A 110,466-nucleotide genomic window follows, 5' to 3' on the forward strand; every position below is an offset into this window, starting at 1 on the left:
TGCTACTTACAAAATTTTTACCGAAAAAAAAAGTACATTTGTAGTGCTTCCTTGTTACCCATATATGGAGCTTTTTTCGTATATGTTTGCGTCGATGCAATTCAAAATGATGCTTTTTAGTTTGTGATATTCAGTATATAATTTATAATTATTTTCTTTGACTTTGTGTTGCTTTACTTTGCTGTCCGTAAAATTTTACGATAACTAGTAAGAATGTCCTCTACTCTGTACAAAATTCTCATCGATGTCCTTAATATAGTCCTCAAGAAAGTATATGCTGCGGACAGCAAGTGCATCAGTTAAGTGTCCCAGTTCATCTGCATAATGTTACTGAAAATTGTTCTTTGTAGTTATTAACATAAGTTTTCAAAGAATTCGTCATTTATGTGTCAAGTATGTAAGAACTATGTTTTCTTCTGTTAATGTTATCACAATTTTTATGTGATGAAACTTTAAAGTATTCTTAAACATCTACTGGACTGTCCAATTGCTATCCATTGTACAGTTGGCTGAACTCAAACGGAACATAATAAAACAGATAGATCATGGTCAAGAACGGAGAATGATTCATTTTGTGGAATTGTTCTGTGGAATATTTTTACTAAATTGGTGGATTCTTACCATGTAAATTCGATAAAATTTCTTGTGTGAAAATATTTTTACACGAATTAAAACCAAATTCAAGTGTAAGTAGTTGGTTCATTTTTAAATTATATGTTTGTTGTCGTACCATCGTAAATGTCAATTTCATATTGATAAATAATGAACTACTCACTTCTGTTAATGTATTTGGAAATAAATAATGGAAATGAAATTTAAATCTGAAAGCTAAACGTAAACTTGAAATTAGAAAAAGAAGATTAATTTTATCTAATGTTATGCTTTTAGGGATACTTGCACCTAATTAAAGAGACAGAAACAAAAATTACAGAATGGAGATTAATTATATTTAATATTTTTGTTCTTTCAGGGATACTTGCACCTAATTAAAGAGATTCTAAGGTTTCGTTTTGTGTATGAGTACCATAATTTAACATTGACCAATGTAACTACCTAAATATATTTTCTGTGGATAGAAGAAAGGTTACAGTTCCTAATTTTCACGTTACAACTTGTTTATCATAGCAAGTTTTAAATTTGAGGTGAAACTACTATTTCACCTTAAAGTATTTTGTATTGGTTCAGATTTTTTCTCTGGATCCGTACGTAAATTCATGGCATGTATACTTCTTTTCCATTAAATCGACTTATGTGGGCAATCATTTTTGGGGTGTGGACTTGCATCCCTCTGTACAGATTCATTTTAGGGGGTTTCAGTGAACGTACATGGTAAGGACTATCGTGCAAAAGACACTAATCAACGTGTGCTTGGTCTAAGTGGACAATAAGAAACAAATGCTATCTAACCGACTCAGGGCGGAAGCGCAGCAGGGGGACTCTAGAGGGTACGTCCATAGGGAGCAGGCGCGCCAGCGAAGGAGAGTATACACATGAACGAGAAGGGTTAAGTCCAAAGTCGTCTAGCAAAATTTTAAAAATTTACCGGGAAGAAATTAATAGTTTGCTCTTTTGTGAGCTTGATAATGTATAAGAAGCAGGGTGGAAAAAAATCATGATTTTTTTCAAAAAAATCATTTTGATTTTTTTTATTTAAATCGATTTTTTTGATTTAAATCAAATCTTTTTCTTCGTATAATACAAGTCGCGAACTGAAGAAAAAAGATTAGGAATTAGTATTAAATGTTAATTATGAAGTATTAAATGTTAATTATGTCATTTAAGTGAAAGTATTGGGTTTTAATTTTGAATTAATTCCCAATCGTTAACCTATTTTAATACCAAACTTTCTTAAGCATTAAGGAAAAAGTACAGCAATGTATATCAACATGACACTTTTCTTTTCACGAAAGTTACTGATATTTGACAGGGGCATATTTTTAAACAATTGGGACTAGCTAGCCGCACGAAATACATATAAAATACGTAAATTTCGCCTAAAATTAACTAACTCACTCTATGACCTATGGAACCCGGAGGTTCAATGCCATGTTCACAAGAGCTCACCACTAACTTCTATCCTTAGTCAACTGGATCCAGTTTGTACTTTGTATTCCTATTTCTGCGAGATGCAACTTAATATTGTCCTCACATCTGCGCTTAGGCCTTCCTAATGGTCGTTTTCCGATTGGACTTCCAGTTAAAACTGAAAGCGTTCCTACTTTCTTCCATTCTCGCTACATGTCCTGCCCACCTGAGCCTCCAAGATTTGATGACCCTAACAATATTTGGTGAATGGTATAAATTATGCAGTTCCTCATCATGAAGTTTTCCCCATTCCTCATTTCCGTTCCTTGTGGTTCCGAATATTCGTTTCAGGATTTTATTCTCAATTACTTTCAGTCTGCGTTCTTCCCTCAGCGTAAGCGACCATGTTTCACAACCATACAGCACAACAGGCATAATTATCGTTTTATATATTTTAAAGCTTCAAATTCCTCGACACAATTCGCGACGATAAGAGATTTTGAACTGAATAATAACACGAATTCCCTGCACGAATTCCAAAATAAAAAAATCAAGATGATCAGTTCGAGAAGAAGAAACACCTGTAATTGTTAAAAATATGCTTTATGTGACGTGAAAAACAGTTCAAATGCGAGTTGTCCGTGCATTTAAGACATCTATATATAGCAGGCACGTTTTTATACTTTTCTGTTGGCTATTTTATTTCCTCTAACAATTTTTTCTGCACAGGTGCAGCAAATTTTCTGCGATCACATCGCAGATCGCGGCATGTTCTGCAATGGGGTCAAGTATCCGCTTTATCAAAAGTATTATTCGATATTTTAACGCATCCAAAATTTGTCGTATTACGATCCCGAGGAACTTCTATGTATTTAGTACATAAATTTGGCCCAAAATTTTAAAATCTAATTTTTTTTTTTTTTGTTTGTTTGTTTCGGAGAGGGGATCGGACCCCTCTAAATACGCCCCTATTATCTGGAAACAAACAAATAGACGTGGACACAAAAGAGTTTTCATCTTAAATGTCCATGGTGATTTCCCCGTTGGAATAGAAATTTTAAAACCCTGTGTTACAAAGAGAAGAAAGCAGAGTTCACCCGTAACCCGTTCAAACGGGATTTTCCCTGATCGTTCCCTACATTATACTCGTTTTCATACTGTGCTTACATACATTTGAGTCTCATTGTATTATGATTATTATCTTCCATAATCGAAATAACAGAAGAGAAACGGGATTTTACTTACTTTCACTTTAAATTAATTCATTTCGGAATTTGATTTAAATCAACGATTTTTATTAAAAAAATCAAGTGATTTAAATCTTGATTAAAATCGTGATTTAAATCAGACTGATTTAAATCAATCCACCCTGATAAGAAGAGCGAAAGTTGTGTTTATTTTCTTACATAAACGGTTCTAAACATGGAACTATTTAGCAAGCGTAGGGATCGACCTGGCGCAAGGTTATTTCATGGTAGGATTATGGGAATACAATAAACATTTGTTTTGTAAACACTTCTAAAGATAATCAAGAAAATCTACTAAAAGTAAGTAAAAGTCATGGCTTAATAAGTCTAAACTTAAGTGTAGAAAATGCGGTAAGCAAATACTGTAAAGATAGTTATACTTTTCAGTGTAACGGTAACATAACCAACCTGGCGGCAAGGTTGTAGAATACCTGTAGCTGTCCATTTAGCTATAGTAAAGACAGAAAACAACGTGCCCTGTGGGGCTCTAACCCTCCTTCACTTGGCAATAATATGTGAATTAAATATTAAACTTTGGCACAGAAAGGGGCCAATTATTACGCTTTTAGCCAAAAACTAGGCGGACGACCAACTTGGGAATAAATGCCAACGAGAATAGCGTAAAATACTGCATGTGCCATAAAATTACCTTACATGTTAAATTGTGTATTTGTATGTTACTAAAGACGTTACAGGTAGTATCTCGATGTGTTTTCATTGTTCGCATATTTGTGTTTCAAAGTAACAGAAATACATCATTAACGTAAATTTCACAATTATATGAATTCCTTAATCCTCGTACATCAGTTAACACATTGACTTCAAATACCTCACTTTGTATACTGTAGATACTGCCTACTTTATGGGCGAATCCATGCATAACAGCTTCGATTTTCATTAATGTATTTTTACGTAGAAACGCATCTCACAGACAAAAATGCAACGTATTTAGATTATTTAAACACTAGTCTATTAAAATATTATTATCAACTTGCTCTGTAGATTTCACAGTTCTGTGGAGCCGTACAGTAAATCTGCATCCTTTTATTTGTGTTGAATTTAATTTTCGTATGGATGTCTGCAATTTGAAGATTTATGTTTTATATATATTAAAAATAGTCACTCACTACTCTCAAAAGTATTGAACTCGTATCCATAGGCTATATGGAATTAAATAAATATGTATTAATTTTGGCGTTGTCACATTTGAATTTAAAGCCAAATTATTTTTAAAGAATTGTGCACAGTTAGGACTAAAAGGTATTTAAAATATTTATTTAATTTTGACAGTAGTTTGGAATGTTTTATATAAGGATTTAAAAATGTATTTTTGCACTTGAAGTAGTAAGGAACGTTAGTTTGATTCGAGATGTTGTGATTCACTTGCGTAACGCTACACTTCGAAAGTAGTGCGCTTCGTCTATTGCCAAATCCCATCGTTTTTGTGCGTTATCTCGTAGCTGTTCGCGCTACATATGTAAGAATATCGAATGAAATATATTTCTTACCATATCTTCTTAATATTATGGTGGGGTGAACTTTACAATACACGCTCCGGGTTCACTCGAGCAGACGGTTCTACCAAATACAAAATGGATAGGTAAAGAGCGATGTGACCTATTTTTCATGAAGGAATGACACTGTGAATATAAGTAGGTGCATAGCATATTGAAATGGATTTTGAATGATAGTGAAAGTATTGTATGTGTTAGTGTGCTCTTCCACTATCCTCGTTTATGTGTATACGCCTGCTTCCTACAGACGCATCCCTCGCTACCGTTCGGGCCCTCCTACCCTGACTCGGTTAGATAGCATTCGTGCCTTTTTAGTGACCGAACTGTATTCATATTGAGCCTTCGTGAAGTCAATCTACAAGTAGTAATGGAGCTCCTCATTTAGTACATGCTCTGCTAAAAAAAAAAATCGAAAGTTGTAACCTAACCTAAAAATGTAAGAAATGTGTCACAATTTGGTAGAACCGTTGCTCAAGTAATGGCCAGGCTTGATCTGCACATCAATAATAAGATCCACTTTAAAAGGATATATAGTCGAGTAGGGTCGGGTTATTTTAGGGAAGCTTGGACTCATTTTGTCGTAATTAATCGAGTGTAAGTTCTTGTATTCGATTAAGGATACTAGCTGGTGCGGACATTGTAATGTTCACTCTTCTAGTGTATATAACATGAGAAAGTCATGACATTGAGTGTTATTGAGTAAAAATTCTTTTGTGTTTATTTAATAGAACGTGCCATTATGTTACGTTTACTTTCCCTTCGCTTGTTTCTAATAGACCAAAGTGCAAGGTGTTTCAGAGTGAATATCAGGATGTTAAGGCTTTGTTGTAAACATACAATTATAGATAATACGGTACATCAAAAGAAAGAACAACTCAAACAATTTTTGCTACAAATGTTCAATGTGAGCCGCATTCGTCACACGGCACACATCGAGTCGAAAGGGGAATTCTTCCCAAACCTTGATCAGTGTGTTTGGAATAATTGTTGCAAAAACTGCTTCAATCCTCTTTATATTAAATTCCTCAATCTATTTAAAATTCTCAACACAGACATCATCGGAATTGCTAATTCACAGTTAGCCTTCAGGATTGATTTCTTGGGATTACACGTTAAAGACTGTCTCACTCATTCAACACGTTCTTCAATCATTCTTCGTTGTCCCGTACTCTTCCCCTTGAACAGACAGTCGGGTGTTTCCAAACTTATGATACAGTCTACTGGATCTTATAATCACTTAATACGGAAAGCACGTTACATTAAGTACAAATTCAGTCTTCGCAAAATGTAAAACAAAAAGCTTTCTGCTCACTAGTCGCCATCTTTCCTACAAGCGCTTTCTAACGGCAGACAGAGGAATCAGTAAATGCGTATGCGTGATTAAAAAACTATTTGAATTGCTCTTTATTTGATATATTATTTATAACTGTAATAAATACTACAAAGCCTTCAAACCCCAACATTCATTTTGAAACACTCTGTATTAATAGGCTTGTTACACATAATGGCTTGATACGTATATGGTTAAATGTGACGTGTCCAACAAGTGATTGGAAATATTATGTAACTTTCTGTCCACTTCTTATTTCTCATAATGTATTATTCGAACATGTATGTTAACGCGTTACGCCGTAACACAGACTTCACTAAAATGGTGGACAGATATTATGTGCGTGAGTTTTCTCTTGGTCATCCAGTTTCGTCTCACTTCCTTCATTACACTATTTCGTTCCTTAGATCATCACCGTCTTTCGTAGATTCGGGAATAACCATGGGACGTTAAGAAAAATCATTTAGTAATGTGTAAGTAGGAGTTATTGTATAAACACGTAATTATGCAATTTCGCACACTATTTATGCTTAGCAAATTCAAACGTCAAAAATAGCTACATGCACCAATATACAATATATTTAAGAGAGAGAAAGAGAATTCAGACGGTATTGAATCCTTGTTATCTCCAAATATTGAAACATTTTGAGAGAGGTTTTATATTAATGTTTTAATATTATGTCTATATTTTAATGTAAATGTCTCTTCTTGCTTTTGTGGGCTACCTAGCACAGGCTGGCCTTTCCGCTCTGGAAATTTGTCAAATGTGTTGAAGGTGCATTTATAAGTCGTTTAGAGACTTCTGCTTCGGGCGCAAGTTACGGAAAAGGGCAGAACCAGAGTTATGTTAAGATAATTATCATCACCGAGGTATCTAACCTGGAATTCTCTTCTCTTTCTTTGCGTTACACAGCCATGCTCCTATGTAGTGTATCAACTAGATCAAACTTATCCTTTGTACCGCATGTTCCACAGTATTTCAAATAGGAAACTGAAGAGCAATATGTTGCTAGCTGTAAAATATTTAGTGGTAAAGTTGGTTAGTTTGTATACCTCCTAATTTAATAAAAATTTCAAACGCTTATCGGAATAGTGAAGCACTCATGATTAAATTGAATTTCTGAAAGAAATCCGCTGCAGTTAGTAGTAGAAGGTAAAGAAAAAGTAATAAACTAATTCCAAGTCGCACAGAGGAGCCGCAGTGGCTCAGTGGTAGAACGTTCACCTTCTCTGGTGCATGAGGTCTTTGGTTCGATCCCATCCCGCGCCATGTGAATTTGTGGTGGACAAAAACCGTGTGCGTGGGTTTTCACGGGGTTCTTCCGTTTTTTCCGCTTTCTTCATTCCACCATTTCGTTCGTTTCTCATCCTTACCATCTCCTTTAGCCTAGCCGGCATAGGCGTGGGACGTAAAACTCAAAGATTCCATTTCATTTTTTCCAAGTCGCACAATGCGTAAGGTTGTAACATGGCATTTTCATCGATCTCCTTCCAAAATGCAATTAAAATACCGCCATTTCAGTATTCAGATAACACATTTCTGTTGGACGGAGTTATGCATGGAAAGGGAAAGCTAGGAGTGCGCCTTGTGAAGGTCCAATATGAAGCTTGATTCCTTCCCTTAGTCGGTGGAACGGCGGTCTACTCAGTCAGTACTTATCAGTCAGAGTTGCAAGTGGTCTTGTCTCATTACAGTTGTTCATTCTCTTACTTTGAGCCATGATTCAGCTTGCTGACATAGGGCAATCGAGAGACAGTGGTTGAAGCGGGTGACCGCTGACATCGATATGCGGCACGTTCTCGTGTTTCCACACCTTTTGGGATTTATGCATTAGTCCTTGTGGATGAATTGGTTATTGCTGTGCCGGACTTGTATCCCTTGGGTTTTGTTACTGTTCCACCCTGACATAGAAAATTTTATCGTAATATATCATTTCAGTTGGCGTGTTTGCGCAAATCTATCATTGCTACTCACTAAGATCAACAAGAGTTTCGTTGCATATTACCCACTATGCAGGGTTTTCATATTTTTGTACGGATGGTTCGAAACAAGAGGGCTCTGTTGGCTGTGCTTCGCAAGGTTCTAGAACACAGGTCCTTCTTCCCATTGATATGTAATAAAGACAGAAAACAAGTGCCCTGTGTGCTCTAACCCGCCTTTACTCGCTAACGCTCGCTCGTCAATACGTGATTTAAATACAGTATTAAACTTCGGTACAGAAAGAAACCAACCTATCTACTAAGCTCTATGGAAGATACCTGTGTTCTAAAACCCTACCGCTGTGATTTTGTCCTTGGTCGTACTCGCTATGGGTACCTCCTTCCTTCCTTTGCGTCCATCGTTAGTGGTGACCTGATCGCTATTTTTCAAGCCGTAGATTACGCTACGACCCATTGTAATGCGCATGTTCTGATCCTCACTCCAAAAGCGCTTTTACCAGTCGTACAATTGTTTACACACAACACCTTCTAGTTCAACATTCGTTTGAAGTGTCATTCTCTACTTGCTAGTTGTGTTCTCCAATTTTTGTTGGATCCCCAGTCGTGTAGGTATATCTGGTAATATGCAGGTGGATTCTGTAACTAAATATGCAGTTCTTCATGGTATTAAGCTTCAGAAGTCCCTGCCTTTCGCTGTTCTTTATCTGGTGTTTAAGTCTCGGCCTTTGCAACAATGGTAGTTGGATTGGGACCTAGCACGTGACAACAAGTTCGATATCATTAAACCTAGCTTGGGAGTTTGGCTTTAGTCTCATCGTGAAGAAATAGTTCTAATTCGACTGCACATTGGACATAGCCATGGGGTTGCAGTTCCGAATTACTCCTTTTTGCATTCTTGCCAATTTTTTATCTTGTCGATTGCCCCGCTTTGGTTCGTCTTCAATTGCGTTATGATTATGGCATTCTATTTTACCTGCGTTTACTACTAGGCGATAGTCCACTTGTTATTCCTCGACTCATTTTACATCACATCCAGGTTTTGTGTGCGATTTAATGTTTTCTGTCTGAATATCTTTATTCGTATTTTTATTGGAGGGCACGATGGCTCAGTGGTAGAGTGCTTACCTTTGGTACGTGTGGTCTCTGGTTCAATCGCGACCAAGTAAGTTTGTGGTGGACAGCATCGCGTCCGTGGGTTTACTCGGGGGAACTCCTCTTTCTCATTCCACTAATTCTTCCATCATCACTCACTTACCTTACTCATCGTTTTTCTTAGCCTAAAGTGCATGAACGTTGGACGTTAAACTCAAAAATTTCATTTTATTTTCGTATTTTTATACCTTATTAGTTCTACTTAAGTTATATATATTTTTCATCGCTATTTAATTAGCTTTACGTTGTTGTTGTTTTGCCACAGCATTTCTTCATGGTCATTTTATTTCTTTTTGTAGTTATATCCGTACTAACTAGGGCGAATCCTCGCCGTGCAGTCCTGTAAACAGGGTGTCTAGCAGTCGGGAAAATCGGGAAAGTCGGGAATTTGTCTTAAATTAAAAAAATGGTCGGGAATTCGGGGATTTGTCTGGAATTTGCGAAAAAAGTCGGGAAAAATGGAATTAAATTCCACATGTTGGAAATGATGCTGACGCTTGTCGGAGCAACTCCGATAAACCTCGCGTTCCTAAATGCATCGCGATGTAATACTTTTACATTTTATTTTTTTTAAATGTGTTCCTAAATACACCGCGATCCATCTCAACCGTTTTTCTATTTTCTACGTAGAAGCGGTCATGTGGTACGCGTTGCATCTCGTACACCGTGAATTTTCTGCGATTTATGTGAGGCGCGCGGTTTGTCTCCTGCTGTGGTGCTGGGGGAAGAAGAGTGGTGAGTGAGTGGTTGACAACAGTGTTTGCTGACAGCAGAAAGGTTTTTGCACAGACAAAGGATATACAGACCGCAAACTTCCAATATGTGCAATGGAAATCAGTTTTTATCGTCTGCACAGCGAAAGAGCCAATCAGCGCTCGGGTGGGTGGAACGATGTGTCGTCCCGGGTGAGATGGCGCTGCCATCGGTCTGTGAACGTGACGTCATGGGTTGTCATAGTAACCAGGGGACTGTTTTCGTCTGCTTTGAATCACAAGTGTTAGACGCAGTGCAGAATGATTAGCTAGCTTGTGTTCAGCTTTTCTTGTACTGCCTCTGGATTTGACATTCCTTTCCAGCTTATATATATATATATATATATATATATATATATATATATATATATATATATATATATATGTGTGTGTGTATAAATCAGATTTTTCTTTTTTCCCTTTTTTTCGAGTTCACTGAAAATGCCCAAGTTCTGCAAAATACGTCAACATAAAAAGCTGTTCCCCAAATGCAAGTAAAGGAGCCAAAGAGTAATAGTCTTAAATAAAAATATAGAAATTCCTCCTGTGGCTGCGAGTGTGTGCACAGACAAAGGATATCCTTTGTCTGTGCTCGCAGCCACTCTTCCACCACGTGCTAGTATCCTAACCCGCGCCCAGTGAGACAAAGCCTCGAAGGTGGCGTGAGATCGACTGATTAGTTCCGTCGTCGTTGGTGCAGCGGCGCTACTGTTCCCGAAATTTCCAGTTTGCCGCGGAGTTTGCGGTCTGTATATCCTTTGTCTGTGGGTTTTTGCGTTTCAAGAGTAAAGGTTTTTGCGTGTTGGATTTGATTTCTTTTCTTAGAGCCTTGTATAACTTGTACGAAATGGTACCAGCAAGGCGTGCCCAGCATTCTGAAATAACAGGTTCGTCATTGTTTCCACTTCCATTTTGCCATATTCGTTGGGTAGAAAATGCGAAGGTAGCCAAGCGAAGCCAAGAAATATTACCGCATGTGAGAAAGTATGTTGAAACGGTTAAGGGAACAGACAAAGAACCCAACTGTAACAGTTTCAGAATAGTAGCTAGAAATTTGAACGACAAGTTGCTCTATGCAAAATTAGCGTTTTTTCAATCTCTTGCTGAGGACTGTGAGCCTTTCCTGACTGAATATCAGTCAGACACTCCTATGACTCCATTTTTACATGGTAGCCTTACTCAGTTATTGAAAGTATTGATGTCTCGCTTCGTTAAAAAAGAAATAATGGACAAGAAGAGTATCAATGCTATTGATGTTATGGAGAAAAGTGAAAACTTATATATTAATTTAATTCGTATCAAAGAAATTGACCTTGGGTATGCAACTAGGTCAGCACTGAGGAGATGTACAGAAGTTAGTGAAAAGGAAATGTTGAGTTTCCGAAAGCAAGTACGTGAATGTTATCAACATTTAGTGTCCAAGCTGCAGGAGAGGTCCCCGCTAAAATATTCCCTTACAAAAGCGCTGACGTTTCTTAATCCCTTAACCGTTGGTCATTCACAGGAAGAAGCTGTTAAACAAATGAGAGCAACGTTCGAAATTTTAGTGCAGAGTAATATTGTCTCAGCATCTGATGCAGAAAAGGCAGACAGAGAATACAATGCTCTAGTAGATCAGACACATGTGCGGAAGAAAATGGAGTCGTACAAAAGAAATGAACACAGACTTGATGACTTCTGGGTGAGTGTGTTACCACCAAATGATGTATATCTGTGCAAAATAGTAAAGATATGCCTAATTCTTTCCCACGGTAATGCAGCATTAGAAAGGGGTTTTTCGGTAAACAGGGAAATATTAGTTGAAAATTTGTCAGAGGATTCTTTAGTGGCGCAGCGTGTAGTGTATGATGCTGTCAATGAGGCTGGTGGCATACAAGCCCTTCCTATCCCAAAGCAGATGATTCTATCAATGAGAAACGCATACGCGAGATTCAAGGAAGCCGAAGAACACCGCAGAAAAGTGATGTCGGAAAAAGATCGCAGGGCCGCTGAAAAAAGAAGAACAGAACAGAGACGAAAGGAACTTGAAGCAAAGAAACAGAAAATCGTAAATCAGTTGTCGGAACAGGTTGCTACCATAGAGGAGGAGATCAAAAAATTGCATGATTAGATTGTTTCATTGTATATATGAAGAAGGAGACATTCTATGATCAGGTAAGAACTTGTACACTTTTTCATTACATTCAACCTTTCCTAATTTTACGAAAACATTTTTTTTTTTTTTTTTTTTTTTTTAGAATGAGTCGGGAAAAATTTGGAAATGGTCGGGAAAAGTCTGGAAAAAGTCGGGAAATTGCTCAGAGAAATTTGCTAGACACCATGTGTAAAAGAAAATTAACCTTTATTGTTTTAACTAACATCTTTTACGGTATATGTGATTCCACTGAGTAGATTATTTTATCTTCTACTATATGCTGTGACATTTGTCTCCCGTTTTATACATGTTTCGGTGTGCTTGTATTTTTTCCTTTGCTTCTTTAATTATGGTTCTGAAGGGATGGAAATAGATCTTGTTGTTGGCACATCCACATACTTGCGTCTGTTACAGCTAGCTAAGAACAAAACTACGAAGACAGTATTTTGGAGTGTAATTACGAGGGGCGTCCAATAAGTTATCTACGTAGATAGGAAGGGAGGAGCATAATGACTACCCCAACTGGTGATAGGAGACGAAACCTGGATCCGCCATTGGGATCTTGAGAGCCAGCAGGACTCCATGCAGTGGAAACATCTGCGGGGACAATATTTTTCGTCGGACAACGAAGTCCAATAGGCTGTTTCCCAGTGGTTTGCAAACCATGACAACGACGGTATTTTCTCTGGGATTTTTTCGCTGGCCACAAAGTGGCGACGGTGCATATGACCTCCATGGGGACTACATCGAAAAACAGTGATGACCAGGTGAGAGTATCTGCATTCCTTCCTGTCTAGGAAGATAACTTATTGGACACCCCTCGTATTTAGTGGATACAACAGGAGCGAAAAAAGAAGGCTCAAGAATAAACTGTGCAGTCGAATCTGCATCGTGTTGATAATTTTATAAAGCTTATTAAAGCAATAGTATTCATACTGAATGGTATCTGAATCCTGCCCGCTGGTCTAGTGACTAACATGCGCGTCTTTTCTTCACGAGATCCTAAGTTTGATTGCAGGTGAGAGCCTTGAAATTTGAATGTTTTACAGTGCTTCGGATTCCACCTTTAATCGTATGTCTTGATGGATATCTGAAAACTGTTGGAAACACCAGTACAGCACTTTTAGAATAATTTATTGAACTTCCATTCATATTGAGATACTAGATAGGGTAATTATGAGATACCCTTCACTGATCTTCAACCACTGTAGGATAAATACATATTTAGAGCACAGGCATTTAGTAACACCCTTCACAATGCTCTCTCTACATTTTTAAGTTTCAGTTCACAAAAGTTTAGACGTACCGATTTAAAAAAATAATAATAATTTTAAAAAATGTTCCGAAATTTGAAATTCTATCATTAACTTTTATATCTACTCGTGCAGTAATATCACTATTGTGGAACCAATGGGTGTTGGTGGAAGCTTAGTAGGTCAGCAGTTGCAGGTTTAAGTTAAATTTGTCCCTTGGGCTTTTGTTTCAAAGTTGCAATTTTTGTTGTTGTATCTTATTTTGATTATATGGAGGGTAATTATGAGACACATTCTGGAATCTGTCTCTGTACCGTAGTATGTTAAGTTTCAAAAAAGCTGTATGGTGTAGTTTAGATAGTTCTATAGTTTATTAGTATAGTTCTATAGTTTATAGCTTGTTTCTTAGTAACTTTCAAAGTTGTAGACCTACATTATTTTGTTGAAAATAGCCTAGCCTACAATACATATCAATATACTAAAACAAAGAAATAGAAGTAACCTAAGTTGTTTTTTAGTGAACAGCCTAAAACTTGATCCAACTTTGTTTCATAAGCCTGTTTTGTACCTGAAACTATCTAATATAGCCTATAGGCCTATTATAGTCAACTCACAAAAATGTTAGAATAACATCAGTAGCTATTTCCACTTTCTTTCTTAGTTATTTTCGTGTAACTCAGCCAAATACCGTATTTGTATATCATTATGTAAAATCACAAAGTAGCAAAGACTTCTTTGTCTCACAATTGGACTCCTTCCTACCTCAATATCACATACAGAAAGCTGAGGCAACAGGTGTCTCATAATTACCCTTTTGGAGAGAAATTGTGAGACAGCACAAATTTCACATTTACTCATCAACTTATGAGATGGCAGGAAATTTCTTGGCAGCAAATTGTTACTCTATTTGCACCATGAACTGCTGCCTTTCAAAACTCATGCAAACTGAGTAACTTGGAAAAGTTTTGAAATCTGTCTTATAATTACCCTCACTGACCCTATATATTATGTTGTAATGTACATTGTATGTAATGTTGTGCCCAGCGTTTTTTTTTTTTATTGGTACTGATTTATTTTTTCTCTATATTCCAGGAAACTTCCTTCGTATCTGTAGAAGTGATATTGTTTAATCGCCATGAACCCGTCAATTAAAGCTGTAGTTGAAAAAGCGCTGGATCTTCCAGACGAAATGAGCAAAATCATTATACCATTACTATCCTCGCCTGGTGTCCAACCTGATATTTGTGCTACAGTTATAGATACAAGTATCCGAACGCTGATAGGCAAAGGGCAAAGGAAAGAGTCTATCACCGTGGGTGAAGAGATGTACAAGAAGGCGTGTTCGGTTAACTTGAGTGTTATGAGAGATGTCTTCACTTCTTCATTGTTGCAAGATTTATTGACAAATAACTCGTACACCAACAAAGAACAAATCGTGTCTACCATCAATTGGTCGTTGGGAACTTTGGAACACTCCTTGAAAATACAAGAGAGACCATTGGAAGATGATCTCGCGGCTGTATATCACATCTTGTCGGAGTTAGTTACAAATTTTCTCCGTGAAAACGGACATAATACAAAAGTACTTCGGCAGGTGCTGGAATTAGTTAGTGCAAGACACACATATCTGTTAACATATGAGAACAAAGTAGAGTTTTGTACAGTTGTTATTAACTGTATTGCAATATGCAAAATGCCAACAGTTCTTAAAGAAATAACTGTATTCAGAGAGGAAATGCAGAATATTGTCGCCAATTTAAAAGTAATATGGGAAAATTTAAGTAACGAGGAAAATTTCACGTGCTTGAAAAGTATCTATGCATTAATATCAAATGCAGGTAAGTACTGATTTTTTTTCTTTCTTTCTTTCTCGTTTACTTGCTTGATTCTCGTCTTCATGGAATATTACGTTCATTTTATTCAATTTATTCTTGTGGCATAGTGGCTCAGTGGTAGGGCACTTATCTTTGGTGTGTGAGGTCCCTGGTTCGATCCCGAGTGGACAACATCGTGTCCGTGGGTTTTTTCGGGGTACTTCCGTTTCCTCCCACTTTCTCATCCGACAATTCTTCCGTCATCATTCATTTGCCTTAATCATCCGTCTCCCTTAGCCTTAAGGGCTTAACGTGAGACTTAAACTGGAAGATTTTATTTCTTTCAAATTACAAAGTCCGTGTTCCACGAGGGTTGAGCGATAACTATTTTGCTGGGCAATATGTCTTGTCCGAATGTTTTGTTGACGGATGATAGATTCTAGCAAGAGAGGAGATAGAGATGATGGGCCTTATGCAGAGTCGTTTTGACGTATGAGTAGATCATGGCTCATAGCAAGTCACTTTTTTTGGGGGGGGGGGGAGTTAGGTAATTTTTTCGTGTGCTTTATGTTTTGGATTGGCAGTTTTCTAAGAAAATATAAAAATAAATGGAAGAAGAAATATTCTTCTGAAAACTTCAGTACTTGCAGACATGTACAACTGTGCTGCCACATGTGAACGAAGTCAGCTTTATTCTCACTTCAGCCTTTTATTTTTTCTAAAGCACAATGGGTGGTTGGTGGCTGCTTTTCCTCTCAGGGTGGGTTTGAGAGCCCTTCTGTGTTTAATCATTCTTCTAGAACCGTGCAAGTGTGTAATTAATAATGAACCTCTGAACACAAGTAATCCATTTTTTCTTTTTTTTTAATTTGCTGACAAACAAGTAAAATAATGTTTAATCTTAACGTATTAAAACATTACGTATTTCACATATGATTCAGTTGGCCTTTTTTGTAAAATTCAATTTATGCTCAAGTTTGGCATCAAGGTTTAAAGTTACTCGTTGATGAGATTTTGGTCACTTTTTCATGGGCTTTTGGTCACTTTTCAACTATTTAGAAGAGACCAGATCACTATGAGCCCTGGTAGCGGAACTGACTACTGCAGGAAACATAGTCGAACTCTTTAAGTAGATAGATGGATTGATTGATTGATTTAGCATCTCTCCTTGCTCTGTTGAAACCGGAACTGATACATGTCTCATTTCTGTTTAAAATATTGGGCTCCAATAGTTAGGAAATCTCCTAGTTTCAAAATGTGAAGCGTAACGTACTTGTTTAGTGGTTAAGAAAACTGTCCTGAAACAAAAGTGGGAGCCGTTAATCACTTCCAAATTACCTGCACAAAGACGTGAGAGAACTCATTCAATATATTCGAAGGTTATTCTTTTTTTTCTTTCTTGGAGTAGAAGAGTGAGTATTAAATTCCTTTAATTCTTACAGTGTGATCAACTCGGAAAAGCGCAGGAAGTGGTACCCATCCTCCTTTACACGTGGCCTCGTGTAGCGTAGTCGCTAACATTCTCGTATTTAGTACGAGCGGCCCGGGTGCTCAGACATGTTATTGGTAAACCAAAAATGATCTGAGTTTTGGTCCCGGAGCTTAAGTAAGCGTTATAATTCGGCTTGTTTTTTTTTTAAAAAAAAATAATCCAAAATACATCTCTATATATCGGCTGTGTTCACAAAACCGAAAACCAAAGTCAAGAACATTGATTTATTTTATGAAACGGTTTCATTATCACTGTAGGATAGGTAAGATAAAGAACGCTTAAAAGATGTTGAGTAACTGGAAGTGATAATTCGAGAGAACCACGTACAGTAACAAAAGTTTTTTTTTTTCTTTTTCCGTTTGTCTATCGAACCTGTTTCTCTATTCTCTGTGATTTTGCTTTCTATTTCATGCCGGTTCCGGTAACGAACACAATAAACGCTTTTCCTGAAAATTTTGTGTGGGATCCAGTAACGGAACTAATATGCGTTTTCCCCCCAAAACCTGTTTCAGTTCCGGCATCGGACTCAGTAAATTTTCTTCTCGTCAAATGTATTTCGGTTCTGGAACTAGACCCGATTTTCTCAGAAAATCAATTTCAGTACCGGATTCGCAACCATTTTATCAAAGGCTCTTTCGTTTTTGCGTTTTTTGTTATTAAGGAATCATCTTTTTGCGAAAATCTGTTTGTTATGAAATCGAAATTAAGTGGACTCTATTTACGCCTGTCGATTACGTTAGAATTAACACCCTTGGGTATGCTACTTACTAAAACATGAATTTTTCAATTTCTATTTTTATAGAAAAAGTAATTTTTTTAAAGGTGATAAATTTAAGAGAAAGTAAATTACAAAAAAAGAAAAAAAAGGAACTGTTTATATTTCAAGTTCGTCTAACGTAACAAGTCTTATCTATAGTTTTTTTCTTTTTTTTTTAAATTTATTAACGAAGTTAAAATGTAATACTAATAATAATTGTCCCATATTTGTTAAAAAGGAATAGCTCGCTCATCTTTTAATGCGCCAATGAAACTTAAACTGAGAAGTTGCAGCAACTTATCTGTTTTCCGTGGCCAGATTTTACGAGGGGAAGTCAGAAAGTAAAGGGACGCACTAGGGTTTGCTAGTATCCAGCGCTGAATTAGTGTCGTCTGCAACACTCCTATGCAACGTGTCACTGTTATTCCGCATTAGTCGTTGGAGTGTAGCAGACCGTTAAGCATGGCAGCTCCATTGTCGGTCTGCACCCAGGAGGAAATTATTCGTCGAATGCAAACGCAGTATGGTGACAGCTATTTATCATGAAACAAGACCTACGAGTGGATATCGCGTTTGAAACAGGGAAGAAATTCTTTATATGAAGAGGAAAGATCGGGCAGGCCATCGACGCTAACGACTGAGAACAATTTGAAAGTCGTTGAGGGTATGGTGATGGAAAACAGATGAATCACAGTGGACGAAATTGCCAAGCAATTCGCCTGGCTCCAAGCGATTTTCATATGTTTGGACCATTGAAGGAAGCGCTCAGGGGAAGATTTGCAACCGAAAACCTTTTTTTTTTCTTTTTTTCTTTTTTCGACGGAATCAAAACACTTGTGAAACGTTGTGGAAAGTGCGTTGAAGTGCAGGAAGATTATGTAGAAAAATAATGTATGTTTCAGTTTTCTATCATTAGAATAAATGTACACTCATGTCCAAAATGATTGTCGCATATCAGTAACTGTCTTCTTGTAAGAATATAATTTCATAATGATTTTGCAGGGTACTTATAATGCTGTTACTAAGTTTATAATTGGGAAATGTATATCTATGGTAAATTTCATAGGAAAAAAATTATAAATACGAAAATTAGAATGAGTAAAACAAAATGTTGCTAAATGGACAAGAAAGTTTTATTTTCGTTTTATTGTTCTTATTTACTGCTCTTTTGACATGAAATTTGCCACATACATGTCTTTGCCGATTATACACATACTAACATTATAAGAAATACCGGGCGAATTCGTTATCAAATTATAGTCCTACAACAACATATTTGTAGACATACGACAATAATTTTGGACATGTGTGTACCTTTTCTCAAAAGTCCCTTTACTTTTTGACGACTTCTCGTAAAAATGAAGGAACATTATTTCTAGGATCCACTTAAAGAGCCAGTTTAGTTGAAAATGAAATCCACTCCTTTGTCTTTTTGTTGGTGCCCTTATTTTAAATTCTTCATTGAAAAGAATAATAAATAAATAGACAAATATTACACATTAAGTGTTATAAATACTTATTTTTAAGTTATAACAATTATTTCGTAAAAGGCTCTTTTTTTCTGATTGAGCTATTTCATTTTAATGATGTTTTTCCTTTGCTTGAGCATTATGTAATGTGATCATACTATATATTTTAGATCCGGGGAACGAGCCCTCTCCAGCGTTGACGTATGTTCTGGATCTTGTGAATCCACAGTTAATAGAGCTGGCAGTTAATGGTATAGTTGCAGATGAGTCTGTGTCGGACTCGAGTTTGACTTGTGCTCTCATCAAACTTTGCAACTTCCTGATTGTTACACCAGCTTCTTCGAAGTCCTCGCTCTCAAAATGGATTATATCTTTTATGAGAGCAATAATAAGAGAGAAGAAATCTAATATTTTGAAGAAAGTGGCTTTGACTGTTGTTGAGAAGGTATGTGTAACTATAGATTACTTAATAGTATGCATGTTTATATTTACTAAAAAGTATTTACCTGAAAAGCACCCAAAGGAGCAAAGAGAGAACAACTTAATTGTTATAACCCATAAGGCAATAACATTTTGCCGAAATGTTTACAATTAGTTAATTTTGGGTGCTTTTAGGGTAAGTACTTTTAGAATAAATATACGTAGCTATATTAAAAGCTAGTTATTTAGTCAAGTAATCTTTGCACATGTATATAAATAAGAGGGAAATCAGGTATTCCCATATGTTTAAGTATTTCAGTTTTGTACACATCTTTAGAGCTGCAAATTTTACGTTTCATAACACAGCAGACTGAGTATTACATGTATATTAATTTTTACTTTCTTTGTGTGTTTTGGTATATATGTATCTTAACACTTTTTTTGTGTGTGTGTTTTTTTTTTTCACTTTTTCATTAACTGATATTGAATTTTTATACTCGCTCGGACACGTTGGAGTGCACAAGAAACTGTGATTCTTACATTTGCATTTCAAACAAGGAACCTAGCTTCATCACAGATTTTCGCATTAACTTTAAGAAGCTTTGTGAAAAACTGATCATTTATAAAATGTGTTAGGCATATCCTAATGCTTTTTTTTTTCTTACCGTTGTAGTATGTATTAAGAGGGAAAGGTGGTAATATATAAAAAACGTGAATGGCGAATTGTTCATGATTCTCTCTTGAAGGTAATTTTGAAATCTGGCTCATGCTCTATTTCATTCAATACTGTTGTAGTACATAAATCGAAGGACTTGTAGCAAAAACAGCCTTGTCAAAACAAGATTTTTTTTTAGAAAAATGAATAATAGAAAGCTTCAATTTGTGCATAGGTATCAAAAATACGCATAAAGAAACAGATTTGCAAAGTTTCTCAAAGTGTGTACTAGAGAAAGCACTCTTTTCATTCTTCAGAGAGATTTTGTGTTTTGACAAGGGTTATTTTCCGAAAAGCTCCTCAATTGATAATAAAAATGGATATTTTTGATTAGATTATACACAGACTTAATCAGCAGGATTATGTACTTGCAGGCAGACAAGATTTTATATATATTAAACATCATCAGTTGCTAATACTGTATCTACCGTTTGTGGGAAGGTAATTCTTGAGCCACGCCGTTATTAGTTTCTCACACGACAGAATAAAATCGCTTATAATTCAGTCACTATTAGTCCTACACTAATATAAGTATACATTTTTCGAAACAGCATAAAATGACGAAAAACTTTTAGAGGAAACATTTTTCCGAATTGGATCTTGTAAGGAATCTGTGTAAAAAAAAAACTGACGTCACGCACAACCAATACTGAGTAAAAATGAAAATAACAAGAAAACCATTATATTTAACTCAAAAATCTTATTGTAGAATACAATTATTACAAGAATTAAATTGTAGAATACAATTAGACAAACAAAATGAAAACAAGTTTGATGCTCTAGCTCTAATGGTTACGGAGATATAGGGAAGAACAGAAACGGCTAAAATTTCGGCATGGTGGTTCAGTGGTAGAGTGCTTATCTCTTGTATGTAGAATCCCTGGATCGATCCCCGGCCATTTAAGTTTATGGTGGACAACATCGTGTCCGTGGGTTTTCTTGGTGTACTCTTGTTTCCTCCCTCTTTCTCATTCCACCAATTTTTCCATGATTATTCACTTGCTTTAATCATCGTCTCCCTTATACTAAAAGAGCATAATCGTCGAACGCTAAACTCAAAGACTTCATTTCACGATTTTACCTATAGTGTTCCAAAGGCTCAGGTGCACAGTTATTTTCTGTCGCAGTAAAATGTAGATTGCATTGAATCAGATTGATTTGACTTTAATATCTCCTTTCAGCACCGAGGCTATATCAGACCGGGTCTGCTATTTAAAGTGGTATCCGAAACGCTGTTTGGAGTTTTTACCCGAGGTAAATACCCGCGCTGGGAATCGAACCCGGATTCATACTCACTTGAAATATACGTGTTAATTACTCTGTCACAAAGTGGCACAGCAAAACATATAGTTGACATATTGAAATATTATCTATACAGGGTGAACATAAAGTCTCTCCCTGATTCCAAACACATTAATAACAAGAAAACAAAGAATGATAGGAGCATGCGGTCTGAAAACATGCTTGTATGATACTTCAAGATTTTGCCACAGCCTGTGCTGCCATCTACTCCAGCTGACCGCAGCGCGACAATCATTTGTTTAAAAATGGCGTCAGCACAGCAAAAAGCGAAGTGTATGTTGTGATATCATGAAACAAAATCTCCCATCACAGTTCAACGAACATTCAGGAGAGAGTATGGACAGCAGTCACCAGATGTTAAGGGCATAAAGGAATGGTATAGCAAGTTTATTGCAACAGGAAGTGTTTTAGATCGTAATAGAAGTGGTAGACTGAGTGTTAGTCCAACGAACCAACTCTTTGCATGAACCAACCATTACTGGAGACATTTTGTTAGACACCTTAACGTGCTACATAGTTTACCAATTAGAGGAACACCAATTAAGTGTAATCCTTCAATTGGACGGGGCTCCTCCACACTGGAGTACTGATGTTCATTCATTTCTCGATGAAACTTTTCCTGACCGATTGATGGAGAGAGATGGGGATGGGAAAGACAGTTTTTACGCAACACCTGTCCGTGATATTGCAACGCTCAAAAACAGGACAAGGGACACAATAGACACAGTGACTCCTGAAATGTTGAGTAATACATAGATGGAAATTGAATATTACATGGATGTCTTGAGGGCAACTAATGGAGCACATGTGGAAATTCTCTAAATCAGTTTAAAAAAAAAAAAAAAAAATAAATAAATAAATAAACTTTTTGGGTTTTCCTATTATTTGCCACAAGCCGCATGCTTCTATCATTCTTCGTTTCCTTCTTATTAATGTTTGTTATCAGAGAGAGATTTTATGTCCACCCTGTACGTTTTAAAAGAAAAACAAAATTAAATTCTGGAATTGAAACCTATTGTTTGTTGCTGATTTATATGTTTTGTTTCTCTAGCTATTTGGAGTACTTCAATTACCTATGATGCGACCATCGGTTCTACCTGTAATAGTACAAATGCTTTTGGGATTTCAACATAGTGAAATATGTTTTCATAAGGTAGGTGTGCAAAAATAATTACAATTTGGGTGGCAAGATGCATGTCCTAGGACTTGGGGCAGGATTTTTATGGTGGGTCCTTGGTTGGTTTGCTTTATGAGAATTAGGCTAGAAACCTTGCTATGCAATCTGCCTATCTTGTATGTACGTGACGTTATAGCGTCGTAAGGGCAAGTGGGAAAGTTTGTAGAATAAATAATTCGTGTGCAACAAGAAAGACAGAGAAACAATGCATTAGGAGTTGATGTGATAAAATAAGAACCATCATCCCCAAAAATAGAAAATTTTATTCTACTTTAAATTCTGATTCATGAAAACACTTTTCATAATGTTTTCGCCTCTTCATTCGAACCTTCTTCATAATGGATAAAAATAGGAAAAATTATTATAAAAGCATCAACGAAATAAAAAGGAACAGGTTCACAGGAACAGAGCAGTACAACAAACATTTTCTCGGGATTGTTACTAGTCATACATTAAACGGTAGTGCAGCATGTTGTGAAATGGACTTAAATTATGTGTTCTTTTGTTCAGAGGGAAGACTGTGAAATTCAAATCCTTAAATAAACAAATAAATAATAATAATAATAATAATAATAATAATAATAATAATATAATAAAGTGGTTCCCAACCGATGTGTCGCGGCACTGGTATGTTATGCAGTTCCATAGGATGTGTCGCGGAAGATAAAAATCACGAAATATTTAATTAGCTAGAATCAATTTTGAGATGGCCTATACCAATCAACGCCCCCACCTGCAACAACAATGCCAGTGAAAAATAGAGTCAGTGCATTATAGTAACTTCCAGACTCACACTACTATAATTTATACTATTAATAAAAGAAATCAAGGAGGTGGGCGGTCAAGAAAATTAAAATATGTCCTCAGTCTAAAGAAGGTTGGGAACACTGCAGTATTGGAACAATAACAAAAACATTTACATGAGTTTACAGCTTTCACTGCCTGAATAAAAGAACGTACAATTTGATTCCATTTCATATTTGACGTGACCGACAGTAGTCAACAAGATGTTTCCTAGGGGCCACAGTGGCTCAGTGACAGTGTGTTCACACTTCTGGTGGATGGGGATCCTGGTTCGATCCCAGCTTGCACCAAGTGAACTTTTATTGGACAAACACTGTGTACGTGTGTTTTCTCGGGGTTCTCCCGTTTCCTTTCATTTCTTCATTCCATCATTTCCTTCATTTCTCATCACCGTCTCCTTTAGCCTAGCCGGCATAAACGTGGGACGTAAAATTCAAAGATTTCATTTAATTTCATTTCAAGATGATTTCTGCACTGCTCGACCCTTGAGACTCCGTTCCTTTTTATTTCCTTGATTTTTTAAAATACTTTTTCTCCTCATTTTATCCTGCGTAAAAAAAAAAAAAAATGTCTCCAAGGAAGAGCCGAAAGTTTCAAGAAGGAGAGAAGTACAGAAAAATAACGCGTCATGTTGAGAAGCAAGATCACCTGATACTGTTACCAGGATGGAAGTTCAGACTGATGACAAGGAAGGCAACAATGGAGGAAAGTAAACTATGAAATGAATGAATGGGTAAGAGGCAGAAGGGCGAAGCAACAATATATGAAGGGAAGAGATTGTGTAATATAGGGAAAAGGGATTGGATGAAAATATATAAATTAACGAAAAATAATTAATAATAACTGAAAAATAATAAATAAGAATGGAAAATCTTTAACGTCCCACTTTTATGCCCTTTAGGCCAAGGGAGACAGATGATTAAAGCAAGTGAATGATGAAACAATTGCTGGAATGAAAATGTGGGAGGAAACGGGAGTACCCCAAGAAAACAGACGGACATCATGATGTCCATTACTTGGCCCGGGATCGAACCAGAGATCCCACGCACCAGAGGTAAGCACTCTACCACTGAGCCACTGTGCCCCATGAAGAAGAATGGGAGATAATGTAGAATGAAAAGTATATAGGGGGAGAAGAGTTTAAAAATGAAAACATAAATGGAAAATAATAAATTAATACAGTGATTCCACTCAGGTGTGTTGCACAGTCCCATGGAGTATGCCGCGAAATTTTATAATTTAAAAATAAACGTTTTGAAAAGCATGAAGCCTATAAGTGTAAATTGTGTACGAGACATTTTATTCTTTACAATAAAGCCTTCAACACTAAGTTGAAATCAATTTTGAGGTTCTTGAGTTATATATATATATACAGGGTTTGTCCGGAAAGTAATAGGACTGAGTCGATTTAAAAAAAAAAAATATTGAGCAAATCGTTACAATTCTTTAAAAACTTTCAAAATAGGCTCCTTCTGCGTCGATGCAGCGCTGCCAGTGCGATTTCCAAGCATTGAAGGTGTCACGGAAGTCATTCTCCGGAATAGCCTTGAGAGCCGCGGTGCAAGCTTCTTGGATCCCCTCTGTCTCAAAATGCTTGCCTTTCATCGGGTGTTTCAGGCGAGGAAACAAAAAGAAGTCCGGGGGGGCACATCTGGGCTGTAGGGCGGCTGCGGAAGCGTTGGGATGCCGGCCTTGGACAAGAAAGGCGGTGTGAGCCGGGGCGATGTCGTGGTGCAGCTTCCAGTCGGCTCCGATGTCAGGTCGGACCCGATTGAACCTTCGTTTGAGTCTCGAGCACTTCCACGTAAAACTTGGCGTTGACGGTTTGTCCAGGAGGAACAAATTCATGGCGGACGATGCCTTTGATGTCAAAAAAGACAATGAGCATCGTTTTCACTTTGGATTTGCTCATTCTTCCCTTTTTTGGGCGAGGAGACGCCGGCGTGTGCCACTAGGAAGATTGCCTCTTTGTCTCGGGATCATACTCAAAGATCCATGATTCGTCACCTGTGATTACGTTATTCAAAAATTGGGGGTCACTTTCATACATGCTCAAATTTTCTTGGCACAATTCCACTTGCCGCAATTTCTGGTCGTCAGTGAGCACTTTTGGGACAATCTTCGCGCACACCTTGCGCATGTTCAAATGCTCCGTCACAATTTCATGAACAACAGTTTTTGGTAAATTTAACATCTGGGCAGTTAAACGAATACTTAGTCGACGGTCTGAGTTGAAAACTTCGCGCACACGAGTCACATTGTCGGTGTTTGTCGAAGTCGAAGGTATTCCAGCACGGTCTTCATCGGCGACCTCTTCCCGGCCCTCCGAAAACGCCTTGTGCCACCGAAACACACCACTTCTTGCTAAAGCATCATCTGGGTAAGCCTGCTTGATCATATCAAACGTCTCTGTCGCAGATTTACCGAGTTTAACACAGAATTTAATCGCGTACCTCTGCTCTAACGAACGCTGCATTTTCGGCTTGCACCACTCACAGAAACACGTCGCGCGAAAAAGCCTGTCCTGACTCTCCGTGTGCTCGGAGACAACTGATCAGCCGCTCGTTCGTTAGCTAGGAACGCCCTTTACCGGATCCAGTCGGTGCGCGCACGCTCCGAAGTACAGTCATGGCGGAATAAAATCAGTCCTATTACTTATATATATATATATATATATATATATATATATATCGGAAGTTGTTAAAATAACGTTAGTCGCTATTTTAACGACCACCACTTTTACTGCTTTTTAAGAAGCTGTATGGATAGGGATCATTTAGTGAAAAAATGAGTTTTTCTCATTCATAAATGTTGGCTTTTAGTGTTGTTTCAACTCTAAATAATAGTCGTATCCATACAGATCCCAGGGCTCACAGCGAGTCACTTTTTTTAAACTAAAAGTTACTTTTTTTTTTTTTTTCAAATTTGTCACTAAAAGTTACTTTTTTGGGAGGTAAAGTGACTTTTTCGTGTGATTTATGTTTTGCATTGTCAGTTTTCTAAGAAAAATATAAAAATAAATGGAAAAAGGCAGAAACTTGTTACACATTACTCTTGTGAAAGCTTCAATCCTTGCTGTCACATGTGAAATAGTCAGCTTTATTCTCACTTCAGCTTTTATTTTTTCTAAAACACAGTGGATGCTTAAGCTCTCAAGGTGAGGTTGAGAACCTTTCTGTGTCTATTCTTTCTTCTATCATAATAGTCTTTAGTTTTCTCTCGTAATAGTTAACGCTCCGCTCAACGTTGTGTGTTTGTGTGGTTCATCATGTTCGTCTTGGGTTATGCTTCTTGTATGTTCTTCTTAAGAATAGGTGATGAATTTGATTATTTCATGGCTTTGAGAACTCTAAATGCTAAGTTAAATATAATGTCTGGGATGAAGACATTCGGAAATAGGCCAGAACTGGTTCTGCTTACTCAGAAGCTTCTTACATCTGCTAACTCTGCTTACCGTAACTACAAAGCATACTTTGTAAACCTAGGAAAGGAGGAAGCTCAAAGAAGAAAAGATGAAACAAGACAACAAACAAAGAGAGAGGTGATGGAGAAATTGACAAAGGAAAAAGGGGCATGATAAGATTTTGGTCACTTTTTCGTGTGCTTTTGTCAATTTTCAACTATTTACAATGGACCAGACCGCTATGAGCCCTGAGATTCCAGAAAGCAGATGCAATGGAAATCTTTGAAATATTGACTGACATTGTTTTAACAAATATCTGATTTAAACTACTCGCTGAGCAAATCAGTACGTTCATTGTAAAAATTATTAACGTGTATAGTAATCTTTATTATGAACTAAGTTTGAGGATATTAATTTTATTTTATGCATTGCACTTTAAGAAGTGCATTTCGTTTCATTTCTGCATTTTCTTTCGTTTGACATTTCAATGCACTCTTCGTTATTGTTTTAATGTAGTACGTTTGAACCTCACCCGTGAGAACTATTCTGATAACGTATTCTCACATACCTTTCTTACACGTCATTTTAATGCTGCAGCCAATGAGAGTACATGTGCAGAAGAAATGAATAAACATTCGTATGTTATGGGGGGTTTGAGACTTCATTGTACGCCTACGTTCTAGATCTATGGGCGGGGCTTCGTGAGAGAAATGAGAAGAGCGATACTTTATTCGGAAAGAGGGCAGCGTAACGTCTAGACCTGTGAGTGATAATTGTTAAATTTTGTCAGTTTTTTCTTTCATTCATTTTTTCTTTTACCTTTGTGTGGTTATGTAGAAGGTAGGAATATGAATAATACAAGTATAAGAAGTTAGATCATGTGTGTATTTGATTCAGGATTTTTCCTCTATGCTTGTTATGTGCATAGTTCGTCGTAGTACGTTTTATCTATAATTCCTTAATCCGTAACTTCTGATATAGTGATTTATTGCGGTTGTTAGTGGTGTTTGGAACAAAATTTCGTTTTGTTTGAATCAGATCACATTTTGTGGGAAAACAGCATTTGTGTACAGACAACTTCGTATGCATTCAAGTTGACATTAGATAAGCTGTCAATGCACAGGTGTTGAACTTTTTTGCCATCCGCAGTAATTATTACGTGTAATAGTTTCAACTATCCACTTGGTTTCTTCAGATAGTAACCTTTATAGTTATCCTTTATTTACATAAAATCATACTTTTAAAATTAGTTTTATCTGAACCTTTAGGCAACCAAAATCATGTTCAAGATAGCAATCATACGTCAGAAGTGTTACGCTTTCTGTGTGCTATTCGGTTGTTCTACTAATAATATTGTACATTTTCCCCCTGGTAATTCACTTTATTCCCTTCGTTGAAAACGTAGGGTATATATAAAGAGCAGGCAGAAACGCACTTGAACCAAAAAATTTTTGCGCCCCCTTTAGACGCAAGAAATTTTTGCTCCCTTTCTTCCTAGTACTTGTTCGTGTTCAGTACATCTAAAAAAAAAATATGGCCGCGTCTGGTTACATTGAGCCACCAGCTACGGGGCCGAGCGGTCAGAACCTAATGCCTGGATGACGTTGGTTTATTGCAGTAGTGTCATCTCCTTCTAGCGCCAGTAGCATCGTAACGAGAAATTCAGTAGAGATCTCTTGCACATTTCGCTCTTCCGTGGACAGCCTTTTTCTTTCGCACACCGTTCTTCAGAAATTATATTTCTGGGCTTTCAGCATTTATGGCCACGTATGAGAGATGGCGTTCCTCGGCACTCACACTATCCAAGGAAAAGGAAGCAGCCTGGGATCTATATGTTAGGAACCATCCCGGCATTGGTGTGAATGAGGAAAAACCAGGAAAACTTCAGTAAGGGTGGTTGACCTGAAAAAGTTCTTACATTTTTTGACCGAGTATTCCCACCGGGAATCGAACCTGCGCACCTTCGTCAGTCTTGATTTTTTTTTTTAGTATGGCGCCGTCTTCTTATCTGTTTCTGAGGGACATGTACTCAGCATCAGTAATGACTAATGGGAATCGTAAAGAAGAGCTAAGAGTATCGCTAATATAGAAGGCTGGATAGTAAGTGTTTCAAGGATGTAAATAACATACAAGAATGGCAGCTACAACATTTGAATGAAGCAAACACTTGTTATTACTATTCTGTGTCACAGTTTCGGCTGTTAACATCTAAACAAGGCAAACGTTTGTTACTACTCTTTGTCACAGATTCAGTTATTAACATCTGAACAAACCAAACATTTGTTACTACCCTGTGTCACAGATTCGGCTATAACATCTGAACAAACCAAACATTTGTTACTACTCTGTGTCCCAAATTCGGCTATTAACATCTGAACAAAGCAAACATTTATTACTACTCTGTCTCACAGATTCGGTTAACATCTGAACAAAGCAAACATTTGTTACTACTCTGTGCCACAGGTTCGGCTATTAACATCTGAACAAACCAAACATTTGTTACTACTCTGCGTCACAAATTCGGCTATTAACATCTGAACAAAGCAAACATTTATTACTACTCTGTCTCACAGATTCGGTTAACATCTGAACAAAGCAAACATTTGTTACTACTCTGTGTCACAGATTCAGTTACTAACATTTGAACAAAACAAACATTTGTTACTACTCTGTGTCACAGATTCAGTTATTAACATCTGAACAAAGCAAACATTTGTTACTACTCTGTGCCACAGGTTCGGCTATTAACATCTGAACAAACCAAACATTTGTTACTACTCTGTGTCACAAATTCGGCTACTAACATCTGAACAAAGCAAACATTTGTTACTACTCTGTGTCACAGATTCAGTTATTAACATCTGAACAAACCAAACATTTGTTACTACTCTGTGTCACAAATTCGGCTATTAACATCTGAACAAAGCAAACATTTGTTACTACTCTGTGTCACAAATTCGGATATTAACATCTGAACAAAGCAAACATTTGTTACTACTCTGTGTCACAGATTCAGTTATTAACATCTGAACAAACCAAACATTTGTTACTACTCTGTGTCACAGATTCGGTTAACATCTGAACAAAGCAAACATTTGTTACTACTCTGTGCCACAGGTTCGGCTATTAACATCTGAACAAACCAAACATTTGTTACTACTCTGCGTCACAAATTCGGCTATTAACATCTGAACAAAGCAATCATTTGTTACTACTTTGTGTCACAGATTCAGTTATTAACATCTGAACAAAGCAAACATTTGTTACTTTTTTGTCTCACAGATTCGATTATTAACATCTGAATAAAGCAAACATTTGTTATTACAAATCTGTCAGAGTTTCGGCTATATATAATTGCCTTCTATCAGAAAATACATAAGAATAAAGAGAGAGTGAGACCGATTATGGTCTGTAGAAAGAATATCTTTGAACCTTTGGAAGAAGAAATAAAAGTACAAGAAAGTAATAGAGTAACGAATACAGTAAAAGACGTGGGAATGCTAGATCAAGTAGGAATAAGAAAGAGGAATCCGTTGATGTTTAGTGTAGATGTTAAAGCGATGTCTCCAGGCATAAGGGATTATATTTTGAAGAATGATAGAAGAAATGAAGGAAGAACAGTGGAAGAAAGACTGAAAAATGATAGTATGTAACCAATAGGGAGAAGTTGGTAAGGGTAAAAGAAGGCTTGAGTATAGGATCAAGATTAAGCCCGGTACTGTCCCAGATCGTAATGAACAAATAGAAACAGTAAATGAACAAAAATTAGGAATGATCCAAAAAATGGATCAAAAGATTGCAATCTTGGCCAAGAATTTTAGGAATGATAAATAATAAAAAAAAAACCTCGAAAGATTGCGATCTTGGCCAATAATTAGTTTTTGGATCAAGGGACAAAATTTTTGAACGGTCTAGTTTTCGTATTTTCTAGTTTCCCCTATAGCCCCCCTGGATCCGCCACTATATATATATATATATATATAATATCAAATTTAGTCCTGCAACTTGGGGGAAGGAGGAGATTAGGGTGATCCATACCATAAGTGGTTAGCGAATTCTTTCACAACACAGTTACTAATTTCTGGGTCTACTTCCTTGTATTCGATTAATTTCTGTAAAAACTTGTAATCGTGATACGGAGCTTTCACAGCAATGGTGCAAGGAACCAAGCTTGTAAATGCACGGACAAGGAAAATGCATAGTCTCTTGATTAAATTCTTTTCTTTTATCGTTAGTTCATATTGATCTTGAAATAAATATATTTTAAACGTATATATAGCCTTTGCCATCCATCGAGTATGACTCACAGTTCCGGGAATGCGAAATGAAACTCCTTGTGGAAGGGTGCCGCTTAGGAAGATCATAGCCAATTCTAATAATTCGCGATAGTCATCTCTATGATGTTTCTGGTGTATCTGTTGTATAAATTCCAGCACAGTGACACGGACATCTTCCGGAACATCATCTATCCCAGTTCGGTAATTGCTTTTGTCGATAGACGACCAGGATTGCCTAAATCTTTTAAACAAAAATACATCAGGCCCGGAAGTTGTACTTTGAATTCCGTCATTAATGTGAAAATTACTTTGAAGAACTAATTCGAATATGTGATATCGGCATGGTGGGTACAGTAAATCACGATCAAACTTCTTTTCAAGGCTTGTAGAAGCACCATTTATTCTGCCCGTCTTTCTTGCAGTTGTATCGAAGCATAACGCTTGTATTCTGTCTTCTATGTCCCATTTCTCGACTGCTTCGTAAACAGCTGTAGCTTGTACTTCTCCTGTTGATTATGGTATTTGAGAGATGCCTAATAATTGTTCTTTGCCGTTAAGAGTTACAAATATCGCTAGTCTGTCAACCTTCTCTATGCTACTTGCAGCTGGAATTATCAACATCAAATGTCCCTTTAATTTGTGCTGGCCTTTTCTCCCGCATTTCTTTCCTGCGAAGCCGAATGGAAAAGCGGTTAGTAATTAAGCTTTCAATGTTACGGTGAAAAGCTTCTGCTGCAGCCACTAAAAAGATTAACTACATTGCGGTCGCTGATTTTGCATCTGTCTAATGCCTTCGCATAGGCATGGAGTTAAAATGTGTAGAGTACCTTCTGTACCCGAGGTACTTGGTTTACTTACCAATATTGGAACACTTAAGCACGATTAGGTATCTGGAGTGGAATCATAGGAATTGGAATCTATATCTTCAGTATCACTGCCAGACAACGTTCTTAACGAAACCACGACTTTTCCTACCATCTCTTCGTGAGTTCTTTTTCTTCTTTCTGCCTCTCTTTGCGTTTCTGTTTTCTTTCTTCGGTTACTTTGAATTTATGATCAATACCAGCCATAGAATCTTGTCGTCCTTTCATATGTTGCATTACTAAAAATTGCTTATCCTCTTTGTTCACCATCATATCTAACGCATTTTCATGGACAATCTCAAACAAATCATCTAGTTGAGAAATAAATGTCGCTCGTTTACTTTCTTCCACATTTTCCAATTTTTCTGTGCAACCTTTTCCAGTTTTTCTATGCAACCTTTTCTGTAAATCTTACCATTCCTTGTATAGTAGTATAACATTTTCAATGCAATGATCACTTCATTTTGTAGGAACTCGTGCTTTTTCCCAAAACACAAGAACTTCCTTCACAACTAAAGTAGCACTTTTGGTAATAGTCAATTTAACTACACGCACATTGAAAAAGAAAACACTGAGCACTTGTCGTTTTGAAGGCAGTTTCGCACCTACAATTTGGTTCGTAATGTGTCCAGTGAGGTTGCATTCGTAGTCTTTGCGTAAACAGCGCGAAGCTGACTCCGGAAATAATGCCATTGCATCACACGAATTACTTCCACTTCGTAAACTAATGACCAACTCCACAAGACTGTATGCGAGATACTAAAATTAACAATCACACTGGAACACAGCCGTACTTACTCGAAGCCTTCAGACAAACTGACTGAGCGGTGTTATCGTTTCAGTGTTGCCAGATATGCATGTTATCAGACCCTTTTCTATGAGATAAAGGAACGTTTGGAATATATTTTTTCATTGATGAATTGGAACTTAGTTAAGGATTTAAATGGATTGGTAACGAATCATATTTACTTATTCTTAATTACACTAAACAGAGAAACGAATATTTATCTCTCTTCAGTAGTTTAATTCAAACAAGGAAATTCTATTCAACAAACTTACAAATCTTCCGTGTGTACAGATATAACAACAGAACATTAAATTTTATTACATCGAAACATTTATGTTCCAAACATGTTAATTATTACGATCAGAGATAAGTTCAAAATAAAGGCAGATATGTGTTTATGGCGAAAAACTACTCCAAAAGGATATGTCACACGACCCCATTTCTATTTAAAATTTTGGGTCGGAATACAAGATGACGAACTTCAAGATGGCCACCATCCTGCCACTACTCAATTTCAGGTGTGACCCTACCTTGATTACCCCTATCCAAGATATGGTTCCTTTCCCTTCAGCCGTTTGCAAGTTACAAGGGCCTGTTCCAAACTTTTGCCATATAGTATATATTGTAAATGCATTCAAAAGTTTAGGTCGCTTGGGGGCCGGTTGAATACTCATCAATTGAGCCAATTTTTTTTATGGGTTCATTTGGTCCGATATGAAACCAATTTAAGGTTTGGGAGCAAAGAAATTCGGAAATCGAAAATTAAGGACCACCCTAGAGGAGATACATAGAAATTATCGAAAATGACCAATATTAAATATCAGTGTCGAATCTATAGTTTTCGGGATCGTTGAGATGAACAGTGACACTTCCGATGCCGTTTAAATCCATATTCAGCAATGCGACTTGGGGCAGGGGGAGATTTATAAAAAAAATGATCAAAAATAACCAATATCAGCGTTGAATTCATAGTTTTCCGGGTCGCTGAGATGAAAAGTGACACGCGCAGTGCTCAACATTGGGGAAGGGAAGATATAAAAATCATTGACAATGACCGATTAGTTCCGGATCTATAGTTTTCAGGGTCGCTGAGATGAACAGTGACAGTGTTGATGCCGTTTAAATCCAAATTCAGCCACGCAACGTGGGGGAGATATATATATAGAGAAAAACGAACGAAAATGACAGATATCAGAGAGTGTTTTAGTAACAGTAAAAATTGGCTGACTAACGAAACTTTTCTTTTTTTATCAAATTTGACCCAGGGAAGCGGGTAATTGATGCTAATATATATATATAGTCTCGTTTTCTGTTTTATTTTTTAATGTTACTTTTTCTTTTTTTTTAACAGGTTGTAGGTAAAATTCCATCCATAATCCAGAGTCTACAACGTGAAAACACTGAATCCAGCGCTGAGTGTCTGAAATTGATTGTGGATCTTTCGCACACCCTTATGTATACATTTCCTGGATATCCTACTCTATACGAACCCTTGCAAGCTGCTTTGAAGGTTAGTAAAATTTAAGATTTTAAAAAGACAAAGAGTTGGACGTATGTAAACACATGATGATGTCTTCAGTTATCTCGGAAACCAGTAGCGTACTCAAAATTTCGATTTGTATTTATATGTTAATGTAGTAAGTATTTATTTTTGCATAATATATCTTTCAAGGGGGAGGAGTTAAAATCTGGAGGTCCGTTTTAACAACACTTGGACACAATTATACAGAAGATCTGAACATGGTTTCCGGTGAGTTTATGTAAGATTTAAACATGCTTTAATCGTAAGAGTAACTGAAAATTCTTATAGATTAGAAAGCCAAAAGACACGAAAGCTGTTAACGGTTTCGAGGCACTACTCACGCTTCCTGAATGGATTTTGTTGCTACATAAAAGCCATAATGTATGAAATTCTCTGCTTGTTCATCCTATAGAATATAAGTAATAGGATAAGTTTTGATATCCGTAACAAGAGTTTTTTCACTTCCTAATTTATGAGTAATGAAACATCCTTGGGGAGTACTTCTATGTATGAGGATAAGTATAAGGAGGGATCAAATAAAACCCATTCGTAGCTTATATATCCTCCATCAGTAGATGTATTGATACAAAACGCGTACAGGAGAAACATGCATACATGGGACTGTGCATAGTATTTGCAGTTCAAAAGTAATCCCTATAGGCGTTCAGACACTTGTTTCACTGTATCATTAGCCGACGAATGCCGTCCAGGTAGATGTCAGTCGGTTGTTGGGCGAAGTACTCACTGTCTGCATTCTGAATCGCAGCAGCACTGTGAAACCAACGACCTTTTAGTGCCTTCTTCAGTGGACTGAACACATGAAACTCGCCGGATCTGTGAGTGACGCAGCATCTTACAGTGGTACCTTTGGAACAAGTCATCAGGACAGACATCACTTGACGACAGCATTCCAGGTCGTTTGCCTTTGATGGCCTCTCGAAGACGGGTCAACGTAGCACAGTAACATGTGGCTTTGATGGACTTCCATGATGGCTTGAAATCGACCAGTCATAGTTCTCTGCAGTGAAAAAGCACCGACACCATGACTTTGTCAGCTGACACCTTGAACTTAAACTTCATGGGGCGTCGTGACGACCAGTTCTTCTACTGCATATTGGCGTTGGAACTCTGTTCAAAGTTATTTCATTATAATTTATGTGTCGCCCACTGTGCACCCCAGGTACTTAACTATTGCTTGTGTTCAATAGCATATATTCAGTTTCGTGATTATCGCTCGAATACCGTACGTCTATTGTTGCGACCACCGCAGTATTGTGATTTGTGGCAGCAACATGCACCGCCGGGACGGGGAAGAGCGCTTGCTGTTGGGTGAAAAACATTTGTGCCAATCCACGACAATCGTCTTAGATACATGGACGCCCTTCATCCGACGGGATATCTCTGCATTCAGAAATTGGATAACTGCTCGCTAGTCCAACTTGGACGGATTTGAGATAGTGAATGCCATGGTTCAAATCTTATTCCTGCAAAGACAGGAAATGTTTCACAGTGATTACTACGCTATTGCCACTACAACAATACAGTGCTATGTCATCAACTGTCTGGACCAGAGGTGCCGAATGTTTAATTTGATCACCTCTTACAATAAACACTCAACTGACGATCTAGTACTAACATTCAGTTAACGCCCTTGAGCTGTGAATCGTTAAAAACTTTTATTTTTCTGTTAATAGATGTGCATTCTATTGTATCATTTAGTAATTATGATTTAATCCTGGATATGTAGCAACTACTAGATGTCTAAGAAGTCTAAAACACATTATATTAAATTTGTTGAGCTATATAATTGTAAGATGGAAGGCCGCATAAATATTCGAAATTATTAGTCTTTCTTCTTCCGTTCAGTTAATTTTTATGTTAGTTCATTTCTAAAGTCTTGATTTTTCAACCTAAAAATGTTAGAGAAAATTCAGGATTTATTATCTTAATTGTGAAAGAAAAATTATGAACTTTAAAAAAGTATTTAAAAAAAGAAGAAGGAAGTTTGTAAATGAAATGGAATTTTCAGTTTGACGTCTTTTAGGCTAAAGGTGACGGATGATTAATGAAAATGAATTATTGTGAAATAATTGAATGGAATGAGCGTCTGTGAGGAAACGAGAAAGCCCAAGAACATCACAAACACGCGTTGCCCGGAATAGAACCACGAACAGGAAATGTCCACGAGAGTGAATCAATAAATAAGTATTTTTCTTTCACTCGTTATTATACTGATCTTTGAGAGAGAAGTACCTTGACATTTGCACTGCAGTCGGCAGCTATTTAATCAAGTGTACCTCTTGTGGTAGAACCATGAACTACTGATCAAAGATGGTACGTGTTGGAGTCGTCTACTTGTGAAGAGCAGAGAGGTGTAGTTAGTGTTTTGTGGGCACAAGGTCAAAACCGGAGTGAAATTCACAGAGCAGTGGTTTTTATGTATGGGGAAGACTGTATGAATCATAGCAACATCTTCAATTGGTGCAAGTTTTTTGAAAAGTCATGTGAACCTTGCGGATTTGTGACGTTCCGAGCATCCAATAATAGCATCAAGCGAGAAGAATTTCACGGCCATTGAAGAGGCTATTCGTAATGACTAGCGAATCCATTTTCGAACATTTTCCAAGATATTCCACATTTCGTACGGTACAGTGTATGATGTGTGATGCATGATAAATAGAATTTCGTAAAGTGGATGCCAGAGAGTCTCAGAAACGACCAACAGGGGAAACGAATGATGACATGTCTGGACCACCTGGCATGGTATACTGAAGAAAGACAGGCTTCTGTGAGGAAGGTGTCGTTACAGGTCACGAGTTTTGGGTGCACCACTACGCACCTGAAACAAAGAGGCATGCATGGAATGGAAACATACGAATACCCCATTGAAGATGAAATTCATGATGACTCAATTTGCGTGAACGGTAGTAGTGACTATTCTGTGATATGCATTGTTTTCTACTGTTGGATGGTGGACCACTATGAATGGCGAATCGTGTGAAATATTGGTAAAGTTGTTGTTGTGCGATTTGTCACAAATACCCGTACGTTATTACTGGAAATGTGAAACTCCTCCGAGAAATGTGAGTGGAAAATGCTCGAACACGCGCCGTACAGTTCTGATTTGGTATCTTCAGACTATCATCCTTTTGACCTGATGAAGAAATTCTTGGCCGACCAACACTGCAACTCCGATGATGAAGTGAAATCGGTTGTGCACAACTTGGTTACATTACTTTAAAGATAAACTTCTTTGAACAAAGTATTTTGAAACGGGCCACAATGGGAGAAATGTGTTGAGAGGTTTGGCAGCTGTGTTCAGAAGTAGCTTTAATACGAACTTCTACTTTCTGTATTTTTTTGGTGTAATGTGTATTACACTTTTTTGTATATAAGTTGCTGTGAGTTTTGTATATAGTTACTGATCCATCCTTGTAATATAATTTTGTGAATACAATGGAAGATGTATTTATCCAAAGTGAAACATGAAATTGTAGGAACCTTGTTCAGTTTATTGGTTTAAAAGTAAAATGTAAAAAGATTGGGATCCGTCTATTGAAGCTTCCAAACATTATCTCACTAGCTGCTGAGAAGGCATTATCTTCTGAGTCCCGCATATCTCTGATAGGAATGAAATACTCATCCCCCCGAAAAAAATCAGGGGAGTGCAAGACCCCTAGTAAGTAATGACTCAAAAAGAAGTAAAATATGGTGTAACTATGACGAAGTATGACCAAAAACTTAAAAAGGAAAATAATGTTACGTTATGACAAATGTGTCTTACTTAAACTAAAATAGGGTAAAATAATCTCATTTTAAGCTTATAATGTAAGAAAAGGAAGCAAAAATTTGTGGTAAATATTCGGGTGCTGTTTATTATTGATATGGAAAAATATTATTCCAGTTTGATTTTTTTTAATGGAACTTAGAACAAAAGTGCGTTCCCAGTGTCAAGTTGCATTTATATTAGAGTTTCAAGTAGTCTTACTAAAACAAAAAGGATTTTGAAAGTAGAAGGTACAAGGAAACTCCTCTAACTTTTGCACTTAATAATAATAATAATAATAATAATAATAATAATAATAATAATAATAATAATAATAATAATAATAATAATAATAATAATATAATAATAATAAAAATCCCGTATTTATTTCTATTTATTAAAAGCATTTGTAACCTGGACACACCTGTATCTTGCATCTTGGACACAAATTTGAAAGAAAGTTGGACACTTAAAAGCGACACCACAAAGGTCAAGAAGAGTGAATCACCCATTGACTACAAGTTATGCTCTAATGATTCGCGAGATAAGATTCTTCATCTTTCTTTTTAAAGTTTTACTTCCCACGGTTATGCCGGCTAGGCTAAAGGAGACAATGATAATGAGAAATGAATGAAATGGTGGAATGAAGAAAATGGTAGGAAACGGAAGGACCTCGAGAAAACCCACGCATACGGTAGTTGTCCACCACAAAACTCACTTGGCGCAAGCTGGGATCGAACCAAAGACCTCATGCACCAGAGGTGAACGCTCTGCCACTGAGCCACCGCGGCCTCACGAAAGAAAATTGTTGGAATTTCGAGAAGAGGTGATAGGTGAAGGAGCAGATTGCTTATTTGCATGAGAAAATAATAATGAAACCCCATGAAACGGGGTTGACAGAGTGGTCAGCAAAACATTCCTCATTCTGTACATACTGAGAATTAAAAGTTGGTTGTTACAGTATTGCAAGTGTTACGGTCAGCGTCAGGAGAATCTTGTAATTGTGAAAATGAATAAGCAAATGCTGAACGAACTGACATTGGAAGAAAAGAAACAGGCAATCGATCGCTTGAATGCGAATGACAGCTGTAAGAAACTAGCAGATGAATTTCGTGTTTCAAAATCGACAATATCGAATATTAACAGCAACATGATATGGAAGATCTATTCTGCACATAATATAGTGTATTGATGGCATACAGTAGTGTAGTATTGTTTATTCCGTGAAATGGCTGTGGTTCAAACATTCCCCCTTTATCTTGGGCAGCGCTTTAAGGGCCTTCACTACATCGAAATTAAACTACCGCTAATTTCAGAGTTTTTCTGTAATATCTTCAAAACAAATAAAAATATTCTTAAAGCAATAGCAGATAGATGTGATGATAACGGTATCACATGCAAAATCGTATTGTCTAGTTCACTACGTTTCTGCTTTTCGAATACTTTTATTATCATCAAAACAAATAAAAATATTCGAAAAGCAATAGCAGATAGATGTGATGATAACGGTATCACATGCAAAATCGTATTGTCTAGTTCACTACGTGTCTGCTTTTCGAATATTTTTATTTGTTTTGAAGATATTACAGAAAAACTCTAAAATTAGCTGTAATTTAATTTCGCTGTAGTAAAGACCTTTAACTTGGACAGTTTTTGAAGGAACCGCAGGTGTCTAACTTACAGGAGTTTCATTGTAATTGAATTGTTCTTTAGAAAGAATGATGTTATGGGCGTAATGAAAATATTGTGAATTTTATTTAAGTGGTAACACATGGAAGGATATATTTCATCATAAAATGTGATTCCTTTCTCAGGTGAGTGGTTGCACCAACTTCAGACTTCCACCAGTGATAGGGTGGTGTCCACTTCTACAGATGATAGATCGATCTCCTTTAGCCTAAAGGGCATAAATTGTAGGACGTTAAACTGAAAGATTGCATTTTTTTTTTTTTTTTTTAATATATACAGGTGATAGGTAAGGGAATATGTAAGGTATCTTTTGTTTCTCTTTTAGGACTTTCCACGTCCATCAGACAACGAAATTCAACAATGGTTATCAGCGACGAAGTGGAGCGACTCGAATATTGAAGAGCCACTGGAAACGAAACTTGTAGATGAGACATCAACTTGGATACGATCGCAGACAGGTCATGTTGGACTACATAACCTTGGCAATACTTGTTATATGAATAGTATTTTGCAAGCGCTGTTCATGACACCAAAGTAAGTGAAAGCTTTAGTATTCATATACAGTGATTTAGGATTGTGATCTATTTAAGGCTATAATGGATTGAATAATCATTGATACACAGTATGTCGGAAAAATAACGGAACTTTTTAAACTAAACAAAACGAATCAGGTATTTTACCAACTGTAGTCCTTTTTATTCAAAATACATACCTTCCGCATGCATCAATACAGCGCTGGGTACGTTCAACCAGTGCTAGCTTAGAGGTTTTAATGTCCTTTTTCGGAATCACTTCAATGACCCCAGACTGAACATGTGGAACATTGTCATAAAATGTTCCTCTCATGACTAATTTTAATTTTGGGAATAGGAAATAGTCACATGGCGATAATTCAGGCGAATACAGAGGATGTGGAAGCACACAGATTTGTTTCTTAGCCAAAAAGTCATGAACTGCGATGGTTCTGTGACATGGTGTGCGGAACAAATCGAGCACAGACTTTCTGTTTCTTTAAATCCTTTTGTCAAAATTTCGTGAATCATGCCTTTCGTCGTATTCAGGTCGAAGTACTCACTGTCTGCATTCTGAATCGCAGCATCACTGTGAAACCAACGACCTAGGATTCTTCTGCCATTTATCTCATAGTCGAATTCGCATCATGGGCGATCATTTCACGTACTTGTTCCACTAACTAATCGCGATTTTTGTTTTTCGGTCTGCCTGGCTTTGGGTCCTCTTCAAAGGGCTCAACAACCGTCCCGGAATCGCATATATTACTCGAATACACGTGTACGAGTTAAACACTTATCACCGTATACTTGTTTCATTATTTCCAATGTTTGTGTAAATGTTCTGCCTAGTTTGAAACGAAATTTATTGGCTGTTTGCTCCATTGTGTTTTTGTACTCCATTGTGCACCAAGTACGCCAACTTTTCTTGCTATAACTTGACACTCTGTTAATCGGTTCTCATGATTGTGGTCTCGTTTTGTTCAGCAGATATCCAGCTTTCTGATGATATGTTGCTTCAATAGATGGAACTAGTGGTTATCTGTAAAGGAAAAAAAAAGTTTCGTTACTTTTCTGACATACTGTGAATATTAAGATCCTATTTTATTTGTAGCAGCATTTCATTTCCGGTTACAAGGCTCAAAAGACTGCAATCAGCGAAAAATGCTGAAAGCAAAAACTTGTCTAAAGTAAACATGGTCTTCTAGTTCTCAACTAACCTCAAGATCTGTGGAATGCCTTTTCCTTGTTATACTTGTTAATAGTTAAGTAGAAAGCGGATGCTAGGCAAAATGCTTATTTCTTTGTATTAGAAATATGATGAAAATGAATACGTAAAAGACATCAAACAAGTATGTCTCAGGTTCTCGAGGATTGTTAGAGATCTAATTAGTGTTAACACTTTCCTTCGACCAGCTACTTTATTAATGGGGTTAAATAAATATAAGTGAAACAAGCGAGACTAAAAAGCAATATTTATGTAATTATTATTAATCAGCTACATAACATAGCATGTTCGGGCTCAGGAAGAAGAATTTTAGCTAAAAGGGAAGAGCATTAATAAAAGTCACCTTTGGCGCGGGAGACCCGGGTTCGATTCCCGGCGGGAGCTTATGTGGTTCGGATTCCACGTTAATCAGTAGATCCACGTCTCATATAGCCTCGCTGCTGAACGTGTCGTAAAACTCAATTCAATCAATCAATCATTAATAAAAGTAAGAAAAATACTGTTATTCGGAAGAAGATAACGTTATTTCCTGAGAAAGTACGTGCTGAGGAATGCAGTAACTTTTTGTTGAAATGTTCATAATTAGGTTATTTTAGGTGCTTTTGAGGTACTTTCTAATGAGTGTTGAATATGCGTCTCATTAAATTAAATATCTTATTAAACAAACGCGTAATTGTTAATAATGATGGTGTGACAGTAAACATTAAAGAGTGGAGAATAAGGTCATGTTGCAGATTCCTATCTTTTTCAGAAACTACAAAAGTGATTCAGAAAGTAATGCCTCCAAGTTTGATACCTTTACTTGTGTTTAACAGATAGCATCGATACAATTATCAGTGGAAAGCTTGCAATGTCAGCTACAAATGGTGGCATCATTTTTCAACATAGTCCCCATTACGGGCAACACACTTGCGCTAACGCGAAACAAGGTTTTTCATGACGTCGGCGAAGAATTGTGCGACACCATTGCCCAATTGATGCTTCCACCTTCGCGTCATAACTGTAACGTTGGACCTTATGGTGATCCTTAAGTTTGAGGAAGAGCAGAAGTCGCAGGGTGCAAGATCCGGACTATAGGCAGGATGAGGCAGAATGTCATTTTGCCAGCTGGGCGGAGGAGGGGATGTGTGGCGGTACGCCATCGACTGACGCTTCGTTTTCGGATCGTAATGGTGTATCCAGGACTCGACACTGGCGATGAATATTCGTGGGCCCAAACCTTCCGCAGTCAGAAATTCAATGATAGCCCGCTGTTTCAACCGGATGTCACCACTGGATTGCTTCATTGCTCTGGAACGAGAAGAGATAGGAAGGTGAAACAAGTGGCATTCTATAGCTTGAACATCAGTGCATTAATGATAAACAGTTCAGAATGTTTGCAGTAATATTGGCCAAGTAGTGGGCTTGGAGGCATTACTTTCTGAATCACCCTCGTATGTGTAACTAATAATAATTGTCAGTACATGATCTATTACTTTCAGACTTTTTAAACTTTATTCTTAATTCTATATATTCTTTTCTAATGTTACTTGACCAAATGTAACATGAATAAGCACAGACAAGGTTCGAAATACAGAAAATATACAAACGAATATCAAATATGATTACAAGAATACATTGTCTATTAAATTCGTGTGTATCAGATTAAGAGTATATGATGATAAAGAGAACGAGTACACCCTGCTGCATCGCCTTCCTTGTTGTATACTGATATCCTTTCAATTGATGTTACTACCTTCTTGAGTCAACGGATCTTCGTCCAACTATTATTCACATCGTTTACATGTCTCTTTTCTTCATTTCAGTTGTGAATTATTATTCAGTTGTGATTCCTTTAAATTATTCCATTCACATCCTTCCATTTCACGTAATTAAATCTCTCACTTGTAAACTGAATGTAAACGTGATGATTACTAAATTTATTTAGGCACAGTAAAGATACTGTATTTACGCAAATGTAAGATGCACCCCTAATTTTTGAAGGAAAAATTGAAAAAACAAAAAAAATCGAATGTAAGACCAGGGTGTCTATCGGTCACGAAAGTCATGAAAAAGTTACGAAATCAGAAAACGGTCATGAAAGTCAAGAAAAAGTCACGAAATTTAGCTTTTGGATCACAATTTTTTAAATCTATACAAATATAAGTACAGACGAAATTTTTGTTGTATAAAACGTCAAAATTCACCACCAAAAATGTCTATGGTCGGCTTTAGACGCTATAAAATCACAACCAAAGCACGCTTCTATCGCACGCATGAAAATTCAACTTAGTTCGCACCCAAATTCGCTCTTGAGAATGTTACAATATTTTATGATTTGGTATTAAAAAAAAGTCACGAAATTTCATTTTGGAATTTTAGTATACACCCTGAAGATGTACCCTTTTCAAAAAAAAAAAAAAAAAAAAAAAAAAAAAAAAAAAAAAAAAAAAAAAACTACACTGCATTGATTTTAAAGCACGAAAAAGAAAGTTAATAAACATGGGAAAACAAATAATGTTATGGAAAAATAATGAAATGTTTAACTTACTGCTGGAATTTAAGGTATATTTATTAGGGTGGAGCGAAAAAATCAAATTTTTGAGTATCGAATTCTAGTAGGGCTCAAAAGTTCCGTATTTGCTTGCTAATCAATGGAAAAATAACGAAAAAATCACACTTTGGATCTTCAGTTCGTGTAAACAGTCTAATTAACGAATTATTAACAAACATAACTTCACACAACTAAAATAAAGTACTTAGACGCTATAGAAATGACAAAGCAATCTGTATATTTCTTGCGTAAAGGTAAATTTTGGTGGTTTTGGTTATTTTTTCAAACTTAGGTGGTTTGCGCGAGCTGAAGATCCAAAGTGTGATTTTTTTTTTTTTTTTCATTGATTAGCATGCAAATACGCAACTTTTGAGCCCTATTAGAATTCGACACTCGAAAATTTGATTTTTTCGTTCCACACTAATATTCATGTGCATCTGCTGGTACTTTAAAACTGCACCTGTAAATCTGCGGGGAAACAGCTTGTCATTCCCAAACTCACTCACCCGCGCCATCCCCCTCCCTTCGAAACCTGTTCGTGCCTCCACCTTCCTGATTTGCGGCATATTTTGTTATCAGTTGGCGTGCTTCAGGATGTGTGACTCACTTGTTTGAGCTCTTTAAACAGAGGAAGACACCAGCCACGAAACAGTCTCTGCTGTCGTAAATTCACAAGAATAATTCATCTTTTCTTTTTTCATTTGCCACTGGTTTGCGGGCTAATTTTAAAGGGTTTTTATTTCGCGTAAAATACACGATTTTAGTTCTGCATTCAGTTCGTACACACAAAATACACATTCTTTACAGAATTGTGACTAACGGGATTAGCAATTTTTGGCAAAACTCCATCCAATCTGGTCTAAATTTGCATAACTAAAATCCAAGACTCACATTGATTTTGGAGGGGAAAAAAAGAAAACGATAAAAAAAAGTGCGTCTTAGAATCGCGTAAATACGGTAATAGGAAAAAATAAATATCAAGTTATTTACACGATTTCTATTGCTACTTCGTCTCCTCATTTCACAAACAGCGTCTCTGGCAAGCAAGGTTGAGAGACTGGAAGACCAAGAAAACAATTTCAGGATCGCATCAGACGACGACGAACGGAAAAACGATGAGGGTGGCTCTCAGAGAATAAATGAGAGTTCACGTAATCCCAATAACATTCAACTTAACGTAAATAACTTCAAATTAAATAACAACATTAGAAACACATGTTCTAATCTAATAATCGTAAGTAATGTATTTTCCCCTGTAATAAGAAGTATTTGATACAAGACTAAATTGAACAGATCGTGTACACCAAGCCTAAAGCCGCATTGCCACTTTACATGCGTCTTGTAGCTGTTATTAAAAAAATATTGCAACCCGATCTTTTTATTTACTGTCTACATATTACAACTTTCTGAAAGCAAGAAAGATATATCGATCCATGCAGCACTGCACTCTAGTGGACAAATAGTGAACCTCCTCATTAGGAACGTGTATTTTGGCGCGATTCCCCTCCCTGTGCAAAAGAATCCGTTGTTTCGGAAGCGGCGAAACTGTTCTCTTTTTTCTTTGTCAGCTGGAGTGCGATAGCAGCTAGCAAGCAAGACGACCCAGAAAGTTGTACATGGTTTGGCTCCTTGAAAGATCAGGGTGTTTATCGGTCACGAAAGTCATGAAAAAGTCACGAAATCAGAAAACGGTCACGAAAGTGAAGAAAAAGTCACGAAATTTAGCTTTTAGGCCACGATTTTTTTTTTTTATCTGGAGAAATGTGGTATAGACCGGAAAGTTTTGTTCTATAAAACGTCAAAAATCACCACCAAAAAATTTCTATTTTCGGCTCTAGACGCTACCAAATGGCAGACAAAGCACGCTTCTATCGCATGCATGAAAATTTGGCCCAATTCGCACTCAAATTCGCTCTTGAGAATGTTACTAATTTTTATGGTTTGGGAAAGAAAAAGGTCACGAAAAAGTCATGAAATTTCATTTTGGGATTTTAGTAGACACCCTGAAGATTAAAAAAAAAAATGTTGCATGTCCCTTTCAAGACTGATGTTTACATGGAGAAATATTGTAGGATTTCAAGATTTTTTTATGACAGCTACAAGATTCATATAACTTGGCAACGCTGTCTAAAGAAAGTAAAATTCTACTGAACAAGAAATCAACATTAGATCAATATTCTGATTGCAAAAATCCTGTAACTTGATAAATAAATTCGCATTGGTGGTATGGAACATTTCAGCCTCTACAGTGACAGATTAATAACGTCACATGCTCATTAAAATTAATAGTATCATTATTCAACCATTATAATAAAACAATATTTAAATAGCTACCATATCGTTTCATATTCATCACGAACAGTCATAGTATTATTAGTAAATCTTTATCGAAGATACCATAATAATTGTCATTTCCCCAATTGCACAGCTATAAGAGACCTATCTTCAAAATTATATTGATTGCATAGTTTATATTTCTGTAAAAGCAGATGTAGGAATGAATTGCAAATCAGATGATTATACATGTGGTCTGTGGCGTATTTAGGAAGGGGGCTACCGGACTCAAGCTCCCTCCCCCCGCAGAAATAAATTGGTTAGTTTTTCGCCTTCCACGTACAACAATAATCCTTCTTACCGTATCTAAGAATTTCATTGATTTTCCATTTTTTTTATGCTCTTTGTTCAGAAATAATACTGTATTTTGTCAAATTTCATTCCATGTAAGAACCGCGTTTTTTTTTTCTTCCTTTCGTCCATTCTATTCTTCTGTTTCTTATTCTTAGTTGTTACTTTCTTTCGTTTCTCCTATCATACTTTCGACCATTGTTAGTTGTGATTCAAGTCGGCCGTCGTCAGTAACACCAAAACTAAGAGGAGCTGATAAGTGAAACTGGCGTTCCACACCAACTTGCACAGATATCAACATACTGGGACTTTAATTATTATAGCAATGGAATATTTACATCGTTCAGTTATAAAGAAAGGTAAATGTTTGAATTAAAGAAAATCAAGAGGGGGGAATAAGTAGCCCGGGAAATTAGGTAGGCCAAAAGGATGCTTCCTTTTTTCTTCTATCAACAGAATGAAAGGTTAGATTAACTGTTAAATTTTTGTATCATATCTCACAAAATTCACCACTCTGCAATTCTTGCCATTAAAACTGCAATCAGTTATATTTCAGCTTCAACTGGTCTCAACATTTTCTTTCAGGTAAAAACGTACACAGATAAAACTGAATTATTTCCATTTTATTCTAAACTGAAACCAGTTGAAGTTGAAATGAGATTACAAATATTCAACGTGTATTTGGAGAAGCGTCATTGCAGATTTGCCTTGGGGAGGGGGGGGGTAAGATCCTACACCAACATACGACTTTCACGTTTTTTCCTAGTATATTAGTAGACAATCGATTAAAATATATTTAATTCTCAAACTCAGGTGGGCAATTGCCCCCTGCTTCCCCGTGTTGAGCATACCCCCTGAAACAATATCCTAAATACGCCACTGCATGTGGATATACCGGTATAGCAATAACAAACATATTGAATCTTCTACCGTCGATTGTTAGGTACAAATCTTATTTTTATTTCTTAACTTTCATAGTCAGCTCCATGAAAGCTAAGAGAATGAAAAAAATAAATTACTTGAGTTATCAGATGACAAACTTCACCGTGTCTACCTTCAGAAACTGGATAACAGGGTTGCCAATTTAGCCACTTTGTGACTAGATATGGCCATTTTGAGAACTTGGCTAACCACACATTTTCTGAAAAGCCACTAGTGGCTTTTCTAGCCATATGCTTTTTGCTTTTAGTCATTTCTAGCCATTTTCTGAGTTTAGCCACTTTTTGGTATATTCTTTGGGTCGTTTTACTATTTTCTGAAGTTTGATTCGTCCTCTAAGTGCTAAGCCTGCTAGATCTCACTCTGTGAAAGTTAGCATTATGGTCATATTGATCCCTTTCCATATCTTGTTTACACAGTAGAGAATGAGCGTAAAAACTATAAGTTACCAGTAAGGAAAATATTCGGGAAAGATGTGTAAGTTTTAGTAAAACTCGTTAAAGAAATTCAGAATAGACTTCCTAATAATATACACATCCCTCAGAATGTCAATGAGGATTTAAAATCAGTGAAACAATCAACAGGAAATATATTTCGATAGTCGAACCAAAGGAAGGGGTAGAAAACCACATATCAACGGCATCATATCTAGTGTTACTGTCTGCTTTTCTACGTCATCCAATGATATTACACCTTATTTGTATAGTATGCCGTCCAGTTGTATAAATGTTCAGTGTTGTCCTTTGTGTTAGAGAAGAAACACCTCATCTAGTTCTTTTCCATGTGGTAAGGTGCCAAGAACCGACGACACGTTACCACGTTGGGTAGCAATAGATATGCGTTGAATTAGGAAAGATGTTGAACGAATATCTCCAGTAACGACAGAAATGCTTCTGCCTACTAATCTAATAAAATCAAGGCTTGCCGATTCCAAGCACCACTAGTCTCGATGGCAGTTGGAGCAAAAATAAATTTATCAAGGAGGTCGTTATATTTTCTTTGCTTTTCTACTTCTCTACGACTAACAACAGCTCCAGCTTTCATAACAGCTAAAGAGAGACTTGAATGGGCAAATGTATCTGAATACGTCAAGTCCCATACTAGTGATTTGCCTTTCAACCAAGGAACTAATGTCATGCCATCAGGTCGTTTACCATCTGAACGACAACATCCTGAAGGTTCACGTATTGAAGGAATTCCAGCTGTGGTAAGGGATCGTAAAACGATATCATTGACAGAGGAGTGTCTAGCGTGTCTACCCATGCTCTTCATGCATGAAAGGCTATGCAGGCCACGTTGGTTAACTTGATCCCCGCAAGCTGGACAGCGATGTGGCTCACAAATATCTGCACCTAATCTTAAGGCGACAGAGATTCGAAATGCCTCATTAGTCATATGAAGACCTAATGGTGGGGAGGGTATTGCATTCAGCCATGCCCCAGCATGTAGGGATGAGGCAGCACGAATCCTGGCTTTATCCTCTGGAGCAATAACTGACTGTAAGAGAAGTTCATGAAAATGCGCTGCAATTGGTGTGTACCAAGATGCCTGAGAACCTATTTTGAACCTATTTTGTTAATTTCTGGAAGATATATATCTGTTAAATTTTTCCATTTGGTAGAGAATTCTTGAACTGTGCCATCTGGGTCCAGAGGGTAACCTTGCGGAAGAAGAACCTTGACTAAACGAAGAGATCCGTGGTAGGACGCTAAAAAGGAAGGAATCGCCATATCCACGGATCGCCGAATACCAAGACCCCCTAATCTCACAGGTAAGGATGCTTGAATCCAGGATACGTCGCTTAAGGAGCAGTTTAAAATTGACTCCAGACCCATTTTAAGGATATGATCATATTTCTCCAGTAGTGGAGTGTCATTGCAAGAAGAAAAGCATCGTAAGAAGTAGTTTAAACGAGGGATCGACAAAGAGGCACGTAGAAGAAAGAAAGCTGCATGGACAGAAATCGAGGCGAGTTGAGACAAAAAATATTCTAACTTCGATATTTTGCTTAACAGGACATTGGTAAAAGCTTCCTTTGTGAGAGCGGCGCCTAGAAGACAAGAATCCTGGTTCATTAGGAGACGTATTCCTGGGACAGTTTCGTCAATTTTTTTAAATAATAGGTCGAACTTGGCTTCGTCTGACCCAAGAAAACCAACTTCACATTTTGAAAAATTTAAATATAGGTCAAGTGCAGATGCCTTCTGATTTATTTGTGCTAGAGTTGAAAGAACTACTTTAGGTTCATCAGCGATAGTTCCATCATCCAAATACCAAATGTTTAATTCAGTGTTGATTGATTTCACTAAGGAATGAATGGTTATAGCAAAAAGTGCTGGGCCCAGGGGATCACCTTATTATACTCCTCTCTGGGACGAAATAGTGTCTGAACCTAAAAATAGATCACTGGGTTGAGCGTAACATTGGTAAACATATTGATAGATTGAAGAAATTCATTCAACACTGTAGTGAGCATGGAGTCCCGGCGAAGCTCGTTAAATGCGTTGCGAAAATCCAGCTTGAAGTCAGTGAAACAATTTTTTACTGACTTAGCTTTAGTTTTCACTTCGTGATTTTAAGATATTATCAGTGGCAAACATAAATTTCATGAAATGGGTGAATAAGTCTTCAACTGAAGACTTTTTGCAAGAAGTAAACCAGTACACAGATGCTGGAGGGTAGAGTCCATTTTCAGAATTAATTTCGTTAGCTATTTTTATTTTTTTAAAAACTATTTTTCATTTTAATGCTTCCATATTCAAACTCGGAAGTAAAGCCTGTATTCAACTAGGTAAAATAATAATAATAATAATAATAATAAATAAAAAAAAAAGATTGAAAACGAAAGCCTTTCTTCAATTTTAAGAGTGAGATATGGGTTGCACCATGTACGAAAACGTTATTTTCTATGAGAAATTTCAGACACAGTTTTGCAAATAGTTAAAACAAAAGCAGCTCGGTAGAAGGAACTGAGAGAGAAAAATGCTTCGCCTCTACCTGAAGAAGAAGCAGATGAATAATATTTATTTTTGTTACGGGAGTTTTGTTTTAATTTTATGTTATTATAGGAACCGAATTTGTTTAGCTTTGTCTCAGCGCGGAAGCTTGCTTTCTCTCTAGCCATTCCTGGCCATTTTTAGATACTAATTTTAGCCACTTTTTCCCGTTAAGTGTTGGCAGCACGACTGGATAATAAGATTTCGACCAACTCCTATTCTTCAACAACCAATTTATCTTCTCTTCATGAAAGATAGCATAAAATCTTGACCGAAATTTTATCTAAGTTTTCGATGTTCCTTCAGATTATTATTTATATCTTACAAATTTAAATTTCAGTTACTGTCAGAACATCTTTAGTAACATCCGTAAAATTGAAGCATTTTTACACCGATATTCAGTTTACAAATAGAGAAAAAATAGAAGAAATACAGAGAAAAAAGAAGAGTAAATACAATAAATAGCATAGTAGATCTGTCTTTCTCGATCGTTACATCAGTGATCTGTAACCCCTTGCGTCCCAAGCATCATTTTCCTATGTGTGTGCTGTAATACCAGTTTTTATTTACTGTTAAAAGACTGTTTAGACCGTTATATAGGGCATAGTTATTGTGCGCGCTTGAGGGGAGATTCACATTACTGATAAAAACAGTTATTTGCATTGTGGAACATTGGGACTGAAAAAGAGAAATTATGATATTCTGAAAGGATTTTATGCTGCTTCAGGTTGGCAACACTGACCGGAGATCGGAGACAAAGTCTTTTGCGATCTCGAAGTTGCTCATTGTTTATCGCCGAAACAAACACATCTATGTTGTAATTGAATGCTCCCTTACGCCTGCCATTTACTGAGACAACATATTTTTACCATTTCTGTCAGTAAGGATCTGTCACCTAATGAGAAATAGTAGAATAAAGTCTTGCCTTGCATCCACTAACAAATTTCATCATCTCCACGATTAATGCGATTATCCACATGGATGTCACTGGTACTAAAGGGGTTAATGGGCAATTTTAAAAGTCATTCATGTACAAAGGAAGAAAAATTTCTAGAAAATTCAATGTAGAGTTAGAATATTCCGGCCAAATATAATAATTGATAAGAACAAAATAGTTGTCAGTGTTTATGAATTAAATAATAATATCATCCATTAAGAAAAGTGCAGATTGACAATATTTTGACACAGCGCAAATAACAAAATGAGAAACAATGAACAAATGAAACAGGAATAAAATAATACTTAATAAATAGACTGTAACAGTCGATAGAATCTGTTCGTTACATATTACTCTAGGATAGGAATCGGAATTTACAGTGAAAATGAAATACACATACGGGTTGAGGATGTGAATAATAGTTGCATGAAAATGCATGAACTGAAGAAGGTGGTAACGTCTATTGAAACGGTAACTGTATGAAACAAGTACAGTGACTTACTAAATGAATTTGCTTCTTTATTTGTGTATATCCTTTATTTTAATAATAGTATGAAATTTCATGTGGAATATAATTTTCTGTAGATTTTGTTCGTCTGTGTTGCAAGCTACACCTTCACCTGCGCAACAGCTGCTTTCCAAACTACAAGTATTGTTTGCCTTCCTGGCGTTCACTCAACGAGGCACTTACCATCCATCCGAGTTTCTTCGTATTTCTCGTCCTCCGTGGTTTGAAGTTGGGCGACAACAGGACTGTTCGGAATTTCTCAGGTAGAGTATAATTTCAACAAACGTATTGTAGAATTGACAATAGCGTTTCTAATATAATATCTATAGATTTATAGCTCAGTGTTATCAACCCCAAAAGTATTATTTTGTCTCTCATAAAAGTGCTAGCTTCTTAGCAGAATATGAATCTCCTCCATTGAATCTCATTGCAAATGCGAGTTTCCCGGCACATGTAAATAAATTTTAGTGTCTCTATTTCACTAGTTGGTACGTGCAAATTGTGAAGACCAGTGGCGTAACTAAAGGCTTGGAGGCCCTCCCTCAGAAGGTGTGGAGTGGGGCCCCTCCCCTACTTTCCACCTCATGATTTGGGGGCCTCTTATGGCTTGAGGCTCCCCCGCAATGCGGGGTCTGCGGGGCCTTTATTTACGCCCCTGGTGAAGACCAACGAAAAAATGCGAATGATCCCAATATGCTGTGAATTCGTGCGAATAAAGCGTTCTCTGCAGCCAAGGCGATGCATTTTTCAGTGCAGGAAATGACTATGGAAGCAGTGTTTAGGGAAAAATACAAGTAAATCGAGTTCAGAAATATGGATAATAGCAAGGGAAACTACAACTACAGTGATGTGAATTTTCATCTACAGAGTAGACCAGTTGTTCTATTAATTGAATAAACACAATTGGGTGTAATTCAGTCTACCAAATTAATTTTTGTACTTTTCTGAAATACCATATTAAACCAAAACACTACCGGTCCATTCTGCAGTTCATACATACAGTGGTTGATAATTGCTAGGGGTGAAACACATTTTCATTTATAAGTTTTGAGAACGCGGTTTCGTGGGTATGTAGTGGCATAAATATATCAGTAGAGGGCACTAGTCAGCCATTGCATCCAAGAGGAGAGGCAACCAGGCTATGTGAAGTTATCTGCTCACGAACAAACACTAGACTGGGTCACTCTAAAGACACAGCCAAGCATTACAACAGCCACTTTTGTGAGTACAATACTGCAGTGCAAGATAATTGGTCTGTTGGGAAATGGCACAATCAGTTCATCTTAGTGATTATGATCGGAGAAGTACTGTTGGTCGTCTTGAGGCAGGTCAAAGTATTACAGAGGTTGCACGTCTGATGGAAGTAGCACAAAGTATTGTGAAGAAAGTGACTGTGACCAGAGGAACGGCTGTACACATGTATGGTGGTAGGAGTACAACAGCTCGACAGGATCGTTACATTGGCAAATTGGCCGAAAGGAACAGAGGCGCCATTCCTGCGTAAATTGCTAGTGAATTTGCCGGGACGTCAGGTGTTCGTATGTCCGACGATTCAATAGTGTCGAGTTGTATGCGCGGAAGTCCATTAAGTGTGTTCTAATATCCCCACCCACTGCCGTACCATCGTGATTGGGACGTGGAGAATTGGGCAAATGTTACATTCTCAGATAAGTTACGGTTCTGTGTGTACAGTTATTCTTTTTATCAGTTGATGTGGGAAGAACGAATAACACATTACCAGTCACCTAACATCCGTGAATGGGACAGGTATGATGTCACTAGTGTTATGGAAGTATTATGGAACTCCTCATCTGAAACAATAAAGAAATGAAATTTTACATAGTCACTAACCAACAGATATAGCTACACAGCTAATGTATACATACATAAAATAATTGCTTCCTTCCTAGTCAACCTCGAACTTTCCAAACCATCCTCGTATCTTTTCTTTCCATCTCATCTTGAGTCTTTCCCTCTTCCTTCTTCCTGCTATTTTCCAACTTTTCATTGCTTTTCAATTCATTTTCACACATAATCACCTTTTCTTCGTTCTACATATCTCAGACATCTCAGCCCTATTCTTGAAAATTTTTATTCAAGGGTCTCACCTTAACAGTCTTCTTATATAATCGTTCCTTACTCTATTTTCCTCGTCACGTCACACATCCGTAATTACATTCTCATCTCTGCCACTTCTTTCTTCTTTTCCTAGACCGTTGTGACTGCCCACGTTTCATTACTCTATATAATTGTCGGTCTTATTACTGTTTTATATGTAGACACAGGCTTTTAACCTGTAATTTGTCACACAGCTCCCCGCTCCTTCTTCAGTTCAACCAACCAGATTGTTTTGTATGTCGGGGTACTATCCAGATAGTAGGTTCTCTCCTGATAGCCGTAGGAAACTCCCGTTTACTTTGTTGAGTGCCGTATATTTTATCATATATTATATTCTATCATAGTTTGGTTTGCGTATGCGTATCTTTTGTACATAAATTAACAAATAAACGTCAGTTTATCTGAAAAGTCGAAGTTTGCTATTTTTTTCGAGCACTTCCGGTTCGAATTTTAAAATTCTGTTTTACGGTTGGTAAGATCTAGTTACCCGCTTTCCGAAAAAAAAAAAAAAAAAAAATGTATCGCTTGTGTGCAACCATTTCGTCGCAAAAAATTCGAGAAATTGTCAAATTTTCAAAAATCGCCATTTTGGGGGCCATTTTCGTGAAAACACCATATTTTGTTAGGGGTTTAACTTTACATGAAAATAAACACACCCAATAGCATTCTCGACCAATCTTTCATGAATTAACTACAGCCTTTTGAAGTTAGCAAAGTTTCATTAACTTTGATGTCTGTTGGCAACACTGGAAACAATAAATGTGCAACAATTTGATGTTTGTGGTTCACATTAATTAAATGAAAAATAAAAGGTTTTCCTGACTGGTTATTTTATTATTTTGATCAAAAAAGCTCTCTGGAATAGTAAAATAAGCCTCCCCTTCTTCTCTGTTTTCTTAAACCGAAGTAATCTGAAATGGAAATTATGATTACGAAACACACAAATTTTAAGTTTACTTGAAACGGCCATTTAATAAATGCTGATGATCTATAAACAGCTTGAACTATTACCTCAGTGATAATTTGGAATGCTCTAGACAAAGTCCAATAAGTGCGATGTCATTACAGTAATCGAAAATGAACAAATCGAAACGTTTTCTTACGCGTTACATCAAAGAAATTTACGGTCTGTTTAAACGAGACTGTTTAGACGAGTATTTCCTGGTTCATCCTATTTCCAGTGGATATGGCAGGAATCCAAAAGTGTCCTCTTCCGTTGCACTTGTTGAAATTTTAGTGTCCATGGAAAATATATTGATGGAATTTAGTAGTTAATATCGTCTTGATGTAAAGAATGATTATTTATTAGCGTATGGTATGTCGACATAGCCGTCTTGAATATATTCTTTAAAGTCAATGGTTGGTGATTTGTAATTTCAAAACTGTGGGGATGTCTTAGAGTACATGCATGCTGGTTTGATTGACACGACACAAATTCGACTTAAGGAGAAATATTTGAAGTATAGTTGGAATAAGTAACTATGTAATTTAAGCCATGAACACGCAGAGAGATATTATCTGAAGAGAAATTAGGAATGTTTTGATTTTGTTCATTTTCGAAGTAGATATCATCATATATAGGGTCTAGTTGAGGTAAAGATGGGATTTGAATAGAACAAATTTTCTGTTGTGGTTGTTGAATTACATTTTCTGAAAATTTTCTGCATTGAAAGTAAATAAAAATGGCTAACATAAGGAAAATTAAGAGAGAAATGACAGTGAATATAATTATATAGAATATGGCGAAGTTCAATTTGATTATTTGCCTATGAAGGAAAACAGAAGAAAATACTATATAATTTTAGTATGGGAGTTTAATGAATAGATTTATAATTACATAAGACACAATATATTTGTTTCATATGCGCATACACACTTCCAAAAATTCGCTTTGCGAATACCTTTTTGTGTACCACTTTTTTTTTTTTTTTTCCAGTTTGATGTCTTCGTCTCGCTTTGCAAGAAATTGATATTCAAAACTGGAATTTTTCTTTCAAAAAAAATAATAGTCTGTCTTTGGATTTGCTTTGCAAATCATGTTATGACTATTATTTGATTACTTCAGTAATATATAATGGCTATAACCTAGGTTTTTATCATCATTTGCAATAATATTTTTCGTATAAGGAAACCTTTCATACACTATTCGTTTGCACGTGCTTAAAATCATTTAAAGTCTCTTCATTATGTAAATGTAATTTCGTATTTATATTCGATAACTCCCTATTAATTTTAAATAATTTTATAGATAAAAATATGATAATGAGAGGTGACAGTACAGCACTTGTAATAGATATTACTAATAGCAATGACACTGGGTCATTAGAAATTTGTAAAGATGGAGTGTAAGCATTTGCTGTTATATGTTCTATTTGCTGCGCTAAAGATTCCAACTTATTCGAAAAAGTATCCATATGAGGAGAAAATGAAATAATAGGTTGTGTACTTTACTAATACAGAAAAATATAACATTAATTAATATAAAATGCAATATGTATATATATCAGTTTTAGCTAATGTCTCTAACGAATTTTTTTTCTGGGGGGGGGGAATGGGAGGGGATTCCGAATCGAAATGACGTCCTATTCTACCCCAAAGATAGATGAAAGAGACAACGCAATGTTACAAGAGTACTAAATCGTATTCAGTGTTCGAAAAAATGAAGGTTTGAACTATATTTCTGCAGCTCGATTTTGCAGCTTTTAGCTTAAGGTTTGGTTGAGTTTTAGGAGAGCGCCTTATACTCGCTCACCCACAAAGAATACTATTTAGTACAAATAGACCACACCAACATATAACCTAATTTATACCGTATTTACAGAGGGGAAAAGGGGATGAAATAAAAAAAAAAATATTCTAATTTACTCTTTTCTTTCATGTATTTCACTAATTATGTTGTTTAAGTTATTTTGATAATTTAGATATAGACATCTTCTTGCACAATTATGCTGTGTTTCACTGGTTGCATATTTCCAAGGATGACGTTTGTCTCTTCTTGTTCTTTGTTAGCATTTTCATTTGCTGTTGAAGATTGCAACGGCTTTAATCGACGTATAAAAACACGTAATTTTTCTTTATCTTTTCCTGAAAAACACGTAATTACTAAATCTTTAGCCTCATCCGGGGATAATTTGTTTAGCTTTATAGTATCGTCAAATGCAGAAAAGAATTGCTGAATAGTCATTTCTTTCGGATCATATTTAGGAAAAGGAAAGGCATTGCTATACACATTTACAATAGGTCGTGAATTTTGGTTGGGTGTTCCAGACTGAGAACTAGATTGAGAAGCATTATGGGAGGGAGATAGAGGGGTCGCCATGTCTGATCTTAACTTCACCCTACGTCTGTTCATAAGTTTTATAACAATAATATTTAATTCTTGAAGGTGATTTCTGTACTGAAACTAACTTCGTTTTTTAAGATAACCTTCGCACACGCTATTGTCTACATAAGCATTTCCTGTTTCAATGCACTGCAATACGATATTCTAAGAATGCCTGACATATGAAAAACAACTCAAACATGAACACAAAACGTATCTATATGTATATGTAATATTTCTTTGTTGTAAGTTACCACAGAATTCTCTATAGGAAATGGTATGCACATATTCAAACATATATATCAGCACCATCCTGGATAATAACAAATCTGATATCCCATGTAATTTTTCTCTGCATGATTTAATTCCTCACTCATATATGTGTGGCTTTGGGATCGATATCTATATTTTAAACCGAAGATTGCTCTATAACATGTTTCTAACACGGGCGCTAGCCACAAAATTCGGCGCTTATTCCACCATAACATATGCCAACATATCGGACCGAAAATCCGGACGTTGACATATACAATTTTATCCACACATAACTCAATGTATTAATAACCATAATAGCATGGGGGCAACTTGAAAAAGTTTTCTTATGACAAACTTAACCATTAATTTTAGGTAGAGCAAATAATTAGTTAAGATGGATGGTTATAAATGTAGAAATAAAAGTAGAGGTATCAGATCAGAATATTACCCAAATCTGGTGCTGAGGCCTTACGTGAAAAATTATAATAACTGTCATAATGAATTTTGAAGATAGGATAAGAATTAAACGAATTTTGAGACAAGGTCGAATAATAAAGTGTGATATCAAATAGCAACCAGCATTGTACTCACCCAGACTTTGACGAGTGAAGATTTTAGAGATGTCGATCCTTCTAGTTAGACGGTCACTTCAGAACTCTCTCTAGTTCCCTACTCTTTTTCGTCCACCTACCTTTTCTTCCTAGTTTTGGTAGCGTCATTTCTTCCGCTTACCATTACATTTTTAGACTTACTTCATAACGTGAAGTAGGAAGTGTTATTATTTCCTTGATACATTGCTACGTAACATATTTTTATATTTCCTATTTAGAAGAATGTTTTAACTAGACATAGTTTTAAATTATTATGAGACTTCCTTGATTTCTTTGCATGTGTGAATGACCTACAGCACCAGACTGGGGATTGAATTTTATTTGCATTTAATATAACAAGGTTTACAAAATTTTGAGCCAAAACCAATAAAATATTGATCGCCCTTCACCAAAATGCTTTAGTCATATTACAGAACAATCCCAGCATAAGAATAGGTCACTCAAAATTTTATAGTATTCGACCAAAGTGGGTCAGTCCGCAACTTGCGAGGGAGGTGTGTGTGTATATATTGTGCAGATTTTAAGTTAGCTGCTGCCTGTATTGAAGCTGTTATGAGTGACCTATTTTCATTAGTAGTATGATCCGTAGAAAATGATAGCTGTCTTCTTCAACGAATTGGTGAATGTCCTAAGTAGAAGTAAATGTGGAGTCTTTAATTATTGATCCTGATGAAAATGAAAGTGTTACGTATGCCATATCAGAAAGCAATAATCTCGTAAAAAAAAAAAAAAAAAAAAAAAAAAAAAAAAAAAATCTGCCACTTTCTGTTTTTGTATTATACGTTGGTGGTTTAATTGTAAGAATTGTAATTCATTACTACATCAAGAAAATCCAAAGAGAATTAAGTGCTACCACCAAAAAGCATCGTGTAAAATTTCAAGATACAAATTCTATTTTACTGCATGTGCACTTTGCTGTAAACTGGACTGTTATTCTGCAAAGTGAAATTCAGAGTTATCACTGAAAAAATGAGCAAATCTCCACTTGGTGCCGGCTCATTTATCCACTTTTGTTGGATTCCTAGCCATGTTGGCATTCCTGGTAATGAGCAGGCGGATTCTGTGGCAAAAGATGCAGCTCTTCAAGGTGTTGGACTCGTGACGCCCTTCCCTTGCACTGATCTTTACTCAGTGTTAACATCTCTTCTTCTCCAACAATGGCAATCGGAATGGGATCTTGCACATACCAACAACTTGCATGTCATTAAACTATGCCACGGAGTCTGGACCTGTAGTTCCCGCCAGTCTCGTCGAGAAGAAATAGTGTTAATTCGACTGCGTATTGGACACAGTCATTTAACGCATGTATATCTTGTACATTGAGATGCAGTTCCAGAATGTGTTTCTTGTGGAGACCTTTTATCTATTCGTCATCTTCTTGTCGACAGCCCTGCTCTGGCTCGGCATCGCCAACGATACAAGCTTTCCGAAGATCTGCACTTGCTCCTTGGTGACGATAGTCGTTTCCTCGCTGGACCGCTGCTATTTCTAGAAGAGCTTCAGATTTTGCATGCAATCTAATTTTAGCTCGTATGTGGATGTTTTTTTCTTGTATTTTAATTAACTTATTTCTAGTTTGATTATTGTTGATTTTATCTTTGATATGTTTTTATGGTTAAGTTCTATCTTTGCATGGTTACAAAAAGGCTGCGTCGTTGACGCACTAAATAATATCTTACTCTGCCCTACTCCAAATCTCCATCTTTACGGCAGTTGTATATTATTAGGAAACAACTGACACTTTTGTTGTAATAAGCAACGACAAAACACACGACTCGGCTCATGTACTCATAGTCATAGACAAGATTAAAAGAAAAAAAAAAGAAAAAGAAAAAAAGAAGAAAAAAAACTCGATGAAAAGCGAAAATGTAGAAAAAGATTCCAATACGTGAAAATAAGTGTCTACAATTTCCCAAACCATTTCAATGATTTCTGATAGTGCTGCATCCCACTTTAAAAATCTCTTTCATATGTCCGAGATGCAGACAGGTTCGATAAAACAGTGGATTTTGATTGAAACCGGCCATGCCAAGGGTCTCTGCGACGCTGTTGGGGGAAGGGTGTGTGTAAAGATCGTGGCAACGCGACATAACCTTAGGCAAAAACAGACACACTGTATTAAAACTGCAGAAGAATTCGTGAGTATAGTGCAAGTACAAATTCCGGGTATTACTCTTTGTTTTGTTCCTAGGAACTAAATTCGATAGTTTTCGAAAAAAAAAAAAAAAAAAAAGTCAAGAATGGGTAAGTGTGCGACCGGTAATTGGTATTCAACGAAGTCACTTTGGGCTTTCGGAAAATGGCGAAGATTTTATGGCTATAACGGGTCACCATGAACTAACTTCATACTTCCCCAAAATCGGATTTCTGCAATTCAAAATGTAGATTGAAAAAGTAAGTGTTATGTGACTATCGACAATGTGCTACGAGTTGTGAATGCATCAACATCTATTGAAGCATCTGCACGGTTACATGCTATTAGCGAAGAAGACACTGAGCAAGCAAATGATTGGTGCAGTGGGGAAAAAAAAAGTAAAAATTTGTTTCCGAAGATCATTTTAAGTAAGTAAACTTAAGGAGATCTGATACCCCTTCGCTTAGGTTTCTAACTCTCTATTTGATAACATGTAAAATTTAGTATGGTAATTTCTAACAAAGTATTGCAGGTAATGACTTGAAATTTTTAATACAAATACACGAGACCCATATAAATCCAACCACGGTCTCCAATTTACGTTACATGCGTTAGATTAATTGTAATATATTCTTCAGTAAGTTTGGCAACTTTGCTGTATATCCCTTTTGGGATCTTGGCTTTTTGGGCTATTTTTTAGACTTTCAGTCAAGCAGCTACTGCATCGTCACTATTTATCCTAGGATCATGGTTCATACCTCATTCTCTTCAGAATAGAGCTGGCTTTCAAATGGTACCACTTGCATGCTCATACCATATACCAGAAGCGGCAAAAAATGTCAAAGTGAAAATTTTGGAGGGAAAAATTTTTTCCCCGAACTTTGGTCCCCCTGGACCCCCCCCCCTATGTCAATGTAGCCATCTAAAAAAAAATCTGATAAATAGTACTTGGTATACTGAATGTGTGTGCCAAATTTCAAGTTTCTATCTTGAATAGTAAGGGCGGGAGAAATTTTATTAAAAATTCCCACAATGCCCCAAATTACCACAAAACACTATGATCTCAGGGAAAAAATTTCCTGAGACATCCCTAATTACCCTAGGGACATGTGTCGCCCATATTCTCTTCTGAATAGAACTGCCTTTCAGGCGGTACCATTCACATGTCTCCATCATGTATCTAAGGCGGGAAATTCCAGAAAAAAAGGATTTTTTTTGGTCTAAATTTCCCTTTTTTCAACTTTTAGCCCCTCTGGACCCCCCCCCTGTTTTAACGCAGAAATCTGAAAAAAAATCTGTTAAATGCTACTCGGTGGACTGAATGTTTGTGCACAATTTCAATCTTCTAGGTGCAAAAATAAGCCCGCCAAAAAAAAAAAAAAAAAAAATCAGAAAATTCCCCATGTTACCCTATACAGAAGTATATTTAAAAAAAATCACTGAGACGTCCCTAATTACCCTAGAATAATAATTCGACCGTCATTCTCTTCAGAATGGAACTGCCTTTCAGACGGTATGACTCACGTGTCTCCATCATGTATGTGAGGCGGGAAAATCATGAAAAATGGGATTTTTTTTGTCTAAGAATCCCTTTTTTCAATTTTTTCCCCTTCTGGACCCCCCCTGTTTTAATGCAGAGATCTGAAAAAAATCTGAGAAATACTACTAGGTGGGCTAAATGTTTGTGCACAATTTCAATCTTCTAGGTGCAAAAGTAAGCCCGCAAAAAAAAAAAAAAAAAAAAAAAAAAATACCCACCATGTCCCATTTTTTCCTATATAGAAGTATATTTTTCAAAAAAATCCCTGAGACGTCCCTAATTACCCTAGGATAATGATTCGACTGTCATTCTCTTCAGAATGGAACTGCCTTTCAGACGGTATGACTCAAGTGTCCCCATCATGTATATGGGGCGGGAAAATGACGAGAAACCGGATTTTGGAGGTAAAAATATCCCTTTTTTCACCCCTTTGCCCCTCTGGTCCCACCCCTGTTTTAGCACTGACATCGGAACAAAAAATCTGGTAAATACCACTCGGTGGACTGGACATTTGTGCAAAATTTCAATCTTCTACGTGAAAAAATAAGCTCGCCAAAAAATAATGAACATATGCTTCATAAGGGAAAATTTCTATTTCAAAATTATGACGTCATCACCTCCTATGTCTGGACGCAAGACGGTCTGAAACCATACGTAATGTCTTCTACAATGTATCTGGACTTGAAAAACAAAAACAAAAACAAAAAAAAAAAAAAAAAAACGGACGAAAAAGCTCAAATAGAAGAGAAATAACGCAATGTACCATGAAAAATGCGTATCGTACAAAATGTACGAAAAGATCCCCAAAGGGATATAGTATATGGATAGGTCTTTTTGAAGGAATTGAGAGCCGTCGGAACCTCTAGCCCTACTAATCTTCGCGACACGTGGTAGTGATTTATGAGCGCTTCAGGCTAAAAACCAATGTCGCCTCTGATTCTTTCTTTCTAATTTTCTTTCTTTTTTCCCTTTTTTTCAAAAACTTGTTTTGGGCAGCTTTGCCCTTTTGTCGGCTGTCTATAGAAATAGCAGTTATACTCCCTGGAATTGTTGATTCTCGGTTGGGACAGTCACTTCCTCTCCGTCGTGAACCTCAGTGTTAGATTCGACAAACAAAAATAAACTCGAAGACAGTAAATGTAAAAACACAACAGCAGCAGTAGTTTGTATTAAAAATTTGTAACGAACAAAAATATTGTATCTAAATAACGTATTTGTGTTAAATGTACTTTATCATAATAAGAAGTTCTATATTGTTCTCGTATAAGATGCTATAAATGCTCTACTTTGTAATAAAACTAAAAGTAATGTCTCTGAAAGATGGTATTAGACTTGGCAAAAATTGGTTTTGTGGGGTCAATGTAATAATTTCATACATACAATATTTTTATTCAATTTTCAGACATTAGTGTATTGGTAATATACAAAGTGTACAGTACATGTAATCAGTGTACAATATTAAGATATTTTATTGATAATTGTTTTTTGGATGAGTTAACTTCAAGCATATAATCATTCTATTCTTTTCTATAATGTAATTAATATAAATGTGTACACAGAATATAAATGCTGTTTGACAATAGTAAGGTATTTTGTTGGGAAAAAATGCTTTTTGTAGGATCGTTTTAATTTCAGATATATAGTTTCGTTTTCGTAAAGTAAATAATATAAATGTATCAACAGTATAAATGTCGTTAGTGTTAGAAATGTAGTGAAATATTTCGTTGATAATTGTTTTTGGTAGTATCATTTGAATTTTAACCTTATAGTCATTCAATGGGGTTTCATAGTCTAATGATTAGAGCGTTCGACTCCTGATCGCCTGGTTCTAGGTTCGATTCCCTGCTAGAATACTCAAATTATTAGCGTCTGCCCATCGTCGTGAGGCAAGCTGGGTAGCCATGTGATTAAAAGACATGACAGTCAATATAATTAATATAAATATATACACAGTACAAATGTTGTTTGACAGTAGTGAGGTATTTCGTTGGTAATTTATTTTTGTAAGATGTATACTATTTTTATAATGGTAGAATGTGTGTATATTATTTATAAGATGTAGACCTATACATTTCTTTGTATAGACTTTTATAATGTATAATGAATTTTTATAATCAAGAGCGAAAGTTTAAAACCTTAGAATGGGCGAATCTTGCCACAAAAGCGAGATGTACTCGTAGAAAGATTAATAATAATAATAATAATAATAATAATAATAATAATAATAATAATAATAATAATAATAATAAGGGAAGGAATGAAGACGTACTAAAGGAAGCTAGTAAAGGACGACAGATCATGAAGATAATAGAAAAGAGAAGAAAGAGCATGCTTACCTATCTTATTCGACACTCAGATCGGACACCGTGTTGATAGAGGAAAAGGCAGAAGAAAAACCAGGAAGTGGAAGACCAAGGATAGAAAAATCTCTTAAGTTTTACGTCCCACAGTTATGCCTGGTAGGTTAAAGGAGCTAGTGATGTTGAGAAATAAAGGAAATGATGGAATACAGAAAGTGGAAGGAAACGGGAGAAGCCCGAGAAAACCCCCACACATGGTGTTTGTCCTCCACAAAGTTCACTTGGTGCGAGCTGAGATCGAAATAAGAACGCCATGCATTAGAGGTGAACGCTCTACCACTGAGCCACCTCGGCCCGACCAAGGATAAATGCAGTAACGAAGAAGAGACCTTATCAAATTATAAAACAGCTCTCCCAGGGGAGAGTAAAGTTTTAAAATTTCCTTCTTGCCCATCAACCTATGATTGAAGTGAGGAAGATTATTATTATTATTATTATTATTATCAGTGGCGTATTTACGATTTTGTTTCGGGGGCTTTGCTAAATTTTGGGGGCTTTGCCTGAAAATGTGAAAATTCTGCAAGATATTTAATATACTTTACTATAGTAAGTAAGATTTCAGGGGGGACTTAAGCCCGGAAGCCCCCTAATTACACCACTGATTATTATTATTATTATTATTATTATTATTATATTATTATTATTATATTATTATTATTATTTTATCGAGAATGTTCTTCTGGGTTTCCTCCTAAAAAAAAAAATACACACACTATTTCCAACTATGGTTATCTTACTTTTTACAAATTTGTCTAATTCAATGTTAGTTTAAATAGTAGTTTTCAAGCTACGAGTTCTTTGACTAACTGAATAGTGCCCGCCCCTTCTGGCTCACTCGCCACTATTTAACATTAAATTTAAGATATCTCGATATATTTGCATAAGTTTATTATTTCTAAAATAAACATTACGTACAAGGTCTATTCAAATTGATATCAAGTTTTTCTGACATGTGTATATTACGCATATCTTTCTTAATTTGCATTACTCACGTTACCCCAGAGAACGAACAAATTTTAGAGTTCTGGTTTGAACTTCTCTTACAATAATAAGCAAAAATACGAGGAACAAATTTACCATTATTGACGATGCGAAGGGAGGGGGGGGGAGATTTTCTGGACTAGGAAGGAATGTGTGCGGGTGCAGAGCAGAGGTCTGCACGAGCCGGAATTTTCAGCCCGGGCCCGGCCCGTAAATTTACAATGTGAGGCCCGACCCCAGTCCGAAATATGTCTTAGTATTTAGGCCCGAACCCGGACTGAGCTCTGTGATAATCAAATGAGCCCGAAATAAGTCCGAATTACAGAAACTTAATTATTAATGCAAAATTGTATTTTTATTTACAGCAATTCGAGTTTTGATTTTGCAGTTGTGTTTTAAAAGTCCTCCAGAAAGAAAGGCCCAATTTGTATCGTTTTACACAATATTTACTAAGTTACGTCTGAAAAAGTCCGAGAAATATGGTTGTATATTTAAAAATTCTCATCCCGAACCCAGGGGCATCATTTAGGGAGCAGAAAGAGGCATTTGCCCCTCTGAGTTTGAGATATATATATAGATTTTATCCATAGAATAGTAGTAAGTCAGTGAAAAACGCGAAATTTTACATATATCAAGGGGTCTTGCCCCCCCAAGCCAAATCGGAAATGACGCTACTGCCCGAACCCCTCCCGGGCCCGAAGTGATGCATGCTTTGTAGGCCCGAGCACGTGCAGACCTCTAGTGCTGAGGCGTTTCAAGTGGTGGGCGACTGCCCACGGCCTTGCATCTTTAGGGACCTCTCAAAGACCAACGAGCCTAAAACGATTTGGCACTCACTTTTGTCGATGCAACAATAGAAACAAATTTGAATTCGGACTTATTTACAGAAAAACAATACATAAGGCTTCAAACTAACTTTTCATCTATTCGTATATATTAGATCGCTAACATACGAGACAGGCGGCGAGTTTATTTTTAGACTGCAATAATGAATGTGTATAAGTCTTTATCGTTGAGATAAATTGTTTTCGATAAATTTTATTATAATTAGCAATTTTTAAAAACGGGGGGGGGGGGGGGGGCAGGAAGGACTCGTAAACCTTACTCGCCTTGCTGTGCAGGTGGTATGGTCAAAATCAATACTGGATAGTGAAAGTGTAAGTGTAAAGGCTAATATGGAACAGAGAAATAAAAGATAACTTCTTCAGAAGGGAATTGGGAGGGGAGAGGAGGAGAGCCACAATACTGTAACACTTGTAATGCGTCTTGATCTGTATACTTCAACAAACTTTTCTTATTAGATTACGCAGTTTCTAGTTTCTTACTCCGATTATTCAAAGTATTCAAATGTTCTCGGAGGGAGTGACCACCCCTCCCTTTAATCCGTCCGCGGTGTCATTCAGTTTTGCTTTTTGCTACTAATTCAAAATGCTTTTCGAAACAAGTTGTCTTCTTGTGACTACAGGGGGTGGAAGAAACAAACAAACCGTGAAAGAAAGAAAGAAAAGTGGTTTTGGGCTCTTACAGTCCAGACCATTCTAACCACTGAGAAGTGAGAATCGCAACGTGATTTTTCTGGTAAGAGCGTCCTTTTAAAAACAGCTAACAAGCAAACAGATGGTCAGCCCTCTCCCCTCTGCAGCATACTTTTTATTCTCTGTTGCCAAACTTACTGAAGAATATATTACAATTAATCTAACGCATGTAACGTAAATTGGAGACCGTGGTTGGATTTATATGGGTCTTGTGTATTTGTATTAAAAATTTCAAGTCATTACCTGCAATACTTTGTTAGAAATTACCATATTAAATTTTACATGTTATCAAATGGAGAGTTAGAAACCTAAGCGAAGAGGTATCAGATCCCCTTAAAATGTGTGTGTTTCGTAATCGTAATTTCCACCTAAGATTACTTCGGTTTAAGAAAATTGAGGAGGGTCATTCTCATTTTATTATTTCAGAGAGCCTTTTTGATCAAAATAATAAAAAGCAGTCAGGAAAAACTTTTCTTCGTTATTTAATGAACGTGAACGACAAACATCATCAAATTGTTGCACTTTTATTGTTTCCAGTGTTGCCAACTGTAACATCAAAGTTGACGAAACTTTGCTAACTTCAAAAGGCTGTAGTTAATTCATAAAGCTTTGGTCGAGAATACTATTCAATGCGTTTATTATTCATGTAAAGTTAAAACTGTAAAATTTCAGAATTTTAAAATATGGTGTTTTCGAGAAAATGGCCCCCCAAAATGGCAATGTTTGAAAATTTGACAATTTCTCGAATTTTTTTGTGACAAAACGGTTGCACACAGAAGCAATAGAAATGTTTTTTGGAAAGCGAGTAACTAGGTAGTACTAACCGTGAAAACAGTATTTTAAAATTCGAACCGAAAGTGTTAAAAAAAAAAAAAAAAAAAAAAAAAAAAAAAAAGAAAGAAGCAAATTTCGACTTTTCAGATAAACTGATGTTCATTTGTTAATTTATGTACAAAAAGACATGCATGCGCAAACTAAACAATAATAAAATATATTTTATTTATATCCCTATGTACATACCACAACAATAATTATAACTCCACCTGTCTCCATAGGTGAATAGTGGGACTCCGAAGTTGACCATTTTCCATGCTTTCTACAATTCATAAATTGTACTCCGCATCTTTGATGACCCATTATTTTGAGAGATTTTTTTTTAGAAAAAACAAAACAAAAAATGGGTTCCTTAATAACCTCTGTAATTGCTATAAAAAAAGTTTCAACAATATCTGAGATGGTGATGGTACAATTTTATTTTTCTTTGCCTGAGTTGAAATGAAACGCACCCAGGGTTGGTAAAAACTATTTGTATTGAAAAAATTTAAAAAAAAAAGGCTTTTTGGTTTAAACCCAGTTTTTTGTTTTAAACCAGGTTTTTTTGGTTTAAATAATTTGCTCTGTTACATATGGACAGAAATAAGTTAGTTGCGTTTTGGTGTTATTATGCAACAACAGGGTTATGCTGGAAGGGGTCGCATAAGCTTAAAGCGAAAGCCAAACTGCTTCTCGGCTTACATCCAAGAGAAACTGTCCATTTGGACACGAAACCGGGACTAATTGGTCACAAATGCGATGAGTCTGCCGACTCACTCACGAAGGACTCCTGATAAAAACACGTTGTATTGATCTTTACATAGGCCTACTTGTTAATATAATTGTCAAGAGTTATTTCAGAAGGACAAAAAAATAATTAATTACACTAGTAAAAACAGTATACAGAATTGTATATAAATGAGGAAACTCCCGCCTTAGCTATTGGGAAAATCCTGTTATTACTTTAAAGGTATTTGTATGCAAAGTTTTAAGGTCAATATATAATAATCAGTACGCTAAAACTGAGGTATTAAATTACAAATTTAGTATGTAGATATCATTCAATAAAATTAAAACAAAGTCCAATCCAAGCTAATGTTGGAAGCTACGCAGGCAGTTGATAAATTTTGCCAATTTCTATCAATATATTAAAGCAACCTTACCTTCTTTATAAAACAACAGGCATTCAGGCAAGCAAAAATATATGTTTCGTTTCATATGTTTAGGCTTAACATCATTGTGAAATACCAAGGTTATCAAGGACACCCGAAAGGTCCCGCTTAAAGGGACACCCGAACTGCTACTTGGTTTACACTTGAAAGGGAGATTGTGATTCGACCGAGAATTGAACACGGGACCTCTTGATTAAAGATGAAAAGTAGATAAAACTATAACAGATTTCAAATGATAAGCGGCATGGCCTTGAGTTGGCTTCACGCGGCGTCCAATTGGCTTTAAGCGGTGTTGACAATTCGCGACAAGCAGTCCGGCACGCTGACTTCTCGCGCTACTGCGAATCTTGACAATACCAGAGGCGCTTATTAGAAATATTGCATTAGTACATCAACTGCTGACTTTACGAAGTAGAGAAAAGAATTACGAACACATACGTGAGTGAAAACTACATCTTTTTATGTCAATTGGTTGTTATGATACACGCTTTTAAAGGTTTCCATATAAAACAATTAGTAACACGAGCGATGAGTCCCGCGTCTAATTTCCAGTGGATTTTTCTTCAATTTGGAAATATATCTCAACTTTTATTACAGAATAATCATGGGTGTAACCAGCAGGTTGTTCTAGGGGAACATTACTTTCAGGGGGAGGAAAGCTTTTCACACATTTAAAAGAGAACAAATGATCTCTTTCAGAATATGAAAGCATTTTAACTCACCATACATATACTATACACATGTTATATTTTCACGATGCTACCTTATCAAAAGACGGATGTTGACAGTACTGAGTTGAAAACCGGATTGTAGATGAATCAATAACCTATTCATAAGAAAGCAAATGCTGTTTATAGCAGTCTGTTTATCTGACTTTGTATTTATATGGGTTAAAACAGTAAAGGAAAAAAAACTCGAAAAAATATCAACTCAGATATTATTATGCAATAATCTAATAGAGAGTTCATACGGTGTGCTCCCAGTTAGGGAAATGAGAATATAAAGCATATGGTTAATTTTGGTTGTTTTAATTAGGTACAGAAACCGTATTGATGATGTTTGTTTTTTTTAAAAAAAATTTCATATTTTATTATAAACGTCCCTCATTTGCATTAACTATTAAATAAGTTTATTAAACACATACCACGAACCTCATTTTGGAGTTGGAAATAGTTTGGAAAGACAGGGCCCCCTTTTCCCCCGTGGCTACACGCCTTTGGAATCTGATTCATTTATATATATATATATATATATATATATATATATATATATATATATATATATATATAATATGCCTAACATCGTAAGAACAAAGTATGGGAAGTTCGTAATATTGTTTTGAAATTTACTTCGGGATAAATTCTTCCTTACTCGACAGAAAAAACGCAGTATGTTTTTTTTTCTTTCTTCACGTTTCACTACCTTACGTGTATGCAACCACTTATTCCCTCTTTCCTCCTCCAGCAGGGATTCAAAAGCACCAGGCGTCTGAATGGTGTCGTAAATTATCGTAACCCAAAACAAACTCGATCATATGGACTTGCTAAGGAATCAGACGGATTGTTTTTGTGTGACCTAGACCAAGCCCAAGAAAGTTATTGGAAACAAAGGTGCTAGTTGTGTTGGAACGTAAGTTCTCTTCTAGCATAAACAGAATTCATCAGTGTCTGGGTTACTTTCTTTCATGGTAGTTCGTTTCTTCTCCAAAATTATAGTTGACAATGGCTTTAAGCAAATCGAGTACAAGTGCGGAGCCTTCTTAAAAAAATAAATAAATAAATAAATAAATAAATAAATAAATAAATAAAGTGCTACGAAATCAGCCTCGAAGAATTATTTTTTGTGTTTACATTTTTTTTTTAGCCCATGATAATAAATTTACAAGACACAGATTCAGACAATGACGAAATATTAACTGACATAGACGATAGTGAAAGTAGTGTTGAAGACGAGTGTTTAGCATATCCACTGAAAACGTTAATAGGTAAGTAATTTAATTGCTATATATACTTCTAGGATGCACAGTCAAAATTCTTGAGTTTCCTGGAATAGTATATTTACATTGCGAATAATGTTGCAAATGTATGTGTCATAATCTCAACTGGAGGAAGAGCGAGAAGGGAAAGGGGAGTCCATGATCCGGCAACACCGCGCGGAATATCGCGCACCATTGGCTATTGCCCGTGATGCTTTACATCTGAAATACACAGTAATGTAGATGCTTTGATATGTGGAAATGTCACCATGAAGTTCACACAACGATTTACAGCTTGAAAAAAACAGCTGGTTTTATACGAAGGTTTAAACCACGTTGGTTTAAACCAGCCAACCCTGAAAGCACCCTTTATAAGATATTCAGGATCTTCCACGGGTGGTGACCTGTCGACATCATTACGATCCACCATCATCATCTTGTCTACCAACTCTTGAGCCAAGTCCGTCAATTCCAAAGTGGATGCTGTTAAATGCATTTTCTGCCAACGTATAAATTAGTTTAAAAATATTGTTCGTTCTTTTTATGTAATATTAATTGTTTACTTGCTATTTGTATCGATCTAAATACTTCTCCGTGATTAGTAACAATGAGACAACAAACATCCCGTATGAAGATAATAAAATTGAGATATATTCGATGTTGAATTCTTTCCGCTGATGTTTGAAAACATAGAACCATTTTCGTCGCCAGAGATGTTAAAACTAAAAACATTATTGCCATAAAGAGATTATATTCGAAAAGGAGTTTGAACATAATTGGGAGAAATACAGTACCACTTCTAGCCTATGTGTATAGTATATGTAATCGCAAAATTTTTCTTTCGGGTATGTGATTTTATTTAAAGCTCTTTGTGTGTCAGTGCTCATAGTGAATTTGTAGTTTTTTGTATTACTGATTAACCATTAAATATGGTGGTCAGGCGTTAGTACATGTTACACCTATTTAAATTCCCCTCGATATTGATCGTTTCTCGTTTGTATCAAACGTCCTGTTTGCCCTATATTATAGTAGTCCACATTCACGAAGAATTGAATTGCACTCGCGGCGTATACAATTTGTTCTTGTGTCCTTCACTGAAGGTTGTTTCTTATTTTGAAATATCAGCGGTACAAATGAAGTACCGAGAGCTATTTCAATGATTACATGTTTAACTTGGAAAAGGTCCAATTTAAATTTATCAAACACTTGGCATAGAAGAGAACAGGAACCCATCCATCTTGAAAACTTATCTAACATTAATAGACAACTTCTGTATCTCTACACTTGAACAAAGGCGAAACGTGATACATCTGATTTGTCTCCATAAAATAATATAAAATAAGTTTTAATTGTACGGATCTCATATCAACACTAACTTTTCATGTCCCGACACTTAAAATTGCTGATAACTTTGGCTTGTTCTATTACAGAAAAGCAAGGGCCGACGTATTATTGAAATCACGAATCTGGAGAATATGTTTCTCTTATAAGAAAGTATGTGTCGAACAAAAAGAAATTGACATGTGTAATTTAAACTATATTACACTATTGTAAATATATTTTGTAATACACCAGCATTATAATTGGGCTTCTGACTATTGTGTTGATAACAAATAAATAAATAATTTCAAAAAAAAAAAAAAAATATATATATATATATATATATATATATATATATATATATATATATATATATATATATATATATATATATGTGTGTGTGTGTGTGTGTGTGTGTGTGTGTGTGCATTTGTTTTTTTCGCAGATAACTTGTAATCTGTAACTAAATGAAAAAAATAATATAACTCCCATTTATTATAATTGCAGGTACTTACTGGACATTTTACATGAACAAGAAAAGGCATCAGCCCAAGACAGGGAAGTTGTTGAGAGTTCAGATAAAACCGAAGATCACGGAGAGAATGCGATGTCCATAATAGAAGAAGAAACCGAACCCGTGGAGGCTGTATTTGGTGACGATGACGTGAAGATGGAGATATCGGATGAAGGGACGTGTAAAGGGTCATTGACTGATAAAGATAATGGCAACCTAAAGCGTTGGACGACGGAAGAAGACTTGTCGGACTGTAGGATTTTGCAGACAACTGCAAAGAGAAAAGCAAGGTCATTAGCTACATTTAATGATGTGGACGTTGATTTTAATGCAGAAGAAAGAACAGAACAGCGCGGTCAAAAATTGAACGATTCACACTCGGATTCCACCGACAGTGGCATCCAGTCGGTGGGTGATAGTGCGGACGAAGGAGATAAGATGAATCCGGACGCTAGTTTCGATTTTTATACGAGTCCTGAGGGTAAGCATCCTCCTGTGAGCTGTGCTAGTAGAAGTTGTCACGTGATACGGAAGAAGCAACAAGGGTTCCAAAGTTTAGTGCAAAAGGTATTCGGAGGTACTTACAGAACATGTATCCGCTGTCTTAGTTGCCAATCAACTTCCGCGCGTGAAGAGTCGTTGACCGATCTATTTTTAGCGTTTCCGGAGTCCGCGCGAGGTGAAGAGAGATCCGGGCCGTATAGTACGAGACAGAACTTGAAACGAACGAAAGAAATGATGGAGGAGAATATAAGTGGAGAGGACCTATTGGATGGTGAGCATGTAAGCAAAATAAGTTTGGAAGACTTAATTTCATATTATTTCGCACCGGAAACGTTAGATGGTGAAAATCAGTATTACTGTGAAAACTGTAATGAGAAACGGGATGCAGAGCGTACGATAGAGGTAGTGGAATCTCCTGAGCATCTTATTCTTACTTTGATGCGTTTTGAATTTGATAAGGAGATGAAAAAGAGATCGAAAATTTTCACGGATATACAGTACCCAGAACAGTTTCAGTTCCCGGTGAAAAGTCGACAAGGAAGTGCTGGATCGTCTGACGTTTGTGAATCGGGTGATGGACAGAGTTCAAATGCCGAAGGAACACGCTCCGATACTTACGCTTTGCATGCCGTGGTTGTGCATTCAGGCTATACGTCAGAAAGAGGACATTACTACACCTTTGCTCGCCGTCCGCCGTGTGTTGCTCCCAGAGACAATCAAGGTTCGTTAGAAAGTGTAGATTCTTGTTTACAGATCGATAGTGGTGCAGGGAGCAAAAGTGATTCGTGGTACGTCTTCAACGACAATCGCGTTTCTTATAGTAATTACGAGTCTTTCATTAATTTATCGAAAACGTATCCCCGTGATACCGCCTATGTTTTATTTTATTGTAAAGTTCACTCTGATTCTCAGACTGATGTTGGTAGTAAAGTTCCTTCCTTGGCAGAACTTCCTAGTGAGTTGAGACAAGCAATTGAGAAGGACAATGCCAAGTTCCTGCAAGAGAAAGACAAAGAAATACGTCGTCGACAACCAGCGTCGAAAACGAAAAAGTACAATTGGAAAGGCGATGATGATGATGATCACAATCCTCCGAGCAGTTGTGGTGGTGGCAGTGGAGGAGGAATAGGTGGTCTTGGGTCTCTTAGCCATTTTGTGTTCTAGGTAGAACATTGTTGTAGGGTTGTAATACTGTGATAGAAAATTAATACAAGGTTTTTCTGTTATACATAGGGTGTTTGAAAAAGAAGGACATTTCCAGTTCATTTGTAGTACTGTTATTTAGTAATATGTGAACATCATCTTTTTGATGCGAAACAAATCTAGTTTGTTTATGAAGTTTGATATAATTGTTAGTCCATGTTTATGGCTCGATATGTATCAGATCTAGGTTAGGTCCTGCTGCTTAATCATTGTAACGTCTTACACTCTACACGTGTGTTCTTTCCTGTTTAACGAAGCTAAAAGAATATAAATTTAAGTAATGTTGGATCTAGACTTTTAGGAGACCGGATTATATATACAGATATATATTGCGTTTAGTGCACACATACAAGAAAAGAAAGAAAAACTGAAATTAGAAGGTGCATGGGCGTATTTCGAGAGTGGCATATATTGTGTTGAGTCTAATACTTGGTTTATTTAGTAACGTGGAATGTAAGAAAAAAGTATCAACAAATATGCAAGTAGGTTTACTACTTAATATGCCTGACGAGTTCAGTTAATGGGTCGGCAGACACCAAATTTATGTTTAATTTTTATCCGATAATGCTCAGTTATAGCTGCATAATTTATGCATCTATGTATAAGTTTGCTAATGAAGAATCATTCTGGAGCCCACAATGTTTACTTCGTACTAAAAGAAGAGGAAAAAGTCTTATCTGTACCTCGTGAAAGTCAGATCATTGGTAAGGAAATCTTACATTAGTGTACATTAACATTGAAATTGAGAAGTGATACCTCGTGTGGAAGAAAAAAATGGACATTCATTTAGGTTACTTCCTTATTGTAGCTACATTTTGTGTACGTCAGAAGAGCTATAGAAAAACAATACCATACACCAATACGTTTACGTTGAAAGGAGTATTTTAAACCTGAAAATCCACCCCTACAGTTATTGTGGTCTGAAATGTCAATCTTTTCTTAAACACTCTGTGTATCTATATATTTGTGAGTGTAAATATTATGTATAGATACATTGTACAATTATTGTATAGTTCGGTTTCGCTCCCTTTGTCATCATCAGATGTTACACATTTTCTTTATTCCACACAGAATACAATATCTGTACACATATCCGAGAAATTACCATATTGTTTATCTGAAAATGTTATTGGATTTACAGTTCAGAAATTTTATTTACTCTTTTTTAAGAAAAAAAAAGTATTTTAGAAGTAATTTGAATATTGCTTCTATTAAATAGAGAAATTAATTGTGTAATTATCATAAAAAAAAGTATGTTCTAAATAGCACTTTTTAGTATTATTGAAAGTCACTGTTGTTTTGTGTGCATATATGTGGTGGTGATGAAAAATTATTAAAGAAAAAAAAAAGAAAGACTGAGGTTAAAGAAAAAAAACTTTAAAAAATGTGAAGTATTAATAACATTGAGTTTCATCGAATTTGTAAACATTTATAATAAAGAGCAGTTTCAAGCTCTGGTAAAAGTATTCATTTCGCATTAAAAAAAAAAAAATCCTAACGTTGTAACTAGTACGACGTATATTTTTAGTTCTACATACACTGGAGAAATTATTAGTGGAGGCAACTTTTTTTTTTTTTTTTCATCCTTTCATGTTGCAGAATCTAAAGAGGAAATCAATAAGATGTTAGAAAACGTGAGGAAGGGCCGTGAAGAATATGGAATGAAAATAAATGTTAGAAAGACAAAAGCCATGGTTATTGGAACGAAGGGGTCGGTTTCAAATATAGAAGCAGGAGGGGAGAAAAAGTTTTCGATATCTGGGTAGCATTATTAGTGCTGATATGAAATGTGAACGTGAAGTAAAAGCAAGGATAGGAATGGCGAAAGAAGCCTTTAGAAGAAAGAAAATACTATTTTGTGGGTTCTTGAATAAAGAGTTGAGAAAAAAGACTCATAAAATGCTCCGTGTGGAGTGTTGTACTGTATGGGTCAGAAACAGACAATACGCAAAAATGATTAGAAACGACTGGAAGCTTTCGAAATGTGGGTGTGGAGACGAATGAAGAAAATTAGCTGGGTCGAGCGGGAAACGAATGAAAGGGTGTTAGAAATGGTTGCGGAGAAAACAACAATTTTAGATATTATTAAGAAGAGGAAGAGAAACTGGCTGGGACATTGGCTAAGAAGGAGCTGTATCATGAGGGACGTGCTAGAACATATTGTGGCAGGAAAGAGAGGGAAGGGGCGAAGAAGACTACAATTAGTGGACGATATCAAAACAGAAAAGTCGTACGTTAAGACGAAGAGGTTGGCGGAAGACCGTGAAGCATGGAAGCTCTTCAGTTGTAGCAAGTGACCTGCCAATCATGGGAGAATAATTATGATTATGATTAATGGGGAGCAAAAACGCGCTCCGAAGATGACGCCAAGCGTGTATAGACATGCTTATAAAAAGATTGTGTGTCTAGACGCATTCTCCGAGGATACAGAAATTGTTTTATTAAGCGCGTCGTTAGAAGTTTTCCTCCCCAATTCAGCATTGTTTTATCTTCTACAGTGTGAATTTAACGAAATTCAGAAAGAAAGCACAGCTGTGCCGAAGGGTAAGCCTTATCCATTTTATTGTTCTGGTGTGCTTTCCCACTATATTGTCCAATCCGGACCCACATTTTCAGATTGGGGATTGGTACTATTCGAGTTACGTGGACTAGAACTCCTGATGTGCTTGAACACTGTCACGGTAAGTCTTAAGACCTCGCGGTTGATCACAGACCCAGTCCCAGTTTTCACTTTGAATTTTATGGAAATGTTAACATGGGTGGTAGGAGTGAGTTCGCTACAAAAGTGAGTCAAACTAATTCGTACATCGATAGAACTGAGCTGCATAAAATGTTATAAAAGAAAAACTCATCTCGAACGGAGTGTAAGAAAATCGCTCTCAAACATTTTCCCCAGATTTCAAAAACTAGACTTCGTAGGAGAAAAAAAAAAATATCCCACAGTGCTTAATGAAGCACTTCTAGCTGTGGCGAACTACAACAGATTTAATTGCTATGCGTCTAAAGCATATATTTTAATCACGCTCGATCCTAGCAATAGAATCTAAATACACGGTTCTGATTGGTTGAAGTTATTCGTTCCTTGCCATGTAGCATATATATAGCACAAATCAAACGCCAGCTGTTGTTGGTCCTCGTGGCAGACCATGCTAGCGCACATGCTAGTAATGGACATCGCTTTTGGCGTGGGTTCAAACCCGGTCCAAGGAATGTTTTTCTTTTAATTTTCATAACACTTTTATCATTAAAATAAGATAAAAATAATACTCATTTGTGCTTGTACGTAATATATAATGCATAAATATTGATTTACTTACATTAGGAAACATAGCTGAGCGAGCGAAGGAGGTCAAAAGCCCCGCAGAGCTCGTTTTGTTCCACCTTGACCCCCATGATAATATTTCGTGACATTACGTCACACTCAGGTGGTGCAAGATCGATGTAAATCTAATATCACCCGTTTCCTTTTGACCAACTTAAAACGGTACGGCTACGGTAGCGCGTGGAAAAAAAAAATGCGCGTCTGAAGATTAGAGATAAATTAACTTAAAATTTATATAGCCTGTGTTTGGAAACAAACTGTACGTTTATTACTAACAAATAAGGGTTGAAAAGATGGGCACGACGTAATTGAGTCTGGTATTTCGGAGATTATGATCAATATTAACTAGATGGCGCATATTTCGAGTAACGTGCGCCGAAGACTACTATATGGCGCTGCATTGCCAGCTTGGAGCTGATGTCGATTTTTTTGAATCAGTATTGCCGCCCATGATACATTAGATTCGGGCAGTATATATTCGTTAACCCTACGTACACCAAGAGGTTACGGGTCGCACTGCACATCAAGTTAAGGTTAAAAAATGTACACCACATAAGTATTTTCTGTCCTACAAAATGTAATAATATTCTCTATTTTGTACAAACTATACACTAAGACAACTGGAAGTACAAAGTAGGGACTATATAACATTTTCTGGGACAGAAAATAATTTGTATTGGACATTTTTTTTAATCCTCCCTTTGTGTGCGGTGTTCGCATAGCTCATGATTCCACTTAAATATCATCACTCTGAAACCACGCAGGTCTTTTCCGTATAGGTGTACGACGCTTTGCGTCAGCTGTACCCGTAGCGACGCCTACCGCCTTATGCTGAGTCGTTTTGACGTATAAATTGCGTCATACTAAAGGCCTGACTACTGCAGGAAACTTATGTTAGTCGAACTCTTTAGATTGGCATTAATCATGCGTCAGAATGACTCTGCATAAGGCCCTATGTGTCCTAAAGAATCTTCAGCTTTAACTGGAAATAACGTCATGCACATTATGGGAACAAGTTACGCCAAGGGAGGATACTTTTTCTACCACGAAAACTTTTTTTTTTTTTTTTTTTTTAATTGGTTATTTCCTAGAAACTAAAAGTATTAAATGACAGGAAATAACTTACATTAGTTTTGACGCAAAATCTGAGTTATTACATAATACTAAAGAAACATCCATAAAAATTCTTATCCTAATAAAAGTGTGGATAAATTTTAACCCACCTTGGTGTAGTAGGGTTAAAGCTAGTTACAGAACATAGGTTATATTGCGATCGAATCACCTGTTATATTCGGATTTAATTTGACTATGAAAAATCAATTAACTGCAATACCATTGAATTCATCCAATGTTCTTGGTGCGTAGACAAATAGCTAACGATCACGACACTAGTACAAAGTGCCCACGCTTTGATACATTTCTAATTGGACTTTTCGTGCTAATTTCAGGACCCTGAATCTAATTCAAGATATAAATATCGCAACTTGAGGTAATTTTTTTTTCTTGACGCATGTGTTTGAAAACAATTCAATTGGATTCAGCACTCTCAAATTAGCGTAAAAAGCGTAATCAGGACTTTTGTTTCTCTTGTTATTTTAGCGAAATTAGAACACGATCTTCGTTACTGCGAAAATTATGTTGAAAATAATTTTGAGAACTGATAATTAACTGTGTGTTTCCCTTCAACATAAATTTTTTAAGTTCATATAGTTCATTAACCGTCAGAAGGATAGCTATGAAATTTGCTGTTATTAGCACCAGCTAGAAGACAACGGAATTTTCAATTCTTGGACAACGGTCGGCAGTGGATCTAGAAGCGATCGACAGATCACGGTGAAATATGGCAAGGTGATCATAGTTACTACTTTTTTGTTATGAGTATTGTACATTGAAGTATTGCAGGCAGTCTAGTAACCCGTCTTTGAAAACAGGCGAACTTTCGCGGAACGCCACACAATTGGACAAGGTGCAACATCTGTGTAATTTCATAGACCAAAGCTGACCACCCAGTATGAGAGAAAATGGGGTTCAAACACTTACCGTAGTCTTAACAATTCTCAGACATGAATCCTGTAGAAAATGTTTGGGATCTCCCAACTAAAGTTGCACAAACGGCTACACAGACCTCAATAATACAAGAATTACTGGATATTTATTTAAGGATATAAATTGACACATGTTTATAATAATTTGTAAGGTTCTCTTTATTTACTGCATCTAACTTAATCCATTGTTTTGACGTTTCCGGACACCTTCCTCAGCAGATCGGGTAACAAGGCAATCCATCTCACCTTTTAGAATTTCCTTGGTACTATTTTAGGAAATTCTGAGAAATAAGATGCATTGCCAGTGAGTTGCCCGATCTGCTGAGGAAGATATCAGGAAAAATGAAACAGTGCAGGTAAATATTGGATGCAGTAAATACAATATTACGTTTACCAAAACTTAAAAATACAGGGACAGTGTACAAACAGGGATACTATCTATCACAGGCTGTCGTCGATGACTTCCTGAATTCTACGCTGTTAGTGGTTGAAGCTTTACATGCTGCCAAAGGAATAGTAACTCTAACATCTGGAATGGCTTGTTCTGTGGATTAGTACATAGTAATGACCACTCTCTTTTACTGCTGTCTATTTACTTATGTCACGGTAGTGTATATGCATTATAGTTTCATTTCAACGTTAATATATTTTAACTCGAAACAAGTTGCATATAAAATGTACAGTCGCCAGCAGAAAAGAACATTATACAAATTCTTCAGTAAAGTCGAAATGAAAGACAACTCTTCCCTTATTAATTTCTGTAATTTAAAGTGAACATGCACTCCGAAGTTTTTAACATGAGAAATCATAATTAATGACATCAACTTTTGCTGACGTCAGTAGCACGTAAAGAAGTCTGCTGTCATGTCCTGTAGGAAGGAAATGGTACGTTATTACAACACAATCTTCACTAATTGATATTAGTATTCATTTGTTTTTGGATTTATATGCATTAGAAATGAAACTGAATAAGACTGACAAATAATGCTCACTTCTCCAAAACATGTCCCTTAAAATTGTGAGTTTGGCAACAACAGAATCGAAATAATAGGAGGGGAAGTTATAAGAAAAAGAGAGTAGTGAAGCTGTCCAACACACCTTGTAGCTTTTGTTTGAAATATTCAGATTTTATTCAGTTACTTACTGCAATGTTAGTTTCAGTTCAAGATAGTACCTTGACAAATAAAGACAATTTTGTTTAGTTAAAATACACACGCTTTTTAACCGCCCCCCCCCCCAAAAAAAAAGTAAAAAGCAAGGAGGATTTTAGAGTTCTCTCGCTATCAATACAACGGATAGTTCTACAGTTTGTTTCGATAACCGTATGTTCTTTCTACTGAGATTCAAAACTTGAACCTGGTTCTAATCCTATTATATATATATATATATATATATATATATATATATATATATATATATATATATATATATATATATATATATATATATATATATATATATATATATATATATATATATATATATATAGGGGTTATGGGGTACATTTGAACATCTGTTTTCGAATATTCGTTTTTGCTTCCAAACACTCAGTAAATTTCCTTATAGAACTGTAGCAAAAGCTAAATATAATATACATTATATTTGCCATAAAATAGAGTACTTTGATCTTGTCATTCTATGCTAGGGCGCAGGGGGTGTCGTTCAAATGTACTCCCTTGGGGGGTAGATTTGAACATACGTGGGGCAGTTTTGAACAAACCATTATTTTACTACAATAATCATTATTTTCAGTATAAATTCGTTTACGAACAACAAGGCTAATGTAACAAAGCAGCATTAACGGTTTAACGCACAAGAATTAATCAATCGCATATGGCAAGGAAATAATAATAATAGTAATAATTGCTGAAACATATGCAGGCCCGTATTTGTATATTGTGCGTCTCTGTGCTGTAAATAATTTGCCTCCCCCTTCGGAAACACATCTGAATTGAGTTGAATTCATAGTTTTTGGGGTCGCTGATATGTATAGTAACAGTTTTAATCCAATTCAACTTCAAGGTCATACTCAACTCCCGAGTGAGGCGGGCGAGAGTTTAAAAGTAATCGAAAACGACAGATATTAGTGTTGAATTCATTGTTTTCGAGGTCGCTGAGTTTAACGGTATCAGTTTTCATGATGTTCAAGTTCATCCTCACCCCTTTGGGTGGGAGTAGGAGAGGATGACTTTTTTAAAAATAATCAGATAAGCTAGCTAATTAGTAACTACTGTAATTAGAGCGAATTAAACATTTTCTCGCTTTTGCGCGGGACTCTAAGTGTGGTAGTGTTAAATATAAATTTATTGTGAATCTTTTTTTTTAAAAAAAATCCCAAATTTTGCCGCCCCCTAAATTGTGACCTCCTGTGCTCGAGCACAGAATAGCAGTTACCTAAATACGGGCCTGCATATATGCTGTACGTTATACGTTACACACACACACATTAATATATAAAAAGGATATGTGGACAACATATCTATAGGTGTAGGTGTGATCTGAAGAAAATTTTTTAAAAATATGATCATCGAAGCATATCTGTGAAAATATGATTATGATTCACTTTTTAATTTAGCTCGTCATACCTGATAGTTTTAATGGAAAACCTATTACTACTAGCAATCTAAGAGATCTAAGAAATTACATTTTTTTCACTACTAACCGGGTACTGGACACGAAATTTATTCTACCCTAAAATTCTGCAAATCAACATGAAATGTCAGAATTTTTGCAGCACGCTTTGTCTCTCCAGAAGTTGTAGGATTAGAAAGTCTACACACAATATCAGCAGTTAGCACTGAACTTTGTCTTCCTTGTCTGAGAACACAAACATGTTGCTGGTACTTATAAGTTTCAGAAAAGTATAGGTAGAACAATGTTCAAATGTGCCCCCTAATTTTTGTTCAAAACTGCCCCAACCGGCATGACCAAGCGGAATTTGGTCATACCCAGATAGTACAAACTATTGTGAAATACAAAGGGCAACATTAGATAAGTAAATTAATGTACTTGCTTCTGCAATGAATGACAGGTACCGGTAATATCAGAATACAGGCTTCTGGCAAAAATCTTACAAAACTTCACAAAAATTACAACTTTCCACCCCACAAATGTAACAAAGTACTGCTGTTCATCAACAGTTACACTAAAATTGCAGATAACAGTTGACCGTCACGCAACGCAGTTTTGCCAAACTAAAAATTTTGAAACCACCAGATATGCTATTATTTCTAGCCTGTTATCTTAAACAGCCCTGGCCACGGCGAGCAGATAGTGGAAACTCTCCTCGTGAGCGCTCACGAGCATTCTACGTGCAAATATCGTTGTTCGTGCTTCGTGAATCTTCGGGTTTTGTCCTTAGAGGAGCGGAAGTGTTGCCAACCTTGGCGGTAATCACTAGCTTACCAAATTAAAAAAAAAAAAGTATGTATGGTAACTAATTGCCATTTAGTGTATAGTGTTTTTTACAATGTGGTAACCGTTAACTATAATCAACACAAACTTGTAACAGCAATCAAATGATAAACTATGTACGTTCCTTTTATCTTTTTTCTTTTCTTTTGTTAAAGAAGGATGTGGTGGAACCAAACCATCGCTTACATTTATAAAATATTGCTAGTTTGCCCAATGGAAAACCAGTTTTCAATATATATATATTATCAAGTTCTTAATCCGAGTGTGGGTTTGTTATATTATGTTGTTTCGCTTTTTAGGAAAAGAGATAATCTGTTGATACGAAAAAAAAATACTGTAGCACTTGTTTGTAATTATCTAAGTATTATCTCCAGAAAATTAGCTTATGCATGTATGTGTGTGCGAATAGGCTTAGCAAGGGGTTGGTTGTGGAGATTAGAAGCCACTATTACACTATCAATAGGAAAAATAGTATTTGTTACTCCACTTTTAAAGTAACTTTGATCGCAAAGAATCAAACAAAATATTAAGAGAGCCAAAGAGATTTTCCATTTTCAAGAGTGGCCATTAGTGATTACCATTAGTGTTTTTTTTTTTTTTTTTTTTTTAACAAGGAGTGTCTTTTTAATAAGGAAAAATATATTGTCCCTGGCTGGTTGCTTGCCGGTGGCTTGTTAAAAGTGAAAAAGAATGTTAAATCATATCAACGACTGAAGCTACACGCTTGTCTTTCTTCGATAGTTACTGACTGATTTTGAAAGTCACAATGTTGTAGGCCTACTGTAACAGCGTAAACTCGGAAAGAAACGTTCCAATTGAATGATACGAACAATTATTCCCAATGTCTTAAACATGAAACGTGGGTTATACGGATAACGCTTAAAGTGGGCTGGACTGCACTGGAATTTCCTTCCGGCAAATTAGTGTTTGGTCGGAACTCAGTTCTTCTGTGTAATTCTCTCTTAACAACATTTGAACATTTCTTTTAGATAATAATAACTAACTAACTAACTAACTAACTCTATGGCCTATGGAACCCGAAGGTTCACTGCCGCGTTTACAAAATATTTCCACTAACTTCTGTTCTTAGCCAACTGGATCCAGTTTTTACTCTGTACTCTTATTTCTGCAAGATCCATCTTAATATTGTCTTCCCATCTACGCCTAGGTCTTCCTAGTGGTCTTCTTCCAATTGGGTTTTCAGTTAAAATTATGAAAACGTTTCTGATTTCTTCCATTCTGCTACACGCCCTGTCCACCTGAGCCTTCTACACTTAATGACCCTAATAAACTATGCAATTCCTCGTTATGAATTTCCTCCAATCCCCATTTTCATCCCTCTTTGGTCCGAATAATACTAATACTAATACTACTACTAATAATAATGATATTATTATTATTATTATTATTATTATTATTATTATTATTATTATATTATTATTTTCAACCTCTCGTCGTTCTGCTATCACTTTAGCAACAAAAGGTGTTTACAACTTAGCAAACCTGAAGCGAATGACAAGTTACAGACCGAGTGCTAATGTAATACAATGTCACGAATTGTGTAAGCAAGCTAAAGAGGTCTGAAACAATTCGTTTCCGATTTTTGCAATCGTTTTTACGTCTGTAAGCTGACATGTTTAATATTAGTTTCTTTCTTTCTTGTTCATTTTTTAGTTACTTCAACGCTAACTGTAACCTCTATCATGCGTCTTCCTCGACCAAAAAACGTACCAATTTTATTTCCTGTTTTCGCGTCACTGCTTTCGAAATGGGGAGGGGGAGAGCATACCTGCACATTTCACGCTTGCGTCTGCTCAATGCTTCAACATCGTGTGAATTTCTGACCAGGCTTGGCCGTAGGTTTTTTGCCATCATGTGTGGTTGGCAACACTTATCGGATGCAGTGGAAGGGGCGAAGCTAGTGCTCACCTGTTCTTACCTCCACTCGTGCTCGCTCACGCTTCGGCTCCGGGAGCCAATTCATGGACAGGCCTGATCTTAAATGTTCAAATGTACCCCCCTCTCCCCGATATATATATATATATGATTCGAACCAGGTACGGGAGAAGGAATGCTTTAGAAAGTCACTGGCTGTCGTTTCTATACGACGAATTGATCTTGATCCAGTAAAAAGGAGTTAAATAGAGTATGAGGCAGGGGCGGATCCAGGACCGACTTCTGGGGGGGGGGCGGTGGGTTGTCATAATGCTACTTTTAAGGGCTCCAAACTCTGGGATGGGTTTTATTTATATATATAAAACATGAAAGTTTCTTCTTCTGGGGGGGGGGGGCGATCGCCCCCCCCCTGGATCCGCCCCTGGTATGAGGCTGCCTTAGTAGCCATGGCCTCTATTACACTGGAAAATTGGTAGAAGACGAATGAATTGTATTAAACAGAAGATGGTTTGCTGTAAAGCTACGTGGTGATGACCAGAGACGGTGTGGGTTAGTGGGTCAACAGCATGTGACCCACTGCGATCGACTCAGCTCACTGCGCTGTAGAAAAGCAACTTCTGAACACCGGTGAATTTGCCTACGTTTTACTTTCAAGCCTCCACTTTCCTTCTTTTTTCATTTGTTTCTGTTTACTTACCTGAAATATCTAACCTAGTAACTGAAAAAAGAACCAGGAGCTTTTGGGTATTAGTATTTGTCATTGTAATAACAGCAATAAGACTTATACTACTACTTAGCTTTCGAGACACAGCCTGTAAGTTTTTAGAGGAGCTAACTACTGAATTTTTTTTCTTTTTTTTGAATTACTGCAATATATAATTATATAAAAAATTGAATGTAAATGTGTGTGCCTGATCATTACGGCCAAATTGAAAAGTCAAATGAAATTACTTTTAGTATATCATTAGGTCTTAATCCAAACTGGGGTGTTACCATATCGCTTTCATTAAAATACTTATCTTAAGGAGGAAGTGGGGATCCGAATTTTTGCGAAAAAAAAAATTAGTATCTCTAGAGATGGGCACGAGCGAGTTTTCTTTGAAACTCGACTCGACTTGAAACACATTTTTCAGCTCGGCTCGAGAACTCGACTCGAAAAATTTCTCCCAACTTGACTCGATTTTGGGCCAAAACTAGCCAATTCGAGCTAAACCCTGTGTGCAGTTCCAAGTACTTCCTTTTCAAGTATACTTCATAGACAATATAATTATCAATGACACTACTACTACTACTACAAATAATAATAATAATCATTAACAACACCGTGTATAACAATGAAAAGTCGGCGGTTTGTATCTGAATCAGTAGCGTAACTAGATTTTTTTCTCAGGGGGGGTCAATGAAGGGCCCAAGAAAATTTTGAGGGGGCCATCTCCAATGAATGAATTTTTCACACACACACACACACACACACACACACACACACACACACACACACACACACACACACACACACACCTCCCAACTTGACTCGATTTTGGGCCAAAACTAGCCAATTCGAGCTAAACCCTGTGTGCAGTTCCAAGTACTTCCTTTTCAAGTATACTTCATAGACAATATAATTATCAATGACACTACTACTACTACTACAAATAATAATAATAATCATTAACAACACCGTGTATAACAATGAAAAGTAGGCGGTTTGTATCTGAATCAGTAGCGTAACTAGATTTTTTCTCAGGGGGGGTCAATGAAGGGCCCAAGAAAATTTTGAGGGGGCCATCTCCAATGAATGAATTTTTCACACATACACACACACACAACTCTACGTGTGTGTGTATGTGTGTGTTTTCAAGGTGAATGTTTTCATTTTTGTTGTTCATGATTTTACTCTTTTGCGGTGAACATGTATGAATTTAATACTTCAAACAACTAGGATACATTAATACAATTGATTTCCAATATAAGTAAGTAGTAATTTAATCGCTGCATTTAAAATATGTGTGGCAGGTAGTTTTAAGTGGAAGCAGAGAAATACACTTTTACAGGTCAAGAAAATAACTTATAGGTTCATGCCTCTACTTAAAAGAGGATCTTTCTATTCTTGTGGGCAGCAGCAAACTTATCAACAACTTCTTCAAGATCTAACGATTTAGCAATTTTCTTCAATATAAAGTAATCCTAACTTTTTCAACCTATCATCAGTCATTGAGTTGCCTATATATCTTTAATCTTTACAAACATGAGAATGGCCTTTCACATGTAGCACTAGAAACTAATATAGTCGCAGAGATTATATCTAACTTGTTGGTTTCTAGGAATGCGTTTTTGTAGACGCAAAGATCAACGAAATTCACCAAGGAATCAACTTTGGTTTTCTCTCGTCTTCATACAACTTAATTGTGTTTGGGAGGATTTTGAGTTTACATTTAAATACTTCCAGATCACTTTCATAATACTGGGCCATATGCTCCACAATGTTGTAATTTAGAAAGTTTTCACCTTTTGGATGTAGAGTGGTGATTGATCTAATGATTTTGCTACACGATCCAAAGCGTTTTTCCGTCTCAGTGATTGCTTTATCAATAGTAGGCAGAAAAATGTCTCTCAGTATATTATCTTTAGAAAATTCGTTTTCTGCCTCCAATGAAGGAAGAGATTCATCCAAAATGAATTTGTGATATTTCAATGGGGAATGTCTAATTCGTTTCCACGAGGAACCCCTATAGCCTATCTATTTCTGGCTCTGGAATTTCAGGACCATTTTCTATGCATATCGACAAATATTCTTGATAAATTTGTTCGAATGTTGTTCGTTGAGAGTCATATTCTCCAGACCATATTTTCGACAGCGTTTGAACTAGTGAATCTACAAGAATCAAACCTTCCGACATGTCTGCATCTACTTAAAATAAGGCGAAGCTCAAAGTTACAGCATGGCAGCAGTAATATTATATTTTACCCGAAAACATTCCATCTCGTATAGATGACATTTCCCGGATGGAATGATGGAAGTAAATAAATATCACAAGTTCCAGATTTGGTTTAATACCGCATAATAATATAAATAGTTGTTTGGTAGATAAACTGTATTATTAGTAATAATAATAAAGTAAAATGTGATGTACGAGGACAAAAGTGCTTACGAGGCAAACGTCTCACAGAAACAGGAACTGAACTCTAACAGGACAGTGATTTGCCGTTCCATCCCACTTTAAATTATAAGCCTTGCTCTTGAAGCTTATGTTTCACTCTAAAGTAAACTGCCAATAATTATCATACATTCTTAATATTTCAGAAAAATGTCAAAATTTCACGCTCTAAAAATGGTAGCCTAATAAGTGACGAAACTAGACATTTGGTGCCCAGGGCAAATTTTGCGATTAGTACCCCTTTCATCTACATCCACACCAATAACACACATATTAGTTTGCTGGCGCCCGGGCAACTGCCCCGGTTCCAAGATTTTGTTTTGATCTGGCCGTAGTTCAATTTCTTTTGGCTACTCTTACCCTTGAGCTCTAAAACTGAGTAATGATTGTGCCTTTACGTTATTAAAATGATGAAGTGAGCACTCCTTGAAGCAAAAAGAGGAAATATGTTTTTCTTTCCCTAATATCAAACAGTGTTAGAACAGACATATAAATCGGGACCCATTACAGCAAAAGAAGTATACGTGGTCCTTTTCTTTCTTTCGTTTGTTTACCTTCACTACTTTTTAGAATTTGACGCGAATTCAAATACACAAACACTTCACACCCACACCTAATGGCCAAAGCTCAGCGGTAGAACATCAACTTAAGATTCGGAAGATGGTGTGATTGATCCCTCGTGGATAAATATTTCAACTGAGGAGATTACCAAGATTCTTCCTTGGTGGCCCTATTGACTAATTTTCCTTATTTCTATTCTCTGAGTCTCGGATGTTTAAAAGCCTTAAAATAAATTCAAATGTAGTTGAAATAACGCTACTATCCTGTAGTCGATGCTAAATTAATATTGTAAATTTTGAGATTAGATTTGAAGGAGGGGTATTAATTAGTATATCCTGTTGAAAATCCATGTCACCACTGATTTGCTGTTCTGCATAATTCTTACAATGTAGTTTCCTCAGAAATGCTTAATGCTTAATTTTCTCAGAAATGCATATTTTGACGCAGAATTAATATAAATATGTGATAAAAATTGGTATTCACTGACTGAACTTACTGAATGGAATATCTGTAGACCAGTCCCACAAACATCAGATAACAGAATGATCCAACCTGGTCATGGGAGTAACTGCACTTTTACACAAAACACCATTACTGCCGCGACCAAGTTGTATCATCTCGGTATCTTACCTGATGGTTAGTAATCAAGAGATTGTAGCATTGTCTCTGTGATAAATTTCGGAATTTCTCTAGTAGTAGCAGTTTTGGGATTAAGCTACAGTTAAAATAGTTTAAAAGAAGATACTTCTGAAAGATTTATTTATAAAGAATCACTGATTTTTGTTAGCCTCATTTCCCCAGGCTTTAGTTAGTAGAATAGGTCCACCAAGCGCTGACTCCGTTTTCCTTGGAGATCGTTAGTATCGCTTATTAACATCGCAGAAGAAGGTTTCTACTTAGTTGCCACAGCCAATAGCATTAGGAAATTTGACGTACTAGAGACAAGACCAGAAGGTAGACGAGAAGGAGAACCAGTACCAGTAGCAAATAGTAGGTGTTGGTAGTATTCAGTATCTTAGTTTTCTCGAACTATTGGGATACGAACAGCAGAGAGAATGACAGAAATAATAAAAACTTCTGCTCTCTTCTTTTACTGTATATTAAACAAGACCTCTGGATGTTATTTAATAATAATAATAATAATAATAATAATAATAATAATAATAATAATACCAAATTATTTAATGGATGCTATGCATTTGTTCTATGTCGCCATAATCGATGGAAATTAATTACTTAGTGTACGAAGACTTCTTTCGTCCAACACAAGTGTAATGTTTCACTGCAGTGCATGCTATTTGTAAGTAAGCATCTCTTAGTTTAGTATGACTTTCAACACTGAAGCAAATCAGAATGCTTTTTTTTTCTGTTCTTTGTCGAAAACAAATAAGACAACCAGATAAGGGGCAGAGGTTAAAAGGAAAGTTCAGATGCTGAGGTCAATGCATGCACCTTACGGATTTCGATGAATTAGATCTTGCTGTGCTACAAACAAAAAGGAGCTTGAAGATTTTTGCACGGAACGCAGACTATTGCAACTATTTCCCTTTTTCACATGTGATACGGACCGACTCCATATTGTTTTTGAAAGCCTGTCTTATTCTAAAGAAAATGACGTACTAACCATGAAATTTGGACACATACTGTGGAAGCAGTAGTTATATAAATAAAAATCTGAAGAAAAAAATTTGGAAAGCCAAAATTTTGGCCATAGCGTCGGAAGCTCCACTCAGAAAATGGTGCAAACGCAGTTTTCTCTTCTTTGGCATGTCCCAAGTGAACTAAAAACATTTCCAGCTTTCCCCTAATTTTTGGAAGGCATGGCCCTTTTTGGGAGCTAATTTTACAAGAACTCAATTTTCGAACAGTAGCGAACACCTGTTCCAGTAGCCAGTTATCTTAGTTTTCATATGAAAACTAGTCTTGTCTTTGTCACAAACAAGTTCGTTATCATTGAAGTTGGAAACAACAACAATAATAATAATAATAATAATAATAATAATAATAATAATAATAATAACAGATGCAGGCACGTAGCCATAATTCCGTAAAGGGGGTGGTCCGTGACATGAAATAGTGTGGTCATCACATTAGGGGCTCGATCATTCTACACTATTTTATTGACAATATATATTAGTTCATTTAGCCAGAACTTCGTAATAAGGCGTGCGGGTCGTAACATGAAATATTGTGGTTATCACACCAGGAGCTCGATCAATCTAAACTATTTTACTAGAAACATAGGCCTGCCTATATTGGCTTGTTGCGACAATAAAATGAGGGCATGTTAGTATGTTAATAACAAACTATGAATAAATCTCGAGTAAAAAAATATAAAAAAGCATTGAAAAAGGTTTTACATAATGTACGTTCTTCCTCTGTTTATTCAAACATAACAATTTTTCTTTCATTATGACCTTAACTATTATAACAAAAATGTACATACACACTATTATAAAAAGCACATATCATCGCTGGGCCTCGAAGAACCGCTATGTGACATTTTTTGTCAAAAATGAGTTATGCCGTGCAAATAAACCTGAAAACTGTCAGGTAGCGTCCTTTATAATGTGATAAGTGAATATTCAATTGTTTCGCCACAACAATGAAAAAATTAAATCCAGGCCAGAAGAAATATAAGCACATAGAGGATATATACAAATCCTTCATGTGCTTATAAAGGCGCATATGGTTAACCGATATGTATTGTCTTGTCTTGTCTTGATCACCATTAATGGTGTTTAATTATTTGATGCACGAACAACTAAGGTTTTATGGGCTACAAATGTAGAAATACTGAATTATTTGTGTAGAAATGAATTATTTATATAGAATTGTATACAAAAATTTACAAATGGTGGCGTTGGCCGACTTGAGAGTCGAATTGCCTGAATTATAGGCCTATAGTTAAAAAATTAAAATAAGTTAAAAAATTAAATTCAGTATAAGCGTGAAAGAAGTGTATAATATGTCAAAATCGGGAGAGGTATAAAATTGTCATAATAGGAAAGTATCAAAGTCAAAATCAGAAAAGAGATCCAGCCGGACGAAGAGGGCCAGCTACCCATTTGATCCGAGTGTAAAAGTTGAAAAAGTGAAAATAAATGAAATATAGATGAAAAGAATAGTTGTAGATGAAAATATATGTGTTTATGAGTAACTGTGGATGTGTATGTTAAATGTAAGATGAACACTTTTCACTTTAATCACTTCCTCTTCTCCACAACACCCCCCAAGAGATGTTGTCACTCACACTCTTCCGTTATTGATGCTCCACACTTTCTAATTCTTCTGACATTCCTTTCTTTCACTTAGTACCTCTTCCTTTTCTAATGTTTATCAACCGACATGTGCTACGTAAATACAAACATAATAATACATTATTGTTGAAGCAAGCTACAACAATGTAAAGTGTATAATATACGCAGAACTAATTTTATTATATTTTCCAAGTGTTTCTGTGTATATTTGCCAAAATTTTAAGTTTTGTGTTTTTGCTTTTGCTTCTCCTGAAAAGTTGTGGTTTTAACACATAGCAGTTCTTCGAGGCGCAGCGACGATATCCAATAATGTCTCTTAAAATATTTTACAATATCTGCGTTTCTTTCTCTGTTGAATCAATTGCTAACAGAAATTTCTTTCCACATAACTTTTTTTGTTTTCATTATTCCGTCACTGCCGTCTGTTCCAAATGACAGGTTAGCGAAGCAGTAGAAAACTGTTCCTCAAATAGCATGTTTGATACTGCACAGAAGTATTGACAAAAAATTATGTATGATAAAAATGTCCACACTGTTACAGAACGGCACTATGCTCTGACAAGCTTGAAATTTCCCTGACTAGTAGCAGAAATTCTGGGAATTCCAAAACTTTTCTAGAAATTTCAAATTCCCTGACTTTTCCAGGATATCCCGCTCATTCGCAAGTAATACAAAGAAAGAGTAACCAAAAGCTTTCTGTAGTTCTTTATTTTTGACGCTCATTCTTCTTTTTTATCCTTCTTTATTTTTTTTCATTTCTGGTTTCGAATGGGGGGGTTCCGGACCCTCCCTTGGCTACATGCCTGATAGATGTAGAAGAAAAATTGAGATTGAAGTTCGATATTATATTGTATAAACAGGTTGTCATCTTTCCTCTGTAGGTGTGTTTGCTTTTCTTTCACCAACATAATAGATTATTATTTTTTTAAAAAAAGAAGACAGACACAACGAGATTGTATTTGTAGTGTTAGACCTTTCTGAGTGCTAGTGCTCTCAAACGGGTCGGGTCAGGTCATCTCGGGTCGGGTCAGTCGGGTCAGCTCGAGTCGGGTTACGGGTCGGGTCGGGTCAACTTGGATCGGGTCAGCTCGGGTCGGGTCAGTCAGGTCAGTTCACTTTGGTCAACTGAGTTCAGGTTGAGCTTAAACTCGGCTGGAGAAGAAAGCTGCTGTTTTTCACTAGCTGCCTAATTAAAAATAGCAATTTTCAATTGATTTTATAGAAGCCATAAATCTATTTTAAACACTTGCAGCTAGTGTTTTTATGGTAAATGCTTATTTTTGTGCTTGTGTGTAGTTTAATTTTTAAATGTGGAAGATTGATTTTACCAATCGACTGTAATATTAATATCTACGCCAATATGGAGTCTGGATTTAGAACAAAACTAGAAGTTGTTTAAGCAAGGCCAAAAGAAAGATTGGATATGGACGACCAAGCCCAAGCAGGGCCGCGGTAGCTCAGTGGTAGAGAATTCATCTCTGGTGCATGGTGTCCATGGTTCGATCCCAGCTTGTGCTAAGTGGGCTTTGTGGTGGAGAAACGCCGTGTAGTAGGTTTTCTCGAGGTTCTCCTGTTTCTCCCACTTTCTTCATTCCACCATTGCATTCATTTCTCATGGTCACCATATCCCTTAGCCTCGGTGCAGAATCGAGAGACCCTTAACTGAATATTTCATTTTATTTCGCCAAGCTCAAGAACATCGATACAAGAATAAGATAAAGATTGGATATACAAGACGAATTGCATAGTAATCTTGCTCTTGGCCTTGTTTTGGTGATCACGAAGTAGCGATGAGCATATTTTCTTGCTTTCCGTATAGTATGAAAGACCATAATCAAAATCACACTTGGTCTTCATTTGTACCGATGAGGCGAGCATTCTTGGCTCTTGTATAGCATGAAAGACCACCAAGCAGTGTTGGGTAAGTTACTTGTAAAAATGTAACACGTTACAAGTTACTTTACTTTCTCTTAAAATGCAACGCGTTAGTAACGCATTACTTGCCTCAAAAAAGTAATTGTTACTTTTAGGTCCGAAACTTTGAATATGTGGAAAAAATCTTATTACTTCAGTTTTCCGTACTGCTATTACTACCGCTATTATTATTATTATTATTATTATTATTATTATTATTATTATTATTATTATTATTATTATTATTATTATTATTATTATTATTATTATTATTGCACGTTCTGAATTGATTTATGTAAATGCAAGGACAAATTTTTACTTGACAACTATATGAACATTTTAATGTAATGTAACATTGACTAAAATGCCATACTGCGTTACTCGTAGGGATGGGCACGGGTGAATTCGAGCAAGTTTTCTTTGAAACTCGATTCAGCTGGAAACAGACATCCTTGAACTCGACCCGAGAACTCGACTTGAAAAATTTCCTCCAACTCGACTCGAATTCGAGTCGAGTTTCGAGTCGAGTCGAGTCAAATCTGGTGTATAGTTTCGAGTACTCTCTTCAAGTATCTTACATAGACAATATAATTATTATAAATGGTACTACTACTACTACAACTTCTTTTTTCTTCTTCTATTATTATTATTATTATTATTATTATTATTATTATTATTATTATTATTATTATTATTATTATTATTATTATTATTATTATAACAACAACACTGTGTATAAACATGAAAGATAGGCGGTTTATATATGAATACTAAAAAAGTAGTTGATTGCCAACCTCGGTAGTCGTGAAGTCTAGGAGTAAAGGACATTGTTCACGAGCTTCTGAATTTGGATTAAGGATCTAGGTTGAGTACTCGGGCTCGGGCCAAACGTTGCTAAAAGTTATAGGGCACTGGCCAAATATCTTCAAAACTGCTCGGCCCGGGTTTAGAATTGTCAACGACTCGAGCAGATCGGCTCACAGCTCATTCACTATCGACTGAAACCGAGAAGTGTGCTGAGCCAACAACTCACCCAACCGAGTTGGCTAGAGCCCTTCACTCAGTTGAGTCGAACCGAGCAGATAGATGGCTTATCCCAACCAAGCCAGCTCGAGCCGATGGTTCACCCCAAGCGAGCCGGCTCGAGCCATCGGCTTAGTTAAGCCGAGCCGAACTAAGCTTGTTATAAAAATCTCTTGTAGTCTCGCTATCGAGACGAGACAAGATGCGAGCAGTGTCCCCTCTCGTGAGCAACACTAAAAGTATTCCATATTACTGCTTAGCTTACATTTCTCATGGCTTTCGCTTTCCAGTGTAATCAGCCCATGATTTCAAAACGAGTTAAAACGAGCGAGCCACTTATCAAACTCGACTCGACTGGAGACACGACGCCAAAAGCAGTGAATCGGTTCGGAACTCGACTCGAGAATATTACTTTTGACTTGACTCGAAACTCGACCTGGATTCGAGTCGAGTTTTAGCTTGACTCGTGCCCATCCCTATGCGTTAGAAAAAATGATTGCTTATTATTATTCTGCTAAACTAATTATATAATAATAACAATGTTGCTATGTAAAATTAAAAATACCGAATATAGAGAAACATTACACTACAACTGACGAAATGAGAACACATGAACTGGGGGTGAATCAAAATTGCCAATAATTCTAAAATCGATACATGGTTTTTAAAACTAGTTGTTCCAAACTCTATAATCAACGGGACTTTAGGATATGCAAACTGATCTAAAAGAACCCTAGTAGAGGGCCTGCTCATCAATAAAGTAGGCCTGCTCATCAGAACATCATATTAAACCCTTACTGAATGTCGTTCATTATGGCACCCTAATTGTTGATAAATATTTCCCGTCGGGACACCAATTTACTTTTAAATTCTGTTCAGCAGTGGCGTACTTACGATTTTGTTTCGGTGGGGCTTTGCCTGAAAATGTGAAAACTCTGCAATATATTTTATATGCTTTACTATAGTAAGTAAGATTTCGGGAGAGGGGGGATTAAGTCCGGAAGCCACATCGCTAAATACGCTGTTCACCATCATCTTCAGCTTTTAAGAAAAAGTATTCTTTCAAATGTTCGAACGATAAAATATTTTCGTTCTCCATCTTTATAAAAACAACACCATTCAAAGTAAAATAGACTACCAGTAGCATTGCACTCGTAGTTCACTCACTGAATGTATTGATTTGGAGCTGTCAAAATCTAAGACAAAATCTTCCAGGTGCTTGCAATCAGTACACGTGATTTCCCTGAGGCTGTCCTCATCTTCCAAAAACAGCAAGTGGCACTATATTTTGTTATGTAAATAAACAAATCAAATTGTATCTATGAATGTATTTGCAAGCCTACCAACGTAAAGTTCGTAAGGCGAAACGGGAAAATGCACATCGAGATTTCCCGTTCCGCCTTGCATTAAGATGAAAAGTGATAACAGGTTTTACATGCTAATTTCATTGCTAGAGGTCATAAGGCGAAACGGGAAAAGGCGAACAGTGCAGGAATTGTCTGTCACTGACATCGTTCATGCTCCATTGTTCCATTCTGAGAAATTCACTTACAGGAAAGAAACATTTGTTTCCGAAAAAAAATATACATATATTGTAGTTACTCATCCGAAATGTAACGCGAAAAAGTAACGCAAACTAGATACGTTACTTAAAAATTGTAACGCGTTACCGTTACAGTTACTTTGGAAAAATGTAACTCGTTACTAGGAAACGTTACTTAAAAAGTAACACGTTACTTGCGTTACGTTACTTCCCAAGACTGCAACCAAGACTACGAAATGCAGGACCAAGACTTGACTGTGCAAGACAAAGAATAAGACGCAGTATTGATGACCAAGACCCAGGGTGCGAATTGTTTGAATTTCATTTGTTGGGCTGAAAGTGATGAAATAAAATTAGTACTTTATAATTAATTATCATACTGTATTTTTAAATTTTAAATTACAAAATTCATATTATGTATCTTCTTACTTGCAACTATATATACTGTAAAATACGTTTTAATTACCGAGAAAGAAAAATCAAAGTGGCGCGGGTACCGGAATCATAAGAACCTATTTTGGAATGAAAGTTGAAGGGTTGGAAAAAATCCGTGGAGTATACTTAGCGCCCAGAAAATATTTGATGCTTATCAGTGTGCTAGGGTTGACCAAAGAGAGAACTAGTTTATATGTATAAATTTAATTTCGCACTCATATCATCTATCCTCATCCCCTCTCTTTTGACGACTAAAGAACAATGATTTTTCACTTGAAAGATCCTGCTATTCTTGCTGCACAATTGTCATGTCATTTTTAAAACCCCTTAGGCAAGTTGAAAGAAATGTGTTCTTTTCTTTCTCTTCTGTTCACCACCGTTAGCTCTAACACTGACTTTTCATGTACATCTGTAATTACGTACAATTTATTTACGACTTAAGAGCATTACCATATCACCTATGAGATTTTCATATATGGATGTGAATTCATGTGCCAGTGTTATTTTAAAATTTATATAGTTTTAAATAATAATAATTACACCCACCTTAATGCAAATACTACTGCATGGAAAATAGCAATTATTTATGCACATTGCACAACTTCATTCCCTATCGTAAATACAGGGTGTCAAAAAATTCAGCTGCCAAAATTTGCTGGGTAATTCTTTATATCAAATGAAAATAAAACGTTCTAATAAACATGTGTCATAAAACAACTTCTTTCAGTGTTATAAGTCGCCCTAAACGCAATCAATCACATTTTAAACCCTAGTTTGAAAATAATGGAACATATCGCAAGTAGTTAAAGAAAGAACTAGTATTTCCTATCTAAATATCCATACAAGGATACACTTTTAACCCTAGGACTACCAGGTGGGTCCATTGCACTCGTACGCATACTTTCTTTAATAATTACTAAGGCTTAGTAAGTATTGAGATTCTATGACATTTCCCCGGTTGTGTTCTTGTATTATGTTATTTAAGTATTTTTTTCATTTCCGTGAGTCAAGTGATAGTTTTTAAAATTTACCTGTATAGCATTGGGTACCGAATGGGTCCATTAAACTCGAGCCTTAATAAAGAAATACAGTATGAGGATAGATTTAGTATAGATTGAGATTGTGGCTCGTAGCGGAGTTAACGTTCTGATAATCTTCTAACTGTCCCAATGAAGTCAGTATGTGTTATTATGTAGTTTGATTTATTTATTTGCAATTTTGCTTATTTTAGTAGCAGCTTTTCTTTATTTATTCACTTATATAAGTCTCTTGTCAGAAGCATAGTAGTTGCTTTTGTCTATCAAACTGTATTAATTTTTCCATTGTATGCAGTTGCGTATCCAGGGGGAATTTCCGGGGATCTGGACTCCCAAGCCCCAAAATTTTTAAAAGTTGCTAGAATAAAACCTAAATTTGCGCTTTCAGTCTCCACATTGAGAAAAAAGAGTTTTCCGGAGTAGGACACTGACCCCCCGAATAGAAATCCTGGCTTTGCCACTGATTGTATGTAAAGTTTTGTTTATTGTAAGTGTGTTTTATCATTGCATGTTGTAGACTAACAGATCACTAACAATACATGTCACTACTGATGGTAGAGGAGGAAAATTTTTGGTAAATAAATAAACGATGAAGAAATTGATTCCCGATAGACGATAAGATATTAGCAGACTTATATACAAATGCAACTGAAGTTTCTTGTTCAGGTACCGATATTGAAATGAGACGTTGAGTAGTTTTCTTATCCAGAGGATTGGGTAGAAGTTTGAAGCGTAGCACTTTTAGCTAATGCAAAAAGTACGTGCTAATACAAAAAGCAGAACTCCGGAGTAGTTAGATGTAAATATGTATTCAGGAAGTTCTCTTTGATAAGACTGTAATTCCCATATTAAAACCTATAGTATACAGTGGAAATTATCACTGTGTGTTCCCTTGAATAGCACTGGGGGAGATTAGATCCGGAAGTGATAAAAATTATCAAAGAATGATTAATTTTGTGAGTCGATAATTTTTAATTGGAGCGGAAGAAAGTTTGATACTTTGAAAATCTTTTATGATAATTTTAATTAGAGCGGAAGAGGCTGTGATATGATTTCTTTTCTCCCCCCTTTTGTAGCGGAAACTGAATATAAGATATGAATAAAGTCACGTATAATTTGTTAGTTAGGGGAAAGCAATATATGCTCTGAGTCACGTAACATGTGTGTTTGATTAGAATATCAAAGGAAGTAATGATATGTGTATCATCTTGTTTAATTGGAGCAGACTTCCTGAAAAATGTGGATTTGATAGTGAGCCCTTCTTTTGCGTGGGCAAAAGGGAAGTTTTGGATAATAAGCATAGAGATATTGATTTCGTTTGCATGAACGTGGGATGAAATACGTGGGCGAAGATAAATCCCTCCTCCTTTTGTGGATAAGAAGCAAAAACTGATTTATAAATAAAGTATATTGCCTTACATTATTTTATTGTTGTGTTTTTAAGTGCTAAGTTGTTTGTAGACGGTGTAATTTGATTGGAACGACTGGATTTATTATTGAAGGTAAGGAATTTTATTTATTTATATCAATTGAATATTAAAAAAATATAAGATGAGATAAATGCCCTGTTATTAGATATATAATTGTAGTACTTTGATTGTTGAGTTGCTTATGAATTAACTCAATTATTGGCAATTATTAATTATTGGCAGCGAGGCTATATTGTTGTATATGCTTACAAGACTTTGCTTGTAATGATTATATTAACAATTTGAAAGACATAAGATGGCGCCGGGAATGGAACCCGGTTTTGCCACGGCAAAGACGTGTATGCTAGCTGCCGCGGGGAATGGAACCCGACTTTGCTATGGCAAAGACGCGTACGCTAGCCGTTGCCGCGGGGAAATGGAACCCGGCTTTTGTACGGCAAAGACGCGCACGTTAGCTAACGCCGGGAACGGAACCCGGCTTTGCAACGGCAAAGACGCGTATGTTAGCTGTTGCGGGGAATGGAATTTGGGTTTTTGAAGGTAAAGATGCGTACGCTAGCCACAACGGATGTTTATTTTGGTGCTGGGGTTTGAAGCCAAGCGCTTTAAACTTGGAAGTTAAAAGAGCTTTATTTGAAAAAAGAAACTATTTACATGTAATTTTAAAACAGATTATAAAAATAATAAAGAGACTTTGCTTGATTTTTAAAATGGCTGAAGTCTTGTTAACTATCACTAGCGTTGAATGATAGGAGGGCGTAGCTCTTGAAAATTGACCTGAAGGAGTTTTAAGCTGTTGAAAGGACAGTAGGCAGGGCTAAAGATTTTGCTATCTGGCAGGGGGGTTTGAAAATTGACCTGAAGGAGTTTTAAGCTGTTGAAAGGACAGTAGGCAGGGCTAAAGATATTGTTATCTTACAGAGGGTGTTGAAAAACATTGATAGAAGGGTTGACTTTAATGGGTGGAGTGTTGGTTAACATAGACTGGTCATTGGTGGTTTTCCACCATTTTGTTTTTCTTTTAGCAGAGTAATTATAACAAGCAATGGCGAACATAAAGATTTTGAATGAATGAATAAATGGTGTACAAGTTTTAAATGACATTGCCTTATTTAAATATGTAGGGAAAAAAAGAGACTGTTTTGGCATACAAAGTATGGTACATTTGCGAAATGAGATGTGTGAGTTTAACGGGAGACGTATGATTAAAGTAAGTGAATGATGATGGGCGGAGAAGGGGAAATATTGAGAGAACTATGTAACGATTTTATTGTGTTACGTCCGACGATTATGTCGGTGAGGTAAAAGGCACTATTGGTTTTATGAAACTTGTAAAGAAAAAAGTATATAGAAAGTGGAAGGAACCACGAAAAAAATGCACGCATACGGTTTTCGTTTGCCACAATTTATATATATATATATAAAAATAAAATAAAATAAATCCAAACTTAATGTTTGTTATGAACAATGTTGAAATAATTGGCGGGGGGAACCACAAGTACAAGAGATGAATGCTTTAACATTTTAGCTTGCAGAGAATGACGAAATTTAAGTTAGTATATTGTCGTGTTGGTCCGAGCTTATGAATAGTGGAATAAAACAAGAAATAGTTTACTTACCTAATGTCCATATGGCAGAACACATTAACACACTTTACGTTATGGTAACTGATACTAATGTATAGTAGAAACTGTACATGTTTTGAATGAAAGAACATAGGAATGTACTTGATTTATAGTAAACTGATTTTATATATATGCGGAATATACTTTTGTGAACGATTTTGTGTATGGAACTTGATTTGTTTTGCGTGATTGCTATTTTTGTTGAGTAAGAGTTTGCAGCGGCACGAGGAATTTTTGTGACGAAGTATATGCGACCCGCCTTTTGCTGTGGTGCGATGAAAAACGCGGGCATTGCCTATATGGTTTTGACGGTAGCGTATTATGGTGAAGCGCGCGTAAGAGATATTTGTGGAAATGGTCGCTTATAGTATGCAAAGTTGCAGATTTAAAAGAAAGATGGCCGACATTGTAAAGTTTTATGTACAGTGAATATTAGTGAGAATAAATGTCACGTTGTAAAAAGTATACTATATTGCGTATAGGAGCATAATGAATAGTATTGGTAATGAGTAATAGCGACATGAAGTAATGATGTATATAGCGTATGGAAAATACATGTACAATGGGTAGTTAACATGTTGAGTGACGCTAGTATTAATTGATGACGTATATAGCCTACGGAAGGGTAAAAAATAGATGGATGTAATGGGTGAGAACAGCATGAACTGATGGCGTATATAGCGTATGAGAAAATGCAAATTTAGCATTTAGTAAATATGATGGTTGAAAAATGGCATTAAGGGATGACGTATATAATTATACTTATGGATATGTAATTTAGTTGTATAGCGAGTGATAGTAACATGAAGTGTTGCCTTATATAATATTACGTGTGAACGTACAGCAGCGGTATGAAAGATACAGCATTAGCTGAAAGCCCCTAAAGTTGTAGAAAATAGACGCAAAGCGCGTACTAAATGGAATAGCTTCCATATTGTTGATGTTAGCGACTGCTATCGTGTACATAGTATACATTAGATTGTATGGATGTGGAAAATAGACGCAGAGCGCGTAGTATATGCAGTAGGTGGCACATTAGATGTTATGAATGCAGAAAATAGATGCAGAGCGCGTTTTGTGGGCATGCTATTTGTGAATGTGTTGAAGAAAGAATTTATTTAGCTTTTTTGAGCGAGCGAACGCAATTAAACTGAGGGACCAAGTATGAAATGGTGGATAGCAGAAATTTTATTTTATGATAGTTGGGGATTGAACCAGGGATTGTATGCAGTTGAAATAACCACTGAACTATTATAGAATGTTAGGGGTTGTTTTGATATTTGCTAGTAGTAGTAAAAAAAATGATTTTTGTTGTAGTAGTATTTATTAATTTTATGTTATTTTTTCTTTTTTAGGAAGAGTATTTTTTGCTTAGTGGAACAGAACTGGAAATTTGTAAAACGTAAGTACATATATATATTGTTAACTTAGGGGTAAAGTTTTGTATTGTGAATGGGAAGAAAAAAGCAGAGGGGGAGTGACAAATGGTTTGGGTTTTGACTTGCATTGTACAAGTATTAATTTATAATAGAAAGGAGGGAGCTGGTAGCAAACTTGTTTGCTATTGTGTTAATTAGTTTAGAAACTTAAAGGCATGGAAAAGTAGAAAACAGCATTGAAACCCGCCCATTGGGAGAACTTATATTTGCATAGAATTAAGAAAGGGATGCTAATTGTTATTTTTCGTAACTTAGATAAAGTAAATATTTTTCTGAAATATGAGCAATGTAATAGAACACTAATTAAATATTATAGGAATAGAATAAACTAGAATGGAAGAAAGTAGAAACGCTTTCAAAGTCTTGACTGGCAGACCCATAGGAAAACGACCATTAGGAAGACCTAGGCGCAGATGGGAGGATAATATTAAGATGGATCTCGCAGAGATAGGAATACAAAGTAGAAACTGGATCCAATTAGCTAAGGATAGAAGTCAGTGGAGAGCTTTTGTGAACGCGGTACTGAACCTCCGGGTTCCATAGGCCATAGAGTTAGTTAGTTAGTTAGTTAGGAATAGAATAATAAGCGCTATTATTCTATTGGAGAAACGTATTGATTGGAAAAGAAACATAAAACTCTATTGTGTAAAATTAGATACAATTGCGTTTAATATAGCGCTGTTACTTTGAGTATCCTATTAAAATTGTTTGGAAGTTACTTGTGTTCATTTGATGTAGCGAGTTGATTTATGAAGGGGAACATATAAATTATATTTATTATTGAGTATATGATATAATGACTTGTATGGGGGTAACACTAGTGTAATATCCTAATAGTAATTGTATATTTTAAACTCATTATGGATTTAGTAGTTAATAAAAATATTATCTGTTCATTTAAAACCTACTTAGGCAATATGTAGGAAAAAAGTAATATTCAATTAATAATTATTATTATTTCTTGCTAATGTTTGTATATACATTAGCAGTTTAATGCTTTTCTTTAGAAAGGACCTTTGGAAATAACAGACAAAGGGAAATATACCTTACCTAATTTGTTTTGACTAATTATAAGTAAGCCTCACACTAAGTTTGATATCGTGCGGACATGAGAATAGCGCTGCGTTGTGGGAGGGAAGGGGAATGGCTTGTTTTTACAAGTTAATTTTGAGGGTAGGCTAAAGCAAATAGTTTTTTAGCTTTGCCTTTGAATAAAGTGGAAGGAAACCCACGCACACACTGTTTGTATACCTATTAGGAATTGAACTAGGGACTTATGCATTAGAGCAAAAGAAATAGTAATTTTACGTAGAAATGATGTATTATTTTGAATTATTATTCTTACTGTATAGTACATAATTAGTATGGAATTTAGGATTTATATTTGGTCGCGCTTTAGATAGGACTACCTTGGCATTTACGTAATGTGAACGAAGAAAAGTTTACGTAGGGAAATGAACTTAAAATTTCTAGCACCAATTTTAGGAAAATTTCTGGTATGAGAAATAGATGCACTAACTTTGAAGTGTTGTGTTTTGAATGGAGATTTTTAAATAAATAAATATGTGGAAGTTGAGAGAGAGACTGCATGCCATAATAATAAAAGTGGAGAAACTTAAAAGAAAACTGCTAAATTGGAAAATATAATTTAGTTTAGTAATGCAAGACGGTAAATGGATTGATAGTAGGCAAAGGGAAAAGCCATATAAATTAGTATGTAGAGTTTTTCAATTATGGATACTAAGTTAGGTTAAAATGAACGAAGAGCAGGACTTGGAATATTTTGGCTTTTACCTAGTGCACCGGGAGTTGAATGAAAGACCGCATACACTAAAGGCAATAGCGCTACACGGAGTTGAACATAAAGGAAGGAAGGTGATGCCGGCCAAAATACTTTAATCGTAATAATAATAATAATAATAATAATAATAATAATAATAATAATAATAATAATAATAATAATAATAATAATAATAATAATAATAATATCCTTGAATTTGCCTTAATTTTTATAAAGAAGAAAATCCACAAGTTGTTCACGGCACAAAGTGGGTTGCCATTCATGTGTTACGTTTATTTATTATTTAGAAATATCAGTAAATTTACAGAGAAGGTAGCAACATATAAAAATAAACGAACAAGGTTAGAAAACAGTAATATTTTTACGTAATGCGCTTATGGCGCTTTCGACCAAGCTCGAGGAGTTGTTTATGGTTACAAAGAGCAGTTAGTGAACATAAGCTTTATTGCGTGCACCTGAAGGAAAACAATAAGATTATATATGTAAGGGATAAGTTAATAGAAAGGTATAGAAGGTAGATGGTTGTAGTAATCAGTAATGTATGCAACATAGCACGGACCGTGAAACCAACTATAAAGTGGGGTAGACGTAAAATTGAAATGACCACCGGGAATTGAACTCGGGTGTTAGAAAATATTATATACATTTGCAATATTTAGTGGAACGGATTTTTGCTTAAAACTATTGCTTATTTATTAGAGGAATACCATTAGTAACAATAAGAGAAAAAGGAGAAGTTAACTATGATTTTTTCTGCTAAGCGGAAAGTGAATTTGAGTCTTTTATTTTTATTAGTTAGGCATGAGAATATCATTGAGTACCTAATGTATTAATTTTATAGATTTGAAAATATTTGTTAATTATAATATTTGTATGTTTTGTCTTTATAGGATGGCAGAGGGAAAGTCGACCATTTTTTATGACCTGATAGAATATGGGCCGAAAGAATACTGCGAAGAAAAAATAAGAAGAAGGGGGCAAAAAACAGCATATTTTCTTTCTTACGCGTGCCCGAAGAATAAAAGGATAGAAAAATGGCACGCGTGTGAATTATGTATAAATTTTACAATTTTAGAAAAATATTTAGAAAAAAAGAAAGAAAGAAAAGATGAAAATGATATTTTAGGGTTAGCATGGGACTTAGAGGGAAAGTACATAAGTGAAGTAATAAAAGATGAAGAAGAGGAAGAAAGCAACAAAAGAAAAACAGAAGAAAAAGAAATGGTGGAGGGAGAGGTAATTTTTGGCCTCCCATAAAAAAGAGAGAGAGAAAAAAACAACTTGTATATAGATTAAAAATAATAAAAAGAAAAAAAAGAAAATCTTAGAATTTGGCTTTAGTTGTAATTTAGTGTTTTATTTGATAAGCATTCCTTGTCCTTTCAATTAGTATTGGATATTTGTTGCTGACCGTAAAGATTCTTGTGTGTTTGACAATGGTTTCTCATTTTTAACTTTAAAGGTGTTTGTGACTTTCAAAACACATTTGAAGGGTGACCCGTAGAGATAATTTTCCCTCTTTGTGACTGTTTGCTCGTTGTTTTTTAAAAAGACAACTATAAGGCTGTGACAATGGATTTTGTAGCACCTAAGGTATTGTATTGAACTGGTTTAGGAAAATGAAAAGTAAAATAATGAACCAAATTTGGGCGTTCTAGGAAACATCTGGTTTAACTTGAATATTTCTTTTAGGTGACTGCATACTTTTACCTGATTTTCTCCAAGAATTGTGGGTTTCAAACGAATTTGACATTGGTTTTACATAAAAGTATCCTAATCTTATTATTACTTTTTCAAATATAACTTATAAGAATTGTGTTGTTAGGTTTTTTACTAAAATAATATCTTGGCAACAATTTCTGACATGGTTTCACTGTAATTTTGACAGGATTTCAGTGTAATTTTTGACAGGGTTTCAGTGTAACTTTTGACAGGGTCTCAGTGTAATTTTTCACAGAATATCAGTATAATTTTTGACAAGGTTTCAGTGTAACTTTTAACAGGGTTTCAGTTTAATTTTTGACAGGGTTTTAGTATAATTTTTGACAGGGTTTCAGTGTAATTTTTGACAGGGTTTTACTGTAATTTTTAACAGGGTTTCACTATAATTTTAAAGATTCATGCAAATGAATGATAAAGAAGAAATTAAAGCAAATGAATGATGATCATGTGATTGAAGAATCAGTGAAACTTGTGAGTAAATTACTTTAAATTATTTTGTTCTTTATAAAAGAACGGCTGAATCTATTTATTTGAATAAATTTTGGTGTAAAGAAGAATGATGATTTCTAAAACAAACTAGAATTTTTTATTGACAAAATTTTGATCCGTGTAGAATAATAACTTGAGAAGCTTTCACAGGTTGCGCAAATGTATATTACAGAAAAATATACATTTTTGGATGAGATGAGTACTACTAGTTAGGATTTAGATTATGTCTATTTTAAAGTGTTACGTTTGAGGGATGGCGTTGTTGATGAGTTCGGGGAAATGGAAGGGACGTACACATTATGTATTGTCTGGACATTTGTTTGAGCACGGAAAACTGTATTTAAATTAGATAGTGTGAAAAAGCTGTTTTAATTTTTATAACCACCGGGATTGGAAACCGCTTGCAGCATAGCGACAGCGTTAGCGAGTACACTACGCGGGACTACTGTAGTACTAGTTAAACATATATATTTGGATCAAAATGGAAAATGGCGGAATTATGTAGCGGTAGGATGGAAATAATTTTCACATTTTTAACTAGTAAAAGAGAAAATATAGCCGGAAATGGGAGGACAATATTAAGATGGATGTCGTAGTACAAAGTAGATGCAATTGGCTAAGGATAGATGTGAATAGAAAGCTTTTTTTTGTGAACCTCAGGTTCCATAAGAAATAAGGTTACTTAGTTAGTTTAATTAGGTTAGGAATTCACTATTTAAGACAAATTATTGGTAATGAAAAATAAGTAAAGAGGAAAATCAACGGACATATTAATTATTGCTAAAATTATCTATAAAATTGAAATCACATTGGAAGAAATCATTAAGTAATTGCCGTGGAAATTAAATGAGGGATCCCCAAATAGCAGAAATATTCACTTTATTAATTATTTAGTGCACCCCTGCATTAATGAAATAATAATTTAAAGATATGTGATTAGCAAATTAAAGTCTTAATAGTATTTTAAATCGTTACACGGTTTAAATGTTAACTAACAAAGCAGAGAATTTTGGTTATTAGCCGATTGAAAATCTCTTGTTAAGAAATTTCAGGCTTAAAATTATGCGTGTTTTTCCTAAAATATGTTCGCTTACTTTGAGGCAAAGAAAACAGGGAACTATATAACATATATGGTTTAATAATCAATTTTAGGGTCTAGGAGGCTCACATGAGCAGGTCATGTACATAGGATGGAATGATTTTAAGTGAAAACAACCATTAGGAAGACCTAGGCGCAAACGGTTGAATGTCGCAGAGATTGGAATACAAGTGTTACCTAAAATCACAGCCAGTAAAGACATCTTCCAACCATTCATTTATAAGGTATTTTACATATAGAAAATTACTGTTGAAATAATATGTGATACATTCAGTGAGAGAATGTGATCATTTATTAACTTTAGTAAGCCATAAAGTATATTTCGAGGGACAATTTATTATAGAATGTCATGTAGACATTGAATCTTTAAGGAAAAATCCTATTGTTTTCCTTAGCTGAAAATGAAAACTAAAATCATATATGAAGGTATCATAATAAATTAAAGCACTAGCACCTGTGCCTAAAAAAATTGTCTAATTGAACGTTAGATCCTATTTTGCACCAAATGTGGAAAGAACAATCACTTTTATGCTGCTATAGAAAATCCAACTTAGATTCCATTATGTAAGAATTGTGTCTAGCCCCATATGAAGAAGTAATATTCAGAATACGAAATGACATAGGAGATTCTTATACGTGTATTTAGTTAGTGATTAATGAAACCGCTGACGATTTATTTGTAACTGTAAAGAAAACTAACCTTGATATCTTTTCTTAGGCAATGTTCCAACCAGTTTCTTTTCCTAATAATATCTAAAAGTGTTCTTTTCTCGCCCACCACTTTTTCGCTTAACCCAACTAATTCTTTCCATTCTTTTCTACACTTACATTTGAAAGGATTCCAGGCGATTTTTATCACCTTTACGTAATGTCTACGTTTTTGACCCATACAGTTTGACGAAACTTTATCAACTCTATTTAAGGTTTCAGAAAACAGTCTTTTTCTTACTCCTAAAGGCTTTTTTCAGCATTCCTATCCTTGCTTTTATTTTATGTTTGCACTTTATCTTATTACTAAGAATACTACCCTGATATCGAAAACTATTTATTTGTTCTCCTTTCCTAATTTTACATTTGACACAGATCCCTTGGTTACAATCACCATGGCTTTCTAACATTTATTTTCATTCCATATTTTTCAAAACCCTTTTCTCATTTTTAAAACATTTTATTGATTATTTTTCTATTGATTAAGATTTTACAAGAAGCCTCATATTGTCTGCAAATCTCCTATTGAAATGGCGTCATTATCATATAGGCTCTTTTTCACTATTTCTTTTAGATACTTAATAAATATTATCCTTGTTGAACTCCACTTCGAATTGCAGTCTTTACCATTAGTTTTTCCCATATTCTAACACTTACTTGTTGGTTCATGTTTAAGTTTGTTATGAGTCTTCCATTCCAAGCCTATCTTTCTTAGAACTCCCAACAACAATTTCCAATTTATACGGTTAAGAAACCTTTTGTAGATCAATAAATATGACATACATCTCTTTCCCTTTTTCTATAGATCTCTTTCACCAATTGGCCTTAATAATCTAATTGCATGTTTTGTGCCCTTGCCACTCCTGAACTTCTTTATTTGTTGTTTCATATAACCTTCTGTTTAGTATTTGGAAAAGAATTTTAGCTACATGAAAGATGAGACTAATAGTCCTCGCATGTATTTGCTTTTGATTTCTTATCCATTGGTATTATGATCGTTTTTAGAAAGTCCTGTTTCATATATTTCATTACATAGTGAGAACAATTCTTTGTTTCCTATATTTTTAATGAATTCGATTGCTATGTTCCGGTTGCCTTTCCATTCTTAAGGTTAAGGTAAAGTAATAGAATATTTTACAAGTGTTAAAATCCCGGAAAATAATACTGGCCACCGGGATGCATTGAACCCGAGGACTATAACTGAATTTGAAACGTAGTTTTTGCATCTTTTGCAGTTTATCTGTTTTTTTTCTCTATCACATATTTTCTTTGGACTTGTTTTGTGATCATTATCCTTGGCTGTATTCCTACGAGTAAATGGAATGTCACAAATATCTTCATATTAAAAGCCATCTTTTCCAAGTGGGTCCTTACAAGCTAAAATGTTAAACCATTTGATTCATTGAATCCACTTTTTTCTTTCCATTATAATCTTCTGAGATTTGAGATATGAGAAAAAATTACTAAGAAGAGTTACAACTTTAGGTGACAAAAAGATACTATTATAACATTGTTTTGAAATCCAAACATGGTTGTAATTTTTTTTCTCTCCTTAAAAATCGTGAAATCTAATGGCAATTTTCCATCATATGGTAACAACTGTCAGGCGCCTTGAAACCAAATCCTGTACAACTTTTGCACTTGTGACGCACATAATATTACGGTCACTGTTTTATCTTTCTGAATTTTTCTGACCTTTTCCTCGTGTTTATTTGCATCTTCGAGGCATGCTTTATTATACTATCATATATAGCCTAAATTTTAATTCTATTATTTTCCAGTTTGCAATGTATTTTTTCTGCGTTTTTCGGCTGCATTACATCGAAATTTAAAATTTATTACTACTTATTATCTTGGACGCTCATTTGAGCAATTCCACTATTGACACCAATAAGTAAAAACATAGCTACAACTTTCTTTAGTTCAGTTTTATCCTTTGTGCTTGTTATATTAATTTCAGCAACGGAGGCCGAAACTGCAATATAAATGTAAATGATTTCGAGTCACATTCTTTAGCTGCAAAGAATAAAGTTTTTACTTGACATCCTGCTTAGAATCTCTGTATGTAGTTGAACATGTCTAATTTTATTACTCGCTGAAACATTCTTTATTACCTAATGTACTTCGTTGACAAATGTCTCCTGCTGCCATCTCAACCATTATCACTACAACTTTTCTTATTTATTCATTTATTTAGAAAACAACACAACAGACTTAATGCCTAATTATAGTGTCGTATATACTTTTACCCGTACAATTAATCAAATCAGTTCTATTGTCAGGTATTCGTTAATAATCCTGTTTCTAAATA

The 110,466-nt window shown here is 35.9% G+C and overlaps 1 protein-coding gene across 2 annotated transcripts; it reads left to right on the top strand.

Moving 5' to 3' along the window:
• The first annotated feature begins 380 nt into the window (after positions 1-380).
• LOC145662287 (ubiquitin carboxyl-terminal hydrolase 35-like) lies at positions 381-75,692 on the top strand. 2 transcript variants are annotated; one of them, XM_081727695.1, is made up of 8 exons: positions 382-686; positions 14,441-15,186; positions 19,051-19,325; positions 22,369-22,470; positions 33,980-34,138; positions 39,931-40,139; positions 51,958-52,143; positions 72,524-75,692. In XM_081727695.1, exons 2-8 carry the CDS (start codon positions 14,484-14,486, stop codon positions 74,196-74,198), a joined length of 3,309 nt encoding a protein of 1,102 aa, XP_081583821.1. In that variant the 5' UTR covers positions 382-686; positions 14,441-14,483; the 3' UTR covers positions 74,199-75,692. The 2 variants fall into 2 exon arrangements, with proteins under 2 accessions (XP_081583822.1, XP_081583821.1); XM_081727696.1 differs by lacking the exon at positions 22,369-22,470 and having other exon boundaries at positions 381-686.
• Positions 75,693-110,466: the final 34,774 nt, after the last annotated feature.

The sequence above is a fragment of the Thermobia domestica genome, chromosome 10 (assembly GCF_964235325.1).
Source record: "Thermobia domestica chromosome 10, izTheDome1.hap1.1, whole genome shotgun sequence".
Classification (NCBI taxonomy): Eukaryota; Metazoa; Arthropoda; class Insecta; order Zygentoma; family Lepismatidae; genus Thermobia; species Thermobia domestica.

Excerpts from the sequence above, each read along its gene's own strand:
- LOC145662287 (XM_081727695.1), top strand. The coding sequence starts at position 14,484 with ATGAACCCGTCAATTAAAGCTGTAGTTGAAAAAGCGCTGGATCTTCCA. Across the intron at positions 15,187-19,050 it reads TGCATTAATATCAAATGCAG|ATCCGGGGAACGAGCCCTCT; the intron begins GTAAGTACTGAT and ends TATATATTTTAG. Across the intron at positions 19,326-22,368 it reads CTTTGACTGTTGTTGAGAAG|CTATTTGGAGTACTTCAATT; the intron begins GTATGTGTAACT and ends TTGTTTCTCTAG.